This window comes from Coregonus lavaretus (genome assembly GCF_964263955.1).
Source record: "Coregonus lavaretus genome assembly, chromosome: 12".
NCBI classification, from domain to species: domain Eukaryota; kingdom Metazoa; phylum Chordata; class Actinopteri; order Salmoniformes; family Salmonidae; genus Coregonus; species Coregonus lavaretus.
Genome location: NC_139999.1, coordinates 53,920,946 through 54,065,124, shown reverse-complemented (window position 1 = coordinate 54,065,124; position 144,179 = coordinate 53,920,946). Strand labels below are relative to the sequence as shown.

At 42.4% G+C, this 144,179-nt stretch overlaps 1 protein-coding gene across 1 annotated transcript; it reads left to right on the top strand.

The window, feature by feature from the left end:
• Positions 1 to 30,194: 30,194 nt before the first annotated feature.
• LOC311138369 (cadherin-22-like) lies at positions 30,195 to 141,562 on the top strand. Its single transcript, XM_084173029.1, has 11 exons — positions 30,195 to 30,424; positions 53,046 to 53,340; positions 79,590 to 79,709; positions 85,226 to 85,393; positions 88,745 to 88,932; positions 91,197 to 91,453; positions 97,377 to 97,513; positions 109,250 to 109,371; positions 129,385 to 129,502; positions 132,027 to 132,278; positions 139,814 to 141,562. Exons 1-11 carry the CDS (start codon positions 30,197 to 30,199, stop codon positions 140,329 to 140,331), a joined length of 2,403 nt encoding a protein of 800 aa, XP_084029155.1. The 5' UTR covers positions 30,195 to 30,196; the 3' UTR covers positions 140,332 to 141,562.
• Positions 141,563 to 144,179: the final 2,617 nt, after the last annotated feature.

The following is a 144,179-nucleotide window of genomic DNA, read 5'->3' as shown; positions in this document are numbered from 1 at the left end:
TAGGGAGGCTATATATACAGGGGGGTACCGGTGCAGAGTCAATGTGTGGGGGCACCGGCTAGTTGAAGTAATAATAATAATATGCCATTTAGCAGACGCTTTTATCCAAAGCGACTTACAGTCATGCGTGCATACATTTCTGTGTATGGGTGGTCCCGGGGATTGAACCCACTACCCTGGCGTTACAAGCGCCATGCTCTACCAACTGAGCTACAGAGGACCACACCTACAGAGGTCCATGTACATGTGGGTAGAGTTAGTGACTATGCATAAATAATTAACAGAGTCCTCATTTAGTAGTTGTGTTATACTGCAGTATAGTGTGCGGGATGCCGTGGGATGGTACGGCACATTACAGTGCATGACGTCATAGTATTTTACTGTCAGCCATCGTTGCCGTTAATGCTTGTTCGAACCACCAGAGGGCAGCTTTAAGGGCATCTTTATGAAGTTTGTTGGCGCTTGCTTACTTTTCCAAATAAACCTACAGAGGTCCATGCAGGCCAGATGTTTTGATTGTTATACCCTATCGAAAAGAGCATATTCCAAGGTTATTAATGAACACAAACAATTGTGAAGATGGTCTCTGTTTCATAATATTTTTTTGCAGAATAACCACAGCTCAATGCATTCCTCATGTGAGTACTTGTGACAATCATAAAATACCCATTTGGGGAAATATAGTTTATATTTTATTCTGTTATATTCCATTATATTCTTATTGTAAAATGTATGTCTGACTGTGGTAGGGCTGGGGAATATAAGTGTGTGATGTCTGCTAAATGAACAAGTTAATCGACTACTATAGCACAGAAAAATACATCTTAAAAAATGATATTCTGTTCTTTTGAAATAAACTGCATTAGTATCATGTTTTTTAAGACCATCCTAAACAAAATATTAATGGAATTATTTGTGATTGTGTATATTAAATGGATTTATTAGACTAGCGGCTATTGGTACTCGTTGAGTCCAGGCTATTCTACTGTTAATATGCATACGGTGCAGAAGACCTTCATGGTGCTTTGAGGATTAAATGCGCAGAACATTTTTGTCTTTTATGATATTTATCCCAAAGTAGGCCTACTGCTAGAGTGTAAAATACACATACAGTGGGGAAAAAAAGTATTTAGTCAGCCACCAATTGTGCAAGTTCTCCCACTTAAAAAGATGAGAGAGGCCTGTAATTTTCATCATAGGTACACGTCAACTATGATTTTTTTTTTCTCCAGAAAGTCACATCATAGGATTTTTTATGAATTTATTTGCAAATTATGGTGGAAAATAAGTATTTGGTCAATAACAAAAGTTTCTCAATACTTTGTTATATACCCTTTGTTGGCAATGACACAGGTCAAACGTTTTCTGTAAGTCTTCACAAGGTTTTCACACACTGTTGCTGGTATTTTGGCCCATTCCTCCATGCAGATCTCCTCTAGAGCAGTGATGTTTTGGGGCTGTCGCTGGGCAACACAGACTTTCAACTCCCTCCAAAGATGTTCTATGGGGTTGAGATCTGGAGACGGGCTAGGCCACTCCAGGACCTTGAAATGCTTCTGACGAAGCCACTCCTTCGTTGCCCGGGCGGTGTGTTTGGGATCATTGTCATGCTTAAAGACCCAGCCACGTTTCATCTTCAATGCCCTTGCTGATGGAAGGAGGTTTTCACTCAAAATCTCACGATACATGGCCCCATTCATTCTTTCCTTTACACGGATCAGTCGTCCTGGTCCCTTTGCAGAAAAACAGCCCCAAAGCATGATGTTTCCACCCCCATGCTTCACAGTAGGTATGGTGTTCTTTGGATGCAACTCAGCATTCTTTGTCCTCCAAACACGACGAGTTGAGTTTTTACCAAAAAGTTCTATTTTGGTTTCATCTGACCATATGACATTCTCCCAATCCTCTTCTGGATCATCCAAATGCACTCTAGCAAACTTCAGACGGGCCTGGACATGTAGTGGCTTAAGCAGGGGGACACGTCTGGCACTGCAGGATTTGAGTCCCTGGCGGTGTAGTGTGTTACTGATGGTAGGCTTTGTTACTTTGGTCCCAGCTCTCTGCAGGTCATTCACTAGGTCCCCCCGTGTGGTTCTGGGATTTTTGCTCACCGTTCTTGTGATCATTTTGACCCCACGGGGTGAGATCTTGCGTGGAGCCCCAGATCGAGGGAGATTATCAGTGGTCTTGTATGTCTTCCATTTCCTAATAATTGCTCCCACAGTTGATTTCTTCAAACCAAGCTGCTTACCTATTGCAGATTCAGTCTTCCCAGCCTAGTGCAGGTCTACAAGTTTGTTTCTGGTGTCCTTTGACAGCTCTTTGGTACTGGCCATAGTGGAGTTTGGAGTGTGACTGTTTGAGGTTGTGGACAGGTGTCTTTTATACTGATAACAAGTTTAAACAGGTGCCATTAATACAGGTAACGAGTGGAGGACAGAGGAGCCTCTTAAAGAAGAAGTTACAGGTCTGTGAGAGCCAGAAATCTTGCTTGTTTGTAGGTGACCAAATACATATTTTCCACCATAATTTGCAAATAAATTCATAAAAAATCCTACAATGTGATTTTCTGGTGAAAAAAAATCTCAATTTGTCTGTCATAGTTGACGTGTACCTATGATGAAAATTACAGGCCTCTCTCATCTTTTTAAGTGGGAGAACTTGCACAATTGGTGGCTGACTAAATACTTTTTTCCCCCACTGTATTTAGGAAAAGTCAGGAACAGGTGGGTTCAAGGTTTTTATTGAAATTAAGTTATTGAAATTACATTGAGCTGTAGGCCTAAGGGTGTGCATTTTACAGTAGCCTATGTATAGCCTACATAAAGCATCCGTTAATATATTTAAAGTCCCTAAAAATATAAATCAACTCAGCAAGTCTATTGTTCTGCTTTTAGTCCATCAAGGATGGATGGCTTCTTTTGTATTCCAATTTATTGAATGAATAGGTACAGTGCCTTGCAAAAGTATTCATCCCCAATGGCGTTTTTCCTATTTTGTTGCATTACAACCTGTAATTTAAATATATTTTTATTTGGATTTCATGTAATGGACATACACAAAATAGTCCAAATTGCTGAAGTGAAATGAAAAAAATAACTTGTTTCAAATAAATTCTTAAAGATAAATTACGGAAAAATGGTGCGTGCATATGTATTCACCCCCTTTGCTATGAAGCCCCTAAATAAGATCTGGTGCAACCAATTACCTTCAGAAGTCACATAATTAGTTAAATAAAGTCCACCTGTGTGCAATCTAAGTGTCACATGATCTCAGTATATATACACCTGTTTTGAAAGGCCCCAGAGTCTGCAACACCACTAAGCAAGGGGCACCACCAAGCAAGCGGCACCATGAAGACCAAGGAGCTCTCCAAACAGGTCAGGGACAAAGTTGTGGAGAAGTACAGATCAAGGTTGGGTTATAAAAAAATATCAGAACATTTGAACATCCCACGGAGCACCATTAAATCCATTATTAAAAAATTGTAAGAATATGGCCACAACAAACCTGCCAAAAGAGGGCCGCCCCCCAAAACTTTAAGCCGTACACTCCACAGAGCTGGGCCAGATAAAACCCATTGCTTAAAGAAAAACATAAGCAAACACGTTTGGTGTTCGCCAAAAGGCATGTGGGAGACTCCCCAAACATATGGAAGAAGGTACTCTGGTCAAATGAGACTAAAATTGAGCTTTTTGGCCATCAAGGAAAACGCTATGTCTGGCGCAAGCCCAACACCTCTCATCACCCCGAGAACACAATCCCCACAGTGAAGCATGGTGGTGGCAGCATCATGCTGTGGGGATGTTTTTCATCGTCAGGGACTGGGAAACTGGTCAGAATTTAAGGAATGATGGATGGCGCTAAATACAGGGAAATTCTTGAGGGAAACCTGTTTCAGTCTTCCAGAGATTTAAGACTGGGACGGAGGTTCACCTTCCAGCAGGACAATGACCCTAAGCATACTGCTAAAGCAACACTCGAATGGTTTAAGGGGAAACATTTAAATGTCTTGGAATGGCCTAGTCAAAGCCCAGACCTCAATCAAGATTGCTGTACACCAGTGAAACCCATTCAACTTGAAGGAGCTGGAGCAGTTTTGCCTTGAAGAATGGGCATAAATCCCAGTGGCTAGATGTGCCAAGCTTATAGAGACATACCCCAAGAGACTTGCAGCTGTAATTGCTGCAAAAGGGGGGGGGGGGGGGGGGTGGTGTATATTTTCGCAAGCCACTGTAAGGCTGCCAAACCATTTACACCTGGTCCACAGCTTTGTAGCGTGTTTACCGTGCACTTTCACTCTGTTGTTAATGTTGAAAAGAAGAGGGTCCCAAGCTTTCTGTAGTTCAACATTTTATTCATGAACTCTTATACTGAGCAGAGGGCACTCACGTCGGCCAGTCACAGTGAGTGCATAGTCCTATACTCTGCCCAACCCCGATTGTAACCATCATCTTGTCCCTCGCCCTATTTAACAAGTCATTCTACACCTGACTCTCTCCCAATGCCACCAGATGCTTCTTTCTATTGTTGTTATCTATTCGGTAACATTTCAGTCCCAAAACAACTTAAATTACTTATATTTATATACATATAATCATCAGTGGCGCCTTCTTTTTGCCTTCTTTCTTTCTTTCTTTCCGTTTTTTTACAGGGTTAAAACAAAGGTTAAACATTTTGGCATTCATTCCAAGTGGGTAAGGTTAGGACTATCGTTTGGGGAAGGCTTAGAACAAAATAATAACAAATTACTCACTCTTACCATCAGGTATCATCAGTATTCACAGTATTCTCACAGTGCACTAAATACATCTAGGATTTTTGCAGCCTATATTACATTCTGGGAACTGTTTATTTAAGTTTCAATTAAACTATTTGATTATCGAAACAATTGAGAGCATTCGGAAAGTATTCAGACCCCTTCACTTTTTCCACATTTTGTTATGTTACATCCTTATTCTAAAATGGATTAAATAAATAAAAATCCTCATCAATCTACACACAATACCCCATAATGACAAAGCAAAAACAGGTTTTTATAAATTAAAAAATAAATAAAATAACTATAAACTGAAAAATCTTATTTACATAACTATTCAGACCCTTTGCTATGAGACTCGAAATTGAGCTCAGGTGCATCCTGTTTCCATTGATCATCCTTGAGATGTTTCTACAACTTGAATGGAGTCCACCTTTGGTAAATTCAACTGATTGGACATAAAGTCAATTGATTTGGAAAGGCACACACCTGTCTATATTAAGTCCCACAGTTGACAGTGCATGTCAGAGCAAACACCAAGCCATGAGGTCGAAGGAATTGTCTGTAGAGCTCCATGATATTGTGGACATTGTGGAAACTTACCTAGCTTGGGTTGTAGTGGTACTAGCAAGCCCTGGTATCGCGAATCAATCCTGAAATTGTACTGTACTGAACAACACTGCCTCGTGTAAAAAGATAGCTTCAATTGCTAGCTAGCTACCGACCACAAAACAACTTACTCATTTGTCATTTGCCCTCCTGGTCCAGCTAATCTAGGCTGCCGCCACTGCTTGCTGGTCTCGCAATTCTTTTTCTCGCTGTCTCAACTCCTTTTCAGTGTATTCCGGATCAAATATATTGGGCTGTATGTTCCTATGTAAAAGAACATCAAAAACGGTTTTGTCGTACAGCTCTTCTTGGAAAGAGGAATCATCAGAAGCAGACATTGTAATTATTTAGCTAGCCATCTCAGATAGACAGTGCACTGTAACACAGCTCCCGTGAACCTGTAGAAACTAGTACCGTCCCCCTTTTGAAAAGCCCGCCTTCGAGGGTGGGAACACAATTGGACAAGGAAGTAGTGGTTCCTGTCAGGCTGTAGTCTTTACAAAGCCAGGGAAAATGAGTCCAGCTAGATATCCTGCAATGTCCTGGCAGATGGGAACATGTCCAATGGCTCTATTGAACAAAGACAACCATATCTACTCGCTGCTAGCTTGATCGAAGCAATCGGCAAAACACAAAGGCCACAACAATTGCTACAAAACATGACTCCATTCATTTTTAGATCAGACAGCAGGCTCAATCAAGCGATGACGTCATTGGTTGAACTTTCCTAGCGTGAAAATTTGAATAATAATTAATTATGTCTGAAACACCACTCATTACTCATAGTTATGTAGGGAGACTGGGAAAACACCCCAAATAGTGTCTGGCGGTGAAGTTTCCCTTTAAGACGTCACTGACTCCCTAACATCATAAAAAGTTCCTGTTGTCTCATATTGACCGTGGGCTTGACAGCGGGCCAGCATAATAAATTATGAAAAGGGTAATCTCTGTGAAGTTATCCACTGCATGGTTTTAATTGTTTACTTAGTATTTGAATACATTTTTTCCTCAGTTATAACATGTATCAAGGCAGTTTCATAAGATACTTTCATGAACTATTTCATAAGATACAGTACATGGCTTTTTCGCCACTAAAAGATTACATTTATTCTTAGCCTAGATCTGTTCTTCATAGAAACCACATACAGTACTGCATAACCACCTCGAGCTGAATTGAAATCCATCCACATGCTACTGGCGGCCACAGAGTTTCTGATAGGCTCCTGATGGCTATAATGCGGTTTATGATGGTAATAATAATAGTAATACTGTAATAATGATAGTGGTCACAATAATGGGTATTCACTCTCTCCCGGCACACTGTGCCTATAGTCCTTTGATTACTGTGGCGCAGTCCCAGTGGGGTGCAACGCCGGCTCTCGATGTTCAAAGGTATGATTCAGCCTAGAGCAGAGTGGAGTGCAGAGTGCAAGTTGATATAACTTTTTTTTGTGTCAGGCAATTTCCTAGGAAGGCACAGACCCTGCTTGGTCTCTGGTTGTTTCAGGGAATCGGGGGTCTCCTGGTAAGTTCAGGGGTGAGTGAGCCTACCTATAAGCCCTTGTGCCTGGGGCTGATTTCTGAACGCGAGTAATATTCGGGAAACTACACTGTATTGTAAGGGGTTCAAGACCTGCAGGGCCTTTGCACTGTCGCAGTTCGCTACAGTATGTTCATCAAGGATAGTGTCTGTATCTCTACTATATCAGTCAGCTTTGAAACACCGCTAGCTGGATTTGAGAGAAGGGTCAAGCAGCAGACTCATCTAACCTACAGTGGCAGAACAGTGCTGTAGGATAACCTTGTCTGGCAGGCATGTATTGGTAGTACAGAATCACTGGAATTAGTGGTAAAAAAAAAATTCCAGGCGCACTGGTACTCATAAATCAAAATTCAAAATTGTACAGCAAAATATTTAGGGGTTATATTTTGCCAAATGGTCCGAATTTAGAGCCCTGCATGTACAAGCTAAATCATGTTTTTGTTCTCATTGACGTTTGCTAGCTATGTGAAAATTCTCTATACATTACTTCTTTGTTCTGCATACATTTTGAGTGGCTTGACGTGTTCATGTGTATTGTGTTCTCAAAGACGAGGAAGAAAGAGAACTGTGCTTGATGGATTTTAATATTTTCTGGGATAATTGTGTATTCATAGTATTCATAATCTGATTATCATCAGTAAGGAAGTACATTATTATTAGTATTATTATTACATGCAAAATTATGCAATACGTCGCTGTTAAATATCTCATTAATTTCTTTAGATGAGAAAGTGAAGATGAAAAACTTTTGACAAACACCTCCTGAAGTAGATTCCTTTCAATGATCTCGCTTTTCCACTCAGCCAATTAAAATCCTGCACTTTTCCTCGTTCGAATCACTCCGGCGTCCATTTCTATGCAAAAGATTGCCTCCTTTCGCCTTGATGAAATACAAGGAATAGATTGATTAGCCAATATCATAATGGTGAGTCATGTAATGGGCCTGTCAGTCATGTTGGGGACAATGTGTGTGACCGTAAGAGTGTGTGTGTATGTATGGCGTATTACCACAGAACAAGGGTTCAGATGTTTCACCGGATATATAAATCTGAAGCATCCGGTTGGCATTTCCCACAGTGGCCGGCAGTGGTAGAAGATGGAGTGAGATGGATTTTGGCTGACATTCTGCACATTCTCTCATCTATGAAACATTTAATCTCAATACATTTTTCTGTTCCCAAAACTAGAATATGTTCCAAACAGAGTGGACTACGTTTTGTAGACTTTACTCTTTGCCAAATTTTCAAAAAATTGCGTTGTTTAGGAGTGCAAGGGCTAATTGAGTTATTGCACAGTTGTACTTCACAGAGTAGGCATTCCCTAACGGATATATGCAAATACATGCTAGAACGCACCTCACTAGCTCATGCTTGGCTCTGCTCACCTCCTTGCTTGTTCTGCCCACTATGATTACTTTGCTCCCAATGGAAACGACAGGCTGTGGTCCATCTTGGGTTAGTTATAAACATCTTTGGTATTACTCTTGCTATGTGAATGAACGGGGAAGGAGTCTGTGTATCGAAACACTTAATCTAGAGGTGAGTGAGTTCATAATGTCAGGCCTACTTTAAACATACTTTAAGGTTTAATAAAGCCTTCTTAGATCCTTTATTAGACCAATATATTATGCTTAAAAAATCAGTCGTTATCAAATGCCATGCTATATAAAGAGTGGGAAAGGGTTATGCCATATTCTCCCTATATGTAGTACGACTTGAATATTTTGTGAATCATCTATGTAGTGCTTATGAAGGCTTTACGATTGCTCGATGAAGCCTTTATAAGGTACATTCTGATAAAAGTGTGACAATAATGACCAGTGTGTCTTCTCAGTGCTTATGAAGGGTGATTTCGAACCATGTACACCAAGAACAATATGCATCTAACACAGCCTCAATGACTATCAATGAGACGGGCCACTGGTAGAGAGACGCAAATCAAGTAAGTGCTGTATTTTAGCAGCGGCATGACAATGCGTCACCTCGCTTGTCATCACATCAAAGTTCACGGGATGATATAGTATTTACGTAGCCCACTACGCCGCCGCCACCCCACCGCGTTTGCCAGCTGTTTTGATAGCGAACGACTGTTGACGCTCTACTGTAAGTATTGCATTTGACGGAGCAGCCATCTGCACACTGTTTTTTTCTAAGCTTTGTCCCAAACGACACTATTCCCTATATAGTGCACTACCCCATTTAGGGAATAGGGTGCCATTTGTGACGCACACAGTGATTTCTAATGCGAACATGTGGCTCTGGGGATGTGAAACCCAAAGGGTGGAAGTGGCTTCGTCGCCTATTTCTTTGTCGTGTAAGTTTGTGATGTCTGATACGGAGACAATACGTTTTAATGACTGCTCCCGACGTTGTCAGCCTCCCTGAAAGTTGGCACGGAACAAATCTGAGATATGTGTTATACTGTGTGTTAACAACTTCCTCGCAAGTTCATATTTTGGGGGCTGAACTATTTATCTTGCAATGTGGATCTCTGCGGGTTTCTCTCCAAGGAGAATGCTGTGTACTGGTGGTTTTTGCCCTAGCTGCCACACATTCCAGGCAAATGTGTAAATGTGTAATGGTGGAGTGTGAGTCTCTAGTATGCTGTGGGTGGTCAGTCAGCCAACTATTGATTTGCAAAAAGGCTCTCTGGGATGATGAGGAGGCGTGTTTTGTGATGATGAGGCTAACATGTGAAATCAGCTGCAGTGTCCTGATGTGATCTACACAGAGTTTCATCTTTAGCTGTGTGGCTGAGTTGGTAGAACATGGGCACTTGCAATGGCAGGATCCCGGGTTCAATTCCTGCTGGTGCCATAAATGCAAAAATAAATGCATGCATATATATATGCACACATAGATAGATCTTATTCAGCAAAACCATTTGTGGTCCATGTGTAGGCCTATAACACGGTCCATCCCTGCCACTGCAGACCCAGGATTTCAAACCCACGCCAAGACAACCCAACATACTCAAGATCCACTGTCAATACCCCTGTGTGTCTGGAATGACAGTACTTCAGGTCCCATTGAGGAAGTTGCAGTGTTAACGTAGCCATCCGTTACACATGTATATATATATATTTTTTAAAGCAGCATTCCATAGCAGGGGAAAGCGTGTGTGACTTTTTACAAGACAATTGTTTCATTGTCTCCTATCATGTGCTGAACCTTAAAATGGGCTGTAAGGTACTCGGCAAGGTTGAACAGGTTGACCTTTTCTCAACATTGCACATTAATTTCCCTTAATGTCAAAACAGGGGTTTTTACTAATAGTTTATTTACCTATAGTAATACAGATGTCATCCAACCCTTCAACAGTGGGACCAATTTACCACAACAATACTTCACTTGGGATGGGGCATCCTCTCCTTTCTCTCACAGTCTTCATAATGGGAACGTAATGGCCACACGGGCTGTGGGCTTACCTGGGCTTGGGCAGGCAGGGAGGCAGCAGGGAGCTCCGACACATTGGGAGGTTGAGGGGAAACGCACACACACACTGGGAGACTGGCCTTCGCCGACCGCAGCCCGGTCTAATGGGAATCTTATGGCTGAGTGCGCAGGATGTATGGTGGCGGAATGAAAATATTCCAGCTGTGCGGTTGACACGGAAAATGAACTGCACTGTGAGGGAGAGCAGGGGGGAAAGTGGGGAGGCCACTGCTGCTGAGAGAAATTGTCCACAATGGGATTGATGATGAAGTGGTCAAATCAGAGCCAAGGTGTTTATTTTCTTCCCAGACAGCGAGAGTCGAAAGTCATTCAGGGCTCCCCTTTGTCTTCTCACACTGATGCAATGAAGCTTTGTAGCTTTGTCCGTTATTGGCTAGATGGTTTGATTGTCCCTGTTGCTTTGGTGTTCAGAATATCTGGGTTGTAGTGGTGGAAAATGCCCCTGTACACGTACGTGGTGTACTGTTTGTTTTGTTGAGGTATGTACAGTGCATTCAGAAAGTATTTAGACCCCTTGACTTTTTCCACATGTTGTTACGTTACGGCCTTATTCTAAAATTTATGAAATTGTTTTTCCCCCTCATCAATCTACACATAATACCCCATAATGACAAAGCAAAAAGAGGTTTTTAGAAAATGTAGAAAATGTACAAAACCCCCCCCCAGGAAATATCACATTTACATAAGTATTCAGACCCTTTACTCAGTACATTGTTGAAGCACCTTTGGCAGTGATTACAGCCTTGAGTCTTCTTGGGTATGAAGCTACAAGCTTGGCACACCTGTGTTTGGGGAGTTTCTCCCATTCTTCACTGTAGATCCTCTCAAGCTCTGTTAGGTTGGATGGGGAGCATCGATGCACAGCTATTTTCAGGTCTCTCCAGAGATGTTCGATTGGGTTCAAGTCTGGCTCTGGCTGGGCCACTCAAGGACATTCAGAGACTTGTCCCGAAGCCACTCTTGCGTTGTCTTGGCTGTGTGCTTAGGGTCGTTGTCCTGTTGGAAGGTGAACCTTCCCTCCAGTCTGAAGCCCTGAGAGCTCTGGAGCAGGTTTTCATCAAGGATCTCTATGTACTTTGCTCCTTTCATCTTTCCCTCGACCCTGACTAGTCTCTCTCAGTCCCTGCCGCTGAAAAACATATCCACAGCATGATGCTGCCACCACCAGCTTCACTGAAGGGATGGTGCCAGGTTTCCTCCAGACATGACGCTTGGCATTCAGGACAAATAGTTCAATCTTGGTTTCATCAGACCAGAGAATGTTGTTTCTCATGATCTGAGAGTCCTTTAGGTGCCTTTAGGCAAACTCCAAGTGGACTGTCATGTGCCTTTTACTGAGGAGTGGCTTCCGTCTGGCCACTCTACCATAAAAGCTTGATTGGTGAAGTTCTGCAGAGATGGTTGTCCTTCTGGAAGGTTCTCCCATCTCCACAGAGGAACTCTGGAGGTTCTTGGTCACCTCCCTGACCAAGGCCCTTCTCCCCCGATTGCTCAGTTTGGCTCTTGGTGGTTCCAAACTTTTTCCATTTATGAATTATGGAGGCCACTGTGTTCTTGGGGACCTTCAATGCTGCAGACATTTTTTGATACACTTTCCCAGATCTGTGCCTCGACACAATCCTGTCTCGGAGCTCTACGGACAATTCCTTCGACCTCATGGCTTGGTTTTTGCTCTGACATGCACTGTCAACTGTGGGACATTATATAGACAGGTGTGTGCCTTTCCAAATCATGTCCAATCAATTGAATTTACCACAGGTGGACTCCAATCAAGTTGTAGAAACATCTCAAGGATGGTCAATGGAAACAGGATCCACCTGAGCTGAATTTCGAGTCCCATAGCAAAGGGTCTGAATACCTACGTAAACCAGTTTTCACTTTGTCATTATGGGGTATTGTGTGTAGATTGATAAGAAAAAAAAAATGTAATCAATTTTAGAATAAGGCTGTAACGTAACAAAATGTGGAAAAAGTCATGGGGTCTGAATACCTTCCGAATGCACTGTATTTGTTCCATTTCTCGAGATAGGATTTATTTTGTCTCAGGATATTATATCCCTGGATTTGTACAGAGATAAAGGAGAAGCATAAGATATTTGTGCTTCTGAAGTCCCCATAAAATATTTATCGGCCTGAATATATTGAGATTGGAGACTGTACATAGCACAGGAGGTTGGTGGTGGGGAGGACGGGCTTATGGTAATGGCTGGAGCGGAATTGGTGGAATGGTATCAAATACATCAAACACATAGTTTCAATGTGTTTGATGCCATTCCATCCAGCCATTATTATGAGCCGTCCTCCCCTCAGCAGCCTCCACTGGTACAAAACATGATTATAAACAAAACCATTTGAATGACCGTCATACAAAAACAGAAATATCAGCATAAATGACTATAGAAATTTGATCAGCAAATTGCTTTAATGAGAAAATGAAGTATCATTGCAAACAGAAATTTGATCAGCATATTGCTTTAATGAGAAAATTAAGAATTGTTGCAAAATATGAAGTGTTGTTGCCTGAACACACCCAATTAGCACCCTTTTTGCCTCAGTTCCTTTGTGGCCTGGTTGTATAGCTCTTCTGCATATCTTTACTGCACTAGTGGGCTCTAAAACATATAGATCATTAAGAGTAAACAGTGAAGTCATTTAAAGGGATAGTTCAATGATTTACTTTTGCAATTTGATCTGAAAGTGCTAATATTAGTGGCTATTTTAACAAAACCAAAGTGTGGATTGTGGTCACTCCTTGTCCATAGACTGCTTTCAAGGTAAGGAAGTAAGTATCTTAATACATCAAATCGCTGAAATATCCCTTTAAAATCCCTTTAAAACAAAGCAGTTTAATCTGTTTGATGGAGTGCACTCTGGACTCACTGGGTCAGTGGGCTATGTACCGATCAAGGAGGCTCAACATAGTAGCAAAAATACTGATTATGCCCCTGCTGTTGTTGTGTGTGATTAGCTTAGCAACCATTAATTGACAGGCCACGCAGCAGCGCCTGAGTGATGATGGCTAATTATGGTGTAATGAGGACCTCCTCAGAGGGACATGCCATGGCTTGTGGATGATTGATCACATTGGACGAAGCTCGTTGGACATGGTCCAGATTTGGGTCTCTGGACTCTTCATCTCCTCGGCTCTGTCAAACCCCTGGCCCTAACCTCGACCCCTTAACGACCCTGAGCTTACAGGAACTGGCAGATACCCATGCTTTTCTGCTGTTCTGTTCTGGGCCCGACAGCTGTCAGCTGCCTTGGCCATCCCCTGTCTTTCAGTGTCAGCAAGCGATCTGTCTTTGCCATTGGGGGGCCAGTCTGGCCTCAGAGCTTTCCCAGTTCTCCCTGCTCTCTCTTGTGCCTCCTGATCATTGGCCAAAGCCGGGTCTTCCAGTGCGCCAGATGAGTGATTGAGTAATTGTGCAGCTGGCACCCGATGTGCGAGCCTGCACCACGGTGGTGGGCAGTGTTGAATGTGCAGACAGCAGTCAGTGGCCTGTCTGTAGCAGAGCTGTCTGAGAGAGAGAGAGAGAGAGAGAGACTAATAAAAATAGAGATAGTGGGAAGGAATCCTCTTCTAAGCCTCGTGCTGTGGGCAGATATTGAATAGCTTTGTAGAGCCGTGAGAGGAGAGGGGGGAAAAGAGTGAGTGAGAGGATGGGAGCGGAAAGCAGCAATTTGCGTAATTAGGCGACCAGCTTTAGTAAAACTGACAATATACACTGAGTATACCAAACATTAGGAACACCTTCCTAATATTGCGTTGCACCCCCCCCCCCCCCCCTTTTGCCTTTAGAACAACCTAAATTCATTGGATCATGGACTCTACTAATTAAATCAAGCTTTATTTACACAACACATTTCAGACACGTGGAATGCAACGCAATGTGCTTCACAGGGAAAAATGAATAAAAACAATGAACATATTGCAAGGGATTCCTTCTGCAATGCGACCTGTACCTCGCTCGCTACACCGAGGCTGTCTCCAGGAGAGACAGGTTTGCCACAGTCATCTCGGCACTGACCGGAAGGGCCCTGGACTGGGGTGCTGCGGTCTGGGAAACGGGCGGACCCGAGGTCGAGTCCTACGAACCTATATGTTAAACAAGAAAAATAAAATGTTTTCCCAGTGGTCCGTGTCCTTTTTGGGCTATCTCATATCCACGGAGGGAGTGGAGATAGAAGAGCAACACGTCAGCGCAGTCAGGTCATGGCCCATCCCCAACTCCGTAAAAGCAGTCTAGCGATTCCTGGGGTTCGCCAACTATTTCCGGAGGTTCATCCGGGGTTTCAGCACGGTGATCGCGCATCTTACCTCCCTGCTGAGAGGAGGTCCACAGCGGCTTCGTTGGACAGCGGAGGCGGAGAGGGCGTTTGAGACACTGAAGGCATGCTTCACCACTGCTCCCGTGCTGGCACATCCCGTCCCCTCACTCCTCTTTATCGTCGAGGTGGATGCCTCCGAAGTAGGAGTCGGGGCAGTGCTGTCCCAGTGCACCGGAACCCCTCCAAAACTGCAGCCCTGCGCCTTCTACTCCAAGCAGCTGAGCCCTGCCCAGAGGTACTAAGACGCAGGGGACCGGGAACTCTTGGCGGTCAAAAAGGCTCTGAAGGCATGGAGGCACTGGCTGGAGGGGTCCTAACACCCTTTCCTGGTGTGGACGGACCACCGCAACCTGGAGTACATCAGGGCAGCGAAGAGGCTAAACCCGAGACAGGCCAAGTGGGCTCTATTCTTCGCCAGGTTCCAATTCACACTTTCCTATAGGCCAGTCTCGAAGATCGTGAAGGCGTATTCCCTGTCTCGCCTCTATGACGCAGAGGAGAGGCAGGGAGAGGAGACCCCCATCATCCCTCCGTTCCGTATCATCGCGCCAGTGGTGTGGGACGTGGACGCCGACATACGGCAGGCTCCGCATACGGAACCCGCACCTGCACAGTGCCCGGAGAACCGCCCTACGTGCCCATGGGTGTGCGGGACCACCCCCTTTCCTGGGCGCACACGGCGCCTATGTCAGGTCATCCTGGGATAGGCCGTACCATCGCCTACCTGACTGAGAAGTACTGGTGGCCCACCTTGTCTAGGGACGTCCGGGTTTACGTCTCTTCCTGCTCCATCTGTGCCCAGTCAAAGACACCCAGACACCTCCCATATGGAAAGCTCCTGTGGTCGTCCCAGAGGCCGGTGTCGTCCCGCTGTCGGGGGGGGGGGGGGGGTACTGTCATGGATTCCCCCGGTACTGCTGCTCATTCCATTCACCAGCTCCGGAGGTCTACGTCACCGGTCTTCTAGGCGTCACTGACCTGGATCATTACCACCAATCCCGGACTGTCTTGTCTCATTACGCACACCTGGATCCCATTTCCCCTGATTAGTATGTGTATATATGTGCCCTCTGTTCCCCATTGTCCTTGTCGATTATTGTCCCATGTCCGTTGGTCTCGTGAGTACCGTGTATTGTGCTCTTGTTATTACGGGTCTCGTCCCATGTACTGGTTAGAGGTTTACACCTCACTCTTTTGCTTGGGTTACATCCCTGTGTTATATATATATATATATATATATAACACAGGGATGTAACCCAAGCAAAAGAGTGAGGTGTAAACCTCTAACCAGTACATGGGACGAGACCCGTAATAACAAGAGCACAATACACGGTACTCACGAGACCAACGGACATGGGACAATAATCGACAAGGACAATATATATATATATACAAATATACGTGTTTGTTTTGGGCTTGGTCCCCGTCATTTTTTCATGACGTACCTTGTGTTGGGTGGAGTAGTAAAAAAAACTAATTCGTATTCCTGCGCCTGTCTTCTAATCATTATATGATGTGACAGCGGCATTCCCTTTTTGTGGGCGTAATGCCCCCTAAAGAAATCCATGCCTTTTGCGGCCGGTGGCCGTTGTGACCTTGGGCTGAATATAACAATTATAATTCCCTTCTCCCTGAGTGCTGCGTGCTCCGAAGCCCATCTCACTCACATGGCTCTCCATCACGTGATCAGGTATTTCTCACAGGCTACAAGTGAAGACAGACACATCGGGGATGCAACTGCGCTCGTCCTAATCCAATTCTGAGGCGCATATTGAAGATATTGGAAGAACTGTCCACATTTGATGAGTAGGTCTAACGACCAGCAAAAGCACTAGCCTATGTCAATCTACTATCCCCCATAGTACAAAAGTTGACCTATTCTAGTCTGTACAAGAAATAAATATTCCAAACATAGTCTGGGCCAGTTGTGAGATGCGATAGATCCCAAATTAATACAACCACTAGCATTAAAAATACTTTTTGACGCAATGAGGCTGACGCAACAGATCAAAACGTTTAGCTTAAAATGTTCATAAACTACTAGGCTATTTCTTCACATTATAAGCGCAGCAATGCGCAGCTGGCAGTATGCAATAAGCACGAATGTTCCATTAGCGGGAAAACACCATTATCAAAAGTGACCGCAAATGTGATTATGCATGTAATGCTTTTATTATACAGGTGCATTTCTATGGTGAAAATTATCTTCCCAAACTTGAAACTCACACTCTGCTTATGTATGCCAGTTAGGCTCTACACCCATTGTAAAGCGGATAATGTGCTTCATTTTAAGAAGTTATTTGGCTACTTTAGTTGTGATACAAACCTTATCAAAACATATAGGCCTATGGGCTAAAAGGCATTGCCTTACACTGGGCATCATTCTCAAGTGATTTTATATAATTCACAAGTGATAGGCTAATATTGTCACCCATCAGACTATTTTTGATTTAATCTTGTCTTTACATATACTAAATAATATATGTGTGAAATTTGTTTTGATTTAGAATGGACCATTATCATGCACCTGTCTCGAAACAGGGGCAGTGGAAAAAATACATGTAATCTATGCACTTAAACAGCGAATGGCGGACGCTTTCCCCGTTCATTTTCAACTCCTGTTGTAAAGAGAACATTTTACATTTTAGTCATTTAGCAGACACTCTTATCCAGAGCGACTTACAGTTAGTGAGTACATTATTATTTTTTCATACTGTCCCCCCGTGGGAATCGAACCCACAACCCTGGTGTTGCAAACGCCATGCTCTACCAATTGAGCTACATCCCTGGCGGCCATTCCCTCCCCTACCCTGGACGAATTGTGTGCCGCCCCATGGGTCTCCCGGTTCCAGCCGGCTACGACAGAGCCTGGATTTGAACCAGGACCTCTAGTGGCACAGTTAGCGATGCAGTGCCTTAGACCACTGTGCCACTCGGGAGGATGCAAGCAATTAAGCAATGTGCTTAATATTAGGAAAGTTGAGAAATAAATATAGTAGGCCTAGCGTATAGAAAGCTGATGGGATCCTCCTCTTTTTAATAGAGGCCATCACTCTGTTTTCTCACGCAATTGCATAGCCAATAGAAATGTTGCGCAACATGACTCTCATTAAGTGTTTGATTAGATGTTTTATTACATTTGCATTGATGTTAGAGTGATTAGAAGGACAATGGAGTGCTGAGTACCAGGCAGTTAGCAAGTTTGGTAGGCTACTAATGACCATCATCAGCATCAGAGCTTGGAGAAGCCTAATTACTGTGAGTAAACGTGGAATTTGACTGCCTTCATGACTCGTGACCGCCGGTGTGGCGGTGATACGGTCACCATAACAGCCCTAAGTGAGACACCTTCGGTCATTCATAACACATCCATAAAGAATCTATATCGCATGATGCTGTACTTACTTTAAAGTCAGATCCCTCTGTCATTTATAATACATAAATAACTGCCTTGTATCATATGACGCTGTACTTACAGTTGAAGTCGGAAGTTTACATACACCTTAGCCAAATACATTTAAACTCCGTTTTTCAAAATTCCTGACATTTAATCCTAGTAAAAATTCCATGTCTTAGGTCAGTTAGGATCACCACCTTATTTAAAAAAATGTGAAATATCAGAATAATAGTAGAGAGAATGATTTATTTCAGCTTTTATTTCTTTCATCACATTCCCAGTTGGTCAGAAATATACATACACTCAATTAGTATTTGGTAGCATTGCCTTTAAATTGTTTAACTTGGGTCAAACGTTTCGGGTAGCCTTCCACAAGCTTCCCACAATAAGTTGGGTGAATTTTGGCCCATTCCTCCTGACAGAGCTGGTGTAACTGAGTCAGGTTTGTAGGCCTCCTTGCTCACACACGTTTTTTCAGTTCTGCCCACAAACTTTCTATAGGACTGAGGTCAGGGCTTTGTGATGGCCACTCCAATACCTTGACTTTGTTGTCCTTGAGCCATTTTGCCACAACTCTGGAAGTATGCTTGGGGTCATTGTCAATTTGGAAGACCCATTTGCGACCAAGCTTTAAGTTCCTGACTGATGTCTTGAGATGGAATCAAACCCATTGTCCTGGCGTTGCAATGCTCTACCAAGATGCATGACAGGGTTATAAATGCTTTAATGATTTATGCCACCCTTTATATAGCACAGGTTTATGTCACATTTGACATAGTAGGTTATGTCAAATTTGACATTGGTGGTTATGTCACACAGTTATGCCACATTTATGAACCTTTTATAAAGCATGACATACGGTTGTAGAATTATTTGTAACACATATATAGTGTTTATGAAGGTTTTATGAAGACTTTATGAAGCCTTTATAAGCTGCATGTCATTTAAAGCAGGACCAGAATAACAATAAAAACTGAACGACTAAAAAGCACCCTAAGGAAAAGCAAAGCTAAAAAGTTGTGCTTTAAGATCTCTTTTAAATATTGGTGTTTACAATTGGTGTTTAAAGCATTCCACAGGGATGCTGGCCCATGTTAACTCCAATGCGTCCCACAGTTGTGTGAAGTTAGCTGGATGTCCTTTGGGTGGTGGATCATTCTTGATTCACACGGGAAACTGTTGAGTGTGAGAAACCCAGCAGCATTGTAGTTCTTGACACAAACCAGTGCGCCTGACACCTACTACAATACCCCGTTCAAAGGCAATTAAATATTTTGTCTTGCCCATTCACCCTATGAATGGCACACATACACAATCCATGTCTCAATTGTCTCAAGGCTTAAAAATCCTACAATGATTGAAGTGGATTTAACAAGTGACATCAATAAGGGATCATAGCTTTCACCTGGTTTCACCTGGTCAGTCTACAGTATGTCATGGAATGAGAAGGTGTTCTTAATGTTTTGTATGTTTTGCAAGGCTGCCGGCACAGACGGCATCCCTAGGCTTGTCCTCAGAGCATGCGCAGACCAGCTGGCTGGAGTGTTTACGGACATATTCAATCTCTCCCTATCCCAGTCTGCTGTCCCCACTTGCGTCAAGATGTCCACCATTGTTCCTGTACCCAAGAAAGCAAAGGTAACTGAACTAAGTAAGATGGCGCCGATTGCGATGGCGGCCTCGCGACTAGCTCTTCGAAAACTTTGCGGTATTTTGTTTTTTTTATGTATTTCTTTTTACATTATTAGCTCAGGAAATGTTTTGTGTCATTACATACAGCCGGGAAGAACTATTGGATATCAGAGTGGTGGTAACTCACCAGAACTACAATCATTACGAACAGGAATACGACTTCCCCGAAGCAGATCCTTTGTTCGCTCTCCCAAGAGCAATTTAACTGATTCCAGAGGCCGACCCAAAACATTGCCGTTAGAGGATAGGCACTTTTGGCGGCCTGCTGGTTCGACCTAGGAGGCGCGCACATCAACCACCGCTTCTGAGTATATTACTCGCTAATGTTCAGTCTTTGGATAACAAAGTTGACGAGCTCAGGGCAAGGACTTCTTTCCAGAAAGACATCAGGGCCTGTAACATACTTTGTTTCAAGGAAACATGGCTCTCTTAGGATATTCTGTCGAAATCGTTCCAGCCAGAGGGATTCTCAGTTCATCGTGCAGACAGGAATAAATATCTCTACGGGAAGCAGAAGGGCGGAGGTGTGTGTGTTTCATGATTAACGACTCATGGTGTAATTGTAGTAACATACAGGAACTAAAGTCCTTTTGTTCACCCGACCTAGAATACCTCACAATCAAATGCCGACCATATTATCTCCCAAGAGAATGTTCCTCCGTTAAAGCCACGGCCGTTTATATCCCCCCTCAAGCCGATACCACGACGACCCTCAAAGAACTTCACTGGACTTTATGCAAACTGGAAACCACATATCCTGAGGCTGCATTTATTGTAGCTGGGGATTTTAACAAAGCAAATTTGAGGACTAGGCTGCCAAAGTTCTATCAACATATCGACTGTAGTACTCGCGCTGCTAAAACACTCAACCACTGTTATTCAAACATCCGGGATGCTTACATGGCCCTCCCCCACCCTCCTTTTGGCAAATCTGACCACGACTCCATTTTGCTTCTCCCTTCCCTATAGGCAGAAACTCAAATAGGAAGTACCTGTGCTAAGGACTATCCAACGCTGGTCTGACCAATCGGAATCCATGCTTCAGGATTGTTTTGATCACGCGGACTGGGATATGTTCCGGGTAGCTTGCGAAAATAATTTAGACACATACACTGATACGGTAACTGAGTTCATCAGGAAGTGTATAGGAGATGTCGTACCCACTATTAAAACCTACCCTAACCAGAAACAGTGGATAGATGGCAGCATTCACGCAAAACTGAAAGCATGAACCACCGTATTTAACCATGGCAAGTTGACTAGGAATATGGCAGAATACAAACAATCAAAACGTCAGTATAGAGACAAATTGGAGTTGCAATTCAACGGCTCAGACACAAGACGTATGTGGCAGGGTCTACAGACAATCACGGACTACAAAAGGAAAACCAGCCACGTCGCTGAGACCGACGTCTTGCTTCCGGACAAGCTAAACACCTTCGCCCGCTTTGAGGATAACACAATGCCATCGACGCGGCCGTCGGACTGTGGGCTCTCCTTCTCCGTGGCCGATGTGAGTAAAAATTTTAATGTATTAACCCTCGCAAGGCTGCCGACCCAGACGGCATCCCTAGCCGCGTCCTCAGAGCATGCGCAGACCAGCTGGCTGGTGTGTTTACGGGCATATTCAATCTCTCCCTATCCCAGTCTGCTGTCCCCACATGCTTCAAGATGGCCACCATTGTTCCTGTAACCAAGAAAGCAAAGGTAACTGAACTAAACGACTATCGCCCCATAGCCCTCACCTCTGTCATCATGAAGTGCTTTGAGAGACTAGTCAAGGATCATATCACCTCTACCTTACCTACCACCCTAGACCCACTTCAATTTGCTTACCGCCCCAATGGATCCACAGACGATGAAATTGCCATCACTCTGCACACTGCCCTATCCCATCTTGACAAGAGGAATACCTATGTAAGAATGCTGCTCATTGACTATAGCTTGGTATTCAACACCATAGTATCCTCCAAGCTCGTCATTAAGCTTGAGGCCTGTTAACCCCGCTATCATCCAGAAGGCGAGGTCAGTACAGGTGCATCAAAGCTGGGACCGCGAGACTGAAAAACAGCTTCCATCTCAAGGCCATCAGACTGTTAAACATCCATCACTAGCACATTAGAGGCTGCTGCCTATAGACATAGACTAGAAATCACTGGCCACTTTAAGAAATGGAACACTAGCCACTTTAATAATGTTTACATATCTTGCATTACTCATCACATATGTATATACTGTATTCTATACTATTCTACTGTATCTTAGTCCATGCCGCTCTGACATTGCTCATCCATATATGTATATATTCTTAATTCATTCCTTACATAGATTTGTGTGTATTGGGTATATGTTGTGAAATTGTTAGATATTACTTGTTAGATATTACTGCGCTGCCGGAGCTAGAAACACAAGCATTTCGCTACACCTGCAATAACATCTGCTAAGCATGTGTATGTGACCAATAAAATCTGATTTGATTTGATTTGATCGCTTCTTTGCACTCACTTCTGTCATCATGAAGTGCTTTGAGAGGCTAGTTAAGGATCATATCACCTCTACCTTACCTGACACCCTAGACACATTTCAATTTGCTTACCGCCCCAATATGTCCATGAATGCAATCGCCATCGCACTGCACACTGCCCTATCCCATCTGGACAAGAGGAATACCTATGTAAGAATGCTGTTCATTGACTTTTGCTCAGCGTTCAACACCATAGTACCCTCCAAGCTCATCATTAAGCTCGGGGCCCTGGGTCTGAACCCCGCCCTGTGCAACTGGGTCCTGGACTTCCTGACGGGCCACTGTATTTTAGTCAATGCCACGCCTACATTGCTCATCCTAATATTTATATATTTCATAATACCATCCTTTTACTTTTAGATTTGTGTGTATTGTCGTGAATTGTTAGATACTACTGCACTGTTGGAGCTAGGAACACAAGCATTTCGCTACACCCGCAATAACATCTGCTAAGTATGTGTATGTGACCAATACAATTTGATTTTATTTGATTTATACTCAGTGTATGTCACCTCTCATTATATCCCATAAGTAAGCACAGGGCTTAATATGAGGCAGCGGGGTTCAGTGTTCTTTGGACAGTTTATCCAGACATTTTCTTGGCTTACGCGGTCAATGCAGATTCTAGTCTCTGATCTCAGCCAGGTGCATCATTGACTTGCCAACTGACACTGGGTCTTTTGTATGCAGAATGCTTTTCACAAAGTGAAGTTTCCGAACAATAATAGTCTCTGGAGCTGTCTGGATGTAGCCAAATGTCTGGATTATCGCGACATCAGAGGGGTTTTTAGTAATTCAAGTCAATGTTTCAGTGTGGTGTCCGGAGATGTTTTGAATGCATAATTATATATTTTAGCAAATTCCATAATTTGAGAGGAATGTTTTTACAGCCAGTGCATCCAAATGATCTTTTGTATTAAATTACTCCATTTTGGTGTGTAAATGAAGAGATTTGAAAAACACATTTACACAATATGAAGGTCCATGAAGGTGCTTTTAGCAAATACTGTCTTATCCAGGTAGATTATATCCAGGTATTATGTTATATTCTATTCTGTCATTACCTACCCACAATGCACAAGAGTTGGTTGCTTTGGCAAGTATTTTAAGCTAAACATAATGTAATTCAAGGCAAGTCGTTTTCCAACGGTCCAGTTTTAAGTTGGTTTAGGACCTGTTTAACCGGTCAACAGTTTTTTGTCACCCTTGGTGAACATAACTCAGAGAAAATAGATATCACATGTGGCATCCACAAGGTTCAACTTTGGGTCTGGTACTGTTCAGTTTATATATGTTAACCCTTAACAGCGTTATCAGAAAGCACGGTATTGATTTTCCCTGCTACGCAGACAATACACAACTTTACATTTCTGTGTCACCCAAGGATTTTAGCTCCACAGATAAATTATTAGACTTTATTAGTGATTCGAATACTTGGATGGCTCACTACTTCCTCCAGCTAAATCAAGACAAGACTGAGGTACTTATTATTGGAGCCAAAGCACAGCGAGAGAATCTGGCTACACAGTTTAATTAATGGACAATAAAGATAAAACGGCAGGTAAAAAACCTAGGTGTCATTTTAGATTCTGAACTCAATTTCCAATCACACATTAGGAATGTGACCAAAATAGCTTTTTACCACCTGAGGAACATTGCCAAGGTGCGGACGTTTCTATCTCAGGCTGATACAGAGAGTCTCATCCATGCTTTTATTACAAGCAGGCTTGACTACTGTAATGCTCTCCTGTTTGGTCTACCCAAGAAAGCCATTGGTCAACTGCAAAACATACAGAATGCTGCAGCACGGGTACTGACCAAGACCAGACAGAGAGCACACATTAAACTGGTTTAGCACTGGCTGCCTGTGAGTTTTATAATTAATTAAAATTTTATTTTTTAAATCAGTCCACAATTGTGCACCACAATACATATCAGACATGCTTTTGAGTTATGTACCCAGTAGGTCCCTCAGGTCCTCTGGCACTGGCCTTTTAACTATCCCAAAGCCTAGGACCAAGAGGCATGGAGAGGCAGCCTTTAGTTACTATGCCCACTGCCTCTGAAATAGCATGCCAGAGAACCTGAGGGGGGCCCAAACTTTTTTTGCGTTAAAACGCCTTTTTAGCGTTGTTTTTCCTTAGGGTGCTTTTTTACTCTTTCAGTTTTTATTGCTATTCTTTTGTTTTTATCCTCTTATGTTTGTTGTGTAGTAAATATTTATTTTCATAGTTAAAAAAAATAGATTTTTTTCCTAGGGCCTCCCAAGTGGCGCAGCAGTCTAAGGCACTGCATTGCAGTGCTTGTGGCGTCACTACAGACCCGGGTTTGATCCCAGGTTGTGTTACAGCTGGCTGTGACCCATGAGGTGGCACACAATTGGTCTGGCCAGGATGTCCTTGTCCCATCGCTCTCTAGTGACTCCTTGTGGTGGGCCAGGCGACTGCAAGCTGACTTGGGTCGCCAGTTGTACGGTGTTTCCTCTGACACATTGGCCCTTCCGGGTTAAGCGATTAGTGTGTCAAGAAGCAGTGCGGCTTGGCAGGGTTGTGTTTCGGAGGACGCATGGCTCTCGACCGCCTCTCCCGAGTCCTTACGGGAGTTGCAGCGATGGGACAAGACTGTAACTACCAATTGGATATCACAAAGAAGGGGTAAAAGTACAACAACAAAAACTTTTTTCCTGTGAAGCGCATTGCATTCATGTCTGAAATGTGCTATATCAACAAAGCTTGATTTGATAACGTTTGCTTTCACGGATATACTTTTAAGCTATTATGACAAGTTTCAAATGGTTTGACCACAGTTATAATGCTTCTTGTGTGAGCATCATTGCTATATTTTCAGCCTACTGAACTCACAACCAACTCTTTGTCAATCCTGAACCAGACTACCCATTTAAAACTCCAGATAAAGCACAACCACATAAACATTTCACTGCAAAGCAATGTTTTTGTTGTGTATGCTGCTTTCTGTGGTTTTTCTCCCTGACACTGGGGCCATGGAACCCAAGCAACTGTGACAAATTAGGATTGGAGATGACAAAATCTACTTTTTTAATAAGCATGGCGAAGGGGATTTGACTCTGGCGGTGGAGCTCACTTGAATAAGCAGACTGTCTGAACTCCTCGTGGGTCCTGCTTTGATGATCGCTTTCATCCATCGCAGGGACAGTGTTGCAGATGCATAATCAAAACAAAGAATAGAAAAAACACAGGAGGGAGGATGGGGAGGGGTATGTGTTAACCTCAGGCTATTAGCTTACAAATATAATCCCCCCCCCCCCTCCCCCTTAGATTTTAATCAATTCTGTCAGTATTTCGTACCCCCCTGAAATGACGAGTTGTTATAGGAGAGATGTGGTGATGTTGCAGTGATACTAGGACACAGCTCTGCTGTCAGACGTGTTTAAAGGGGAAATCTGCAGTGGCTACATCCATAAATTAATGATATATACCCATTGATTCTTAAATAATATAACTTATTAATGCCTCATGAGCTGTTCAACTGTCGTACCACACCAGAACCCAAAATATAAGCTTATTTTACTCCAGTGTTCGTAAACAATGTCAATGTAAACAAACACTGTATAGCCTGAAAACATGGTTAAAGCTATAATTTTTTGATATCATGAATGGTCAGTCCTTGCATCCATAGCTCTTGGCGGGTGACTGCTTTGTAATTGTTTCAACTGCGGATTAGTCCTTTAAAGGAACCAACATGGTGGCCATTCTTTTTTACTCACTTGCTGGGACAGTAAACCTCACTCACTAGTGTACATGACAAGGAAATGAACAGGGTGAGATGACTTAAAGGAGCACGATGAAGAGATACAGAGAGGTGGAAAAAGAGAGCGTGACAGACTTTAAGAGATGGGGTGAGCGAAATAGATGGAAAATGAAATATACAAAGGGAATAAAGGAAGAGAAAGCCAGATGGCTATACACACCTGAAGAATTAAATAGTAGCATGGTGGAGAGAGTCAGGGAGAGAAAGGGGGACATAGTGAGAGATATTGAATGGAACAGGGCCCAACTTGAGGTGACTGAGAAAAAGTAGGTAGCTTAGTAAAGTAGGACAGACTATCAGAGTGTCAGACGGAACGGGATAGAGAGTTAAAAGGTCAAAAAGACAAGGATCAGGGATTTGAAAACATAGAGAAACAGAGAGAAAGATTGGCAATCATTGTACAAGTGGCATCAACACAATGAATTTTACTATACTGTTTTTATTATTAAACTATTCTACTAAACCACAAAAAAGCACATACTGTCAATAGCAGACACAAGCTATGAAATGAATGGACGTCAATGGAAAAATAGTAGCCTTTGTCTGCAGAGGCAGAGAGAGGAAGAGTATGGAGTGATATTAGAGGAGACCCAGAGGGAGAGATGGCGAGGAGGAGATAGAGGGAGAGGTAGAAGAGTGGGAGAAGAGGAAGGAAAAGAGAGGGCTGGGGAGACTGATTGGAAAAAGAGGAGGATGAGAAAGAGAAAACCAAAGAGAAAAAGCAAGAGCTGATGGAGAGATGGTGGGAGGGGGGAGTGACTGAGACGGCCTGTTTCCCTGTCACTGGCCTCACCACGCCCATCACTTTGTAGTGATCCTTCTCCCAATCCGTCGTCTGCCGCTTGCCAGCTGTCAGGGGGCCTGCTCTGGGCAGGGCCACTGATGAGAAGCAGCAGCCATGCTTTAAAATCAATCCACCGCCCTAATATGTCACGAATGACTGCACAGGACTTGTCAATATCTTTTGGGGTGGAAGAGATGCCTTGTGACTGTACTGTATCGGCTAGCTAGCTGGTTCCTGTTCGAAAGGGCATTAATTGACACAGCACTAATTAGGCCTGGCTACTAGCAACGAACATCCGCGACTTCTCTTGTGTGGCCAAGATACGGAAAACGAGACATCTCTCTCTCGCTTTCTTTCTCAAAATCATTAGGGTTTCATACTTTTTTTTTTACACCTAATTAAGAGTAAATGCATACATACTTAATGAAATTCAGAGTAAGCTGGAAATCAGGTTGCTGTTTTGAAATGACAAGAGGTTCGGAGTCGAGCAAATGTTTCGGTTTACAGAGCAACTTAAGAGCTGTACTGTCACCCAGAAAAGTGTTTGATACAAATAGTTTCTAATTAATCATATACGCACTGCCAAGCACACAGTTGAAATATCTACAGTTAAGGGGGCAGGGTAGATCGAAGAAAATAAATTAATCTGTGTTTTTTCCCCAAGCTATTTGCCTTTGAGGCGGAAAGGAATAAACAACGCGCTTTAACTTTGAAGTCAGCTCTTTAGTTGAAACATATGAAAACGTATGAACATTTCTATTTTGGATCAATTAAAGTCGAGCAGAAGACTTCAGAGGATATTTTGGCCAACTCTTGTCATTTTTACCATTTAATATTTTCCTTTCATTGTGTTATCTTTTGGTTACCATTTCATATTCTAAAGTCCTGGTTGATAAGAAGTGAAGCGCTGTTTTGTCCATTGATGGTACGTGTTTGACCCAGGTGTTTCCTCTCCCAGGTGTCAGGGTTTTCCCGTTGGATCAAACAGTCATGTTGAATTGTGACTTGATTCATCTTTGCCACTTCTTACTCTAAATGTCACGTGTCATAACCTTTTAACAATAATTCACAATAATTCATAGATGCGAGACAGAGTAGCAAACTGTAGTACTATTACTCAGCATGATATAAACAGAACACAAAGCTATCAGAGCACAGCATTTCACAGCCAAAGACATGACAAAATCAAATGGAAAGCATGAGGCCAGAATTGGAAGAATCCATACATGAAGTGCATCCAACAATTCAATGTGTAGTCTGCCATGAAGCCATGCATTTTATTCAGTTGGCCTGTATATCACACAGGGGCATCTGAAGATGTGAAGATATTGTAGGTTTACACTTCACAGATGTTGTACCTTGTATACAATATCTATATAAAAGTTGTATTCTCCTTGCAAAACGTAGTAATTGTTATTCATGGTCATGTTGGAATTTAGATTTCGGAATGTGTTCAGGAAGTGTGTCTGATACCTACCTGGCTGCCCAAATACAACGCAAAGCCCTGTCTTAATCACAATATCTTCCTGCGTTGCGACGCATCGCCTCTTATCTACTCCCGCCGCTCTCGGCGGTGTTTGTTTGAAGTATTAGGGGGTTGTTGCCATGAGGGATTGAATTAATTGATTAATACTTTTATCCAATTAGTGTTCCCTCATGCAAATTAATCAGCTGGCCGGGGTTAGGCCTGCTTGGTTGGCCGGACTGAGGCAGACAGATGCTAGGGGCCCGACTCGTGATGAAGAACCATCCCCCTTTTTCTCTCTTGCCTCTATTTTTCTCCATCCTCCCCTCCACACACCTGGCGCGCGCTCCCCCCATACAGTACTGTGCCATCGCTCTTGTGCTTAGAGCACATTGTTCGGGTGCTTGCAGAACACAATAAATGGCAGGCTGAAAACAGTTCCCTCCAGATAATCCAAACAAAAACAACACATTTTAATTATTGTGGCTGGAGTTGTGAAGAGCTAAAAGGAAGTTGGCACGAAAGACATGCACATTTTGGAGAGATAGTGTAATTGAATTTAGTTTGAACGATAAATGAGTTGAGCCTTGGGCACGTTTTGTTTTTGCAGTATGCATTAAACATTTTTTATACAATTTCATATATGATGAAAAACACTGCAGTGTAAAGCCCAACCAGTGATAAATGCCTTTTGTTCTACAGGAAAACGTGATGGTAACCTATACTTTTCCTTCTTGTCTTTTTCAGGTTTTGCCGTTACCTTCAGCACTTTATGGGGGCCCTCTCACTGCCTGAACCATCCAGAATAATTCTGGAACAGAATAAAATCTGAGCCAATGGAGTCCCATGAAGGATACTGTTCCCTAATACTGGAATGGAGTGAAAAGAGAGGGCCACTGGACCATACACAGCTCTAGGGTCCTGGACCTGGAGAGACGCTTGTAATCTGTGGATCTGTAGACCTGAGTATCCGAATGACCTGCATTTCTTTTAAATCCATTTTAATTAGAAATTACAAAATAAAGATATTTTGATAGATAATAACTATGAATTTTAGTGTCAATCAGCTCCAATAGTTTGGAGATAGTAGTGAGATACCCAAGGTTTTCAGTAAGATTTTAACCTTGTTTTACCAGTTACAGCCCAAATTGACCTTGATAATGATACCAAGGCCATTTCAATGGTTTTAGGTCCCATGATCTTCTACTCAAAGGAGCTTGTCCATTGCAGGATTTCCCAAATTAATGTGTTGGAATAATCCAAAAATTACCAAGTATGGATTGAAATTGTCAATTTGAATTCTCAGGGTGTTTTGTATCAATATCAAGCCCACCCCCTTCAACGCCATACTTGTTGATGGATTGTGGAGCTGCCGTCAACAACGTGAAACTGTGCTACCCATAAAACATATGGGAAAGCTAGTCTTGGAAATCTTGAATGCAGTTTTCCCTTGTACAGTAACAAAAAACATCTCTGTTACCAGAATGGATTTGATACCAGTGTAGACAGACAGCGGAGATAAGTCAGGAAAAGCTCAATGGCGAAGATCACATGGGAAAGATAAGTCTGATTGAAAATGATTTGCCAAGTTTCTTCTGCAAAGAGAAAAAACATTCTGCAGCCTTTCTAAATTCATCGAGTCATGGCGTGTCATGACATGCCCTGCATCCTGAGACTGAACTATTTAAGACAATTGAACGCTCAAGAATCTTGTAAATTAATCCAAGAGTCCTAGAACAGAAATCTTGGTTGGCCTTGGAGTGTTTTTTCTTCAATATTGCTGGTTTGAGGACTCTTTTCACCTCTTCGGTAATCCCCGTCACATGTCGAGCCAATCAGGATTTTCCAAAATGGCTCCCTGTTGGAGACTGGGAGCTTGTAGCCTGATGGCAGCCCTTTGGCTTTTGCATTGCTGTAGTTGTGGATGGTCAGAGACCACGAGGACTAGTGGCGTGGCCAAGGGTGAAACGAAGGAGCAGGAGCTCATGTCCCGTGAACGAGTGAAGAGAGGATGGGTGTGGAACCAGTTCTTTGTGGTGGAGGAGTACACGGGCACGGAACCACTCTACGTTGGAAAGGTAAGCCAACTTAGTCTGAGAGATTGTTGGGTGTTTAGGGGGATAACACTAACATAACAGTTGAAGTCTTTGCCCGAAACATCCCCAGACATCCTATCCTCATTCATATCTTACTTATGAGTTGATTGCGATTTGATTTGTATGACATGTTATGATTGGAAAAGATAAGACGGCAACAGCAGAAGAAATAGGGTACATTTTTACTGCATACCCATGATTGTCTGAATTCAGTCATTAGCAATTGATAATCATAAGTTCATATTTTAAACTCCAGTCTGAATGCTTTTCCTTATAAAGGCAGTGTTAGAATTACCCCCAGGGCCTCCCCGTTTGCCACTGAATTATTTTTCTGTTAGGAGACAGACTGTGCTATCTATTCAGCCAGGATACATGATAGGCCTTAGCCAGACCAATAGAGAGAATGAGAGGAGGAGAGAAAGAGTGTGGGGTAGGGCACAAAGAGAAAGAAACAGATGGACAGACAGACAGACAGACAGAGCATGAGCAAAGATGAACTCAAAAGAATGAGAGGTGGAGAGAGAGGATTCATGCATTTCGAAGTGATTCATTACGGGAGAGTGTGGCGGGGCAAGCGAAGCACTGATATACAGTGGGGAAAAAAAGTATTTAGTCAGCCACCAATTGTGCAAGTTCTCCCACTTAAAAAGATGAGAGAGGCCTGTAATTTTCATCACAGGTACACGTCAACTATGACAGACAAAATGAGATTTTTTTTCTCCAGAAAATCACATTGTAGGATTTTTAATGAATTTATTTGCAAATTATGGTGGAAAATAAGTATTTGGTCAATAACAAAAGTTTCTTAATACTTTGTTATATACCTTTTGTTGGCAATGACACAGGTCAAAAGTTTTCTGTAAGTCTTCACAAGGTTTTCACACACTGTTGCTGGTATTTTGGCCCATTCCTCCGTGCAGATCTCCTCTAGAGCAGTGATGTTTTGGGGCTGTCGCTGGGCAACACGGACTTTCAACTCCCTCCAAAGATTTTCTATGGGGTTGATATCTGGAGACTGGCTAGGCCACTCCAGGACCTTGAAATGCTTCTTACGAAGCCACTCCTTCGTTGCCCGGGCGGTGTGTTTGGGATCATTGTCATGCTGAAAGACCCAGCCACGTTTCATCTTCAATGCCCTTGCTGATGGAAGGAGGTTTTCACTCAAAATCTCACGATACATGGCCCCATTCATTCTTTGCTTTACACGGATCAGTCGTCCTGGTCCCTTTGCAGAAAAACAGCCCCAAAGCATGATGTTTCCACCCCCATGCTTCACAGTAGGTATGGTGTTCTTTGGATGCAACTCAGCATTCTTTGTCCTCCATACACAACGAGTTGAGTTTTTACCAAAAAGTTGCATTTTGGTTTCATCTGACCATATGACATTCTCCCAATCCTCTTCTGGATCATCCAAATGCACTCTAGCAAACTTCAGACGGGCCTGGACATGTAGTGGCTTAAGCAGGGGGACACGTCTGGCACTGCAGGATTTGAGTCCCTGGCGGCGTAGTGTGTTACTGATGGTAGGCTTTGTTACTTTGGTCCCAGCTCTCTGCAGGTCATTCACTAGGTCCCCCCGTGTGGTTCTGGGATTTTTGCTCACCGTTCTTGTGATCATTTTGACCCCACGGGGTGAGATCTTGCGTGGAGCCCCAGATCGAGGGAGATTATCAGTGGTCTTGTATATCTTCCATTTCCTAATAATTGCTCCCACAGTTGATTTCTTCAAACCAAGCTGCTTACCTATTGCAGATTCAGTCTTCCCAGCCTGGTGCAGGTCTACAATTTTGTTTCTGGTGTCCTTTGACAGCTCTTTGGTCTTGGCCATAGTGGAGTTTGGAGTGTGACTGTTTGAGGTTGTGGACAGGTGTCTTTTATACTGATAACAAGTTCAAACAGGTGCCATTAATACAGGTAACGAGTGGAGGACAGAGGAGCCTCTTAAAGAAGAAGTTACAGGTCTGTGAGAGCCAGAAATCTTGCTTGTTTGTAGGTGACCAAATACTTATTTTCCACCATAATTTGCAAATAAATTCATAAAAAATCCTACAATGTGATTTTCAGGATTTTTTTCTCTCAATTTGTCTGTCATAGTTGACGTGTACCTATGATAAAAAATTATAGGCCTCTCTCATCTTTTTAAGTGGGAGAACTTGCACAATTGGTGGCTGACTAAATACTTGTTTCCCCACTGTATAAACGCGGTAGAAGCATATCAGGGGGGAGAGAAAGAGAGATGATTTTATTAATAAAATTACCCAGAGTTATTGCTGTCCATGAAGCCGGGGCACAAGCCAGGACTATTAATAGTTGCTGGGTGGTGATGTTGCCGGACTCATCCATCGCTAAGGATATCAAATACTTTAATTAGAGCAATATAGGATTAAATACGGCCATTTCTTCTTCGCCCAACTCAGCAAAGCTGCCAAGGCTGTCCTACTGGCCATTAATCTGCTAATGAAATATGATTTTCCCTAAATGGTCACTCACATCGCAATAAACTGGCAGCATTGTTCAATACATTTGGGTAATGAATTTCCTTGGCCTTCTATGATCTGTCTGTCTGTCTGATTCCCACCTTCGGCTCAATTCAATATTCAAATGCAGAAAGCTTTATTAATCCCATTCAGTACTTATTTATGTTGTTTCCCTTTTCCTGGTTTGAGACTAGATGGTAGTTCAGTCAGAACTCCTGTACAGTAATATGCATGTAACAACATGTTGTATTGTGCATGTGTTTCCAGTATCCATTCCGGCTAGGGAAATTTCACCCCAGGGAATAGCTTAGTTTCGCTTACTTTACATCACATCAAATAAAAGTTTATTGGTCACGTACACATATTTGCAGATGTTATTGCAGGTGCAGTGAAAAGCTTATGTTTCTATCTTCAACAGTGCAGTAATATCTAGTAATACAATAAGAATAGAAATACATAATCCCAATGTTTTTAAAACAAGAAATGAGTAAATATCAGAAAGAGCAATAACAGAACGAGCAATGTCAGAATACTTTTGTATATACAGTGAGAGAAAAATGTATTTGATCCCCTGCTGATGTTGTACGTTTGCCCACTTACAAAGAAATGATCAGTCTATAATTTTAATGGTAGGTTTATTTGAACAGTGAGAGACAGAAAAACACATGTCATTAATGTTATGAATTGATTTGTATTTTAATGAGGGAAATAAGTATTTGACCCCCTCTCAATCAGAAAGATTTCTGGCTCCCAGGTGTCTTTTATACAGGTAACGAGCTGAGATTAGGAGCACACTCTTAAAGGGAGTACTACTCTCAGTTTGTTACCTGTATAAAATACACCTGTCCACAGAAGCAATCAATCAATCAGATTCCAAACTCCCCACGATGGCCAAGACCAAAGGGCTCTCCAAGGATGTCAGGGACAAGATTGTAGACCTACACAAGGCTGGATTGGGCTACAAGACCATCGCCAAGCAGCTTGGTGAGAAGGTGACAACAGTTTGTGTGATTATTCGCAAATGGAAGAAACACAAAATAACTGTCAATCTCCCTCGGCCTGGGGCTCCATGCAAGATCTCACCTCGTGGAGTTGCAATGATCATGAGAACGGTGAGGAATCAGCCCAGAACTACACGGGAGGATCTTGTCAATGATCTCAAGGCAGCTGGGACCATAGTAACCAAGAAAACAATTGGTAACACACTACGCCGTGAAGAACTGAAATCCTGCAGCGCCCACAAGGTCCCCCTGCTCAAGAAAGCACATATACAGGGCCGTCTGAAGTTTGCCAATTAACATCTGAATGATTCAGAGGAGAACTGGGTGAAAGTGTTGTGGTCAGATGAGACCAAAATTGAGCTCTTTGGCATCAACTCAACTTGCCGTGTTTTGAGGAGGAGGAATGCTGCCTATGACCCCAAGAACACCATCCCCACCGTCAAACATGGAGGTGGAAAGATTATGCTTTGGGGGTGTTTTTCTGCTAAGGGGACAGGACAACTTCACCGCATCAAAGAGACGATGGACGGGGCCATGTACCGTCAAACCTTGGGTGAGAACCTCCTTCCCTCAGCCAGGGCATTGAAAATGGGTCGTGGATGGGTATTCCAGCATGACAATGACCCAAAACACACGGCCAAGGCAACAAAGGAGTGGCTCAAGAAGAAGCACATTAAGGTCCTGGAGTGGCCTAGCCAGTCTCCAGACCTTAATCCCATAGAAAATATGTGGAGGGAGCTGAAGGTTCGAGTTGCCAAACGTCAGCCTTGGAGAAGATCTGCAAAGAGGAGTGGATCAAAATCCCTCCTGAGATGTGTCCAAACCTGGTGGCCAACTACAAGAAACGTCTGACCTCTGTGATTGCCAACAAGGGTTTTGCCACCAAGTACTAAGTCATGTTTTGCAGAGGGGTCAAATACTTATTTCCCTCATTAAAATGCAAATCAATTTATAACATTTTTGACATACTTTTTTCTGGATTTTTTTGTTGTTATTCTGTCTCTCACTGTTCAAATAAACCTACCATTAAAATTATAGACTGATCATGTCTTTGTCAGTGGGCAAAATACAAAATCAGCAGGGGATCAAATACTTTTTCCCTCACTGTAAGCTTTCGACCTGAACCTAAAGGCCCTGGGACTTAAACCTTCCCTGTGCAACTGGGTCCTAGACTTCCTGACGGGTCGCCCCCAGGTGGTGAGGGTAGGCAACAACACCTCCACCACACTGATCCTCAACACGAGGGCCCCCCAGGGGTGTGTACTCAGCCCCCTCCTGTACTCCCAGTTCACCCATGACAGCATGGATACGCACAACTCCAACCCTATCATCAAGTTTGCTGACGACACAACAGTTGTAGGCCTGATCACCAACAACGATGAGACAGCTTACAGGGAGGAGGTTAGTGCCCTGGCAGAGTGGTGCTGGGGAAATAACCTCTCCCTCAATGTAAAAAATGAAGGAGTTGATTGTGGAGACAGCAGAGAGAGCACACCCCATCAACATCAATGGGCCACAGAGGAGAGGGTCAAAAGCTTAAAGTTACTTGGCGTTTACATCACCAAGGACCTGAAATGGTCCCACCACACCGACACCATGGTGAAGAAGGCTCTATAAGCTTGGCACATCTAGACACTGGGGTTTTTTACCATTCTTCAAGGCAAAACTGCTCCAGATCCTTCAAGTTGGATGGGTTCCGCTGGTGTACAGCAATCTTTAAGTCATACCACAGATTCTCAATTGGATTGAGGTCTGGGCGTTGACTAGGCCATTCCAAGAAATTTAAATGTTTCCCCTTAAACCACTCGAGTGTTGCATTACCAGTATGCTTAGTGTTATTGTCCTGCTGGAAGGTGAACCTCCATCCCAGTCTCAAATCTCTGGAAGACTGAAACAGGTTTCCCTCAAGAAATTCCCAGTATTTAGCGCCATCCATCATTCCTTCAATTCTGACCAGTTTCCCAGTCCCTGCCGATGAAAAACATCCCCACAGCATGATGCTGCCACCACCATGCTTCACTGTGGGGATGGTGTTCTCGGGTTGATGCGAGGTGTTGGGTTTACGCCAGACAGAGTGTTTTCCTTCATGGCCAAAAAGCTCAATTTTAGTCTCATCTGACCAGAGTACCTTCTTCCATATGTTTGGGGAGTCTCCCACATGCCTTTTGGCGAACACCAAACGTGTTTGCCTGGTCACTCTTCAGTAAAGCCCAGCTCTGTGGAGTGTACGGCTTAAAGTGGTCCTATGGACAGATACTCCAATCTCTGCTGTGGAGCTTTGCAGCTCCTTCAGGGTTATCTTTGGTCTCTTTGTTGCCTCACTGATTAATGCCCTCCTTGCCTGGTCCGTGAGTTTTGGTGGTCGGCCTTCTCTTGGCAGGTTCGTTGTGGTGCCAAATTCTTTCAATTTTTTAATAATGGTTTTAATGGTGCTCCGTGGGATGTTCAAAGTTTCGGATATTTTTTTAGAACCCAACCCTGATCTGTACTTCTCCACAACTTTGTCGCTGACCTGTTTGGAGAGCTCCTTGGTCTTCATGGTGCCGCTTGCTTGGTGGTGCCCCATGCTTAGTGGTGTTGCAGACTCTGGGGCCTTTCAGAACAGGTGTATATATACTGAGATCATGTGACAGATCATGTGACACTTAGATTACACACAGGTGGACTTTATTTAACTAATTATGTGACTGCTGAAGGTAATTGGTTGCACCAGATCTTATTTAGGGGCTTCATAGCAAAGGGGGTGAATACATATGCACGCACCACTTTTCAGTTATTTATTTGTTAGAACAAGTTATTTTTTTCATTTCACTTCACCAATTTGGACTATTTTGTGTATGTCCATTACATGAAATCAAAAAAAAAATCTATTTAAATTACAGGTTGTAATCCAACAAAATAGGAAAAACACCAAGAGTGATGAGTACTTTTGCAAGGCACTGTATATAGAGACATTGAACACTGTTAACTTTAACAACATTTTCATACTGTTTATATGTGTATACTGTATTCTAGCCATGGCTCATCTTATGCATATATATGCTGTACACACCTTTTAGATCCATGTACTGTCCATACTCTCTACGCACACCATTTTTTATATACAGTGGATATAAAAAGTCTACACACCCCTTATAAAATGCCAGGTTTTTGTGATGTAAAAGAATGAGACAAAGATAAATAATGTCAGAACTTTTTCCACTGTTAATGTGACCTATAATGTGAACAATTCAGTTGAAAAACGAACTGAAATCTTCGAGGGGAAAATGAAAAATAAAAACCTTACAATAACCTGGTTGCATAAGTGTGCACACCCTCTTATAACTGGGGATGTGGCTGTGTTCAGAATTAACCAATCACATTCAAACTCATGTTAAATAGAAGACATTACACACCTGCCATCATTTAAAGTGACTCTGATTAATCACAAATAAAGTTCAGCTGTTCTAGTAGGATTTTCCCGACATTTTCTTAGGTCCGCAGGAAAATCCATGGTCCGCAGAGAGCTTCCAAGGCATCAGAGGGATCTCATTGTTAAAAGGTATCAGTCAGGAGAAGGTTACAAAATAATTTCCAAAGCATTACATATACCATGGAACACAGTGAAGACAGTCAACATCAAGTGGAGAAAATATGGCACAACAGAGATATTACCAAGAACTGGACGTCCCTCCAAAATGTATGAAAAGACGAGAAGAAAACTGGTCAGGGAGGCTTCCAAGAGGCCTACAGCAACATTAAAGGAACTGCAGGTATTTCTGGCAAGTACTGGCTGTGTGCTACATGTGACAACAATCTCCCGTATTCTTCATATGAATGGGCTATGGGGTAGGGTGGCAAGACTGAAGCCTTTTTTTACAAAGAAAAACATCCAAGCCCGGCTGAAGTTTGCAAAAACAAACATCAAGTCCTCCAAAAGCACGTGGGAAAATGTGTTATGGTCTGATGAAACCAAGGTTGAACTTTTTGGCCATAATTCCAAAAGGTATGTTTGGCGCAAAAACAACACTGCACATCACCCAAAGAACACCATACCCACAGTGAAGCATGGTGGTGGCAGCATCATGCTTTGGGGCTGTTTCTTCAGCTGGAACCGGGGCCTTAGTCAGGGTGGAGGGAATTATGAACAGTTCCAAATAGCAGGCAATTTTGGCACAAAACCTTCAGGCGTCCGTTAGAAAGCTGAAGATGAAGAGGAAGTTCACCTTTCAGCACGACAACGACCCAAACCACACATCCAAATCCACAAAAGCATGGCTTCACCAGAAGAAGATTAACGTTTTGGAATGGCCTAGCCAGAGCTCAGACCTGAATCCAATTGAACATCTCTGGGGTGATCTGAAGAGGAGCACAGGAGATGTCCTCGCAATCTGACAGATTTGGAGCGCTTTTGCAAAGAAGAGCGGGCAAATGTTGCCACTTCAAGATGTGCCATGCTAATAGACTCCTACCCAAAAAGACTGAGTGCTGTAATAAAATCAAAAGGTGCTTCAACAAAGTATTAGTTTAAGGGTGTGCACACTTATGCAACCAGGTTATTGTGAGTTTTTTATTTTTTATTTTTCCCCCTCAAAGATTTCAGTTTGTTTTTCAATTGAATTGTTCACGTTATAGGTCACATTAAAGGTGGAAAAAGTTCTGACATGATTTATCTTTTACATCACAAAAACCTGGCATTTTAACAGGGGTGTGTATACTTTTTATATCCACTGTATATACACTACCAGTCAAAAGTTTGGACAAACCTACTCATTTTCTTTATTTTTACTATTTTCTACAATGTAGAATAATAGTGAAGTCATCAAAACTATGAAAGAACACATATGGAATCGTGTAGTAACCAAAAAAGTGTTAAACAAATCAAAATATAGCCACCCTTTGCATTGATGACAGCTTTGCACACTCTTGACATTCTCTCAACCAGCTTCATGAGGTAGTCACCTGGAATGCATTTCAATTAACAGGTGTGCCTTCTTAAAAGTTAATTTGTGGAATTGCTTTCCTTCTTAATGCGTTTGAGCCAATCAGTTGTGTTGTGACATGGTAGGGTTGGTATACAGAAGATAGCCCTATTTGGTAAAATACCAAGTCCATATTAATGCAAGAACAAAGAGAAACAACAGCCCATCATTACTTTAAGACATGAAGGTAAGTCAATCCGGAAAATTTAAAGAACTTTTAAAGTTTCTTCAAGTGCAGTCGCAACAACCATCAAGCACTATGATGAAACTGGCTCTCATGAGGACCACCACAGGAAAGGAAGACACAGAGTTACCTCTGCTGCAGAGGATAAGTTCACTAGAGTTACCAGTCTTAGAAATTGCAGCCCAAATAAATGCTTCACAGAGTTCAAGTAACAGACACATCTCAACATCAACTGTTCAGAGGAGACTGCGTGAATCAGACCTTCATGGTCGAATTGCTGCAAAGAAACCACTACTAAAGGACAACAATAAGAAGAAGAGACCTGTTTGGGCCAAGAAACTTTAACAATGGACATTAGACCGGTGGAAATCTGTCCCTTGGTCTGATGAGTCCAAATTTGAAATGTTTGATTCCATCTGCCATATCTTTGTGAGATGCAGAGTAGGTGAACGGATGATCTCCGCATGTGTGGTTCCCACCGTGAAGCATGGAGGAGGAGGTGTGATGGTGTGGGTGTGCTTTGCTGGTGATACTGTCAGTGATTTATTTAGAATTCAAGTTACACTTAACCAGCATGGCTACCGCAGCATTCTGCAGCGATACGCCATCCCATCTGGTTTGCGCTTAGTGGGACTATCATTTGTATTTCAACAGGACAATGACCCAACACACCTCCAGGCTGTGTAAGGGCTATTTGACCAATAATGAGAGTGATGGAGTGCTGCATCAGATTACCTGGCCTCCACAGTCACCTGACCTCAACCCAATTGTGATGGTTCGGGATGAGTTGGACCGCAGCATATGTGGGAACTCCTTCAAATCTGTTGGAAAAGCATTCCAGGTGAAGCTGGTTGAGAGAATGCCAAGAGTGTGCAAAGCTGTCATCAAGGCAAAGGGTGGCTACTTTGAAGAATCTAAAATCTAAAATATATTTTGATTTGTTTAACACTTTTTGGGTTACTACCTGATTCCATATGTGTTATTTCATAGTTCTGATCTCTTCACTATTATTTTACAATGTAGAAAATAGTAAAAATAAAGAAAAACCCTTGAATGAGTAGGTGTGTCCAAACCTTTGACTGGTATTGTACACTATACTGTACCTAAGGTTGAAAGGGAAAGGTGTTCCAAGGTTTCCATGCAGATTAATGTAAAGCAGAGAGTGGTTATACAATCTTAAGTCTTAACATTTACATAACATTTACGTCATTTAGCAGACACTCTTATCCAGCGACTTACAAATTGGTGCATTCACCTTATAGCCAGTGGCATAACCACTTAACCAATTTTTTTTTTTTTTTTTATATATATATATATATATATATTTTTTTTATTTAATTTTTTTTTATTTAATTTTTTTCTTTTTTTTTTGGGGGGGGGTAGAAGGATTACTTTATCCTATCCCAGGTATTCCTTAAAGAGGTGGGGTTTCAAATGTCTCCGGAAGGTGGTGAGTGACTCCGCTGTCCTGGCGTCATGAGGGAGCTTGTTCCACCATTGGGGTGCCAGAGCAGCGAACAGTTTTGACTGGGCTGAGCGGGAACTATGCTTCCGCAGAGAAAGGGGAGCCAGCAGGCCAGAGGTGGATGAACACAATGCCCTCGTTTGGGTGTAGGGACTGATCAGAGCCTGAAGGTACGGAGGTGCCGTTCCCCTCACAGCTCCATAGGCAAGCACCATGGTCTTGTAACAGATGCGAGCTTCAACTGGAAGCCAGTGGAGTGTGCGGAGGAGCGGGGTGACGTGAGAGAACTTGGGAAGGTTGAACACCAGACGGGCTGCGGCATTCTGGATGAGTTGTAGGGGTTTAATGGCACAGGCAGGGAGCCCAGCCAACAGCGAGTTGCAGTAATCCAGACGGGAGATGACAAGTGCCTGGATTAGGACCTGTGCCGCTTCCTGTGTAAGGCAGGGTCGTACTCTCCGAATGTTGTAGAGCATGAACCTGCAGGATCGGGTCACCGCCTTGATGTTAGCGGAGAACGACAGGGTGTTGTCCAGGGTCACGCCAAGGCTCTTCGCACTCTGGGAGGAGGACACAACGGAGTTGTCAACCGTGATGGCGAGATCATGGAACGGGCAGTCCTTCCCCGGGAGGAAGAGCAGCTCCGTCTTGCCAAGGTTCAGCTTGAGGTGGTGATCCGTCATCCATACTGATATGTCTGCCAGACATGCAGAGATGCGATTCGCCACCTGGTTATCAGAAGGGGGAAAGGAGAAGATTAGTTGTGTATCGTCAGCGTAGCAATGATAGGAGAGGCCATGTGAGGATATGACAGAGCCAAGTGACTTGGTGTATAGCGAGAATAGGAGAGGGCCTAGAACTGAGCCCTGGGGGACACCAGTGGTGAGAGCACGTGGTGCGGAGACAGCTTCTCGCCACGCCACTTGGTAGGAGCGACCGGTCAGGTAGGATGCAATCCAAGAGTGAGCCGCGCCGGAGATGCCCAGCTTGGAGAGGGTGGAGAGGAGGATCTGATGGTTCACAGTATCAAAGGCAGCAGACAGGTCTAGAAGGACAAGAGCAGAGGAGAGAGAGTTAGCTTTAGCAGTGCGGAGAGCCTCCGTGACACAGAGAAGAGCAGTCTCAGTTGAATGACCAGTCCTGAAACCTGACTGGTTTGGATCAAGAAGGTCATTCTGCTAGAGATAGCAAGAGAGTTGGCTAAAGACGGCACGCTCAATAGTTTTGGAAAGAAAAGAAAGAAGGGATACTGGTCTGTAGTTGTTGACATCAGAGGGATCGAGTGTTGGTTTTTTGAGAAGGGGTGCAACTCTTGCTCTCTTGAAGACGGAAGGGACATAGCCAGCGGTCAAGGATGAGTTGATCAGCGAGGTGAGGTAGGGGAGAAGGTCACCGGAGATGGTCTGGAGAAGAGAGGAGGGGATGGGGTCAAGCGGGCAGGTTGTTGGGCGGCCTGCAGTCACAAGTCGCGAGATTTTATCTGGAGAGAGAGGGGAGAAATAAGTCAAAGCATAGGGTAGGGCAGTGTGAGCAGGACCAGCAGTGTCATTAGACTTAACAAACGAGGATCGGATGTCGTCAACCTTCTTTTCAAAGTGGTTGACGAAGTCATCCACAGAGAGGGAGGGGGGGGGGGGGGGGGGGGGAGGATTCAGCAGGGAGGAGAATGTGGCAAAGAGCTTCCTAGGGTTAGAGGCAGATGCTTGGAATTTAGAGTGGTAGAAAGTGGCCTTAGCAGCAGAAACAGATGAAGAAAATGTAGAGAGGAGGGAGTGAAAAGATGCCAGGTCCGCAGGGAGTCTAGTTTTCTTCCATTTCCGCTCAGCTGCCCGGAGCTCTGTTCTGTGAGCTCGCAATGAGTCATCAAGCCACGGAGCTGGAGGGGAGGACCGAGCCGGCAGGGAGGATAGGGGACACAGAGAGTCAAAGGATGCAGAAAGGGAGGAGAGGAGGGTTGAGGAGGCAGAATCAGGAGATTGGAGGGAGAAGGATTGAGCAGAGGGAAGAGATGATAGGATGGAAGAGGAGAGAGTAGTGGGAGAGAGAGAGCGAAGGTTGCGGCGGCGCATTACCATCTGTGTAGGGGCAGAGTGAGTAGTGTTGGAGGAGAGCGAGAGAGAAAAGGATACAAAGTAGTGGTCGGAGACATGGAGGGGAGTTGCAGTGAGATTAACCTTAAGAGCCATTGAAGATAGTTCCATGCCAATGCTGAACCACATTCAGGAGGTAGAAGGTTACAGCCATAGACTATGTCTGCGTTTACACAGGCAACACAATCCTGATCTTTTGCCCAATTATTGGCTATTGGCAAAAGATCAGAATTGGGCTGCCTGTGTAAACGCAGCCATAGAATCACATTCTAATTCTGTGGTTACAGGTACTTACAACTATTTAGGACACGTGAACTCATTGTCAGCTAGAGGCATTCAGATACAACATGGCAATAATGTATCTGAACCAAAGGTCTGGATACTTAGAATGATGACACTATTGTATAAGGAGGAATTAAAATTAAGCCTTTTTCACCTTTATTGTAGTAACCACTTCAGTTTATTATTTAGATATAGTAAACCCAAAGTTTAATAGCAGGTTTCTAACCTTTAAAAACCACCAGGTTTAAGGATATTATAAACCAAGACAGTATTGTATTTCCTCTACTGTATATGATTGATTGATTGATTGATTGATTGATTGGTTGGTTGATGGATGGATTGAATGATTCATTCATTCATTCATTCATTTTATTTCAGTGCCATACACCATTTGGTGCTTAGCCCATATTAGCTTACAAGACACTAGTCATCAAATTGTACACAAAACACAAAACAAAATGAAATTGTACATGTATAGATCATAGTGTAAGAGCATACTGTTTGGTGACACAACCTTTGTCTCAAGCTGTATTCGTTTGTTTCATTGCAGATACAAGATGTGTTAGACTCAGTTAAAGCCACACTCTGTGAGATGTGCATGCCACCAAACAGTGGGCCACCAACAAAAAACGTAAGCAATCAAGCAAATGCATTCCATGACATTTTCACATGGACTTCTATTATATACAGGACCAGTCAAAAGTTTGGACACATCTACTAATTCAAGGGTTTTTCTTTATTTTTACTATTTTCTACATTGTAGAATAATAGTGAAGACATCAAAACTATGAAATAACACATATGGAATCATGTACATTGAAGGAAAAATGTATTTGATCCCCTGCTGATTTTGTATGTTTGCCCACTGACAAAGACATGATCAGTCTGTAATTTTAATGGTAGGTTTATTTGAACAGTGAGAGACAGAATAACAACAGAAAAATCCAGAAAAACGCATGTCAAAAATGTTATAGATTGATTTGCATTTTAATGAGGGAAATAAGTATTTGACCCCTCTGCAAAACATGACCTAGTACTTGGTGGCAAAACCCTTGTTGGCAATCACAGAGGTCAGACGTTTATTGAAGTTGGCCACCAGGTTTGCACACATCTCAGGAGGGATTTTGTTCCACTCCTCTTTGCAGATCTTCTCCAAGTCATTAAGGTTTCGAGGCTGACGTTTGGCAACTCGAACCTTCAGCTCCCTCCACATATTTTCTATGGGATTAAGGTCTGGAGACTGGCTAGGCCACTCCAGGACCTTAATGTGCTTCTTCTTGAGCCACTCCTTTGTTGCCTTGGCCGTGTGTTTTGGGTCATTGTCATGCTGGAATACCCATCCACAACCCATTTTCAATGCCCTGGCTGAGGGAAGGAGGTTCTCACCCAAGATTTCACGGTACATGGCCCCGTCCATCATCCCTTTGATGAGGTGAAGTTGTCCTGTCCCCTTAGCAGAAAAACACCCCCAAAGCATAATGTTTCCACCTCCATGTTTGACGGTGGGGATGATGTTCTTGGGGTCATAGGCAGCATTCCTCCTCCTCCAAACACGGCGAGTTGAGTTGATGCCAAAGAGCTCGATTTTGGTCTCATCTGACCACAACACTTTCACCCAGTTCTCCTCTGAATCATTCAGATGTTCATTGGCAAACTTCAGACGGCCCTGTATATGTGCTTTCTTGAGCAGGGGGACCTTGCGGGTGCTGCAGGATTTCAGTCCTTCACGGCGTACTGTGTTACCAATTGTTTTCTTGGTGACTATGGTCCCAGCTGCCTTGAGATCATTGACAAGATCCTCCTGTGTAGTTCTGGACTGATTCCTCACCGTTCTCATGATCATTGCAACTCCACAAGGTGAGATCTTGCATGGAGCCCCAGGCCGAGGGAGATTGACAGTTCTTTTGTGTTTCTTCCATTTGTGAATAATTGCACCAACTGTTGTCACCTTCTCACCAAGCTGCTTGGCGATGGTCAAATCAATTCATAACATTTTTGACATGCATTTTTCTGTTTTTTGTTGTTGTTATTCTGTCTCTCACTGTTCAAATAAACCTACCATTAAAAGTATAGACTGATCATTTCTTTGTCAGTAGGCAAACGTACAAAATCAGCAGGGGATCAAATATTTCTTTCCCTCACTGTAGTAACCCAAAAAGTGTTAAACAAATCTAAATATATTTTATCTAAATATACTTCAAATAGCCACCCTTTACATTGATGACAGATTTGCACACTCTTGGCATTCTCTCAACCAGCTTCATCTGGAATGCTTTTCCAACAGTCTTGAAGGAGTTCCCAAATATGCTGAGCACTTGTTGGCTGCATTTCCGTCACTCTGCTGTCCGACCCCTCTCAATTGGGTTGAGGTCGGAGGATTGTGGAGGCCAGGTCATCTGATGCAGCACTCCATCACTTGGTAAAATAGCCCTTACACAGCCTGGATGTGTATTGGGTCATTGTCCTGTTGAAAAACAAATGATTGTCCCACTAAGCCAAACCAGATGGGATGGTGTATAGCTGCAGAATGCTGTGGTAGCCATGCTGGTTAAGTGTTCCTTGAATTCTAAATAAATCACATTGTCACCAGCAAAGCACACCCACACCATCACACCTCCTCCTCCATGCTTTATGGTGGGAACTACACATGGAACCAAAAATCTCAAATTTGGACTCAAGACCAAAGGACACATTTCCACTGGTGTAATGTCCATTGCTCGTGTTTCTTGGCCCAAGCAAGGATCTTCTTATTATTGGTGTTGTTTAGTAGTGGTTTCTTTGCAGCAATTCGACCATGAAGGCCTGATTCACACAGTCTCCTCTGAACAGTTGATGTTGAGATGTGTCTGTAACTTGAACTCTGTGAAGCATTTATTTGTGCTGCAATTTCTGATGCTGGTACTCTAATGAATTTATCCTCTGGAGGCTGGTACTCTAATGAATTTATCCTCTGCAGCAGAGGTAACTCTGGGTCTTCCATTCCTGCGTTGGTCCTCATGAGAGCCAGTTTCACCAATACGCTTGATGGTTTTTGCGACTGCACTTGAAGAAACTTTCAAAGTTCATGAAATGTTCCGTATTGACTGACCTTCATGTCTTAAAGTAATGATGGACTGTTGTTTCTCTTTGCTTATTTGAGCTGTTCTTGCCATAATATGGACTTGGTATTTTACCAAATAGGGCTATCTTCTGTATACCCCCCCCCCCCTACCTTGTCACAGCACAACTGATTGGCTCAAACGCATTAAGAAGGAAATAAATTCCACAAATTAACTTTTAAGAAGGCACACCTGTTAATTGAAATGCATTCCAGGTGACTACATCATGAAGCTGGTTGAGATAATGCCAAGAGTGTGCAAAGCTGTCATCATGGCAAAGAGTGGCTATTTAAAGAATCTCAAATATAAAATATATTTAGATTTGTTTAACACTTTTTGGGTTACTACATGATTCCATATGTGTTATTTAATAGTTTATGTCTTCACTATTATTCTACAATGTAAAAAATAGTACAAAATAAAGCAAAACCCTTGAATGAGTAGGTGTGTCCAAACTTTTGACTGGTAGTGTATCTGTAGTGATATATCTGTAGTCCTCAACAAATAACTTCAATGTTTGAGTAACACTTATTTTTTTTTACATAATTATATTATGATTTATAGCTATCCATATTTTGCTTGAATCATTGTCCTTTTTTGTTTGTGATAAGGCAAATGTACAGCACTAATATTATTACAGTTAATTATTTATAAGTAATATTATTACAAATCAGGTATATTTCATGACATGAAATTACTGAAAATCTCACAGACTGTGGCTTTAAGTTTCATTTAATATTTCTAGATTTACAGCACAATAGATCAGATTAAAACAATAATTGAAAGACTAAAGGGTTAAAAAATGGACACATGTAGTATGGACAACTTTGAATGTCATTTAGCTTTGTCTATTTACCAGACTGACTACAGGTATAGTCACGATTCATTTGTATTATTTTCATGGACAGTATTTGCTTTCTGATTGGCTATGATAGTTAAGTCATCTTTGACAACACGCTTAATCGGTGTGTGTGGGAAGCAGTGGCGTCAGTTCAGCTAAACCTAGGGTATAGCAAAGAGGAATTCTTTAGAAGTTGAAGCTCATTTGCTGCATTTCTACACAATTAAAAAACTCATAAATGCTATTTGGAGAACAGCAAAAATTAAAACAAATGACCAGACATAATTATCACCACAATATTAGTTTTAAAGGTCTGTGGAATGGCGTGTACAATGTTAACCATTACTCAACCTCATCATAAATTGACTCATTACTTATTGAACGGTGCATACAGTGCAATATGAAATAGATGCTAGATGCATAGTACACACAATCAAGTCACAACAAGGCCGACTTCAAATGCCAACATCAATCTGAACGTTTCTTTTCATACCAATCAGGGCTGTGACAAGACCAGTATTGCCATATGTTTTCCATGGCAAAAATGGAAACACGAAGTTGACTACACTCTTTTGACCTAAAAAGCTGCTGTATGTAAACTATTTTGTGCTATAGCATGTGACTCTGGATGACAACATAATGATGTTTGTTTCCAACATTAGGACTGTTTTCCTTAAGAGGTTAAATCCGCTTCGTGTTTTGTTTCATTGCCATGATACCAACAAGTATCGCGATACTGCTATTTGTCCTGGCCCTAATACCATAATATTAAACCCAAATTGCACTAGCATACTTTGTGAATTAAAATATCAATTACAGCTATCACAATATATATTTTAACCCCACCTCCCAATTCCTAATTCGATTAACCCTTGGCTGTCAGATTACAACAAGGCTTCTCTAGGAAGTAATTATAGAATTAGCTGATGCCAATGAAGATACACTGAAAAGACAATGCAAAATGAAAGTATAGCATGTATGTTAATAATTGTCAATAATTGTTCTATGGATGTGTGTGTGTGTGGGCGAGAGGGTGTGAGTGGGTGTACAGTATGTGTGTGTATGTGTCTGAGCATATGAATGGTAGAGCGAAGGAGGGTGAATATAAATATGTGTAGGAGGGCAGGTGAGAATAGGTGTGCAGAGGCACAAGGCTTACAAGGCAGAGTTCAAACGCCGACATAAAATTCAAAGCAATTCACGCACTGCCTAAATGGCTGACCGACAAAGCAAACTGGCACTGGCCGTGTTAGAGAGGATCAAAACCATAATGTATCATGGGTAAATTGTGACTGACTGACTGATCTACAAATAATAATGAGTCGTTATTTATGACGCAAGGTTCTTTGTAGATCAGTCAGTCGGCAGTTGCCTGCACTGCTGGCTGCAATGTCGAACAAGCCCACTGTCTCTGCTCTTTGCTTTCTAAAAGTGAGAGAAAAGGTGCGCAGGCTGGCAGCTGCTCTCCGAGCAATGCATTTGAATCAGGATTGAAATGATTTCAGCCAACTTTAGATTTTTTGTCTTGAGCTAGGCTATGGCGACTGCCATACCGTGCCATACAGAACTGACACCCCTGCTAGGAAGGGTTTGATCACACAACAAGGTGGACTGGTTGGAAATCACAGCGCTATAATCAGAGAAGAAGAAAGCGAAGGAGTAAAATCTTAAATTGAAGATCTGGTCGTATATCAGGGAATACATTATTTGGAAGATGTGAAGGAATAGGGTTCTTTTGCTCAGTTAATTCCATTACTACTTTTTCTCCTCTCTTGCCTTCATGTCACACTATACTTTTGATCTTGTCCACGATTTCACTTTATTGCTGGAACTTTTAAGTAGTCTGCTCGTATCAGTTAGATAGAATGGAATGGAAGTGCTATGGGCATCAGATACTCTTGACTAGACTGACCTCCAGAAACCGTTGATTAGACAGACTTCTTCTTCTCTCACGCTTGCCTGCAGTTTTTCAGATTATACCAATTCACTACACCAAATGTAATATATATCTGATCTAGTCTTCAACTTCAAATCACCTGTCTCATTTGTAATGTCCTTCAGTAGGGTGGCTTGCCCTGAGTCCAAAGTGACACCAGAGGTATTTTTTAAATTCAATTTAATATATATACAGTGGGGGAAAAAAGTATTTAGTCAGCCACCAATTGTGCAAGTTCTCCCACTTAAAAAGATGAGAGAGGCCTGTAATTTTCATCATAGGTACACGTCAACTATGACAGACAAAATGAGAAAAAAAATCCTGAAAATCACATTGTAGGATTTTTAATGAATTTATTTGCAAATTAAGGTGGAAAATAAGTATTTGGTCACCTACAAACAAGCAAGATTTCTGGCTCTCACAGACCTGTAACTTCTTCTTTAAGAGGCTCCTCTGTCCTCCACTCGTTACCTGTATTAATGGCACCTGTTTGAACTTGTTATCAGTATAAAAGACACCTGTCCACAACCTCAAACAGTCACACTCCAAACCCCACTATGGCCAAGACCAAAGAGCGGTGAGCAAAAATCCCCCATTCATTCAATGAGACAGGTGATACATATATACATAAACATATATACATATATATATATATATACATAAACATACACATACGTACATATAAACACATATACATACACAAATACATATCCTTTTAAAATATATATTTCCCTTTATTACTTTCCAACCCCACCATCCCTTCCCTAATTGGAGTAAACTAGTGAACAACAACACCAGTGGTATTTGTTAGTGTGCGGACCCCTACTTGGCAGGGCAGTTCCATATTCCATCCACCCCTGCTCTTTCTCTGAGTCAGCCCTCAGCTTGCCCAGTGTCAATGTGCAGTCTGTATGTGTGTGTGTGTGTGTGTGTGTGCGTGCGCGTGTCTGTGTGCCCGTCTGTGTGCATGTGTGTGGTGTTTATGTATGTTTGAGAGAGAGTGTGAGAGAGAGAATGTGTGTGTGTGTAGTTGTCTCGGTCTGTGTGTGCGTGTTTTTGTCTGTGTGTGTGTTTGTCTCTGTGTGTGTTTGTGCATATGTGCGTGTGTGTTTTTGTCTGTGTGTGGGTGCCTGCATTTTGTGTGTGTATGTGAGTATTGTCACTGTCAGATTCAGTGACATGGCTAGGGAAGGAGGATATAAGGCCAGCCACGGTGCTTCAGGCCAACTCTTGACTCTGTTTGGGGTCTTTCCTCACACGGCTTGGGTCTGGCACTCGCCTGCCTGTCTGCGTGACATTTTATGTAAACTAGTTGCTGAGGAAGCAGGCAGCATATATTTGAGTGTTGACCAAAGGTGCATGATAGATTTGACTATTGAAGCAGCAAAGCATGTATTTTTCCCAAACGGCGCCCTATTACCTACATAGTGCACTACCTTTGACCAGAGCCCTATGTGATGCCATTCGGGACAAAGCTCCTATTTCCCTCTGAGTGGGAGGTGACGTTATTAATTATGAGTAATTGTTTTGTCCCAACTTTGTATTTTTGTCTGCCAAGTGCCAACACCATTGTTTTGATAAATACCTCTCCAGCTCCTATTTGTTCTTGACGGGAACGCTTACTGTAGGCCTAGGTTGTGTCCCAAATGGCACCCTATTCCCTATTTAGTGCACTACTTTTGATTGGGCTCTGGACAAAGGTAGTGCACTATATAGGAAATAGGGTGCCATTTGGGACGGTGACCTACTGTTTGGTTGCAGGGGATTTTAGCTAGCAATGGCGTGTTGACATTGCTACTGGTTATGATTGCTAAACAAGTGAAGCCCTGGATTTTGATCTTTTGTTTGAAGTCCACAGCTTAGCCACGGCTTGAGTCACTCCGCTGAGGACAGACTGACGGATGGACACATTGAGCCTGAAGGGGTGATCTGTGTGAAAAAAAATCACATTTGTGCTGCGTTGTTGCGACGTGTGCCTGGTCACCACAAAATGTGTTTTTGTTTGTTGGGAAAATGTAAAATGGTTCCATATATGGTGCCATACTGTCTGTGTGTGTTTGTGTGTGTGTGTGTGTGTGTGTGTGTGTGTGTGTGTGTGTGTGTGTGTGTGTGTGTGCGCATGACGTTTGTGTGGGTGTTTGTATGCAAACAGTACGTGTGATCAGAGAGCAAATATCAAAGTACTGCATCTGGACTTTGATGGTAGAAAACCCTTTCACATTCACTGAACACATTACAGTAATCAGGCTCTCTAAAATATGTTTGTGTATGTGTTTGGATGATGCATATGGCATCACTGTTGATTCTTATCACCGGATCTACTCTAATATTCTTGAAAGCCTTAATTGCATTAAGTTGTCTCAAGTTGATCAAAGACAGTCAGACAATGTGAAGGCAGGCAAAGAGAAAATATAGTATTTCTTATCCCTCCAGATATTGGAGAGCTTTCTACTGTCTTTCTACCGTATGGGCTATGGAAGTTTATTTTATTATTGCTGAAATATTGATACCCCCAAAAATAGTATATTTTCTCTCCGAGTGTTCCTTTTCTTGACTTGGGGACTATTCAAAATGAAAAGAAAAGAGTGGGAAGGAAGAAAGAAAAAGGAATATGAAGGCTGGGTTTTGCATTATTCCCCCATTTTACGAAAAATACTTAATGAAAACCCCAGCAAGGGCGATCGAGTCCAGTTTTTAATTAAGCCTTTATAAAATATTAATGCGGGAGATGGGCATTTTCTCCCATTTTCTCCCTCAATCCCCACCTGTTTTGTGAGATGGGTCCTACTGGCTATGGAGCCCGAGTCCTGCGTTCTAATTTCAGATAGGGAGGGAGTAGCAGTTCGGATGTGCAATGAAGCCAAAGGGTATATAGGGGACTGCTAGAATGTATTTTCATCACATTAATAGCAGTTTTGGCAGATTTATAAGGGCTCTTTAACCAAAAGAAATGGCCCCTACCTTGTTCGTGTCGCACCTTTAACAATCTATAGAAATGACTTTGATCTTCTAATTCAAGGGGCCCCTATTCTGTGAAGGGCACACGATGTGGTCATAGGTAGCGCTGCAGTTTCTTTTGTCATAGTACAGATGACTTACATTTTAGTCATTTAGCAGACGCTCTTATCCAGAGCGACTTATAGTTAGTGAGTGCATACATTCTTTTTTTATTTTTTTAATACTGGCCCCCCGTGGGAATCGAACCCACAACCCTGGCATTGCAAACACCATGCTCTACCAACTGAGCTACATCCCTGCCGGCCATTCCCTCCCCTACCCTGGACGACGCTAGGCCAATTGGTCACGGCCGGCTACGACAGAGCCTGGATTCGAACCAGGATCTCTAGTGGCACAGCTAGCACTGCAATGCAGTGCCTTAGACCACTGCGCCACTCGGGAGTGCCTTACCGAGAGGTGATGGCTTCTCCTCTTCCCTCTCTTCCTGGCTGTGAAATAGGAACTTTGCTTCTTGATGACTAGATAGAAAATCGTTGACATAAAAGAAAGAGCAAAGCCTTGACCATTCTATAAAGGGCATACTGTGAAGTGCTGCAAATGTATATAATAAACATGTTGGGATTGGCAGGTTCAAGGCTGTTTTAGAATCTGACATTTTGAACATGTCATGTTCTTTTGAAGTATGGAATTGTTTATCGACGGTAGCTATGTAGAACTATCTCTCTCTTTCTGTTAATCTTCTCTGATGTTGTTAAAGGCCCAGTGCAGTCATAAATGTGATTTTCCTGTGAATTATATATATTTCCACACTATTAGGTTGGAATAATACTGTGAAATTGTGAAAATGATGATAATGCCTGTTTAGTGTAAGATCTGTTTGAAAAGACCGCCTGAAATGTTGTCCTGCCTGGTGACATCACCAGGTGGTAAATTAATTAATAGACCAATAAGAAAAGAGTTCCAAACCTCTCTGTCAATAACAGCTAGTTGTCAGTTTTCTCCTCCCTACTCAGACCACTCCCAGACAGTACAAGCAAAACTCTTGCTTGAGAAATTGCTCTTTGTTTAGAAGCTTTTATTTTATTTTATTTTTTATCATTTTAATTGAAAACAATCACACTAAGGTACCCAAAATAATTTGATATTCAGATAAAAACGGCTGCATGTCCTTTAATGTAAGTACTGCATTCACAATAGTGTCAACTGTCAATCAATGAAATCAATGCATTCTATATAACCTTTTCAACAACATGCTGTATACCTCCAAAAACATGAAATCTCATCTTGACTTTGATTGCCTTGATTGACAGATCCACACAGATTCGGACGAGGGCGAGGGGAACATCAAGTACACTATCTCCGGGGAAGGGGCGGGCACGATCTTCATCATCGACGAGCTGACGGGTGACATCCACGCCACTGAGCGATTGGACCGCGAGGAGCAGAGCTACTACACCCTCAGAGCTCAGGCCCGGGACCGGCTCACCAACCACCTGCTGGAATCCGAGTCAGAGTTTGTCATAAAGGTCCAGGATATCAACGACAGTGAACCCAAGTTCCTGGAAGGGCCCTATATCGGGAGTGTGGCAGAGCTTTCACAAATAGGTAAGAAGGTAGGGGTGTGTGTGTATTTGTGAAGCAAAGGCAGTGCTGGATTGCAGAAATATGTTGACTTTGTTCAGGTCTGATCATGGAGAGTTTTGGAACCTACCCAGATACAGTATGGGTCCATAGGGAAAAGTGGTAGGGCCTTCATTTCCTGTCCTTGGGAGGACATTGATTTGATCTTCATACATCACTACATTAAATAATGTTAGTAGTATTTGAAGAGACATTTGTTGATGGTACAATTTTTACCTAGGTCAGATTTGGACAATGCTACCCAATCCAGTCCCAAGATAACAATCGCCAGAGGTAATAGTTTGCGAGTTTGTGAGGAAATGAGAAACCTGTGTGAGTGTTTGAGGTACAGAAAGAGTTTTGTGTGTGTGTCAGAAAGAGTCTACTTGGGAGTAGGGGATACTAGGCTAAATGTAATGTCTCTCGCCCTCCTTCGCTCCTGATTGGAATTAATTCCTGCCTTCTCAGCACGTTTTGGCCCCTTTTCTGCCGGCAGTGCTTATTGAAACAGGGGAAAGAGAAGAGAGAGAAAGCAAGAGAACGAGAGAGAGAGAGAGAGAGAGAGAGAGAGAGAGAGAGAGAGAGAGAGAGAGAGAGAGAGAGAGAGAGAGAGAGAGAGAGAGAGAGAGAGAGAGAGAGGGAGAATAGTTAATATTCGCGCCCTCCATTTCGCCTCCTCCCCCTTGTTCCCCCACCTCTCAGTCAAATTACACACTAAATGAGTGTGCACTTCATGTTTTATACATTGACTACAGTGCCAATGCTAATGAGATAACTGGAGTGCTTAGTCAAGCATTTCCCTCCGTTTAGTTTTCTGGTCATATTTGCTCTTCCTGTAGAACAACAGCTAATGACGTTGCTGTGGCACCACTGTGATAAGGTCACAGTCACCGTGGTGCATGGTTGAGAGGCTGAGGACTTGGGTGACAGACTGACGATCAACGATGCACAAGTCAACCTAAACGCACAGCGCAAAGGGCCGCTGCGTAGGCCTAGTTGATGGTGGAGCTCACACTTTAATATGATGTATGCTAAAGTATACATAAATGTATTCACCTAAATGACTTGGTTGTAGTAGCAGCCATCTTATGATGGACGAAGTTAGACTCATGTTAAATGTTTTTATGGAAAATGTAAACAATACATCAGCCTTGTGAGATCATTTTGAAATTAATTTCAATTTAATTGGCAACTATTGTTGGAATGGAATAGTGAATGAATGACAATACATGTATTATTCTCTTTCCAAACATGCATGTCAACTTTTGTGTTAATATGTGGTTAATTAGCCATTCCATGCACGTCCCATACATTGCACTGGCATCATAGCACCAAGCATTACAATTTGACTAATTAATCAGCACAAATCAGCATTTATTTCTGATGTCGTTTCACTCTATCCAGATACTTTAAGCAGTGGCATGGAGTGAGACAAATGTGAGAACCACTGATCTGAGGCGGTACTGGATGGAATGGTAATGGGAGCAGGTTTCCGGTATTATCCCAGGCTTCGTTCCTAAAGGCACTCTATTCCATACATAGTTCACTGCTTTTTATCAGATGCCTAGGGGCCCTAGTGTACTACTGTATGTAGGCTATAGGGTGCCATTTGGGACACATCTTCAACCAGTAGCATGCACGTGCTCACTGTGCTGTTTTATGGCCTTGGTGGAAGGCTGGTCCGCAATAATAATGAGAAAGTAATCACAAGGCAGCCTGTGGCATATTTCTTTTCACTTATCGCTCCTGTCATGTTCTTCCTAACATGGCCCTGTCGTAGCTCATGGCCCCTATGAGAGAGAGCCCGGGAAACAAAATACATTTCTTTACATATCATTCAAAGTCTGCTTGTTGTTTCGGCTCGGTTAATGACAAGGAGGGAGAGGAGGGGAGAATAAACTAGGCCTGTCAGGCCGAAGATGAACGCCGAGGGATCATTCGGCGCCGTCCTAAATCAAATTTGCATCACGATGTTGATTGAATTTTTCATTGAGCCGTGTGAATGTCTTCATGTTTGGACCATTGGTTGAACAGTAATAGAGTCGTGTTGCGGCTGTTTCACCTCTGTATTAAAGGGCCTATGTGAGGATTGTGGAACGAATACATGTTCTATGTAGATAGTTTAGTTGAGTTTATTAGGATCCCCATTAGCTACTGCAGATGCAGCAGCTACTCCTCCTGGGGTCCACATAAAATGTACAAATACTTGACAAAGTACAGAACAGTAATAGACAAGAACAACATAAGATATTACATAAAATTCAAAAACGTTAAAAAATAAAATAAAAATAAAATAAGTTATACTGTATATAGGGAAGACACCAAGAGACAAAAAAAATATACACTATTCATATATGCATATTCACATTCTTATATATAGTACAGTTAAATTAGATCTTTAGAAAGAGGAGAGGAGCTGTGATACAATCGTTTTTTTAAAGTTGTTTTTTAAAGCTAAACTTGCGTTTTGCCTGAGTAACCTCTGGTGGCAGAGCATTCCACGATGATATGGCTCTATACATAACTGAGCGACGCATTAGATCTGTTTTTGGTATGGGTATCGTGAAGAAACTCATAGTGGCGTGTCTGGTGGGCTACAGTGCATTCTGAAAGAATTCAGATCCCTTGACTTTTTCCACATTTTGTTATGTTACTGCCTTATTCTGAAATTGATTAAATTGTTTTTTTTCCCCTCATCAATCTACACACAATACCCCATAATGACAAAGCAAAAACAGGTTTTTAGAAATGTTATCAAATTTATATTTAAAAAAAAGAAACAGAAATATTACATTTACATAACTATTCAGACCCTTTACTCAGTACTTAGTTAAAGCTCCTTAGGCAGCGATTACAGCCTCGAGTCTTCTTGGGCATGACGCTACAAGCTCGGCACACTTGTGCAGATCCTCTCAAGCTCTGTCAGGTTGGATGGGGAGCGTCACTGCACAGCTATTTTCAGGTCTCTCCAGAGATGTTTGATCGGGTTCAAGTCCGGGCTCTGGCTGGGCCACTCAAGGACATTCAGAGACGTGTCCCGAAGCAATTCCTGCGTTGTCTTGACAGTGTGCTTAGGGTCGTTGTCCTGTTTGAACATGACCCTTCGCCCCAGTCTGAGGTCCTGAGCGCTCTGGAGCAGGTTTTCATCAAGGATATCTCTGTACTTTGCTCAGTTCATCTTTCCCTCGATCCTGACTAGTTTACCTGTCCTTGCCGCTGAAAAACATCCCCACAGCATAATGCTGCTACCACCATGCTTCACCGTAGGGATGGTGCCAGGTTTCCTCCAGACGTGATGCTTGGCATTCAGGCTAAAGAGTTCAATCATGGTTTCATCAGACCAGAGAATCTTCTTTCTCATGGTCTGAGAGTCCTTTAGGTGCCTTTCGGCAAACTCCAAGTGGGCTGTCATGTGCCTTTTCCTGAGGAGTGGCTTCCATCTGGCCACTCTACCATAAAGGCCTGATAGGTGGAGTGCTGCAGAGATGGTTGTCCTTCTGGAAGGTTCTCCCATCTCCACAGAGGAACTCTGGAGCTCTGTCAGAGTGACCATCGGGTTCTTGGTCACCTCCCTGACCTAGGCCCTTCTCCCCCGATTGCTCAGTTTGGCCCGGTCGGCCAGCTCTAGGAAGAGTCTTGGTGGTTCCAAACTTCTTCCATTTAAGAATGATGGAGGCCACTGTGTTCCTGGGGACCTTCAATGCTGCAGAAATGTTTGGGTAGCCTTCCCCAGATCTGTGCCTCGACACAATCCTGTCTCGGAGCTCTACGGACAATTCCTTCAACCTCATGGCTTGCTTTTTGCTCTCACATTCACTGTCAATTGTGGGACCTTATATAGACAGGTCTGTGCCTTTCTAAATCATGTCCAATCAATTGAATTTACCACAGATGGACTCCAATCAAGTTGTAGGAACATCTCAAGGATGATAAATGGAAACAGGATGCACCTGAGCTCAATTTCGAGTCTCATAGCAAAGGGTCTGAATACTTACGTAAATAAGGTATTTATATTTTTGATTTTGATTTTTTGGAAAAAATCGACAAACCTGTTTTCGCTTTGTCATTATGGGATATTGTGTGTAGATTCATTTTTTTATTTAATCCATTTTAGGATAAGGCTGTAACGTAACAAGATGTGGAAAAGGGGAAGGGGTCTGAATACTTTCCGAATGCACTGTATGTACAGTGCTGTGAAAAAGTATTTGCCCCCTTTCTAATTTTCTCTACTTTTGCATATTTTTGATACAGAATGTTATCAGATATTTATCCAAAACCTAATATTAGATAAAATGAACCTGAGTGAACAAATAACACAACAATTACATACTTATTTCATTTATTTCATAAAACAAAGTTATGCAACACCCAATCCCCCTGTGTGAAAAAGTAATTGACCCCTTACACTCAATAACTGTCACATTCGTTTAATGACGGGTCAGACCAAGGCGCAGCGTGATATGCGTACATGTTTATTAACTATTCAACACAACGACAAAACAACAAAGGAAAACAAAACGTGAAGTCCTAAGGTAGACACACAACTAACCTTACCAGGAACAAGATCCCACAACCCACTAGTGCCAATAGGCTGCCTAAGTATGATCCCCAATCAAAGAAGACGAGCTACAGCTGCCTCTGATTGGGAACCACACCGGCCAACATAGATCTACACATAATAGATTGAAACATAGAAAACACACAACAAAGAATATACACACCCTGACTCAACATTTAAGTGTCCCCTGAGTCAGGGCGTGACAGTACCCCCCCCCCCCCCCCCAAAGGTGCGGACTCCGACCGCACAACATAAACATAACAGGGTAGGGGCCGGGTGGGCATTCCGCCTCGGAGGCGGATCCGGCTCGGGGCGTGACGACCTCCCACTCTCCGCCTCCCTGTTGCGCCCCTGGTCTGGTCTGGACCTCGGCGCGCTGCTTCCCCTCTCCTTCCTCCCACGATACGCCAGGCCCTGTCTGGACCCTGGTGTGGGAGACCCCGAACCTGGAGAGGGGCTGACGTCATGGTCTGGACTGGAGCCGCTGACCGGAGCTGGATTGGGCACCGGTGGAGCGGACTGCTCTGGCTCCGGATGTGGAGCAGCTGACCGGTGCCGGACCAGGCACCGGTGGAACGGGCACGGGCCGTGCCGGACTGGACAAACGCACCACTGGTCTGGTGCGAGGAGCAGGCACGGGCCGGACCGGACTAGGAACACGCACCACTGGCTTGGTGCGAGGGGCAGGAACGGGCCGGGCCGGGCTGGCGACGCGCACCACTGGCTTGGTGCGAGGAGCAGGAATAGGCCGGGCCGGGCTGTGGAGGCGGACTGGAGGTCTGGAGCGGAGAGCTGGCACAACCCGTCCTGGCTGGATGCCTACTTCTGCACAGTATGTGTGAAGCATCAGCACAGGACGCACTGGGCTGTGCACGCACACTGGCGATACAGATCGTAGAACTGGCGCAGGATATGCGGGACCGAGGAGGCGTACTGGAGACCAGGAGCATTGAGCCGGCACACCCCGTCCTGGCTGGATGCCCATCTTCGCACGGCACGTGCGTGGTGCAAGCACAGGACGTACAGGGCTGTGCCGGCGCACTGGCGACACAGTACGTAGCTCTGCATAACACGGAGCCTGCCCAGTCATACGCTTCCTCGCGTGAGTACGGGGAGTTGGCTCTGCTCTGACACTAGGCTCCGCCAACCACCCCGTGTGCCCCCCCCCCAATTTTTTTTTATTGGGGCTGCTTCTCTGGCTTCCTCCTCGACCGGCCTCCTCCGTTTTGCCGTTGCTCCTCTCCTGCCTGGGCATTTAACTTAGCCCATGGTCCTTTCCCCGCAAATATCTCTTCCCATGACCACAAATTGCCCACCTGTGACATGGCTACTCGCTCCGCCTGGGCACGCTGCTTGGTCCTCGTTTGGTGGGATCTTCTGTCACGTTCGTTTAATGACGGGTCAGACCAAGGCGCAGCGTGATATGCGTACATGTTTATTAACTATTCAACACAACGACAAAACAACAAAGGAAAACGAAACGTGAAGTCCTAAGGTAGACACACAACTAACCTTACCAGGAACAAGATCCCACAACCCACTAGTGCCAATAGGCTGCCTAAGTAAGATCCCCAATCAGAGAAGACGAGCGAAAGCTGCCTCTGATTGGGAACCACACCGGCCAACATAGATCTACACATAATAGATTGAAACATAGAAAACACACAACAAAGAATATACACACCCTGACTCAACATTTAAGTGTCCCCTGAGTCAGGGCGTGACAATAACTGGTTGTGCCACCTTTAGCTGCAATGACTCCAATCAAACGCTTCTTGTAGTTGTTGATCAGTCTCTCACGTCGCATTGGAGGAATTTTGGCCCAGTCTTCCATACAGAACTGCTTTAACATTTGTGGGTTTTCAAGCATTGACTGCTAATTTCTAGTCCTGCCACAACATCTCAACTGGGATTAGGTCTGGACTTTGACTAGGCCATTCCAAAACTTCAAATGTGCTGCTTTTTAGCTATTTTCATGTAGACTTGATTGTGTGTTTTGGATCATTGTCTTGCTGCATGACCCAGCTGCGCTTCAGCTTTAGCTCACAGATGGATGGCCTGACATTCTCCTGTAGAATTCTGTGATACAGAGCAGAATTCATGGTTCCTTCTATTAAGGCAAGTCATCCAGGTCCAGAGGCAGCAAAGCCTCCCCAAACCATCACACTACCACCACCTTGCTTGACCGTTGAGTGTTTGGTTTTCTACATGCATAATGGGACCCATGTCATCCAAAAAGTTATACTTTTGACTCATCTGTCCATAGAACATTCTTCCAAGAGTCTTGATGATCATCCAGGTGCTTCCAGGTGCTTTTTGGCAAACTTGAGTCAACATTTTGGACGAGATGAGTCCCATTAAGGCTGCATGATGCAAATGATTTGAAAAAAGTCGCATGAAAGGCATGAGCTCTGATCAGTTTTTTGTGTAGGCTGCACACACTTCATCAGTCTGTCATTCACAATTTGACAAGCACTTGATAATATTCTCACATGTCTCGAATTTCCCGGTGGCATTCCCCTTGTGTGGCCGTAATGCCCCCTAAAAAATGAATGCCTTTTGCGGCCAAATTGGCCGTTGTGCCCTTAGGCTGAATATAATAATTATAATTCCCTTCTCCCGGATGCCGTGCTTCGAAGCACCTCTCACTCACATGGCTCTCTCAGATATCTAAATTATTATTAGCCAATGCCTGTCATGTGATCGGGTCCTTCTCACAGGCATCTCAGCTAAGAAGTAGGCTACAAGTGAAGACAGACACATCGGGGACGCAACTGCGAGATACCCTCTTATCGAATTCCGAGGCACATATTGAAGATGTTAGAAGAACTGTTCACATTTAGCCTACTTTTCGTCAGCCAACAAGATGATTAGGCTTAACGAACAGCAAAAGCACTAGCCTATATCAATCTACTATTCCGCATAGTACAAAAGTTGACCTATTATTTTCTGTGCAATAAATAAATATTCCTAACATACTCTGGGACAGTTGTGGGATGCGATAGATCCCAAATTAATACAACCACTTGCATCAAAAAACCTTTTAAAAGCAGTGAGGCTGATGCAACAGATCAGAACGTTTCGCTTAAAAATTTGATAAACTACAGTATTGGGCTACAGTCTTTCTTCCCATTATAAGCGCAGCAATGCGCGCACGGCAGTAGGCTATAAGCGTGAATGTTCCAAAATGCAATCAATTAGTGGGAAAACACTGTTCTAAAGAGTGACCACAAATGTGATTATGCATGTAATGCTTCATAATAAAGGTGCATTTTCATGGTGAAAATTATCTTCCCCAAACTTAAAACTCACTTGCTGTCTATGTATGCCAGTTAGGCTCTACACCGGTTGTAAGGTGGATTAATGTGCTTAATTTTAAGAAGTTATATGGACACTTTAGTTGTGATACAAACCTTATCAAAACATATAGGCCTATGGGCTAGGCTACGTGAGTTGTGTGACTATGTGGTCCTCTGTAGCTCAGCTGGTAGAGCACGGCACTTGTAATGCCAAGGTAGTGGGTTCGATCCCCGGGACCACCCATACACAAAAATGTATGCACGCACGACTGTAAATTGCTTTGGATAAAAGCGTCTGCTAAATGGCATATTATTATTATTATATTTACTATGATTTGAAAATGTGCTGTTTCTTGCCTTGCTGCACATGCTGGGCATCATTCACAAGTGATAATACATCATTCACAAGTGATATGCTAATATTGTCACCCATCAGACTATTCTTAATTTAATGTTGTCTTTACATATACTTAATAATATATGTGTGAAATTAGTTTTGATTTAGAATGGACCATTATCATGCAGCTGTCTTGGAACAGGGGCATGGGGAAAAAATACACATCATCTATGCAATTAGCCTACAGAAAGCTGATGGGATCCTCCTCTTTTTAATAGAAGCCATCAAAACTCTGCTTTCTCATGCAATTGCATAGCCTATAGAAATGTTGCACAACATGAGCTCATGGGCTCTCATGAAGTGTTTGATTTGATTTTCGATTACATTTGCATTGATGTCAGAGTGATTAGAGACACAATACAGTGCTGAGTACCAGGCAGTTAGCAAGTTTGGTAGGCTACTAATGACCATCAGCAGCATCAGCGCTTGGAGAAGCCTAGTTACTGTGAATAAACGGTCACATGGAATTTGACTGCGGTCATGACGCGTGACCACCGGTGTGGCAGTAATATGCTCACCGTAACAGACCTACCCTCAACCATGAAAGACTATCATGCATGTTGTTGATGTTAGTTCTGTGTGTGCAGTTAAGGGCAAGGTGTGCTGCTTTGTTTTGAGCCAGCTGCAGCTTTACTAGGTCTTTCTTTGCTGCACCTGACCATATTACCGGACATTAATCAAGATGGAACAAGATCAGAGCCTGAACAACTAGTACAGTTGATCTTTGTGTCAAAAACACAGAACATATTTTTATAACATACATACCTCTTCCCATCTTCAGAACAACTGTCAATATGACTTGACCATGATAACTGACCATCCAATGTTTCTCCTAGGAGTTCCGCTTCTCCAACTTGTTCAATGGTCACACCCTTTATGCACAACTCCAGTTGAGGTTTAGATCTAAGAGAATGCAATTATGTTGGTTTTATATTTATTTAAGACCAGTTTATTGTTAATTACCCATTCTGACACTGACTGTAACTTCTTGCTAAGAGTCTCAGTGAGGTCACTGGCTGTAAGTGCTGATGTGTAGAGTGTATAATCATCAGCATACATAGTCATTTTAGCTTCTTGTTATATAACTGGCAAATCATTTGTAACAAGTAGAGAAGAGTAACGGCCCATGGCAACTGCCCTGAGGTATACCACACTGTACATTTCTGATGTTATAGAAGCTTCTATTGAAGAATACTCTCTGAGTTCTATTGGATAAGTAACTCTCCAACCATGTGATGGCAGGTGATGTAAAGCTATAACAAGTTCGTTTTTTCAATAACAAACGAGTATCAATAACATCAAAGGCTGCACTGAAATCTAACAATACAGCTACAACTATCATCTTATTATCCATTTATTTTAGCCAATCATCAGCCATCTTAGTCAGTGCAGTACAAGCTGAGTCCCCTTCCCTATATGTATGCTGAAAGTCAGTAGTTAACTTGTTCAATCTCAATTTTCTCCATTAGTTTTCTAAGAACAGGCAGAAAACTGATTAGGCGGCTGTTAGAGCCAGCAAAGGGTGCTTTACTATGTTTAAGCAGTGGAATTACTTTAGCTTCCTTCCACGCCTTTGGACAAACTCCTTTAGGCTTTGGTTAAAGACATGGCAAATAGGGGTGGCAATATGGTCTGCTAGCATTCTCAATTGTTTTCCCATCTAGATTGTCTATACCTGGTAGCTTATCATTATTCATGGTTAACAACCATTGTTCCACCTCTTCCACGCAAACTTGACCAAATTCAAAACGGCAATCCTTCTCTTTCATTATTAGGTCTTTAAAACACAAATATGAAGGTTCACTGTTCAATGTTGTCATTTCACTTCTCAGTTTTTCCACTTTACCGGTAAAATAGTCATTGAAATGATTGTTTATATCAAAAGGTTTTGTTATAAATGACCCATCAACTTTAATGAATGATGGAGATTAATTGGGTTTTCTGCCCATAATATAATTTAAGGTGCTCCAAAGTATTTTCCCATAGTTGTTTATGTCATTTATCTTGTTTTGGTGATATATATATATATTTTTAAAGTTTAGTCACAACAGTATGTCAACCAATCAGCTGAGCAGCCTGACTTGTTTGCCACCTTTTTTACATCATTTATTTGAACCATAATATTTTTCAATTCATCATCGATCCAGAGGGCTCTATCAGTTCTCACAGTTAGTTTCTAACAGGTGCATGTTTGTCAACAATTGGCATGAATAAAATGTAAGTGCTGCATCTAGATTCTCCTCCTTATACACATCAGACCAACATACATTATTTACATCTTCAACAAAACATTTTGTATGATCTCTTATGAATAACTGTAGGCCCTGCCTTTGTTACTTTGGATTTCCTTTTTATTGCCACAATGTTATGGTCACTAGAGCCAATTGGAACTGATATTGCTTTGGAGCAAAGCTCTGCAGAATTGGTGAACATATGATAAATACAAGTGGATGTCACAGATCCAACTCTTTTGGTATACACTAGTTGGTTGAGTGATAACCTGGGTCATGTTACAGGCATTAGTCACAGTAAGAAGCTTCCTCTTGAGGGGACACCTATACTGAACAAAAATATAAACGCAACATGCAACAATTTCAAAGATTTTTCTGAGTTACAGTTCATATAAGGAAATAATTCAATTTAAATAAATTCATTAGGCCATAATCTATGGATTTCACATGACTGGGAATACAGATATGCATCTGTTAGTCACTGTACCTTAAAAAAAAGGTAGGGGCGTGGATCACAAAACCAGTCAGTATCTGGCGTGACCACCATTTGCCTCATGCAGTGTGACACATCTCCTTAGCATAGAGTTGATCAGGCTGTTGATTGTGGCTTGTGGAATGTTGTTCCACTCCTATTCAATGGCTGTGCGCATTTGCTGGATATTGGCATGAACTGGAACACGCTATCATACGCGTCAATACAGAGCATTCCAAACATGCTCAATGGGTGACATTGTCTGGTGAGTATGCAGGCCATGGAAGAACTGGGATTTTTTTTGCATCCAGGAATTGTGTACAGATCCTTGCAACATGGGGCCGTATATTATCATTCTAAAACATGAGGAGAAGGCGGCGGATGAATGGCACGACAATGGACCTCAGGATCTCGTCAATGTATCTCTGTGCAAAAAAATTGCCATTGATTAAATGCAATTGTGTTCATTGTCCGTAGCTTATGCCTGCCCATAACATAACCCTACCGCCACCATGGGGCACTCTGTTCACAATGTTGACATCAGCAAACTAATCGTTCACATGACGGCAAATCAAAATCAAATCATACACCCCTGTGAGGCCGGTTGGAAGTAGTGCCAAATTCTCTAAAACAACGTTGGAGGTGGCTTATGGTAGAGAAATGAACATTCATTTCTATGGCAACAGCTCTGGTTGACATTCCTGCAGTCAGCCTGCCAGTTGCACGTTCCCTCAAAACTTGAGCCATCTGTGGCATTGTGTTGTGTGACAAAACTGCACATTTCAGAGTGGCCTTTTATTGTCCCCAGCACAAGGTGCACCTGTGTAATGATCATGCTGTTTAATCAGCTTCTTGATATGCCACACCTGTCAGGTGGATAGATTATCTTGGTAAAGGAGAAATGCTCACTAACAGGGATGTAAACAAATTTGTGCACAAAATGTGAGAGAAATATGGTGTTTGTGCGTATGGAAAATGTCTTGGATCTTTTATTTAAAAAGGGGGACCAACACTCTACATGTTGCGTTTATATTTTTGTTCAGTGTAGATGATAACCAGTCATATTCAGGTCACCAAGCAAATAAGTATCTCTGTTAGCATCAGAGACCTTATCTAACATCACACACATATTCTCCAGCTACTGACAGTTTGCACTTGGTGCACAGTTTGCACTTGGTAGTTAGGTGTTGCAGGACATGTTATACAGGTTATACTTATAGATCTATGATAAGGGATCAAAATGTTGATAGATAAAAGTTTATGAATATAGAGTACCACAGTATGAGTCATAGCACCAATAAAATCTAGCAATCAAACAAGGAAATGGTTCCAATCCTTTTTCCACCATTCATTTTTCCCGTTGGGTTTTTTAGAACCACTTCAAACAAGGTCTGTGCTTCATGTAGGCTTTCCCTGGTGTGACGTTTTGATAACCGTGTAAATCTCTCTAGGACAAGGTGACTTTTATCAATATATTCGCTTTTATTTACGCCCCCAAAATGTAATGCTAATTAGCTACTAATGTGCCTATCATAAAGAACTACAAATGCCATGATGATTTAGATGAGACTGCTGAATCGAGGCAAAGGTAAGAATCTATGGATTAGCTATCTAATGTTAGCTAAATGTAGAAATGAATAAATTGGCTACATTTATTTAAATGGAAAATTCTTTGAACTGTCTTGTGCAAGTTCTAAATTGACACAATACCTGTTAGCAAAGGTGTCAGCTATAGATAACGTGCAGGAGATTGAAGGGATTTGTCATCTTGTATGATGTCTACTTTGATGCTAATGAGCATTTTCGAATCTGAGAGTAAATGTATACAGGATATATACAGTACCAGTCAAAAGTTTGGACAGACCTACTCATTCCAGGGTTTTTCTTTATTTTTACTATTTTCTACATTGTAGAATAATAGTGAAGACATCAAAACTATGAAATAACAAATATGGAATCATGTAGTAACCAAAAAAGCGTTAAACAAATCCAAATATATTTTATATTTGAGATTATTCAAAGAAGCCACCCTTTGCCTTGATGACAGCTTTGCACACTCTTGGCATTCTCTCAACCAGCTTCATGAGGTAGTCACCTGAAATGCATTTCAATTAACAGGTGTGCCTTGTTAAAAGTTAATTTGTGGAATTTCTTTCCTTCTTAATGCATTTGAGGCAATCAGTTGTGTTGTGACAGGGTAGGGGTGGTATACAGAAAATAGCCCTATTTGGTAAAAGACCAAGTCCATATTATGGCAAGAACAGCTCAAATAAGCAAAGAGAAACGACAGTCCATCATTACTTCAAGACATGAAGGTCAGTCAATCTGGAAAATTTCAAGAACTTTAAAGTTTCTTCAAGTGCAGTCGCAAAAACCATCAAGCGCTATGATGAAACTGGCTCTGATGAGGACCGCCACTGTAAAGGAAGACCCAGAGTTACCTCTGCTGCAGAGGATAAGTTAATTAGAGTTAACTGCACCTCAGATTGCAGCCCAAATAAATGCTTCACAGAGTTCAAGTAACAGACACATCTCAACATCAACTGTTTAGAGGAGTCTGCGTGAATCAGGCCTTCGTGGTCGAATTGCTGCAAAGAAACAACTACTAAAGGACACCAATAAGAAGAAGAGACTTGCTTGGGCCAAGAAACACAAGCAATGGACATTAGACCGTTGGAAATCTGTCCTTTGGTCTGATGAGTCCAAATTTGAGATTTTTGGTTCCAACCGCCGTGTCTTTGTGAGACGCAGAGTAGGTGAACGGATGATCTCCGCATGTGTGGTTCCCAGCGTGAAGCATGGAGGAGGAGGTGTGATGGTGTGGGTGTGCTTTTCTGGTGATACTGTCAAATAATTATTTAGAATTCAAGTCACACTTAACCAGCATGGCTACCACAGCATTCTGCAGTGATACTCCATCCCATCTGGTTTGCGCTTAGTGGGACTATCATTTGTTTTTCAACAGGACAATGACCCAAAACACACCTCCAGGCTGTGTAAGGGCTATTTGACCAATAAGGAGAGTGATGGAGTGCTGCATCAGATGACCTGGCCTCCACAATCACCCAACCTCAATCCAATTGAGATGGTTTGGGAGGAGTTGGACCGCAGAGTGAAGGAAAAGCAGCCAACAAGGGCTCAGCATACCTTTGGACTCCTTCAAGACTGTTGGAAAAGCATTCCTCATGAAGCTGGTTGAGAGAATGCCAAGCGTGTGCAAAGCTGTCATCTAGGCAAAGGGTGGCTACTTTGAAGAATCTCAAATATAAAATATATTTTTATTTGTTTAACACTTTTTTTGGTTACTACATGATTCCTCATGTGTTATTTCATCATTTTGATGTCTTCACTATTATTATTATAGAATGTAGATAATAGTAAAAATAAAGAAAAACTCTTGAATGTGTAGGTTTGTCCAAACTTTTGACTGGTAATGTATATTCAAAAAAGTAACCTTGTCCGAGAGAGATTTACATGGTTATCAAAACGTCACGCCAGAGTCAGCCTACACGAAACATAGCCCTTATTTTAAGTGTTTCTAAAATAGGTTTTATGGGTATTATGACAGCTCTACTGAGGGCCTCTATTGTCAGAATATTAGTGGTAGAGTTAGCATTAGCATGTTTTTGTGAGTGCTACTCTCTCTGCCCACCTATGGTACATTCATGGGCTCTGTAGTGTCCTACTGTATAGTGTAACTGCCCTATTATGCCCCCATGTATCTGTTAAAATATATTGGGTAAAAGCAGCAGCTAGCACAGCAAATAGTGGGTAGATGGGGGGTCAGCCAGTTGGTTCAATGCTGACGTTAGGAGCCAGTGCTAACTGTGACATGAGATAGCCCTCCACACGATGAAGCCTTCTGTCTATGCCCATTTGATCAATGGCTGTTCACTTAAAAACCACCAGGTCATCATCTCTCTTTATGGTTCGTCCTTTTTTATTTTCCAAATAAAATGGCCCTGGCATTAATGTAAATGATGTGGCCATGTTAGAAGCTAATGTTACCTACCTCTGTCCATTTGCGAGCCATGGGCACCCGTCCATTTAAAGTCCAAAAGCCCTAGCTGCTTTTCACATATCTCTAATTTGGCTCTGACAAAAATTGTGTTTATATGTCGAGATGGACCCTTTCTGAAAGAGGACATTTCATTCACACAGTCCACTCAGAAGTTGGTAATGGGTAACAACCTACCGTAGGTGTACCAGCTCGATGGTGAGGAGGTGGTTAAGCGCTCACAGCGTGGCTCCTAGGCATTGCTTATGCGACTGAGAAGGGAATGGTTTGTCTTTTCAAGTGGTGCACTCAAGATGGGAAAACCCACTTTGCTGGAAAATATAATATTTTATATATGATGCGCACATACTGTATCGACGTATTCAGGGCATTGTGTATTTACATTTTAGTCATTTAGCAGACGCTCTTATCCAGAGCGACTTACAGTTAGTGAGTGCATACATTTTCATACTGGTCGCCCGTGGGAATCGAACCCACAACCCTGGCATTGCAAGTGCCATGCTCTACCAACTGAGCTACACGGGACCTCTGTTTGTCGGTATTTATAGAGCAAGATTGGGTTTTCTGTGGAAGCCTGACAGTAAACAGTAGCACACGACGAGTGTGAATACAGTTCTGAAAAAAACTACACTTGAAAAATTATAATAGTACTTTGCGTTGCCTACGGCATTGCAGTTTATCACACAATTGACTTACTGTGTTTGGGACATGGATTTAAAAAAAAATATTTTGAACAAATACCAGTCTTTTAGTTCTGTGCTGACAATTTGAAAATAACATATTGAGAGGGGCTTAAATGGGATAGAACTTGTGGAATGCTAAGCCATTAATATTTGTGACCAGGTCGATTCAGTCTTATGTTGCAAAATTTGAAATTGTGTTTTTTACATTGGATGAAAGTAGGTACTCAGAGCTAGAAAATTGTATATCATACACTACAGTTGAGGAATAATGGGAAAATAATTCTGCTTTGAAAGTTGATAAACTTGTAACCTCACTTTTGAGAAAATGGCCCTTGAATGTTTTGGTAAACCTACTGGAGACCTCTGCTTTGTCTACACCCATTCAGCATTGTTCACACCCTCTTAAGCCAGCCCCACCCATCTCTTTAAGGATTCACATGTGAGTCCATGTACTAAACAACCAAAGATTTCAACACTAAAGGCTGGTTTATACTACGGTGTGAGGGCCAGAGTGCGCTCTGGGCGTTCATAAACTCAGAGCATTGTCAGATTGTCAGTTTGTAAATTCAGAGCGTTTCGCTCTCTGAGCATTCAGAGCACACACTCTCACTGGACGCTCTGGCCGAGGAGTAGGGTTGATCCGAGTGTTCTGACCTAACAGCAGTCAAGCACCCAAGCTAACTGGCTAACGTTGGCTAGCTTGCTAGCTACTTCTGAGAGAACAGCTCACTCTGACCATGTTACTCACCCTAGCAGAGCTGGTTAGGCTGTTTTTATGTTATCCAAATAAAATAAAATAAAATTGTATTTGTCACATACACATGTTTAGCAGATATTATAACGGGTGTACCGAAATGCTTGTACTTCTAGCTCCGACAGTGCAGTAATAACTAACAATTACACAACATATACCCAATACACACAAAAAAGTAAGGAATGGGATTTAAGAATATATACATATATGGACAAGCAATGACAGAGCGGCATGGACTAAGATACAGAAGAATATTATAGAATAGAATGCAGTATATACATATGAGATGAGTAGTGCAGATATGTAAACATTATTAAAGTGACTAGTGTTCCATTTCTTAAAGTGGCCAGTGATTTCAATAGGCAGCAGCAGCCTCTAATGTGCTAGTGATGGCTATTTAACAGTCTGATGGCCTTGAGATAGAAGCTGTTTTTCATTCACTCGGTCCCAGCTTTGATGCACCTGTACTGACCTCGCCTTCTGGATGATAGCGGGGTGAACAGGCAGTGGCTCGGGTGGTTGATGTCCTTGATGATCTTTTTGGCCTTCCTGTGACATCGGGTGCTGTATGTGTCTTGAAGGGCGGGTAGTTTGCCCCCGGTAATGCGTTCGGCAGACCGCACCACCCTCTGGAGAACCCTGCGGTTGTGGGCGGTGCAGTTGCCATACCAGGCGGTGATACAGCCCAACAGGATGCTCTCAATTGTGCATCTGTAAAAGTTTGTGAGGGTTTTAGGTTATAAGCCAAATTTCTTCAGCCTCCTGAGGTTGAAGAGGCTCTGTTGCGCCTTCTTCACTACACTGTCTGCGTGACTGGACCATTTCAGTTTGTCGGTGATGTGTACGCCAAGGAACTTGAAGCTTTCCACCTTCTCCACTGCGGTCCGGCCGATGTGGATAGGGGGGGTGCACCCTCTGCTGTTTCCTGAAGTCCACGATCATCTCCTTTGTTTTGTTGATGTTGAGTGAGAGGTTATTTTCCTGGCACCACACTGCCAGAGCCCTCACCTCCTCCCTGTAGGCGGTCTCGTCATTGTTGGTAATCAAGCCTAGTACTGTTGTGTCGTCTGCAAACTTGATGATTGAGTTGGAGGCGTGCTTGGCCACGCAGTCATGGGTGAACAAGGAGTACAGGAGGGGGCTGAGCACGCACACTTGTGGGGCCCCAGTGTTGAGGATCAGCGAAGTGGAGATGTTGTTTCCTACCTTCACCACCTGGTGACAGAGGTGAGTGCTACAGGGCGATAGTCATTTAGTTCAGTTACCTTTGCTTTCTTGGGTACAGGAACAATGGTGGCCATCCTGAAGCATGTGGGAACAGCAGACTGGGAAAGGGAGAGATTGAATATGTCCATGAACACACCAGCCAGCTGGTCTGCGCATGCTCTGAGGACGCGGCTAGGGATGCCGTCTGGTCTGGCAGCCTTGCGGGGGTTAACATGCTTAAATGTCTTAATCACGTCGGCCATGGAGAAGGAGAGGCCACAGTCCTTGGTAGTGGGCCTCGTCAATGGCACTGTGTTATCCTCAAAGCGGGCGAAGAAGGTGTTTAGCTTGTCTGGAAGCGAGACATCGGTGTCGGCGACGTGGCTGGTTTTCTTTTTGTAGTCCGTGATTGTCTGTAGACCTTGCCACATACGTCTCGTGTCTGAGCCGTTGAATTGCGACTCCACTTTGTCTCTATACTGATGTTTTGCCAGTTTAATTGCCTTGCGGAGTGAGTAGCTACACTGTTTGTATTCTGCCATATTCCCAGTCACCTTGCCATGGTTGGATGCGGAGGTTCGCACTTTCAGATTTGCGTGAATGCTGCCGTCTATCCACGGTTTCTGGTTAGGGTAGGTTTTAATAGTCACAGTGGGCACAACATCACCTATATACTTCCTGATAAACTCTGTCATCGTTTCAGTGTATATGTCTAAATTATTTTCGGAAGCTACCCGGAACATATCCCAGTCCGCGTGATCAAAACAATCTTGAAGCGTGGATTCCGATTGGTCAGACCAGCGTTGAATAGTCCTTAGCACGGGTACTTCCTGTTTGAGTTTCTGCCTATAGGAAGGGAGAAGCAAAATGGAGTCATGGTCAGATTTGCTGAAAGGAGGGCGGGGGAGGGCCTTATAACCATCCCGGAAGTTTGAATAGCAATGGTCAAGGATTTTAGCAGCGCGAGTACAACAGTCGATATGTTGATAGAACTTCGGCAGCCTAGTCCTCAAATTTGCTTTGTTAAAATCCCCGGCTACAATAAATGCAGCCTCAGGATTTGTGGTTTCCAGTTTGCATAAGGTCAAGTGAAGTTCTTTGAGGGCTGTCGTGGTATCGGCTTGAGGGGGGATATAACAACAGCCGTGACTATAACCGAAGATAATTCTCTTGGGAGATAATACGGTCGGCATTTGATTGCTGCTGGCAACAATTTAATTACGCTTTTTTTTGCCAACATTTATGACACCGGCCGTATTCAACGGGTGTTGAGCGTTTGTAAATTTGTCAGTTATTCTGCACTCTGGCACACTCAAACGTGTGCGCTCTGAAATCGGAGTAGATCCCCAGAGGGATTTTACCAGCTACGTCTATCGACAGTTGCCGCTGTGACATCATGAACATTCTATTGATATGGTTACTTGCATAGCTAGCTAAACAATTAACCATAATCCCAACTCATAACGTTACTACCCTGCATGTATCTGCAGGGAACTTACCAACCAGGTTCAATGTTAGCTAGCTAGCAATGCAAATGGCTCTGAGATACGAATAATATTACTACACAAATCATACACGTAACGTCAGCTAGCGAGCCAGCCAGCCAGCTAGCGAGCCAGCCAACCAGCTAACATTAGCTAGCTAGCTAACAGTACACTTTAACTTGAAATGAAAATAACTTTCTGACAAAATTAGAAATGTGTAATATCTAAAAATGTAGCTAGGTAGACTATCTTACCTGTATACATGGATGGACGCTTCTCCCTCTCTGTCACGGATGCCATGGTTTCCCTTAGTTTGAAGATGTAATCCTTAGACAGGTGTTTTCTACAACAGCCTTCTGTGTGTTCTCTTTACAACTCCCTCTGCATATTTGCAATCAAACGGCAGAATTGTTTCCATCACCTTAGCTGTCATACTCTAATTCGACCGGGCATTCCACTGATTTCAAAACTCGGTCCTTCAGAAAGTGGAGAGCAACATTTTTGCAGTTTGCTTTAAAAAAAAAGCTGCGTTAGAAAGGATTACCTACACATACTGACCAGCTCATGTTATACTCCCGAGTGGCGCAGTGGTCTAAGGCACTGCATCGCAGTGCTAGCTGTGCCACTAGAGATCCTGGTTCGAATCCAGGCTCTGTCGTAGCCGGCCGTGACCGGGAGACCCATGGGGCGGTGCACAATTGGCCCAGCGTCGTCTAGGGTAGGGGAGGGAATGGCCGGCAGGGGATGTAGCTCAGTTCGTAGAGCATGGCGTTTGCAACGCCAGGGTTGTGGGTTCGATTCCCACGGGGGGTATGAAAAAAAATATATATATATAAATAAATAAAAATGTAATGTATGCACTAACTGTAAGTCGCTCTGGATAAGAGCGTCTGCTAAATGACTAAAATGTAAAATGTAATAGACAGAAGCGCGCTACATGGCAGACCAATCTGAACTCTTCTCTTGGCATGTCCAGCCCACCCAGCTCAGCTGGTAGAGCACGGCGCTTGTAACGCCAAGGTAGTGGGTTCGATCCCCGGGACCACCCATACACAAAAAAATAAATAAAATGTATGCACGCATGACTGTAAGTCGCTTTGGATAAAAGCGTCTGCTAAATGGCATATTATTATTATTTATCTCAGCCAATCCTGGCTAGCGTGAATGTTCCTGTCTTTTTTCCAACTGGGCTCATAATTTAACAATTGTATTCGTATTTACAGATAGCATACACGTTTGTTATTAAGGCACATGAAAGTTCACGTTCCAGAAGGCATTTCTGCCCAAAAATGCATTTTGATATTTAAATTTTTTTTACGTTCAGGTAGTGACACGCAATATACACCTCGTTTTCTGAAACTAGTCACATTTGAATGTGATCCATCTCCCCGCTCTTTCAGACTATGCCATCCATAGTAGTAGTTTAAATATTTAGATTTTGGTTCATACACCATGCCTAGAGTTTAAAAAATTGCACTACATGAAAATGTTATGTCAAACTTGTTCTGTACATTTTCTCAAGGATCCACAGCACTAGGGGGAATTGTATTTCTCACATTTTGTTTATTATGAACACAATGATGCATAATTCTTCTGGGCTTTAGGCAAAATTGCAGTTTGTGTCTTTAAAATATCACCCTCAGCCATGCAACATAGAGCAAGTAGATGGATAATACAAGTTCAATACATCGATGTGGATCAATAGGACCAAAGACAAACCTCATTGGACAATGGTCATTAGTGTTCATCCACACGACCTTTAACATGCATCTTCCAATAATCTCTGAACCATTATCCTCAAAAGGTCATGCTCCTTGACAAACAGAAAAGGTGAATCTTCCCATCATGCCCGGTAACAACCTCACTTATACCTGATAAGGGCATACTTTCTGTAGGGCCCTATACTCTGCAAGGGCCCTTAATTAGAACAGACCTGGCTTCAAATACTATTGAAATCTTATGAATGATTTGAGTGTTTGCTCTACCCTACCTGAAGTGCCAAATGGGCAGGGTTTGCAGTTGTTGGACTATTCTATTGGTCCATTTAGTCAGGAAGGCTCAATCAAGCACAGATAAAGTATTTTTTAAATCATTTCAAATAGTATTTGAACCCAGGTCTGGTAGAAACAGCAAGAAAGCATTTCTCAAAGTGTAGTAATGTGTATGCTTTTAAGTCCTATTTGCACACGAGACGCACTCACAGTGACCCCAAAGATCAACACAGTCGAATGCAGAGCTGTCTCTCTGACTGGAGAGTAGTTCTCTTCTAAGGGGACCCTGGGCAGCAAAGACAAGCCAGGAAATTAGATTTGTGTCACAGCCATCTAACCCCTACCTGATGCTGCGTGCGTTGATTGACAGGGCACAGCACATGGCTTTGCGTAGAGCACAGATCAACGCACAAGAGAGCGGCTTCTGAGTGGAATTCCACCACAGGTGTAGTAGAGACTAAAGTAATCATCACTCATATGGTCATATAACCTTTGGATGCTGTGGTTGTCTGTGGAGGGCTGTGGAGAGCTGTAGCTTGTGGAGGTTACAGTCATGACAGCGCCAGCCTATCCGGGCTAAGTGCAGTTGAGACGTGAAATGAGAGAGATCACAGAGAAGAGGAATGGGATGCAGTGGCCACGTGCCTCGATCAATATGGCCCACATCCAAGTATATTTGTGAGCCAAGGAACATCCAGTGTTATAGACTCAACCCCTGCATTGTAACTCATTGATTTTGAAGTGTCGGGAGATTGGCTGAGCATGAATAGACATGGAAGTGGGTAAATCTGATGTGTCACCTGGTAGAGCTGGATGGACAAATGCAGAGCAGGCAGAGATGCTTTCAAGGGACATTTTTCATGCCTTGAGTAAAATGACCCAGACATTTTAGTAGTGGCAGTCTTTCGGATATACAGTAAAAAATATTCAACTGATACATTTCATTACACGCACAGGTATGTTAACCAAATTCCAATACAGTTTATTGTTTCAAAGAGATTATGTTCGTATTGCCCATTGCATTATTCAGCATAGTTTTCGCTCTGTTCCTCGGTCCCCTGGCCGCACTAGTGCCTACTCTGCACTGTAAGCATTAAATCGATTACTTTCAGACTGAACAGTAGATGTGGTTCACAGGAGCCAACCGAAGGCCACGGCGCCACAATACTGTCTACTAAACAAATAATGACACAATCTAATAAAATAACCAAGGTAAGGGCTAATAAAGGCTAGATTTATTTTTCTATCACGGCAGATGGGAAATATTATCACTAAATCCTCATAGGGACCTCGTAGAAATGTTCAGTAAGCAGGCCATTGACTTTTATGACAGTCATTTTTTTTTTCTTCTCTTTTTTTCCCTTCCTCACCCTTATGTGGACCGCTGAGGAATGAATCACGCCTGAAAGTAGCGGAGAAATAACTTTTCATGTGAAAACACCTAGGCTTTTATGGCTTTACTAAATTATCCATAATACAGGAGGGGAGCACTCGGTCCTGTAGATTAGGGCGGGCTGAACTAGGGGAGGGTGCCGCGTTAGCCACCGCCGCCGTGCAGCCATCGCCGCCACGCCGGAGATGGGCACAAATCTCTTTTACGAGGCTGCCCCTTAAATAGCTGTCAGTCTAGTGTCTCACACATGGCACTCTCCTCCAGCTCCCAACACAGTAATTGAACCATCTCCCCATGAGTGCAGAATGCTGTGGGAAGCCGTTTGAACGGACTGTGTTTGTGCCATTAAAACAGACCCGTGCATAAATCTTGCCAGTAGGGGTGAAAAATAAATATATCACCCCAAAACCCTCCATTCGTTCCAGAGGAGCTGGCCTTAGAATTCGTTTTTTTATTAGAGCTTTCATTTTTGCATGTATCTTCTATTTTTCATCCCCAGTACAGTATATCATTAAGGGTACAATTACTCAGACACACTCCACACACCTAGCGCTTTGAACTATTACATGTTTTAAAACGCTGACACAGTATATGACCTCATTTTTGTAATTAACACTTTATTACTTAGTAACTAACATGCTATTGCTATATAATAAGCAACCGAAAGCACCACATTTAGCATTGTTGTCCAGTATGCTTTTTGGACGCCATTACAGAGCATCTGTGAAATATGCAGTTCACCACTCCACGCTTTTTCCAATGAGAGACAGACAGATTGAAAGCTGAGAGGAGACATTTAGGCGGGGGTGTTTTTACGACAGAAATTAAGCAGGGGCTCTTTAATGTATCTTTTATGACACAGCCAGTCACTACTAATTTTCCTCAACTGTTTCAACTGAGAAGGGTGTAAAGTAGTTAGATGGGTGATGGGTAATGGTATGCCAGACTCCTCCGTTCATGTCCACGTTAGACAACTAAGAAGCAATGGAGATGAGGCCAGATACAGTACTTTGTGACAACTGCTGATGTAAAAATGTCTTTATAAGATACATTTGATTTGATTGATACAAACATGGTCAAAACGATAAGTTTCAAAGAAATTATGTTCATATTGCCATTGTGACAACACAATTCTGAGATCTTTGCGCAGTGGCAGGGACTGTTTCCTGATACATTTCCTCAGATATACATTGTCTCTCTCCCATTCAAAAACTGCATCTACCTCCGAGTTGTGTGTCTTCAGTATGAAATTGGCAGGGATATGCAGTCCATATCTATTAGCTGATGTAACATCAACGCCATTGCTGAGCATGAATAGTGATGTATGTACGATACTGGTATATGGATATTATATAGAGTCTGTCCCAAATGGCACCCTATTCCCTACATAGTGCACTATTTGGACTACTTTTGACCAGAGCCCTATTGGGCCTGGTCAAAAGGAGTGCACGATCTAGGGAATAGGGTGCCATTTGGTATGCAGCCATAGCCTTCAGAATGCCTTTCATTCTGGTGGAGCAGTGATGTGAGGTTCCACAGTAAAAAAAACAAAAAAAAAACAGTAACGGCCAAACCTACAGTAGCCAGAGACTGAAAACATTCAATGTGAAGCTCAGTTGAATACGAGGAAGACCTACAAACAAACAGGAAAACATGCTTGTTAAAAACAATATGTGAACTTAGTGTATATCTGCCATTACGCTGTTAAAAAAAGAAATAATTACTCCACTACCTTCCATCTCATCTCAATGCAATTTACTCATCCGCTTCTATTTAGAGAGCGAGCAAAACAAATATTTAGATAATGAATAAAGGCCTCTTTCTTCAATAAAATGCTTTTCTCATTACTGTAACATTTTGTTGTTTACCTATTGGGTTAGTCAGTAACTTTTTTTGAAATCCCCTTGAGGCTGTCACAAAGTAGAATCTGCTGAAGACAGACAAACACCCCAGCCGATAACTAATACCTTAGCTGCTTCTGCTTGTGAAAGCTGAGGCCAGCCAAGGTATTAATAAGGACTCTAGCTGCTGCAGACTAACTCCTACTTCCCCTTTTTTAATATAAACACAATAACGTAGAATTTGCATTTATATAGTTCTTCCAGCAGCCTTTCACCCAGGCAGCCCCGAAACAGCTGAGCGTCACGCTGATTATTACCTGGGGAAAATTAAGATAAGAAAGTAATCCCATGAAAGGGAATGGCTTCCCTGCTTTACCAACGCACAACCAGGTATGCAAAAATGGACAACCCCCCCCAACCCATTTCCAGCAATGCAAAAAAGCTATCTGCTGTAATGCCTTCTGTTTCTAAGGCGATAAGGACAGTTTCAAACTGATATCAGTCAGACAATGACACAAAACCTCATATTGGCGGATAGGCAGGGTATCTACTTTTAGCCTCGTACCAACCATCCTGATCTCACGAGCTTACATTATGTTTCGCTGTAGCGAGATCAGGACGGTTCGTAGGAGTGATAATGATGGTATTCTACAACACAGTACACGCTTAAAGACCCCATTCGAACAACATCAATAGATCCAGCCATTGAATAATCCAACGTGAGGTAAAATATTAACTCTAAGCGGGAATTAGGTTCAACTTAAAGAGCTACACTGATCACGAGGATTTAGGAGTGCAATAATAGGACGCTAGCTTAAAGTTCAAGAACATCGCAGAATTCCCAGGTTTTAGTTCCGTACCGTTGCAGAAAACATTAACTTTTGCTAGCTTTGCTAATAGCTAGCGCAAGCCACCGTGGAGAAACGTTGCGGGCCCTGCTAGCGAGAGAAAATGAAGGCGTAACCAAAAAGGCGGCTACAGATACTGATCTAAGGCGCCTGTGGTAATGGCTGGGTGGTGTTTAATGATAATCCACTGTCCTTTTCCCTGCACCATCATGACAGGAAACAAACAGAGCGCTGACACATCCTGCTAATTAGCATCATTAGCATACGGCTATTATGCGGCTGGACAGTAGCATGACAGGGCTCTGGGAAAGGCTACAGCTGTGACCTTTTGTGGACAACACCAGTTGTCAGTAATTACCTATAGCTTGGCCTGGGATGGAGGTCGAGGGGCCATTGCTGCCACCAACCCAGTCACCCCAATCAAGGTGTTTCTCCATAGAGAAATGGCTAACAAGCTAAAAGGGTAGTTTAGTTTCCTTTCCCAACATGACTCAGGCCCATTGCCTTAAGGCTTTGCTTTGGCTAAAATGTGTGACTAAATGTAAATATGGGCTTTGCATTGCAGTGCCAGAGACTTGTGGCTACACACACAATTGACTTGGAACAGCGCAAGAATTATGCTTCAATGAAACAACTGTGTTCCTCAACAAATCACAATTTTAAAGTCATCGTGGAAACTATTGATGTTCATAAGTGGTTGTAATCACTGTTAATCGTTGGTTCGATTTTTCATCAGTCTTTGAAGATAGGGTTGTTAAATGTCTTCATGTTCTTTCATCTCGAAAAACACAGCTTGTTGTCCTATGAAGGGGAAAACACTCGGTCACGAAGGAGAGGTCGTTTAAAAGAGGTGTCCTGAAATAACACATATTATTTTGAGGACCAAACATATTGCAGGGCACTGAAATGGCTCCCCAGCCTTTCCAGCCTCCCCTCTCACTCTGTCTCATGGTTCCTCTTCCTCACTGATTCACTATCTGTTTGTATGAGTGGAGGGTTCACCTGGACGTCCTGAAGCCTTGTGTTATTGTGCTGTTCTGACATGTAATTGTCCCACAGGAACATCGGTGATGAAGGTCACTGCGTCGGATGCAGATGATCCTACGTATGGGAGCAGTGCCAGGGTTGTGTACAGCGTACTGGATGGAGAGAGTTTCTTCACAGTGGACAGACAGACGGGTAAGGGCAGACTCACAGACTTGTAGTATTACATATCAAATGTTATTTGTCACAACAGGTGTAGACCTTACCATGAAATGCTTACTTACGAGCCCTTAACCAACAATGCAGATTTTTTCAAAGTAAGTAAGAAAAATTTGCTAAATAAAGTAAAGTCTATATACAGTGCCTTGCAAAAGTATTCATCCCCCTTGGCATTTTTTTCCTATTTTGTTGCATTACAACCTGTCATTTAAATTGATTTTATTTGGATTTCATGTAATGGACACACACAAAATTGTGCAAATTGGTGAAGTGAAATGAAAAAAATTACTTGTTTCAAAAAATTTGAAAAAAATTAATAACGGAAAAGTCGTGCGTGCATATGTATTCACCGCCTTTGCTATGAAGCCCCTAAAAAAGATCTGGTGCAACCAATTACCTTCAGAAGTCACATAATTAGTTAAATAAAGTCCACCTGTGTGCAACCTAAGTGTCACATGATCTGTCACATGATCTCAGTATATATATACACCTAACAACACTAAGCAAGGGGCACCACCAAGCAAGCGGGACCATGAAGACCAAGGAGCTCTCCAAACAGGTCAGGGACACAGTTGTGGAGAAGTACAGATCAGGGTTGGGTTATAAAAAATATCAGAAACTTTGAACATCCCACGGAGCACCATTAAATCCATTGTTAAAAAATGTAAAGAATATGGCACCATAACAAACCTGCCAAGAGAGGGCCGCCCACCAAAACTCACGGACCAGGCAAGGAGGGCATTAATCAGAGAGGCAACAAAGAGACCAAAGACAACCCTGAAAGAGCTGCAAAGCTCCACAGCGGAGATTGGAGTATCTGTCCATAGGACCACTTTAAACCGTACACTCCACAGAGCTGGGCTTTACGGAAGAGTGGCCAGAAAAAATCCATTGCTTAAAGAAAAAAATAAGCAAACACATTTGGTGTTCGCCAAAAGGCATGTGGGAGACTCCCTAAACATATGGAAGAAGGTACTCTGGTCAGATGAGACTAAAATTGAGCTTTTTGGCCATCAAGGAAAATGCTATGTCTGGCGCAAACCCAACACCTCTCATCACCCCGAGAACACCATCCCCACAGTGAAGCATGTTGGTGGCAGCATCATGCTGTGGGGATGTTTTTCATCGGCAGGGACTGGGAAACTGGTCAGAATTGAAGGAATGATGGATGGCACTAAATACGGGGAAATTCTTGAGGGAAACCTGTTTCAGTCCAGAGATTTCAGACTGGGACAGAGGTTCACCTTCCAGAGGACAATGACCCTAAGCATACTGAGGTCTGGCCTAGTCTAAGCCCAGACCTCAATCCAATTGAGAATATGTGGTATGACTTAAAGATTGCTGTACACCAGCGGAACCCATCCAACTTGAAGGAGCTGGAGTAGTTATGCCTTGAATAATGGGCAAAAATCCCAGTGGCTAGATGTGAATGGGGGGGGGGGGGGGGGTGTTTCTTTTTTGTTTCACCCAACAACAACAACAATTTGCATCTTCAAAGTGTCTTATTTCTTGTTTGTTTGCATGTTGTGTAAATCAAATGATACAAACCCCCCAAAAAATCTAATTTAATTCCATGTTGTAAGGCAACAAAATAGGAAAAATGCCAAAGGGGGTGAATACTTTCGCAAGCCACTGTACAAGGGGTACCGGTACCGAGTCCATGTGCAGGGGTATGGGTTAGTCGAGGTAATTGAGGTAATATATACATGTAGGTACGGGTAAAGTGACTATGCATAGATAATAAACAGAGAGTAGCAGCAGCGTATGTGAAGAGTGTGAAGGAATGTGAACGTATGTGTGTGTGTGGCGTCAATATGCATGTGTTTGCGTGTTTTGTGTGTGTATCCTTGTGTGTGTGTTGGAGAGTCAGTATAGTAGGTGTGAGTGTGTGGTTAGAGTCCAGTGAGTGTGTGGTTAGAGTCCAGTGAGTGTGTGGTTAGAGTCCAGTGAGTGTGTGGTTAGAGTCCAGTGAGTGTGTGGTTAGAGTCCAGTGAGTGTGTGGTTAGAGTCCAGTGAGTGTGTGGTTAGAGTCCAGTGAGTGTGTGGTTAGAGTCCAGTGAGTGTGTGGTTAGAGTCCAGTGAGTGTGTGGTTAGAGTCCAGTGAGTGTGTGGTTAGAGTCCAGTGAGTGTACATTGAGCCTGTGCAAGAGAGAATAAATAAGAATTAAATAAGGGGGTCAATGCAAATAGTCTGGGTAGCCATTTAATTACATTAACTGTTCAGCAGTCTTATGGCTTGGGGGTAGACGCTGTTAAGGAGCCTTTCGGTCCCAGACTTTGCGCTCCGGTACCGCTTGCCATGCGGTAGCAGAGAGAACAGTCTATGACTTGGGTGGCTGGAGTCTTTGACAATTTTTAGGGCCTTCCACTGACACTGCCTGGTATAGAGGTCCTGGATACTTTATCAAAGGAAATAATGATGTATTTGCAAACAGTGAGTTTATATATTTCTTGTCTCATACCTCATATTGTGTACTTATATTTCTCAACATATAAGGATACATATTGAAATGAAATAGTTCTCATTACATCTTTCAAGTGTTATATTACAGTCTGTTGAGATGCAGATAACTGGAATTGTATCTCCCAGTCAGCACATTTGTGGAAATTTCTTCCTTGTCTGAGGGCCTGTACATGGGCATGAACTGTAGTCTCTAAGGCATATCCCAAGGTTTGTGTTGCCTGCAAATGTCCCCCTGCACTAAACTCTTAATGATTCCTTTTTTGGTCTCCCCACTTTGATTCGATTGGCCTAGTGCCTAGATGATAAATGGCCCTGCCTCAGGTGCGTTGGCCTGGAGACTCGTAGATCATACCAATCTCCATAGACAAACATTGGCAGTAGAATGGCCTTACTGAAGAGCTCATTGACTTTCAACGTGGCAACGTCATAGGATACCACCTTTCCAACAAGTCAGTTTGTCAGATTTCGTCCCTGATAGAGCTGCCAGTCAACTGTAAGTGCTGTTATTGTGACGTTGAAAAGTCTAGGAGCAACAACAGCTCAGCCGCGAAGTGGTAGGCCACACAAGCTCACAGAACGGGACCACAGAGTGCTGAAGCGCGAAACGCCTAAAAATTGTCTGTCCTCGGTTGCAACACTCACTGCCGAGTTCCAAACTGCCTCTGGAAGCAATGACAGCACAATAACTGTTCTTCGGAAGCTACATGAAATGGGTTTCCATGGCCGAGCAGCCGCACACAAGCCTAAGATCGCCATGCGCAGTGCCAAGCGTTGGCTGGAGTGTTGTAAAGCTCGCCGCCATTGGACTCTGGAAGAGTGGAAACGCCTTCTCTGGAGTGATGAATCACATTACACCATCTGGCAGTCCGACGGACAAATCTGGGTTTGGCAGATGCCAGGAGAACACTACCTGCCAGAATGCATAGTGCCAACTGTAAAGTTTGGTGGAGGAGGAATAATGGTCTGGGGCTGTTTTTCATGGTTTGGGCTAGGCCCCTTAGTTCCAGTGAAGGGAAATCTTAACGCTACAGCATACAGTGACATTCTAGATTATTCTGTGCTTCCAACTTCGTGGCAACAGTTTGGGGAAGGCCCTTTCCTGTTTCAGCATGACAATGCCCCCATGCACAAAGCGAGGTCCATACAGAAATGGTTTGTCGAGATTGGTGTGGAAGAACTTGAATGGCCTGGACATAGCCCTGACCTCGACCCCATCGAACACCTTTGGGATGAATTGGAGCGCCGACTGCGAGCCAGGCCTAATCGCCCAACATCAGTGCCCGACCTCACTAATGCTCTTGTGGCTGAATGGAAGCAAGTCCCTGCAGTAATGTTCCAACATCTAGTGGAAAGCCTTCCCAGAAGAGTGGAGGCTGTTATAGCAGCAAATGGGGGACCAACTCCCTATTAATGCCCATGATTATGGAATTAAATGTCTGATGAGCAGGTGTCCACATACTTTTGGTAATGTAGTGTAGGTGCAGATAAAAGAGGTCATCAAGAGAACAGAACAGCTGAGAATTTCACCTCAGTAATGTCGTCCCAGTCACTCAAAAGAGTGTTAGTCCTTAACCATCTTTTTGTTTCCATGACCAATGGCCTATGTCTGAGGGATTTTCTTAAGGAACGCTATGTCTTTTGAATGTATTTTAACTTCATCATGGTATTTGGTATTGAAGTTCAATTTTGAGTTACTTCTCAGGATGAAAGCCTAAGGATTCTACCTAATTATATTCCATACATTTCCAGAGACATAACAACTTCTTGGAACTCTGCTTTCACTACCCTGTCAGAAAAATAAATTTACGTTTTGGCAATTTTGCAGAGACTCTTATCCAGAGCGACTAACGGTCAAATACACAGGGCTCAGTCATTGACAATTGATGTGCAATATATTTTATTAATGAAATCCCTTTCAAGCATGTTACAAACGTTAGCAGTCAAGAAACATTTGATTGAGTTGAATGAGATCTTACTAAGAAAGAGCTGATGCAAAAAGCTGCATTTCTGATATCTCCTATGCCCTTGGTTCTTGAAAGCAGTATTATGTGCCTCCATATCCCACAGTGGAATTTGACTATGTACTGTATGCTGACATAGAAACATTGCCTGCAGCTACTTGATGTTAAATGTGAGTGGAATCTCTAATTTGTGTGTCTAGCAGACAAGCACAATGCAAGGCACTGGGAGAGATGCCATCAACTCGGGCAATGCAACAATGGAATTTGATGCAGATATCCCACCAGGGAATATAATTGTAGTAGTCAGCGGCACATATCTCCCGCTATTTGACCAGAGAGTTGACTCTTTACATTATCATCTCGTTCAGTGAGTCTTGGATCGGTATGAAAATATATACGGATGGAAATTGCACTGAAAGGAGAAGAAATTCACATCCTGCCCTGCTTTTGTATTTCTGTTTTGAAATACTCTGAGGATGTTAACAATTCCAATTGAGTTCCGGGTGTATACTGCCCATGGTATATTGCCATGTTATTTTATGCCAGGTTCTTGGAGAAACATACCTAGAAAGGTCATGTTTGGGGTAAGGTGGTAAACATACATATATTTATGGCATTGTTAAAGTGTCGGAACTTCACAAAATGCTCACTCGAGTCAGATGAAGAGAAGTCATGAGATTGTTTTGGTTTTCTCTCTTAAATCCCATCCTCCCCAACTGCCAGTGAAAGACGTGAACAGGCTTTTTCGCCGGAACATTCTTCAGTGGTGTGTGCCTTCATTCTGGCCCCTATATATTATTCATTTTAATACAGCTCAGCCGTAATGATATAAGCATGGAGGCAAGGATGTGACACAATCTACTCTATCAAGACGAGCAGAGACGGTGAAATGGAATGTGCCGCACTTGTGCCTCTAATAGAGTGCTTAACTGAAGTTGATATTCGCAACTAGAGAAGATTTAGCAGGCTATCACATATGAGAGCTGAGCGCTAACGTGACCTTTCCCTTTCGGCGTCTCTCTCGCCCTCCATCTTTCTCCCCCCTCTCTCTCTTTCTCTCTTATCAGGACTGATTCGGACAGCCGTGGCAGATCTGGACCGGGAGAAGCAGGATCGCTACGAGCTGGTCGTCAAGGCAACCGACATGGCAGGCCAAATGGGCGGTCTCTCCGGCTCCACCACAGTGACCATAGTTATCACAGATGTTAATGACAACCCACCACGCTTTCCGCAGAGTGAGTCACTCTCTTATTAAGAGGCGGGACGAGATATATGCTTGCGGTGCACTTACACCCATCAGTAATATAATGAAGTAGTCAGAAGCACATGGAGAAAATCATTTCACTTATATTTATCCACAGGTCTAACACTATGCTTAGAAGGGTTAGGCAATCAACTGATGAAAATGGTTTTGGGAGTTTCCATATGTCTGCATATGATAAGACACATAATCAGTTGAGCCGATTAACAATTTTTTTATTCCAGTGGTATGGATTTATGCTGTTGACATTCATAATGTATCAGCTGGAGAAAGGTCAAAGGCCATAATGGAACACGGTTGTCAATATACAGGGTCCTGTTTGAATACTTCAGAAATGCATCCTTCCTTCCTGCCTACTCACAGTACTCACAGATCTGAACTGGTGAAATTAATAGGTTGGTGAGCTTGCTTACCCTTTTCCAATCACTTATAGATCTGTGCTAAGTTTAAGGAAACAAGGAAGGAAGGTTGCCTGTCTAAATAATTTAAACAGGGCCTTGCATTTTCCTGCAATTTAGAATTCTGATACTTTTCTATTTTATTTCTCAGAGCGTCTTTGATAAATGAAACTCAAGTGAACAAACTTGAACCAAAGCAGTACTACACACAACTCAACCTTCGGCTCTCCCGAGCCCGTTGGGGAGTTGCAGTGATAAGACAAGTTTGTAATCACGAAATTGGGGAGAAAAAAGGGCAAACATTTTTTTTTATGAATGGGATTGTGCGACATGTGCAGCTGTTTTATTTATCTGTGTGTGGTGAGTGTAGTGAAAGGTGTCAGGCGCAGGAGGGTAATCACAGAATACAGAGTTTATTCCTTAGTTGACACACAAATGTGCTCCAATAGCTATCAACGAAACAGGCACAGGGGAAACAAACATCCCTGGCAATTACACTGTAACGGAATCCAATAATACATAGGCACAGGGGGAAAATCTACCCTGGCAACACAATGTTATGAGTAGCTCCACCGAGCTACATACTCTCACAATTAACAATCACCCACAAGGACAAGGGGGCAGAGGGAACACTTATACACAGACAAATTAGGGGATTAGAACCAGGTGTGTGTGATTGACAAGACAATTGTGATGATGATTGGGGCGGCAGTGGTTAGTACTCCGGTGACGACGAACGCCGAAGCCTACCCGAACAAGGAGGGGGGGCAGCCTCGGCCGAAGTCGTGACACTGTGTCCCACATGGTTGGGGTCAATTTTATTTAAATTCTATCCATTCAGGAAGTAAACTGAAATCCCAATTCCCAATTACATTTTGTTCTCATTGAGAATCATTGAGGAGAATTAGATTTTCTGTTTTGAATTGACGCTGGCATCCCACACAAAATGTGGCTTTGTGCTGTGGTCCAAAAAAAGTTAATTAGAAAGTCTATTTAAAAATTCTACAGGAGAGTATTGAAAGAGTTAGCTTAAACCCTGCTATATGTGGTGGCAGTAGACTCAATGCCCTAACAATTATCACCTGTGGGTGAGCATCTTTAACAGACCTTAACATAAATGCATCATGCCTTGGTCTAACCTGAGCCAAAGACCCAGTGCATTTATGTGTTTATTTGGATCCCCATTAGCTTTTGCAGAAGCAGCAGCTACTCTTCCTGGGGTCCACAAAAAAACACAAAACATGACAAGTACCAAAACACTGATACACTGATAGACAAGGACAGTCACACAAATGTAAAATACACAACGATATACAAACAATACAACAACAACAATTATGTGTGTTAGAGTGTGTGTGTGTGTGTGCGCGTGTCTGTGTCCTCTCACAGTCCCTGCATTTCATTAGTTGTTGTTTAATCAGTTTTTTTTTTAAGTACATTTTGCTGTTTGCTTGAGTAATTGGAGATGGAAGGGAGTTCCATGCGATCATGGCTCTGTATAAAACTGTACGTTGCCATGGATTCGTTTTGGAGTTGGGGACTGTGAAGAGACCCCTGGTCACAGTAATATTTCTCATTGAAACTAGAAGAGAAGCAGTTCATCTCTCGTCAACCCTCAACCAGGAAAGACTGGCATGCATGTTGTTGATGTTAGTTCTGTATGTGCAGTTAAGGGCAAGGCGTGCTTCTCTGTTTTGAGCCAGCATCAGCTTTGCTATGTCTTTCTTTGCAGGACTTGACCATATTATTTGACAGTAATCAAGATGGGACAAGATCAGAGCCTGAACAACTAGTACAGTTGATTTTTGTGTCAAAAACGCAGATCATTTTTCTAACAGACATACCCCTCCCCATCTTCACAACTTTGTGCATATGACTTGCCCATGATAATTGACCATCCTTTGTTATACCTAGAAGTTTAGCTTTCTCAACTTGCTCTGACATGTAGAGTGTGGAATCAGCTGCATACATAGTCATTCTAGCTTTGTGTAAGACTAGTGGCAAATCATTTGGAAACATAGATAAGAGTAACGGCCCAAGTCAACTGCCCTAAGGGACACCACACTGTACATATCTGATGTTAGAGAATCTTCCATTGAAGAACACTCTCTGTGTTCTATATTAACTTTCCAACCATGTGATGGCAGATGATGTAAAGCCATAGCAAGTTAGTTTTTTCAGTAACAATTTATGATCAAAAACTTCAAAGGCTCCACTGAAATCTAACAATACAGCTCCAACTATCTTATCTTATCTTATCTTATCTTATCTTACTTTAACCAGTCATCAGTCATCTGAGTCAGTGCAGTACAAGTTCAGTGCCCTTCTCTATATGCATCAGTAGTTTACTTTTCTCAGAAAAATAGCATTGTATTTGGTCAAACACAATCCTCTCCATCAGTTTACTAAGAACAGGCAGCAAACTGTTTGGGTGGCTGTTAGAGCCAGCAATGGGTGCTTTACTATTTTTAGGCAGTGGAATTACTTTCGCTTCCTTCCACGCCTGTGGACACACACATTCCTTTAGGCTTTGGTTAAAGATATAGCAAATAGGGCATTGAATCGAGTACCAATGGGATTATGGGTCAAACACCAGGGGTGGATGGGATGCATGTTGTCTCTACAGAATAAAGATCCTGGGTGAATTATCTTTTTGCTGATTATGGAAGTGCTCATACATAGAGTAAATTGTGGTCTTATGAATTGAAGGCATTTTTCTTTCTTCCTCCTCCTCCCAATCGTCTTCATCATCTACTTCTCTTCCTCCCTCCCAAATCTTATTTCCTCCTCCTCCTCGTCCTCCTCCTCATCATCATCCTTTTTTCATCATGCTTCCCCTAATCTTCACCCTCCTCCACCTTCTCTCCTCTTCTTCCTCATATCTCCCCCGCCACTTTCTCCACCTACTCCCCACTCCTCTTCTTCAGAGATGTACCAGTTTTCGGTGTCTGAGGGGGCAGCCGTGGGGACGCCGGTGGGGAGGGTGATCGCCACGGACGCAGACATGGGGGAGAACACAGACATGAGCTACCTGATCAAAGATGAGGAGGGTGGGGAACTCTTCAAGGTCACCACCGACAGTGACACGCAAGAGGCCATCATCACCATCAAAAAGGTGGGAGTAAAATACAGTTTTACCACCTAATGGTTATAGTTAGGATTTGATTTGATTTGGATTGTAACCTGATCCTAGATCTGTGTCTATGGGTAACTTCCACTCAAGGTTAGAGTATGATAAAGTTGCCCCGTAAACAATGATCTAAGATCAATTTTTGTGCTGATCCTAGATAGGTTAGATTTGTATAAAGTTGCTCCTGAACACTGTTCTAAGATCTGTGCCTACATGAAGCAAAAGCTTACAGTATAAAACCTTCTACTTTCTGTAACAAAGAATGTGCCAGTGATGTGATATTTCTGTGTTACATTTTGTAAAGCACAAAGAAGTTCAGTCTATCATCACAGCAATTATAAGTCTTAATTGCAGAATGATCCTTCTAATTCCTGCTTGTCTTGATTCTATCTAATCTTAATTAAGTTGAACCAATATGTTGATTGACTGTGTGGGTAGGAAATCATGACATTCTATCACATCAGAACATTGTCATATATTGTCACTAATCTTAACTGATTGCTTGGAAGATAAAGATGTAATATACCAGAGACCTTTGACAACCACTCACCTGGCAAACTAAAGCTGCAGTATGATAGAATAACATAGGATTCACTTTAATGTCCCTGAGGGGATCATGGTCTTAGACACACAGTGCTACTGTACACAAAATAATCACTGTGCATTACAACCTCAACATACTACATGCATTGCATGTTACCGATGTCATACACATTGTACATGTCTCGTACAGCTACATACAGTGCATTCGGTAAAGTATTCAGACCCCTTCTCTTTTTCCACATTCTGTTACTATATAGCCTTATTTTGAAATTGATTAAATAAATAAAAATCCTCATCAATCTACACACAATACCCCATAATGACAAAGCAAAAACAGGTTTTTAGAAATATTTACATAAGTATTAAGACCCTTGCTATGAGACTTGAAATTGAGCTCAGGTGCATCCTGTTTCCATTGATCATCCTTGATATTTTTCTACAACTTGATTGGAGTCCACCTGTGGTGAATTCAATTGATTGGACATGATTTGGAAAGGCACACACCTGTCAATGTAAGGTCCCACAGTTGACAGTGCATGTCAGAGCAAAAACCAAGCCATGAGGTGGAAGGAATTGTCCGTAGAGCTCCGAGACAGGATTGTGTGGAGGCACAGATCTGGGGAAGGGTACCAAAAAATTTCTGCAGCATTGAAGGTCCCCAAGAACACAGTTGCCTCCATCATTCTTAAATGGAAGAAGTTTGGAACCACCAAGACTCTTCCTAGAGCTGGCTGCCCGGCCAAACTGAGCAATCGGGGGAGAAGGGCCTTGGTCAGGTAGGTGACCAAGAACCCGATGATCACTCTGATAGAACTCCAGAGTTCCTCTGTGGAGATGGGAGAACCTTCCAGCAGGACAACCATCTCTGCAGCACTCCACCAATCAGGCCTTTATGGTAGAGTGGCCAGACGGAAGCCACTCCTCAGTAAAAGGCACGTGACCATGAGAAACAAAATTCTCTGTTCTGATGAAACCAAGATTGAACTCTTAGGCCTGAATGCCAAGCGTCACGTCTGGAGGAAACCTGGCACCATTCCTACGGTGAAGCATGGTGGTGGCAGCTCATGCTGTGGGGATGTTTTTCAGCGGCAGGGACTGGGACACTAGTCAGGATCGAGGGACAGATGAATAGAGCAAAGTACAGAGAGATCCTTGATCAAAACCTGCTCCAGAGCACTCAGGACCTTAGACTGGGGCGAAAGTTCACCTTCCAACAGGACAACGACCCTAAGCACACAGCCAAGATAACGCAGGATTGGCTTCGGGAACAAGTCTCTTAATGTCCTTGAGTGGCCCAGCCAGAGGCTGGACTTTAACCTGATCGAACATCTCTGGAGAGACCTGAAAATAGCTGTGCTGTGACGCTTCCCATCCAACCTGACAAAGCTTGAGAAGATCTGCAGAGAAGAATGGGAGAAACTCCCCAAATACAGATGTGCCAAGCTTGTAGTGTCATACCCAAGAAGACTCTAGGCTGTAATCGCTGCCAAGATGCTTCAACAAAGTACTGGGTATAGGGTCTGAATACTTATGTAAATGTAATATTTCAGTTTTTTTATATTTAATATATTTGCAAACATGTGTTCTTAATGTTTGCAATATATTTGATAGACAATGAAGGAGTACTTATACCTGTTCAGCTTACACGTAGGCACCCTTTGTGATATGTCACTGCTTTAGCTCCTCTCTGTTTGTGCTCTGTTAAGGCATTGGATTTTGAGAGCAAGCGCACACACAACGTGGTGGTGGAGGCTGTCAACAAGCACGTAGACCCCCGCTTTTCTGAGCTGGGCTCGTTTCGGGACCAGACCATCGTGCGGGTCAGCGTAACTGACACTGATGAGCCGCCGGTCTTCCACCCTGCCGAGGGAGCCATCTTGGAGGTCCAGGAGGATGCCAGGCTAGGTGCGCTGGTGGGCACTGTGACTGCCAAGGACCCGGACATGGAGAACGCACCTGTCAGGTATGGATCATGGATCCTACTGTAACAGCGTTTCAGGTAGGTCACTGTGGCTATTTGATCATAATGTACAGTAAGCCTATCAGAGTGGCCTACCATCAAAAATGATTGAGAAAATGCATCCCATAACATTTTCAGATGGAAATAGCTATTCTGTGATACATCCTACAGTAGCAGCCATGTGTGGTGTTCAATGTTTTTAGTCACCTGCTTGTCCTTCAGACAAGTAAGTGACTAACATTGTATTATGTGATGATGCAAGAAACACAAAATAAAATGCATTATTATTCCCATACCATTATTAGTACAGAGAATCAGACAATAATGGAGGCTATGCTACCTTCTGCCTATTGGCTTCTTAGCTTATTCTAGCCGGTCTCAAAATACAACACTGCCCCTTTAAGACAAACATTTCTTTACCTTGAAATGTAAACATTTTGTTCTCTTGTTGGAAGCAATCACTCGCCTATTGCTGACCAGAAATTAGCTACAGTGAGGGAAAAAAGTATTTGATCCCCTGCTGATTTTGTATGTTTGCCCACTGACAAAGACATGATCAGTCTGTAATTTTAATGGTAGGTTTATTTGAACAGTGAGAGACAGAATAACAACAGAAAAATCCAGAAAAACGCATGTCAAAAATTGTATAAATTGATTTGCATTTTAATGAGGGAAATAAGTATTTGACCCCTCAGCAAAACATGACTTAGTACTTGGTGGAAAAACCCTTGTTGGCAATCACAGTGGTCAGACGTTTATTGTAGTTGGCCACCAGGTTTGCACACATCTCAGGAGGGATTTTGTTCCACTCCTCTTTGCAGTTCTTCTCCAAGTCATTAAGGTTTCAAGGCTGACGTTTGGCAACTCAAACCTTCAGCTCCCTCCACAGATTTCTATGGGATTAAGGTCTGGAGACTGGCTAGGCCACTCCAGGACCTTAATGTGCTTCTTCTTGAGCCACTCCTTTGTTGCCTTGACCGTGTGTTTTGGGTCATTTTCATGCTGGAAAACCCATCCACGACCCATTTTCAATGCCCTGGCTGAGGGAAGGAGGTTCTCACCCAAGATTTCACGGTACATGGCCCCGTCCATCATCCCTTTGATGAGGTGAAGTTGTCCTGTCCCCTTAGCAGAAAAACACCCCCAAAGCATAATGTTTCCACCTCCATGTTTGATGGTGTGGATGATGTTTTTGGGGTCATAGGCAGCATTCCTCCTCCTCCAAACACGGCGAGTTGAGTTGATGCCAAAGACCTCGATTTTGGTCTCATCTGACCACAACACTTTCACCCAGTTCTCCTCTGAATCATTCAGATGTTCATTGGCAAACTTCAGACGGCCCTGTATATGTGCTTTCTTGAGCAGGGGGACCTTGCGGGTGCTGCAGGATTTCAGTCCTTCACGGCGTACTGTGTTACCAATTGTTTTCTTGGTGACTATGGTCCCAGCTGCCTTGAGATCATTGACAAGATCCTCCCGTGTAGTTCTGGGCTGATTCCTCACCGTTCTCATGATCATTGCAACTCCACGAGGTGAGATCTTGCATGGAGCTCCATGCCGAGGGAGATTGACAGTTCTTTTGTGTTTCTTCCATTTGCAAATAATCGCACCAACTGTTGTCACCTTCTCACCAAGCTGCTTGGCGATGGTGATTCCAGCCTTGTGTAGGTCTACAATCTTGTCCCTGACATCCTTGGAGAGCTCTTTGGTCTTGGCCATGGTGGAGAGTTTGGAATCTGATTGATTGATTGCTTCTGTGGACAGGTGTCTTTTATACAGGTAACAAGCTGAGATTAGGAGCACTCCCTTTAAGAGTGTGCTCCTAATCTCAGCTCGTTACCTGTATAAAAGACACCTGGGAGCCAGAACTCTTTCTGATTGAGAGGGGGTCAAATACTTATTTCCCTCATTAAAATGCAAATCAATTTATAACATTTTTGACATGCGTTTTTCTGGATTTTGTTGTTGTTATTCTGTCTCTCACTGTTCAAATAAACCTACCATTAAAATTATAGACTGATCATTTCTTTGTCAGTGGGTAAACGTACAAAATCAGCAGGGGATCAAATACTTTTTTCCTTCACTGTATAACTGGGCTAATAACTCACTATTTTATATCAAAACTGTAACAAGGTGAGTAGGACGGAGCCAGGCGCAGGAGGTGGGAATCATAGAATAGGGTTTATTTGACCAATACAGCAGTCCACAGCAATGTGTAAACCAAATAGAGTGTGACTTTAATGCGTACTGGGAAAGCAAAACACACGGGTGACTATCCCGGCGATAAAAGTAACAAAAGAGATAGCGACACCTCCACATGGAACAATAACACACAAAGACATGGGGGAGCATAGGGAATACTTATACAGAGACTGATGAGGGGCTATGTACCAGGTTTGTGTGAAAAACAAGACAAAACAAATGGAATGATGAAAAGAGGAGCGGCAGTGGCTAGAAGGTCGGTGACGACGAACGCCGAAGCCTGCCCGAATAAGGAGATGAGGCAGCTTCGGAGGGAGTCGTAAGAGTGGACCAGCCACCACCGGCCTGAGGAGAGATATGTGAAACGAGGGGTTAATTACGGTAATCAGGAGGGAGTAGTAACCTATACGTAACCCTGTTTACTCTCCTCAGGACTTTGAATGGCCCCACAAACCGCGGGCCCAGCTTCCGGCAGGGCAGGCGGAGGGTCGAGAGCCAGACCCGATCATCCGGTACAAAGACCGGGGTGGCGGTCAGCGTTGGACTTCTGGTGATGCATGGCGCGCTGGAGGTGGACGTGGGTGGCGTTCCACGTCTCCTCCGCGCGCCGAAACCAGTCGTCCACCGCAGGAAATTCGGTCTGGCTCTGATGCCACGATGCCAGGACTGGCTGATACCCTAAAACACATTGAAATGGTGACATGTTAGTGGAGGATGGCAAGAACACCGACCACTCCCCCGGCCGGTCCTGGCAGTAGACCGCAGAAACCTACCCACATCTTGATTCACCCGTTCCACATCCCCATTAGATTTGGGGTGAAACCAAGAGGTCAGGCTGACCGAGACCCCCAGACGTTCCATGAACGCCTTCCAGACCCTAGACGTAAACTGGGGACCCCGGTCAGACACTATGTCCTCTGGCACCACGTAGTGCTGGTCGCCTGCGTTTTGGAAAAGGTGTGTGCCAAATCGAGGTATTTGGGGGGAATGCGCACGGTGGAGGCATTGTCTGGACTTTCCACCATGGTCATACCAACGGAAAAAGCTAGACACCTACCCTGACACTCTCGCGACCACCCCGTGAGAGCCCTCTGCGGCCATGAAAAGGTGGGGTCGTGTAGTGCTAGCCAGGGAAGGCCCAACACAACAGGGAAATCAAGGGACTCAATAGTATGAAACGTGATATGCTCATTATGGGTCTCCTGCGTAATCATAGTGACTGGTGCGGTAGCCTCTAACAAAACCTGACTCTAATGGTCGATTGTCAAGTACTTTGACAGGCAATGGAATAGACAGGGGAACCAATGTAATACGTAGACTAAGAGCTAAAGACCTGTCCATAAAGTTCCCAGCTGCGCCTGAATCTACCAGCGCCTTACACTGGGGAACTACCGTGTAATCAGGGAAGTTGACATGGATGGTTAAATGCGCAGCAGAGGACTCTGAATGAGTGTGGAACCTAGAAACAAAAGGGTTCTTACCTGGACCAAAAAGGGTTCTTCAAAGGGTTCTCCTATGGGAACAGCCGAATAACCATTTTAGGTTCTAGATAGCACCTTTTCTTCTAATAGTGTATAATAAGACATTCCATTAGTATAATGTATAGTTCACTAGTAAAGAAGTAGAACGTTCAACAAATAGAAACTTGTTTATACTGTAGCTTTAAATGACCCAACTTTATTTGTGCAATTTCATGTCAAAATAAAATAAGGACTACATAACTGCATTTATAGGACTGCATTTATAAATAAGTAATTGTAAGATATTCACTAACACTGCTGATGCAAATGTCATCTTATATCAACAAACATTGAGATGAGCCCCGATACAAACAACCATCCCAGGTTGTCATGGAGCGTACATGGAGTTTGGGATTGACATTTCAATCCAAACAATGGTAATAAACACACCATGGGAAGACACCGCTCCATAAAACAAATATGAATCATGAATACATTGATTCATCAATTTTTACGACGTCAGGACCACATTACCGAAGGCTACCGCATTGACTGATGACCGTGCTAGAGGGTTCATCAATATCTCACACGGCTTTGAGTTCGATCAGATCCCTATTTATGAACAAAATTATATTATTTCGTGCCAGAGCCTCTTAGGTCTTTGGTGGAGGAATAAAAGAGGCTAGTCGAGTGCGATGGACAGAGCTTCACACACACCGACACACACAGGATGTGCAAATTACCTGTATTAAAAATGCATGAGGCTGAACTGAAAGTGCTCCAGGTGTAATAAAGTACAACACAATGGCAGTGCCGGCACCTGAGTGTTGGCGCGGTACCATGCCCATCGATATCACTTTAATCATCTCTATTGGATGGAACTAACCCAGGTGCCCGGTGCCCAAGGGCCATCACTCTCTCACACCCCTGCCACCCTGCACTAACTGGGCATTGGTGGCCACTGGCTGGCATTGGCGGGTACCAGCAGGCGCTGTACCAAGGGGCTAAGAGGCCCAGATGAATGAACACAGCCTCTGGAAACAAAAGCTGACCAAGCTTTTCTTTGTTTGGCTCTGTATCGGCTGGGGAATAATTAATGGTTTCTTGAAACGGAAGTGTATGGGTAGTTGTGTTCTCAAAACAATTTAGTGGCATACAATATCTTATTAGTGCTTTCCGGTTTTCTGGAAATGTGTACTTCTCCATAAATATATTAGAGTGCTGACATAATTGCAATTGCTATAGAATGCACTGGTAACATCTACATAATTTCCCCTCACCACCTACAATATCACTTTTGAATGTTGAAATATAATTGTATGTAATTTACATAATTATTGTGTAGGTGTCACAGTTTGTCCCCAATTCTTGCATAAATAAAACATATTTTTATGATAGCTTTGTGAGTTTAGCAATATGAATGTAGTATGTTTGGTATAAACATTGCAGCTACAATTCAGATTCAGATTTTAATAAAAATAGAACCCCCCCCCCCCCCCCCCCATAGCTACTTTATTGAGGAAAAATGTACTTTCTATGCCTATGGTATGTAGTTGTCCCACCTAGCTATCTTAAGATGAATGCACTAACTGTATGTCGCTCTGGATAAGTGTGTCTGCTAAATGACTAAAATGTAAAATGTAGAACAGGCAGACTAATGCAATATGACTAGAATAATCTAGAATAATCTACAGTAACTGTGGATGCAGTATGGTCTCCAAACCTAGACTATAAGAAGCTCATCTCACTGTAACCCTTTTAGCAATCTTATATAACATGTACAAAGACCCGACTAATCCCTTTGATGAGCTTTTTGTGGAAAAGGTAGAAAAAGAAACTGATGATCCTCATAATATGTAATTCAAGTCCCGGTGGACATACAATCCTGCTGAAAAATAAGAGAAACTAGTCACCGTATTTTGTTGGCTCTGTACTCACCTGAACGGTCCATCTGTAGCCAACCACAAGGATGTGCAAATGTATTTTGGTTTCATTGGAGTGCACCATTAAATATTAATTCTAATGTGTTTCCTCCAGCAAAGGCTGAAACCGCAGACATGTTTGGGGACAAAGGTGCAGTAGGGACACAAGCACAGCGGCTAAATGCATCATTATTTTCATCGTCTTTTGAATCTGGCTCACAGTTTCCCACTTGAAAATGCTAATGTTTGGTGTCACAGTGTTAGGGCAGCCACTGAAAAAGTCTTGCAGATGGACTCAGAATTGTATTATGTACTCCCCTTTTTTCTCACTCTCCCTACCAGGTACTCTATTGACTGGAGTACGGACCAGGAGCAGATCTTCCACATTGACCCAGTGTCGGGTGCCATCACGCTGGGCAATATTCTGGACCGAGAGACGGCTGGCTGGCACAACATCACTGTGACGGCAGTGGAAGCAGGTAAATGCTACAGTACTATGAATAATGTTGTATTGCATTGTATGCATAGAAATACATAACATATTATAAGCCTTATATAACTAAGCAATAAAGCCTAAGGAGGTGTGGCAATATAAATATATGGCCAATATACCACGGCTAAGGGCTGCTCTTATGCAAGACGCAACACGGAGTGCCTGGATACAACACTTAGCCGTGGTATATTGGCCATATAGCACAAACCCTTGAGGTGCCTTATTACTATTATAAACTTACCAACATAATTAGAACAATAAACAAGTAATTTTGCGTCATACCCGTGGTATATTGTCTGATATACAACGGCTTTCAGACAATCAGCATCCGGGACCCAAACTACCCGGTTTATAAGACATCGTAAAGGCTCATACATGCTTATAACAAGTTTAAAGCATTATACCTGGATGTTTTAAGTAAAGTGTTATTAAGAATTGGTAATAAGCCTTTGACGGAGAGGCTGACACAGGGCTATGATACATAACACTGTCATAAGAATGACATAGCATCTGTCATAACAGTTTATAACACCCAGCCTTGCCCCTATAATAACTGATACGATACTAGCCTGAAGCTTGGTTTGTTTTCATTTTTCATATATCAATGGGCCTAATGTGATGTGATTATTATGATATTGATATGGAATCACAGTTGACAGACAAATATCAGCGTCCAACCAAGCTGTCACATAACCCAAAATGAAAGCAGAACACATGTAATGTTGTTTCGTCTCGCTTAATACTTTTTCATTCTCAAAGAAAATGAAGAATGTAATAACCTGACTGTGGAGTAGCTGGTGGCAAGCTATTCTTATACCCTGAGAACTCAACTTAGTGGAGGAAAGAGGAGGGACGGGCATTCTTTCTCTAATCTTCGACAGAAGTGATATTGGGATTGTATTGAACGCACAAGAGATTGCATTCTGCATCTGGCTAGTACTATCTACCTGGCCTCACATGATGAAAGAAACTATTACAGCACAGCAACACTGAATTCTACGGCTCTTGGTGTTTGTGTTTCTCCTTTAAAGGTGCAATACGCAGAAATCACTCCGCCATTTCCTGGTTGCATAAATTCGAATAGTTCACCTAATTTCAGTTTATGTGACAAAATAAGCAATGTATAGCGTAGAGAATCAATGTACCATCTAAACCGCTGTGAAATATATGGTCAATAAACAAAAATATTATTTTCAGCTGTTTGAAGCTGGTGTACAAAACCGAAAGTAAAAGACGGTTAAACTAAACTTAAAGCTACAATATGTAACTTTTTGGATGACCCAACCAAATTCACATAGAAGTGTGATTTATAGATCTGTCATTCTCATTGAAAGCAAGTCTAAGACGCGGTAGATCTGTTCTACATGCTCTATTTCTATGCTTCGCTTCAAACAGCTGGAAATACAATATTTCTGGTTATGGAAAATATACCTTATTTCACAGTGGTTTAGATGGTACAATGATTCTCTACACAATGACTGCTTGTTTTCTCACATAAACTGAAACTAGGCAAACTATTATACTTAACAAAAATATAAACGCAACATGCAACAATTTTAACGATTTTACCGAGCTAAAGTTCATATCAGGAAATCAGTCAATTGAAATAAATTCATTAGGCCCTAATCTATGGATTTCACATGACTGGGCAGGGGTGCAGCCATGGGTGGGCCTGTGAGGGCATATGCCCACCCACATGGGAGCCAGGCCCACCCACTGGGGAGCCAGGCCCAGCCAATCAGAAGGAGTTTTTTCACAAAAGGGCTGTATTACGGACAGAGATACTCCTCAGTTTAATCAGCGGTCCGGGTGGCTGGTCTCAGATGATCCCGCAGGTGAAGAAGTCGGATGTGGAGGTCCTGGGCTGGCGTGGTTACACGTGGTCTGCGGTTGTGAGGTTGGTTGGACGTACTGCCAAATTCTCTAAAACAACGTTGGAGGCGGCGTATGGTAGAGAAATGAACATTAAATTATTTGGTAACAGCTCTGGTGGACATTCCTGCAGTCAGCATGTCAATTACACTCTCCCTCAAAACTTAGTGGCATTGTGTTATGTGACAAAACTTCACATTTTAGAGTGTAATGATCATGCTGTTTAATCAGCTTCTTGATATGCCACACCTGTCAGGTGGATGGATTACCTTGGCAAAGGAGAAATGGTCACTAACAGGGATGTAAACAAATTTGTGCACACAATTTGAGAGAAACAAGCTTTCTGTGTATATGGAACATTTCTGGGATCTTTTATTTCAGCTAATGAAACATGGGACCAACACTTAACATGTAGCGTTTATATTTTTGTTCAGTATAGAATTTTTGAAACCAGTAAATGGCATAGCATTTATGCATAGTGCACCTTTAAGAAGACGATGCATAGAAATAGCGCACATAGAACAGATCTACCGCTTCTTAGACTTGCTTTCAATGAAAATGACAGATCTATAACTTTCATTTGTATGTGAATTTGGTCGGTTGCACAAAATGTTACTTATTGCAGCTGTAATTTGGAAAACCATAGCCTTAACAGTATGTTATAGGAATATGTGTAAAAATGGAATTATTCATAGTAGTTTGGGATTATGTTTACTTAAGTGCTCTACGCGACACACTTGTTTGCCTTGTAAGCAAGCACACATACACACACACACACTTTTACACTCATCATATGCTGCTGCTATTCTGTTCTTTATTTTACACTTGTTATTATCTATCCTGATGCCTAGTCACTTTACCCTGCCTTCATGCACATACAGTATCTACCTCAAATACCTCGTACCTCTGCACATTGATCTGGTACTGGTACTCCCTGGATATAGCTCATTTCTAGTGTATTTTATTCCTGTTGTGTTACAATTTGATTTGATTTGAACTTCTTATGCAAACATTTGGCGCAAATTAGAATTTGGGAGTCTTTCAGCATCTGCTTGGAGCTGTAATTCTCAAGACAAATTGTTTGCTTTTGTGCTCTTCCTCTTTGTGCTCGGCATTATGACGTAGGCACATTTTAATGTTAATTGACCATTCAAGGGTGTGAGACAGTCATTTCAGCCCATAGCAAGCATAAACACAGGGCTGTACATGACAGATAAAGCCTTTCCTTGGTTCTCTTCTTTAAAAAAGCCCAGACAAACAAACAAAGTCGACGGTTGACTTCATCAGAAATTCCCTCCAAATGTTTCTTATCACCAGTGGCTCATCCAGTCCCGAGCACACTGAGCAGAAGTGGAGAGAACAAGTAAAGCAGCAAACCACAAGGACAATTTAAACATTTTTTTCTTTAAACAGTTTTGCGCAACTTGGTTTTATGACTCTTCGGCTAATTACCGTTGGAGTGGCAAAGGTTGAATTGAACGAGGTCATTTTAAGATTACAGTAAAATAACATGACCTCTGATTATTCCCCAACTCCATTATTGACCTTAATACGCTGTGATTGCTACATCAGCTCTGTTGAATTCCTACTTGATGAAATGAGGTCCATGGTTGGTCATCATGTTGCATGGGTGTTTGGCCCCGATTAGTAACGAGCAAGGCCAGACAAACTAAACTTATAATACTTTAAGTATTATTTCCCCATGTCAGAGGAAGTCATACCACATTCTCTTCCTATCGGAGTTAGCAGATATACAGCATGTCAACTCAATTGTTTGCATTCACATATGCTTAAAAAATGTATTTAAAATGTGTATTAACTCAGAACTTCCTACGTCCAAAACAGTTTAAAACCGTTTAGCTTCCGAGTGTTAAATATGAGTGCGAAACTCAGGTAGCATCGTTGCATCCCCTGTTTCCTAGTTGGATATTTCAGAGTTTCTTAGTTCCGACTTGCGCATGAATGCAGCATAAAGGCTGATCCTCTGCAGTACATGTAGTTCTTCCCTCGATAGGAGACAGAGGAGCTGAGTAGTAGTGTCATGAGCAGCCTTTTGCATCTTCTGCAGACTCCTGACAGACCTGCTTTCGGGGCAGAATCCTATCAGGGTGGGAAGACTGACACATAATTTCAAAGACCTGTGATAGTGAGTATGATATCACGTTGCAAAACTGTTTTTTTCGAGACAGGTAAATGGAAAAAAATAATACTCCCACCCTTAGGGTAAAATGATATCAGAGTAGAAAATACATTTTACAGTGAATGTTTCACATTGCCCCTGACCTGGTGCAGACTGCTTCCTCGCACAGAAATATATTTAAAAAGTTGCAACCGTAGGAAATGAATAGAAAGAAATAAGACAGATGGTGAAACTTTTGTCTAATCGTATACAACACACTTTGATGAAAACAATGTGGTAGCCTGTGTAAAGGTTAAAATGAGAAAGGAAATTATACAAAAGAGGAAATTATTTTGTTTACTGGAATTGAGCCAATGATCACTAAGATGAGTCTGTTGGGATTCATTTAGTAATGGTGCGCAGTGTAAAGGACATTTCAGACAGATGATGCACCATACATCAGATGTGCATCATAGGCACTGACCTGTGTCTGTGATTGTTTAATCTAGGTGATTGTATAAGCTATGTAATGTCCTTATCAAGAAGAGCGCTTAGGGATATTTTGAACTTTCAAATATTACTTTTTGTGATGAATGTATCATGTTAGCCATTTGTATATAATGGATTGGATTTATATAGCGCTTTTCCAAGTGCACAAAGCTCTTTACATTGTTCAGAGGAAACTCCCCTCATCCACTACCATGTCTAACAGTATTGATAAGGCTGTATCCAGAGGTGGGACCAAGTCACTATTATTAGAGTCACAAGTAAGTCACAAGTCGAGTTGGGTCAAATCTCGAGTCAATTCCAAGTCGTGCATTCTAAGGGCAAGTAACGTCCAGTCAAGTTCTTTCTCAAGTCAAGTAAAAAAGAAATGTATCTGTATAAACCCATTTGAACTTGGCGCTATAAGGTTCTATCTGCAATCCAATTACAAGCCTTAACAAATACAGATGGACCAATCAGAACACGTCTTTGCCATCTCCCTCTAAGTATGGTCTAGGCTAGTCTAGCCAGCAATAATTGCACGCAAGCAAAAAAACATAACTGTCAGAAATATTAAATTAAATGATGTTGTCACTTCGTTGTTCAGTGATGACAATAACTCGTCTGATGATCATAATACATTTCTTAATGTATTTGATGATGTGTTCTGACTCTATCTTGGTAAAATAGTGTTATTCTATCATTGATGTATTCAAATAGCTAGTCTTCTTAAAAACTGAACATGTCTAATTCAGAAGTGTCAACTAGAACCAGGGTTGGGGAGTAACGGATTACAAAAAAACGGTTACTGTAATCCGTTACATTACCAGCAACAATATTGTAATCGGATTACTTCTAGGATTACTTTTAAATTCAGAAAGGATGTTTGGCAAAAATTATTTGACACTTTTCCGTTTTCTCAATGACATTCAAATCAGCATTGAAAAAAGGCGCAAGTTGAAGTTTGTTCCGCCTGATCAGACCATCATGATGACAAACCAAATTCGTTTGATGATATCGGTAAAAGAGCAGGAATAGGCTTTTGTAAGCTACAGTCCAAGCTATGTCTTCCAATGGTGCGACTGCTGTCAGCATCCAAAGAGTATCCAACTTGAATAAACACCTTGGAGGTAAGGACAACAGCAGTGGTGTAGCCGACGGGCGATACAGATATAACTTATTATTGATATCTAGACTACATAGCGCATTGTTGTGAATCACACTGCTGCTCTCTCATTTAGCTATTTGCGCCTTACGGATTGTGGTTGTTGTGGATGGCTGTTGACAAGTTTATGTGGGTATTTTAACCCAATAATGGTTGAATTGAATAACTTCTAGCTGCCTATCAATTATTGTTTTTGCGACCAGTGTTATTTTCATTACGGAAACAGTTGACTGTTTAACCTGTTAAATTCTGACACCCTCTGATGGCATGTTCTAAGTGACACATAAATTGTAAGCTATCTTTCTTTGATACTTTCAGATTTCAAAGTCCTATAAACACATGCTTAGTACTGTTAGAAATATAAGAACTGTTGGATTCTGATACAGGTGTACAGCAACAACATGACTATTACAGAGCCAGAGCAGGCAAAGAAAAGCTTTAAAAAAAAAAGTATTTTATATTTTGAGGTTTTTTGGTTCCCACATTGTCCCCATGTTGGGGGGAATAAGATATTTGAAAGTCTAGGTTTTAAATAAAATGTCATCAATTACAATTCCAAAAGGATTTAATTTAAAAAACATATATTTTATAGCTGGAAACGGCTGGTTTTTTATGGAATATCTACATAGGCGTTCAGAGGCCCATTATCAGCAACCATCAGTACTGTGTTCCAATGGCACGTTGTGTTTGCTTATCCAAGTTTATCATTTTAAAAGGCTAATTGATCATTAGCAAACCCTTTTGCAATTATGTTAGCACAGCTGAAAACTGTTGTGCTGATTAAAGAAGCAATAAAACTGGCCTTCTTGAGACTAGTTGAGTATCTGGGACATCAGCAATTGTGGGTTCCATTACAGGCTCAAAATGGCCAGAAACCAATAACTTTCTTCTGAAAATCGTCAGTCTATTCTTGTTCTGAGAAATTAAAGCTATTCCATGTGAGAAATTGCCAAGAAACTGAAGATATCATACAACGCTGTGACCTACTCCCTTCACAGAACAGCGCAAACTGGCTCTAACCAGAATATAAAGAGGAGTGGGAGGCCCTGGTGTACAACTGAGCAAGACGACAAATACATTAGAGTGTCTAGTTTGAGAAACAGATGCCTCACAGGTCCTCAACTGGCAGCTTCATTAAATAGTACCCGCAAAACACCAGTCTCAACAGTGAAGAGGTGATTCCGGGATGCTGACCTTCTAGGTAGAGTTGCAAAGAAAAAGCCATATCTCAGACTGCCCATCTTTTCTTTTTATTGGCCAGTCTGAGATATGGCTTTTTCTTTGCAACTTCACTGTTGGCGTTAAGATGTATATAATTATAAACCCACCCAAACTAGGCCTACCTGAAATATGAAAATGATCAATGAAATCACCAGTCAGCCTATTGTTGTGGCAAAGATGTGTCCGTAGCAGATTGCTAAACTGTATTTTATATGGATAATATTAACCAGGCAATACCTACGAAAATTAAACAAGCGCTTTCTGGTCACTAATCTAGACATGTGAGCTCGCCTTTGCATGCCAATGCTGATGACTGGTCATTGGTCAATAAATCAATTTATAAAATGTATTTATAAAGCCCTTTTTACATCAGCAAAGCAATGCAGATGTAGAAGCACGGTGGCTAGGAAAAACTCCCTAGAAACCTAGAGAGGAACCAGGCTCTGAGGGGTGGCCAGTCCTCTTCTGGCTGTGCCTGTGGAGATTATAAGAGTACATGGCCACTAAGACTAGATCGTTCTTCAAGAATTTCAAACATTCATAGATGACCAGCAGGTTCAAATAATAATCACAGTGGTTATAGAGGGTGCAACAGGTCAGCACCTCAGGAGTAAATGTCAGTTGGCTTTTCATAGCTGAGCATTCAGAGGTCGAGACAGTAGATGAGAGTGAGAGTGAGAGCGAGAGTAAGAGAGAGAGAGTCTAAACAGCAGGTCCGGGACAAGGTAGCAGGTCCAGTGAACAGGTCAACTGTCAAGACGTGCATCTTTTTGGTTTGAAGCACAGATGAGATGTTTTTGAAATAAGAATTTGGTGCAATGCCGTAGGCCTGTGTTAGTTACCATATTGAATAAGCAAAGGTATAATACAAATGGTAGGCTAAAATAGTATTTTTCCCATATAGTTTCACACTCGCGACCCCCCAAAACCTTCTCACTGTGCTAGCTCACCTGACTTGTGTTAATTGACAATTTGCTGGTCCAATCAGAGGGCTGAGTGTGTGTTTCACTAGCTGCATGGAGAGTAGCCTAACCTATGGAGACTCTGTGCCACAAAATGAGTGACAAAAACGTTACAAAACCTGGCCAGATAGTTTAGAGTCATCAGTCTCAAGTCAATGTGGAGTCTCAAGTCTTGAGGCTCCAAGTCAAAGTCAAGTCTCATGATATTTTATTTTATTTTCTATCAAGTCAAGTCTCAAGTCATCAAATTTGTGACTCGAATCAGACTTTATATATTTATATAATTGTTTCCTTACCTTGAAAGCAGTCACGCAGGCACATGCCCCCTCATATTTGTCCTGTAATTTTTTTAATTATAATATGTAATACTACTAGCCACATAGCAATTTTAAGAAGTTGGCTTTATCTAGGCCAAATAGGTTCCCAATCTCCCAACCTCATAACTAGCTACCAAGAAGCCATTTCAGGTTATCAATCAAGTTAGAGTAGCATCTTAGCTGGCATGCCTGCTGGCAAGGTTGATAGACTTTAGAAAAGCAAGAAATAACTAAATTTACTGAATAAGACTCAATCTTGTTTACCCCAATTTTAGCAGAGATGCAGGGGAAATGATTTGGGGATGACATTTAAACCAAAGTGTGTACTCCAGTCACTTCTTGTCTTTCAAGGTATGAAAATAAATATCTACAGCTGAAGTCAGAAGTTTACATACAACTTAGCCAAATACATTTAAACTCAGTTTTTCAAAATTCCTGACATTTAATCCTTGTAAAAATTCCCTGTCTTAGGTCAGTTAGGATCACCACTTTATTTTAAGATTGTGATATGTCAGAATAATAGTAGAGAGAATGATTTCTTTCCGCTTTTATTTCTTTCATCACATTCCCAGTGGGTCAGAAGTTTACATACACTCAATTAGTATTTGGTATCATTGCCTTTAAATTGTTTAACTTGGGTCAAATGTTTCGGGTAGCCTTCCACAAGCTTCCCACAATAAGTTGGGTGAATTTTGGCCCATTCCTCCTGACAGAGCTGGTTTAACTGAGTCAGGTTTGTAGGCCTCCTTGCTCACACATGCTTTTTCAGTTCTGCCCACACATTTTCTATAGGATTGAGGTCAGGGCTTTGTGATGGCCACTCCAATACCTTGACTTTGTTGTCCTTAAGCCATTTTGCCACAACTTTGGAAGTATGCAAAAAGTACGATCTTTGTCCCCATGTGCAGTTGCAAACCGTAGTCTGGCTTTTTTATGGCGGTTTTGGAGCAGTGGCTTCTTCCTTGCTGAGCGGCCTTTCAGGTTATGTCGATATAGGACTTGTTTTACTGTGGATATAGATACTTTTGTACCTGTTTCCTCCAGCATCTTCACAAGGTCCTTTGCTGTTGTTCTGGGATTGATTTGCACTTTTCGCACCAAAGTGCGTTCATCTCTAGGAGACAGAACGCGTCTCCTTCCTGAGCGGTATGATGGCTGCGTGGTCCCATGGTGTTTATACTTGCGTACTATTGTTTGTACAGATGAACATGGTACCTTCAGGCGTTTGGAAATTACTCCCAAGGATGAACCAGACTTGTGGAGGTCTACAAAACATTTTCTGAGGTCTTGGCTGATTTTATTTTATTTTCCCATGATGTCAAGCAAAGAGGCACTGAGTTTGAAGGTAGGCCTTGAAATACATCCACAGGTACACCTCCAAATGACTCAAATGAGATGTCAATTAGCCTATCAGAAGCTTCTAAAGCCATGACATCATTTTCTGGAATTTTCCAAGCTGTTTAAAGGCACAGTCAAGTTAGTGTATGTAAACTTCTGACCCACTGGAATTGTGATACAGTGAATGATAAGTGAAATAATCTGTCTGTAAACAATTGTTGGAAAAATTACTTGTGTCATGCACAAGGTAGATGTCCTAACCGACTTGCCAAAACTATAGTTTGTTAACAAGAAATTTGTGGAGTGGTTGAAAAATGAGTTTTAATGACTCCAACCTAAGTGTATGTAAACTTCCGACTTCAACTGTAAATATGTCTTGTTTTGGTTAGTGGTACAGTACAACGTCACATTTTGATTGTTGATATACAGTAGTGTTTAGTTTAGCTAGCAGACCACGTATGACCCCATTCTCTGCTTCACTGAGCTTTCGCCTCAGAAGAGAGATGGAACAAAGACCAAATAACTCATTAAATCCCCATTTCCCTGTCGACCGAATCGACATTTAGACCAAACTGCTTCCTGTAGCAACCAAGCTGAACACTAAGTCTTGAACTACACAATCTCTTTATGTCTAGAGCCTGGTTCTGTGGTATAGTGGTTACGAGCTGATGAAGACTCTCAGTGTAATGTCATGTCAGCAATAAATCTGCTATTGAGATTTGTAACATCTGCTGAGCGGCCAACAGATGTACAGCATGTCAGTAATCTTTTGAAATACCCTTTCTTCATATCTCTGCTATTTCCTCAAGACAAAGTAAGAACAGATCAGCTCACCAGTGTGGCAAATAAAACTAGTCTGCTGAAAACGACAGAGGGTCCCCCCCACCGAGGTTTAAAGTGACCAATGTTCCCAGTTTAATCTTTATTTAATTTTTTTATGTACTGATGCCATTCTCCTATCTGCTCTGTAGGTCCCCTGTGGAGGATTGAATTACGGCAGATAGTGAGAGCACATCCATTTCTATTCTTGCTGCTCAGGCAATAAGCAGTCCGTTAAAATATAGCATTGATGTGAAGATTGTGCTATTAGTGGAGTGAGTATTTTCATTAGCAACACTACCCCCACTGTGCAATGAAGAGTGAGGGATTGGTGGGAATTTAAATGTGAATGTTGTGTTGTTATGGAAAAATCTCTTGACTGTACACAGTTACATATGGAGATATGTCTGAATGTAATTACAATACATGCACATCCTGTAGATAGGGTGTTATGGGTTGATCACACATGAGATTGCAGTGATGAGCACTGATGACTCACTCTCATTGATATGGAGACACATTCGGGGCACCCCGCTGTAAAAATGGTAACTCGTAACTTCCAACATGGAAACTCGTCAAACATAATCAAATAATTAGGAATCGGAATAAAAATACAAGGAGAAGTCGGCGCGCAGAACCCACCGAGTCTTGTAATTAGGGGTAGTGAGTCTAATTTAAAGTGGATTTTGATTGCGCTAATTATGTAATCGTCTTCCCTCCCACGTTTCACTGTGGCCTTTTAAGAAGTTCACAGAGAGAATAGGGGTGTGAACTCTGCTTTGCAATCTTTTAATAGGGGCATGATCAAAATAATTTACAACACATTATTAAGTGTGTTAATTCATATTTCAGTCATTAAGTCAGGCCCCTGGTGTACTGTAATCATTAAAGTTGTACTTTTTTATATTCATTATTTGATAGCTGGAGAAATGATATGAAAATTAGGCTCGCTCATTTGTGTTATCCCTCACTTGTGTCAGAAATGTGTTATCCCCATAACAGATGTAATTTTAGGACACATTAAAAGCTGTCACCACTTAGTGGAAATGCACAAGCTGACTGATGGCTTCATTGGGAAAATGTTGTCTTTCATGCGGTCTCCCGTTGAACACAACAGTCAACCATATGGTGCTAAGAATATGCACTGCACAATATTATGACCTCCTGTTTTCTCAGAATTCAGTCATCTTTGTACTGTATTTCACCTCTGAAAGCTATATAGAATGATGTACAGTTTTGGTTTTGGTTGGTCATATTTCTTTCAATTTTAGACATTGACGGTCCATAATTTCTAACTGTACCAATGTCCAGTTCAACACAGTACTTCTGTCACTACAATATTACAGTTATAGTATATAGTACATAACCATTTTATAAACTATTCAAAACAAACACTGTAAATGAATCTCTGTTCTCTTTGTAGATAACGTATCCCAGATATCCCATTCGTCAGTGAGCATTCGTATCCTGGATGTGAATGATAACCCTCCTGAACTGGCCACGCCCTACGAGGCATCTATCTGTGAGGATGCCAAGCCGGGTCAGGTAAGGGCAAATTCTAAAGTAATGCATTAATATCATGTAATTAATGTGCTGGTTGTGTGAATGGTGTGTGTGAATGAAGTTGCTGGTATTTCATAAATCCATCATAATAATAATTTCCAGTAGATTATCAAAAATATTACCATGACTCAACCACAACTGAGTTCAACAGCAAAAAGGGGCTAAGATAACAAATCCCATTGTTAAACTGACTTAATTGACAATATTTTGGATATATTTTGTATTTGTAAGGTGTACATGCAGAAATATAACGTAATGTGATGATTTACCAACAAACCCAAGGATTTTCAATATCACAGTTGTGGAACTGCCCATGGTTGCATTGTGCTATATCTAGTTTTGTTTTAAGAACTATCCAGCACCAACAATCCAACTCCTCTACTTCATTTAAACTATCTCTGATGCATCAAATCGGAAATGTTGTTTCCAAAGCTGGGTCCAAAACGTAAATTGTTTGCTATATACTAGTAGACCGTTGGATGCTTGCCACCTCAGTGGTCGGAGGCAATGTTGGGAAATCAGTTTGTGTTGGTTGTAGAGCACAGCCAATCATTTTCCCTCTTTGTCAGAATTGTTTCATTATTGCCTAGTTTCTCGTTTGGACCTTTTTCAATTGGACAGCATGATCTATTTGACACTTTGTTCCAAAGGCAATTTATAAACTCTGTTTTTGGCACACAAGCAGCTTACCAAACTAGGCTCAAGCCAATACTTGAGTTATTGGTTATAAAAGGAAGATGTATTTGTGTGCCCTTTGCATTTGTGCTTTCTTGACTGAAGATGTAAAGCTGGGATTGAATCAGTTGGGTGAATCTGTCAATTTAGATCAATAATTAGCCATTTAGCAGACACTTTTATCCAAAGTGACTTACAGTGAGTGTATACATTTTCCATTTGGTGGCCCCAGCATAAATATACAAGTATCAGTCTTCAATATAGTGTCAAAAAATACAAATTGAGTTAGCCCCTTTGGAGTATGGAATGTAGAGGAGTATGTTATTTTAATTTGTTGACATCATGCATTTGCATGCGATTTTGTATCCTTCATCTGTTGTATTTATCTATTTTTTTAGCCAGCTGTTTTGATATTTACTACATAATATTCAACAGCCGATTTAGTGGAGAGATTACACAATATCATTGAAGGTGGACAGAAATGAATTCATAATCCAAAGGTCATGAACTTCGAACAGTTGGTGGCATAAGAATAGAAAAATGTGTGGCTGTATGCATAGTGTAGAAGGAGGAGAATAGACAGAATAGCCCTGATTCTCAACTACCATTAAAAATGGACGGGGTCATTAAGGTATTTTATTTCCATTCACTGTCAACAGGCCACGGGCTCAGTTGGAGCCAATTACGCTGAGCGGAGCAAAGGAATAATTAAAAGACTGGGGATGCGTCCCAAATGGCAGCCTACTCCCCATATATTATAGTGCACTAGTTTTGACCAGAGCCCTATAGGCCCTAGTCAAAGGTAGTGCACTATATACGGAGTAGGGTGCCATCTGGGATGCACTCATAGATTTTAAGCAGGGCCTCCAAGCTGGAGGCTACATTTACATGTGTAATGAGGCTCCTCTTGATCCGCAGACTCTTAACTGCTCATCGCCCTCTGTGTTTGCCACCTCTCCCAATAACATTGTCTGGTCTGATCTCTCGCCACCTCGCTCCTTCCTCGCTCCCTCCTCCATCTGCAAGCCAACATTAACCTTCAACACATAATCATAGGGAGAGCATTAGTCTTATTGTTGAGATTTTTCCCCACAGTGTTCTTTCACAGGTCCATTTAGATTTCAGACATGCAGCTCAAAGACGTTCAGCTTCATTTGGAAATATTTTTCAAATAATGTAGATAGGACCATATATTCCCTTTTTCCATTGATGGGTCAGGAAAAATTGTCAGTTTGTTGACAAGTAAGCGATAGAAGTAAAATGGAATGGGCTTCTGTTTTGGTTGAAGGCACAATGCATACAGCACTGTAAACCAGGACACTCCAAACTGTTCTCCCTTGGTCTAGCTTTCTCTTTCTCCTAGCTGCCTGGGACATTTCATTCATTTTCTTCCTGCTCTGTAATGTTCCAGAAGTTCTCTCGTGACCCGAGTTATGCGTGCGTAAATGGAACTTAATTCCCTTTTTATGCACTTTTCTCTCTATGCGTATTCTGACCTTGAACATAAGCATGGGAATAGCACGCTATTCACCCGCAATTCCTTTGGGGTGGAGATCAAATAAATGAAAGTGTGGAGGAGGTGTGTCTACAGATACGCTGTATTCTGACCTTGACTTACTTCCCTCATAATTCCACCACCCTAGTGCTCGTGAAAAGGTAGAATAAGGAATGTGCCACTGTGGCAAACGTGTGTAACAGCTGTTAGGAATTGAAAACCGGTCAAGGTGTGGAGAAATACTAGATGCAAAATATGAGGCGAACAACTTCTACATTTAAAGGTTTACTAGACAGACATACAGTGCCTTCAGAAAGTGTTCACACCCCTTGCCTTTTTCCACATTTTGTTGTGTTACAATCTGATTATATTGAGATTTTGTGTCACTGGCCTACACACAATACCCCATAATGTCAAACTGGAATAATGTTTTTATACATTTTTACAAATTATTTAAAAATGAAAAGCTGAAATGTCTTGAGTCAATAAGTATTCAACTCCTTTGTTATGGCAAGCCTAAATAAATTCAGGTCACCAAAATAAATTGCATGGACCCAATTTGTGTGCAATAATAGTGTGTAACATGATTTTTGAATGACTACCTCATCTCTGCACCCCACACATACAATGATCTGTAAGGTCCCTCAGTCGAGCAGTGAATTTCAAACACAGATTCAACCACAAAGACCAGGGAGGTTTTCCAACGCCTCGCAAAGAAGGGCACCTATTGGTAGATGGGTACAAATAAAAAAACCAGACATTGAATATCCCTTTGAGCATGGTGAAGTTATTAATTACACTTTGGATGGTGTATCAATACACCCAGTCACTACAAAGATAACTCAGTTGCCGGAGAGGAAGGAAACCACTCAGGGACTTTAAAATAGTTATAGAGTTTAATGGCCCGTGATAAGAGAAAACTGGTCAACAACATTTTAGTTACTTAACAATACAAACCTAAATGACAGAGTGAAAAGAAGGAAGGCTGTACAGAATACAAATATTCCAAAACATGCATCCTGTTTGCAATAAGGCACTAAAGTAAAACTGCAATAAATGTGGCAAAGAAATTAACTTTATGTCCTGAATACAAAGCGTTGTGTTTGGGGCAAATCCAGTTTTGATAATTTTCAAGCATGGTTGTGGCTGCATCATGTTATGGGTATGCTTGTCATCCGCAAGGACTAGGGAGTTTTTCTTTTTTAGAAACAAACGGAATAGAGCTAAGCACTGGCAAAATCCTAGAGGAAAACCTGGTTCAGTCTGCTTTCTAACAGACACTGGGAGGCAAATTCACCTTTCAGCAGGACAATAACCTAAAACACAAGGCCAGATATACACTGGAGTTGCTTACCAAGACGACATTGAATGTTCCTGAGTGACTTAGTTACAGTCTTGACTTAAATCGGCTTGAAAATCTATGGCAAGACTTGAAAATGGCTGTCTAGCATTGATCAACAACCAACTTGACAGAGCTTGAAGAATTATATACAGAATAATGTGCAAATATTGTACAATCCAGGTGTACAAAGCATTTAAAGATATACCCAGAAAGACACAGCTGTAATCGCTGCCAAAGGTTATTCTAACATGAATTGCCTCAGGGGTGTGAATACTTATGTAAATTAGATATTTCTGAATTTCATTTTCAATAAATTAGCAAAAATGTCTAAAAACATGTTTTCACTGTAATTATGGGGTATTGTGTGTACAGTCGTGGTCAAAAGTTTTGAAAATGACACAAATAATAATTTTCACAAAGTCTGCTGCCTCAGTTTTGATGATGGCAATTTACATATACTCCAGAATGTCATGAAGAGTGATCCGATGAATTGCAATGAATTGCAAAGTCCCTCTTTGCCATGAAAATGAACTTAATCCCCAAAAAACATTTCCACTGCATTTCAGCCCTGCCACAAAAGGACCAGCTGCCATCATGTCAGTGATTCTCTCGTTAACACAGGTGAGAGTGTTGACGAGGACAAGGCTGGAGATCACTCTGTCATGCTGATTGAGTTAGAATAACAGACTGGAAGCTTTAAAAGGAGGGTGGTGCTTAAAATCATTGTTCTTCCTCTGTTAACCATGGTTACCTGCAAGGAAACACGTGCCGTCATCATTGCTTTGCACAAAAAGGGCTTCACAGGCAAGGATATTGCTGCTAGTAAGATTGCACCTAAATCAACCATTTATCGAGAGAGGTTCAATTGTTGTGAAGAAGGCGTCAGGGCGCCCAAGAAAGTCCAGCAAGCGCCAGGACCTTCTCCTAAAGTTGATTCAGCTGCGTGATCGGGGCACCACCAGTGCAGAGCTTGCTCAGGAATGGCAGCAGGCAGGTGTGAGTGCATCTGCACGCACAGTGAGGCAAAGACTTTTGGAGGATGGCCTAGTGTCAAGAAGGGCAGCAGAGAAGCCACTTCTCTCCAGGAAAAACATCAGGGACAGACTGATATTATGCAAAAGGTAAAGGGGTAAAGTCATTTTCTCTAATGAATCCCCTTTCCGATTGTTTGGGGCATCCGGAAAACACCTTGTCCGGAGAGGACAAGGTGAGCGCTACCATCAGTCCTGTGTCATGCCAACAGTAAAGCATCCTGAGACCATTCATGTGTGGGGTTGCTTTTCAGCCAAGGTAGTGGGCTCACTCACAATTTTGCCTAAGAACACAGCCATGAATAAAGAATGGTACCAACACATCCTCCGAGAGCAACTTCTCCCAACCATCCAATAACATTTTGGTGACGACCAATGCCTTTTCCAGCATAATGGAGCACCTTACCATAAGGCAAAAGTGATAACTAATTGGCTCGGGGAACAAAACATTTGACATTTTGGGTCCATGGCCAGGAAACTCCCCAGACCTTAATCCCATTGAGAACTTGTGGTCGATCCTCAAGAGGCGGGTGGACAAACAAAAACCCACAAATTCTGACAAACTCCAAGCATTGATTATGCAAGAATGGGCTGCCATCAGTCAGGATGGTCTTGAAAAAGAAGGGTCAGCACTGCAAATATTGACTCTTTGCATAAACTTAATGTAATTTTCAATAAAAGCCTTTGACACTTATGGCATTCTTGTAATTATATTTCAGTATACCATAGTAACATCTGACAAAAATATCTCATAACACTGAAGCAGCGAACTTTGTGAAGACCAATACTTGTGTCATTCTCAAAACTTTTGACCACAACTGTAGATGAGAAAAACAATCTATTTCATCCATTTTGAATTCAGGCTGTAACACAACAAAATGTGGAATAAGTAAAGGGTTATGAATACTTTCTGAAGGCACTGTATGCATATGGAAAGACATCCACGTTCCTCTAAGAGGTTCTCAGCAAATCTCTCCCCCTCCAGAGGGGAGGGCAGACCTCAATACGCTGTTTCACCCTTCCATGCCTGGTGCCAAAGTAATAAATCAAGGCTGAGACCTTGGGGTTGAATAGACTATACATCTGAAACATCTTAATCGCTTAAGGACACCCATGGCCGATTTTATTGCTCAAGGGCCCAGATACCAGTTATTAAGACCTGCTTTGTGGTGACCGCTGGCATTAAAGAGGGTACCTAAAGGCCAAAATCCAATAGGGAATAATCGTCATAGAATAGTTGTTTTAACACAGCAAAAGTCAAAGCACAGGTGGATATCAATAAAGTACATGTTTTACTATTATTCCACACTGGAGAAGGTGGTACGCACCGAAATGTCTGTGTTATCTAGTACCCTGTCTATTGCAAAGCAAAAAAAAACGAACCAAATAATATCAATAAAGCGAAAATAAATATTTTCTTGAGTTTCCTGCCTATATTTGTGTACAGCCACCCTTAATTTTTGGATTGGATTATGGTTTTACACACCACACAAATACTATTAAAGCTTTTTGCGTGTGATTGTTTCTGCTTACTTCAAATAATACTTATTTCATTTTTTATTATTGTACATGAACCATTTAATTTCCCCAACATTGAATGTGCCCATTTTGCACAGCCTAAAACTTTGATGCAGAGATACACTATATATACAAAAGTATGTGGACACCCCTTCAAATTAGTGGATTCGGCTATTTCAGCCACACCTGTTACCAAAAGCTGTATAAAATCGAGCACACAGCCATGCAATCTCCATAGACAAACTGTGGCAGTAGAATGGCCTTACTGAAGAGCTCAGTGAATTTTAACGTGGCACAACAAGTCAGTTCGTCAAATTTCTGCCCTGCTAGAGCTGCCCCGGTCAACTGTAAGTGCTGTTATTGTGAAATGGAAATGTCTAGGAGCAACAACGGCTCAGCCGCGAAGTGGTAGGCCACACAAGCTCACAGAATGGGATCGCTGAGTGCTGAAGCGCGTAGCACGTAAAAATGGTCTGTCCTCGGTTACAACACTCACTACAGAGTTCCAAACTGCCTCTGGAAGCAACGTCAGCACAAGAACTGTTCGTCGGGAGCTTCATCAAATGGGTTTCCATGGCCGAGCAGCCGCACACAAGCCTAAGATCACCATGAGCAATGCCAAGCCTAGGCTGGAGTGGTGTAAAGCTCTCTGGAGTGATGAATCTGGGTTTGGCGGATGCCAGGACAACGCTACCTGCCCGAATGCATAGTGCATCTGTAAAGTTTTGTGGAGGAGGAACTTGACTGGCCTGCACAGAGCCCTGACCTCAAACCCATTGAACACCTTTGGGATGAATTGGAACGCTGACTGCGAGCCAGGCATAATCGCCCAACATCAGTGCCTGACCTCACTAATGCTCTTGTGCCTGAATGGAAGCAAGTCCCCGGAGCAATGTTCCAACATGTAGTGGAAATCCTTCCCAGAAGAGTGGAGGCTGTTACAGCAGCAAAGGGGGGACCAACTCCACATATTAATGCCCATGATTTTGGAATCAGGTGTCCACATACTTTTGGTAATGTAGTGTACATTTGATAGACTAGCCTACATTCTGTTAATACCTAACGTGTGGGTTCGCAGATTATTATAATTTGGTAAAATATGTTGTTCAGTAGCCGACATAGGATAAGGTCGCCTGCAAACCAGACAAACTGATGCATAAAAAATGCATCAACTCAATGGGAGCAGCGCATTGCAGGAGCACATTACAAGAGGCCCTTCCCGAACACATTGAAAACCATTGAGTTGCTGCCTTTTTATGCATCATTTATCTGGTCTGAACACGCCTTAAACTCAAACCCACACGTATATAAACCATGTTTGTTCCCTGGTGTTCCTGAGGGACAGACAACGGAGACGTCAGCCTGCGATCAGGCCTTTGCGCATTCCGAGGCAATGTCTAAATGTAATAGGAATGACGGACACGGAGTGGCTCCAACATTTTCGGCTGGACAGAGCAGTGATTATGGAGCTGTGCCATCTTCTGGCCGGCGATTTGGAGAGTCAGATCAACCACCCAACATCACTCCCAATTCTCCTCAGTCACCTGTGCCCACTCTGTTTTTGCCACTGGGTCATTTCAAAGAGTGTCCGGAGATGTCGTTGGCATCTCCCAAATCTGTGTCCATGTGCCTGACGCTCTTTCTTTCTGCAATGCTATGGCACACCAACCGCTTCATTCGTTTCCCCGACACCCCTGCAGAACGTTGACGCATCAAGGAGAGGTTCTACGCCAAGGCCCCAATGTGCTCGGTACCATCGACTGCACCCATATAGCCACCAGGGCACCCTCTGTCAACGAGCACGTGTACAGAAATCGAAAGAGGCAACACGCTGTGAATGTTCAAGTGGTCTGCAACGCAGATCAGTTGATTTAGAGTGTGTGTGCCAAAGTTCCCGGGTCAGCCTGTGACTCCTTCATTTTGTGGCACTCTGGGTTGGCGGAGAGAATGGCCACTCTGAATGGGGACTTACTAGTCGGTGAGTAGCCTATATATAACCCATTTTTAAGTAGTAAGATGCATGTAATTGTGCTATTAGTTACATTAAAAGTTGTTTATCTCAACAGGCGACAAAGGCTATCCACTCCTGCCATGGCTCATGAAGCCCTTCCACAACCCTTCAAGCCAGGAGGGGTACAACGTGGCACACTGTCTCACCAGGGGTATCGTGGAGAGTATCTTCGGGGTCCTAAAGAGCACGTTCTGGTACCTTGACACTTCTGACTGTACCATGCTGCTAACACCTGGCAAGGTGTGCCTAGTGTTCGTGGCATACGCCATGCTACACAACATGGCAGTGAGGCGAGACATCCAAGCACCCACAACAGCAGCAGCAGGATGAGGAGGAAGGCCAGTTACCTGCAGGTCACCAGGGAAACGGCGGTGCTAGGAGAGCACGCCAACTACTGTCCTATTTTGCTTAGGTGAGCTATACATGCATCCCCTCAAACCAAACACTTTCCATATATTACACCAAATAACATGCGTAATGGTAAATTAATAAACTAGTAAAATTAGAGACTCAGAACAAACTATATGCTGAATTCAATCTTTATTATTAAAAGCTCCCCTGGTTCGGGCGCAGCGCCTTTTTAATGTAGGGCAACGGTCCTGGAGAGCCTCTATAATCTCCCCCAATCTGCGGTTAAGGGTAGCATTGAGCTCCTTCAGCTCCTGGTCAATCAACAGACTATCACAGCTTATCGTGAAATAGACACAAATTACTTATTGGAAATTTGTGACGTAACGCATTAATGTGTACAAATTCCAATTTGTTGTGGCTAACGTTAGCTAGGCTAGCTAGGTGGCTAACGTTAGCTAGGCAAGGGGTTAAGGTTAGGGTTAGGTTTAGGGGTTAAGTTTAGGGTTAGGTAACATGCTAGCTAAGTAGTTAAAGGGTTAAGATTAGGGTTAGAAGTTAGGTTAAATTGTTAAGGTTAGGGTAAGGGTTAGCTAACATGCTAAATAGTTGCAAAGTAGCTCAAAAGTAATAAGTCGTTGCAAGGTAGCTAATTAGCAAAAATGCTAAAGTTTTCTGTTATGAACACGCAACCTTTGTGACCTACTGTCTTTATTTGTGATTGAACACAAAATCTATGCACTGAATACAAAATAGTGTACTGCACACAAAAACATTTACTTCCAATAAACCATTTTTGTCTATTTCACAATAATCTGTGATACTGGGTTGGGTCAATTCCTGTAAGGGTACATGGTCACCCGGGTTGCGGAACGTCTCCTGGAGGGCCCTCTCCCCTCGCTCCTCTGTATTGTCACCCCTATTTGCCATGTCTTAACCAAAGCCTAAAGGAATGTGTGTCCACAGGTGTTGAAGGAAGCTAAAGTAATTCCACTACCTAAAAATAGTAAAGCAACATTTGCTGGCTCTAACAGCCAACCAATCAGTTTGCTGCCTGTTCTTAGTAAACTGATAGAGAGAATTGTGTTTGAACAAATGCTATTTTTTAAAGAACAAGTAAACTACTGACTTTCAGCATGCGTATAGGTAAGGGTACTCAACTTGTATTGCACTGACTCAGATGACTGATGGTTGGCTAAAATAAATAGATAATAAGATGATAGTTGGAACTGTATTGTTAGATTTCAGTGCAGCCTTTGATGTTATTGATCATAATTTGTTATTGAAAACACGAACTTGTTATGGCTTTAAATCACCTGCCATCACATGGTTGGAGAGTTATTTATCCAATAGAACTCACAGAGTATTCTTCAATGGAAGCTTCTCTAACATCAGAAATGTACAGTGTGGTATACCTCAGGGCAGTTGCCTGGATATGCCACTTGTCTTACAAGAAGCTCAAACTACTATGTATGCTGATGATTGCACACTCTACACATCAGCACCTACAGCCAATGAGCTCACTGAGACTCTTAGCAAGGAGTTACAGTCAGTGTCAGAATGGGTAATTAACAATACAATTATCTTAAATACATCTAAAACCAAAAGCATTGTATTTGGTTCAAAACATTCTCTTAGACCTGAACCTCAACTGGAGTTGTGCATAAAGGGTGTGACCACTAACAAGTTGAAGAAGTTGAACTCCTAGGAGTAACATTGGATTTTCAGTTATCATGGTCAAGTTATATTGATCAAGTTGTTGTGATGATCGGGTGTTCTGTGAAGAAAAGATGTTCTGCATTTTTTCAGGCTCTGATCTTGTCCCATCTTGATTACTGTCCGGTAATATGGTCAGGTGCAGCAAAGAAAGACCTAGCAAAGTGGCAGCTGGCTCAGAACAAAGCAGCACGCCTTGCCCTTAACTGCACACACACAGAATTAACATCAACAACATGCATGATAGTCTTTCATGGTTGAGGGTTAAGGAGAAATTGAGTACTTCTCTTCTTTAAAAAAAACATTTGCGTGTTGAAAATGCCTAACCACTTGTATAATCTACTAGCATACACTTCAAACAGACGTACATACCCCCACTAGACACACCACTATGTGTTTCTGCATAGTACCCAAACCAAAAACAGATTTAATACGTCGCTCAGTTATATATATATATAGAGCCATGTGATCCTGGAATGCTCTGCCACCAAAGGTTACTCATGCAAAAAGCAAGTTTAGCTTTAAAAAACAGATAAAAAACATATTGTATCACAGCGCCTCTCCTCTTTCTACAGATCTAATTTCACTGTACTGTACTGTATATAACAATATGAATATGTACTGTATACATGAATATATATACTTCATGTCTTTCCTAAATATAACTCTTATTTTATTTAATGTAATATCTTATGTTGTTCTTGTCTATAACTGTTCTGTACTTTGTTATGTATTTGTATGTTTTATGTGGACCCCAGGAAGAGTAGCTGCTACATGTGCAGTAGCAAATGGGGATACTCAGAAACTAAACTAAACTCTTCCATCCCCTGCTCCTCCAACCGCAATAGAGGACGGTACTCTGGGTCATCTGGACCTGGGGGTGGGATTGGCACTGGCGCATGTCTCTCTTCCTCCGTTCAACCCTCAACTGGAGGAAAGTCATGAGCCAGTGCCAATCCCACCCCCAGGTCCAGATGACCCAAAGTAGGCCTACCGCCCGCTCTCAGGGGAACAGCTGGTGTCTCCTGGTCTGAGGAGATGAAAGTAGGAGGGAAAGTGTCCGTTTTATCTATAGGCCGCCATCTACAGTCTCTAATTATACATTTCTTCATTTCTTTCAACAGCGTCGTGGAATTGCCGTTCTTACCGGCTTGTGCTTCTGCAATCCCAGCTACAGCATCCAACAGGGGGTCCCTCTCCGACATCCCTGCCTGCACTGTGGGAGTGAACTAAAATAAATGTAGGCTATATTATTTGAAACAGACTGCTTTTATTTGAGACAGATGTCTCCCACTACATATTATTTCCCAATAAAAAATGTTTGGTCTACAATTCGTCTTTTGTCAATCCATATCATTGCAGGCTAATTAATACTGTATGTATTTACCTTGATCAGTATCCACACCATCACCCTCTCCGTGGGTGTCGGTGGTGGATAGGGTCGATCCGATCAGCTCCACCCAAGGAGCGAGGTGGAGCTCCGTTCCTGGCCCTCCACCGGTCGCACTGACCGAGGTCCTATGGTTCGACAATCTGGACTTTGCGGCAGTTTGGAGGTCTCTAAATGTGTGTTTTGCCTCTACCACACTTCTCTGGCAACTTCCCACGGCGCTCATCCGGCCTAATACCGGTTGCCAGATGTGTTGTTTTCTAGATGTGTTGAAATAGGCAAGCTGCAGCTGTTAATTTCATTTTACTTGTGCACATATAATCCCTGAAATGGAGTCCAGCTGCCCCACCACCTCCACAGGTAAAAAATAGGCTATATGAGGCTTTGTGCACTCATAGTTTCAAATATGTAAATGAAAATAGCCTACGGTCAAGCACTGTCCAAGTTCTAATGTTTAAATGTCAACATAAATTTCACTCTATTGACCGCCAAAGTAAGATATTACAATTTGAATCTGGGGGTAGCCTGCTATTAGCCTACATAATGTTTCAATAACAGATAGGACTATTCTTATTTCATGGTGACAGTGACCTGTATGTTAAGGCGTTGACTTTCTGATTGATGCCAGCAAGCATTTGGCCTATAAAATAATTAGCCAATCAGCATTGAGCTGAGCTCAACTGTGGGTTGTCCTGACGCAGCAAAACACCCCCCAAGGGAGGCCAGTTTGGATTTGGCTTCACACCAATCAAATCACATCCAAAGCAAAACGTTATTGTCAAAAAAACATGTCTGTTTCTGGTCTGCTTGTGTTGATGTCCTGCAGTAGCTAGATTGCTAAATCAGCCCTTTCCTAAGCCATGGATGGAGATGGATATTTGGACTTTGACTTAGTTCTCTGTACAGGCCAATGATTATGATGGCGATTCTGATCTAACCAAAAAATGCATATATTGTGCCCCTGGCCTGAGACGATTGAAGTTCAATATGTAGTCTACATGTAGCCTAGTAGGCTCACGTTAACTAGCTAGCTAACTTAGCTGGTTCATTGATGCCTATGCAAGGAAGTTAGGCTACCTAGCTAAAATGCTTGCTAGCCTATGACAACAAAAACTAAAAGCATACTGTATGACAGAGCCATAGACCATTTTGCCAACATGAAAGAGAGGAGGCTGGCATTGGCTTTCAACTAGTCTACAAGTAGGGTGAGTCAAAAAATAATAATGACTTGCACGCACACACACACACACACACACACACACACACACACACACACACACACACACACACACACACACACACACACAGAACTCAGTACCATGGACAGCCACATGATATTTAGGAACATTGATTGGACTAAATCGTTTTTGGTATCTTTACGTTTGTATTCACTATTAAACTAAGCATATATAGCCTAGCTGATTTTATGATGTTTAAATTTTTAAGTTGAAATGTTGCTGGAATAGCAGAGGCAGTGCTCCTGTTGTCTTTGTGTTGACTTGCGTTAACTCTGTGGTTCTAAATCAGTAGTTGTCAAAAACATTAACTTGCTTGACCATGCCGTAGGTCATGTAACTAACTGTCACCAATATTTGCTTTGTGGACTTCACCAGACAGATGTGGGTTATATCACAACATAGGGTGTAATATGGCTATTTTTACTTGCTTCCCCAGTGATTTTACCCACGCACCGCTACTGAAAAAGGAATCGATTTCCTAAGTCTGAATCGGACGCTATGTTCTTTTCCGGGAAGTGAGGTTGTTCTCTGTGTTTTCCCCCCCCATTTTGTTGCACTCCACTTCTGAAAAATGTAACAATACGTGCAAAAGTCTCTTAGATGTTCCTTTCACTCTTAGTCCTGCTGGGGAGCATGAATCAATACATCAACCCATTCATGAATTACCAGAATGACATACTGTACATTTACACTGTATTGCTGTGAAGAAATAGCTACAGTGGGGAAAAAAAACGTATTTAGTCAGCCACCAATTGTGCAAGTTCTCCCACTTAAAAAGATGAGAGAGGCCTGTAATTTTCATCATAGGTACACGTCAACTATGACAGACAAAATGAGAGAAAAAAATCCAGAAAATCACATTGTAGGATTTTTAATGAATTTATTTGCAAATTATGGTGGAAAATAAGTATTTGGTCAATAACAAACGTTTCTCAATACTTTGTTATATACCCTTTGTTGGCAATGACACAGGTCAAACGTTTTCTGTAAGTCTACGTTTTCAGAAAATCATTTTTTTTCTCAATTTGTCTGTCATAGTTGACGTGTACCTATGATGAAAATTACAGGCCTCTCTCATCTTTTTAAGTGGGAGAACTTGCACAATTGGTGGCTGACTAAATACTTTTTTCCCCCACTGTATTTCTAAGAAGATTTGTTAAGTAAGGAAATAAACTTTGAACACTTTCATTTTCTGGCTAAAATTAGCTATACACCAAATGCTAAAAAGTAGTTCTCCCAATAAACATACTTTAAAGTGAGAAATCAATCCTGGAGATGTTTTTTAAAGGGGCAATGTATGTCCCGCTCATAGATTCCTGAAAAAAATAGACACCATTAAAACAAGGCCTTACAGTATATTAATCCTCATTAAGGAACCCTCTCTGCACTGGGTATTACAGTATTACCACTGGGTCATGATATCTACTTGCATATAAAGCTCATGCCTAGTGGCAGTGATGGACAGGTTTCCCAGAAACCCGTTATTTATTCAACAAATTAGGCAGTCAAAGGCAGAGCTTGGATGTATGGGAAGGCAGCGGTTGTTTGCGTGTTAAATTAGCTTGAATTTTGTTACCGTTCCCGAAAACACTATTTATCAGCCGGATAAGTTGGATAGAGCACAGCCTCTCAGAAGTGAGCATAATTTCCTAAATGTTTCTTACACCTGGAGTACCAGCTAAACATTGGATATCTGCACTTAGGCCATGATTCTGTCTGATCTGCCTTCAGTACAAGCATTTACTTTATGGCCTCTAAAAAATGACTGTATTTATTTTTCTGGAATACCTGGTTGCAATGTTTCCACTTGTGCAAACGTTGTAGGGTATTTTCACCTCCAAGCCAGAACCCTGGAGTCTGCATTCTAGATAGTCATTTTTCGACTTTCTTTTCCTCTCCTGTACTAGTCAGGTTGACCATGGTATAACAAAAGATGCACTAGCATCCTATATGATGTCTACATAGTCCAACACAGTGGACACTTCATTTGCTCAAAATAATCATTTTAAGCCTATCAACACACACCACCATATTTCCACTTTCAGCCCAGGAACTCTGTCATCCCAGCATCTGTCAGCTCAGTATATGGCCCACACAACCTCATTAGGGGCTTTTCATTAAGTGTGTATATGGCGTGCCTATCACCCATGCCTTGTCAGTGTGTGAGTTTTGGGGTTCAAGTTTGGTGGCACCGCGGTGAAAATCAGATTAGCATTTAACTGTATTGAGTTTGATCCCATTTGAGGAGCTGGCAACATGGCGTATTTGTTTGTGATTAAAGGCAAGATAAATCAGCCGAAGAAAATGGTCCAGATGTAAATAAAGGACTTAGGGTTCTGTCCCAAATGGTACCCTATACCCTTTGTAGTGCACTACTTTTGACCAGGCCACATGGTCAAAAGTAGTGCACTATGTAGGGAATAGAGTGCCATTTGGGATGCAACCTTAGGCGACAGAGGATAAGCAGCTTTAGCTCGGGAGCACAGTTCATGCCAGTGGTGTGACACAGGCGCACAATGTGGTAAATAGCTTTTCTGCTATTTATTTGCGGGTGTTTATGTCTGTCCTTTAGGTCACTATGAAGGGACTCGTTCAACTGCATGGCTTTCTGAATACAGTCGGGGGTTGACGCAACATATTGGTGATATGTAGGCTACATCAAACTGTTGTCGCTTACATTTAGTTTATTAGGAGCTCCATTTGCTGTTCCTTATGCAGCAGCTACTCTTCCTGGGGTTCACTGTAGGTTTCTTCAGAATTTACATATTTGAAGGCTCATCCTGGATCACCCAGTATTTCAAACCTCTTAATTTCTCTCGTAGATGAGATGTGGTGGTTCACTTGCTTATTCAAAATGATTTGAGATCGTAGGAAGGCATCCTTGCAATTTCCGGTACCATCTTTTGCTATAGGTAATGATGAGAAGTGACATGTTGAATCATTCAAACCATGATACAGCCTCCTTGTTCCGTAATTCCTCCACATTTCCATCCCCTCAACATCTGTGTCTTTCCATTTCTGGATCTACCCCCAAATCTGGCACATTCTCCTTGTCTGCCCTTTTCGGATTGACACGTAAAACAAGTCTCAGGCCTCTGTCGATCCCCCTCATCGACCCTGTGGCATTTGCCAGACTAGATGCAAATAGACAGATATCATATAGTACCGTGTGTAAAAGGAAAAGGAAAAGGCCGGGTGGAGAGGCAAATACTGAGTATTGCCCCGGGTAGAGGAGCCTGTCAACTCCACACAGCCTTCTCAAAGCCCAGCTAGTGGGTCAGCGCGACAGATCACCAGGGCTCAGTCCTCCCCTGGGACAGTACAAGTGAGATGACTAATGCGAGGGCCCTCTGAAACACACACACTGGCACATGCGCACACACACACACATTCAACCATTTCTTGCTGATTAACATGCAAATATATCCTGAAAGACAGACAAGCACACACAGACAATGTCTTGATTCAACAACCCTCTACAAGTTGTCCCCCAAAAAACATGATCTTTGTCTCGCACAATGAGTCATTTAACAAGTATTCACTTAAATAATGTTTTGTTTCATTCTAACCTCCCCCTAATGATTGTGAACCAAATTTGCGACGATTTCACCCACTGAAGTGGTGGATTACCTTCACAAATGGGAAAGGAAGACACCCTCTCTGGAAATTTACCCTGGCTGGCCCCAGAGACGATGGACTAGTTTGGGGAAAATCTATCCCTCTTGCTTTCCAAGACTGTCTGAGATTTAAGGGGTCAGACGGGGGACTCTTAGATAGAAATCTAATTAGGTGATTGTGCCTGAGGGAGCTGCTCACGCTGCTCAATAAACTCCCACTCTCTTTCTCTCTCTAATTCAAATTCAATATGTTTTAATGGAATGAATAACAAGGTCAATGTTGCCAAAGCAAAGTGATTAACACAATTATGAAAACAACAGTGACAACAATAAAAATAGTAGCTATAATAAAAAATATATATGTATACAAAAAAAACAAATAAATAACTGATACAAAAATATAATAATGGTCAACGTTCAGAATGTAATTCATGAAATAAAAATGATATATTGTCTATATAATATAATTATAATACATGGAGAATATACTACATTTTATGTTTCCTTCCTTAAAGTGCCAATATGTAACTTTTTCGGCGACCCGACCAAATTCAAATCGAAATTTGAGTTATAGATCTATCGTTCTACTTGAAAGCAAGTCTAAGAAGCGGTACATCTGTTCTATGTGCGCTATTTCTATGCTTCCCTTCTTAAGTTTTGTTTTTGCGTCTTTTACTTTCGGTTTTGTACACCAGCTTCAAACAGCTGAAACAACAATATTTTTGGTTATGGAAAATACACTACATGACCAAAAGTATGTGGACACCTGATCGTCGAACATCTCATTCCACAATCATTGGCGTTAATATAGAGTTGGTCCCCCTTTTGCTGCTATAACAGCCTCCACTCTTCTGGGAAGGCTTTCCACTAGATGTTGGAAGATTATTGCTGCGACTTGCTTCCATTCAGCCACAAAAGCAATAGTGAGGTCGGGCACTGATGTTGGGCGATTAGACCTGGCTCGCAGTCGGCGTTCCAATTCATCCCAAAGGTGTTCAATGGGGTTGAGGTCAGGGCTCTGTGCAGGCCAGTCAAGTTCTTCCACACCGACCTCGACAAACCATTTCTGTATGCACCTCGCTTTGTGCACGGGGGCATTTTCGTGCTAAAACAGGAAAGGGCCTTCCCCAAACTGTTGACACAAAGTTGGAAGCACAGTATCGTCTAGAATGTCACTGTATGCTGTAGCGTTAAGATTACCCTTCACTGGAACTACAGGGCCTAGCCCGAACCATGAAAAACAGCTCCAGACCATTATTCCTCCTCCACCAAACTTTACAGTTGCCACTATGCATTCAGGCAGGTAATGTTCTCCTGGCATCCGCCAAACCCAGATTCGTCCGTCGGACTGCCAGATGGTGAAGCATGATTAATCACTCCAGAGAATGCGTTTCCACTGCTCCAGAGTCCAATGGCAGTAAGCTTTACACCACTCCAGCCGACGCTTGGCATTGCACATGGTGATCTTAGGCTAGTGTGTGGCTGCTTGGCAATGGAAACCCATTTCATGAAGCTCCCGACTAACAGTTCTTGTGCTGACGTTGCTTCCAGAGGCAGTGAGGGTTGCAACCGAGAACAGACGATTTTTAGGAACTAGGCGCTTCAGCACTCGGCGGTCCCGTTCTGTGAGCTTGTGTGACCTACCACTTCATGGCTGAGCCGTTGTTGCTCCTAGACATTTCCACTTCACAATAACAGCACTTATAGTTGACCGGGGCAGCTCTAGCAGGGCAGAAATCTGACGAACTGACTTGTTGGAAAGGTGGCATCCAATGACGGTGCCACGTTGAAAGTCACTGAGCTCTTCAGTAAGGCCATTCTTATTTTAATTTAAAAAATGTACCCTCTTTTTCTCCCCAATTTCAATCTTGTCTCATCGCTGGAACTCCCCAAATGGCTCGGGAGGCGAAGGTCGAGTCATGCGTCCTCCGAAACATGACCCACCAAATCGACTTCTTAACACCCGCCTGCTTAACCCGGAAGCTAGCCGCACCAATGTGTCAGAGGAAACACTGTTCAACTGACGACCGAGGTCAGCCTGCAGGCGCCCGGCCCGCCACAAGGAGTCGCTAGAGCGATTGTGCGCCGCCCTATGGGACTCCCTATCACGGCCGGTTGTGATACAGCCTGGGATATAACCCGGGTCTGTAGTGACGCCTCTAGCACTGTGATGCAGTGTCTTAGACCGCTGCTCCACTCAGGAGGCCCAGTAAGGCCATTCTACTGCAAATGTTTGTCTATGGAGATTGCATGGCTGTGTGCTCGATTTTATACACCTGTCAGCAACGGGTGTGGCTGAAATAGCCGAATCCACTCATTTGAAGGGGTATCCACATACTGTAGCTAGATAGAATCTCTTTGATATACTGCCCAACTAACCGTTTGACTCCAATGCTTCCCACAGTTGTGTCAAGTTGGCTGGATGTCCTTTAGGTGGTGGACCATTCTTGATACACACGGGAAACTGTTGAGTGTTAAAAACCCAGCAGCGTTGCAGTTCTTGACACAGTCAAACCGGAGCGCCTGGCACCTGCTAACATACCCTGTTCAAAGGCACTTAAATCTTTTGTCTTGCCCATTCACCCTCTGAATGGCACACATACACCATCCATGTCTCAATTGTCCCAAGGCTTAAAATTCCTTCTTTAACCTGTCTCCCCCCTTCATCTGCATTGATTGAAGTGGATTTCACAAGTGACATCAATAAGGGATCATAGCTTTCACCTGGATTCACCTGGTCAGTCTATGTCATAGAAAGAGCAGTTGTTACTAATGTTTTTTTCACTCAGTGTATATTAAAACTACTTGATTTATTCCCACAAGACTCATCTTATAGAAAATATTTCTAAGCCCAGACAAGGAAATCATGTCCTCACACACGACTCTCCAAATCTTCAGCTTTCATAATCTTGAAAAGTGTCACTGTTAGGACTGGGGTTATTTTCTCTGAGCACAAACGGTCCAAGAACAATTTGTCTGTGTGTGTGTGTCTGTGTGTGTGTGTGTGTGTGAACGTCGAGAGATGCACGCGTGTGTATGTGTGTGTGTGGATTCCCCTTTACTCTGTGTGTGTGCTCTATGTGTTTGAGAGGAGTGACAGAAGGACAATGCCTCTTCCACTTTGTACATCAGGAATGAGACTGCTTGAGAGATTCTGCATTGTCCCTCTAATTTGGATTTTGCTGACTTACCCAAGTGAAATAAATCCAGAACTGGATGAGCCTGTTGACAATCGTATAATGTTGGATTTTAGGAGGATTGCCTGAAGTGTCCCCTTTTATTTAAATCCCCCCTTCCCCTCTATTAAGAGACCCATCTGTTGTTTTACATAGTCACTTAATTGAATAACTGCAGCTAATTTGGGAAACCATAAAGATCCCCATATTTCCCTCCATGTGCTACTCTACTCATCAGTCCGTGGCACACTGATTAAATGTGAAAACATAATTTATCAACCGGCGCTTCAATGCTGGCCTCAATGAAATAGAATGAGGAGGTGTGCATTTTCATTGCAGGGCTGTCTTGAGGTTAAGGGATGGCTGGGATAGGAATGGTGGCTTGTGTTACACACTGTAAAGTCATCCCCGTGTCTTGATTTCCTTCGTCTCTGGCAGCTCATTCACACCATCAGCGTGGTGGATCGGGACGAGCCGCAGTCGGGCCACCGATTCTACTTCACCCTGGCACCAGAGGCCACCAACAACCGCCACTTCACCCTGTGGGATGTCAAAGGTAAGAGGTCAAACGTTATAGGTCAGAGGTCAAACAGCTGTTACAGAGCGACTGAAGGTAATGTTGAAGGACGATACTCTACATCCTCGTGCCTCAGAGGGTACTGTGAAATATGTGTAGTTAGAATAGTATGTGTTGATGCAGTATATGATGCAGTATATATGGACATACTGTTCCGCTTAATGTAAGTGCCCCTACATTATGAAACACCACATAAGGACATCCATATTCTAGTGGTGACTTTGCAGCGGACCCAAACCTTTTTCCTTCGCATCTTTTTGTTGTTGTTGCAAAACACTGACTCCATGGAGCGGGATTACATGTTAGCAAGCAAATCCCTCTTTGGAGATGGGTACCTAAGTGGATGTGACGCATGGCCAAATCAAGATTGATCTGACATGGTGAAAATGTCAGAGGAGCGAGCCAGGGAAATGTCAGAGGAGGCTGTGGCGTGGCCTGGTGTAGCACAGTCACATGCCTGGGCAGGGGCCTGGGTACTGGGAAACACGGGGCTCAGCGTCTGCATGAGTCAACTCACCCCTCCGCCCACACACACATATAGACTCACGCATACACGCAGAGACACAGGCAAGCACACAAATGCACATGTATTGAACCAATCACACACGTATATACACACAGTCAAACCTATATGCTGGCAGCACACAAACATACACAAACACTTACACACACACACACACACACACACACACACACACACACACACTATGTGCTCAGCAGGGTGTGTGCTCTCACACAGAGACACTGTGGCTCAGACCTTTTATCCTCCCACCTTTTTCCCCCACTGTACTTCTGTTTCATGGACACATTTGTCAACCTGTCAGATTGGATGTGTCACTTTCTCTTTTCACCATCACGGCTTCACATTCCATTCATTCGAGCTATGACACATGAAGACAAACAGGCACTATTTTTTTCATTCCACAAAACTTTTTAGTCATTGTTTTTGGAAGTCTGCAAAGCCAATCTTCGCCATTGAAGAAGCAAAGATCTACAGTTATCGCAAAAGTGACTTGCTTTACTTACTTTATTGTCCCGGTTAGGGAAATTTGTTATAAAGCAAATAAAATAAGTGTGTTTTGTTTTGTCTTATCAGTTTTTGTTACTGTTAATAAGTCATTGTTCATTTACTAATCTGATTAATGTAAATTAACATGACATTCAATAAAAACAGTTCAGTAAATCTTTCACTCCATTAAAACACACACAATTAGCTTATACATTCCCCTGTCGCCTCATAAAATAAAATACAATATTTAGACCGCACTTGTCAATGCACCTATTTATCAATCACTTTATTTTCGACGGGTTTAAGATGGTATGGATACTTTCTGGTACTTACCTCAAATAATTTAACACCATTGGTAACTACTTGGTACCAAATGGTACAAAGCAACGCTTGTGTCAATGAATCTCAATGAAATTAAAGTGAAAGGAATATTGCAATTATTAGGTAGTTACCATTTTAACCAGCCATTTCAAGGTAACAACCTGCCATGTACTGTGTTTAAAAATAAATGGTTATCAAAATGTCTGTTTCGGAAATAAACAATTCAACAATGATAGAGCCTAAGATTACTGCATCCCTCTTCTGTCCATTCAGCCTCTTTTTGAGATAGAAAGGCATACTTATGAAATAGGATGCCGAGTAAAAGTCAGAGGGACAATGTCACAGACATTATACTCAGCAAAGTTCCAAAACAAACAGCCATGGTGATAGGAAGAGTGTACTGCCTACCTGTGACAGAGAAGTGCTGTAGCTGCATTGATGACTGTGATATATGCCTCCGCTGATGGATTGCCTAGTGTCTTATATACAAGTCCATCCATACTAGCTATTCTGACTATATTTGTCAAAGCCTGCTGCTGTATGTATTGTCTATGTCTCCCCGAGAGGCTGTGCACCAGTTAGGTTTTATTTGAAATTTGGCATCCTCCCATTTTCTCCCCTTGGTTTCATTTGACTAAAAATAATGTGTGATGAATAGATGGTTACAGTTCTTGGTTAACTAGCTAGCGAATTTTAGCCATATTATCATAGACGTGACATCAGTCAAAACACCTCAAAACAATGTATGGTATTAAGAACAAAAGAAAACTAGCTGAAACGAGCCACCTACGATTCCCCACATGGCAGCTTCTCGTCAAATACATATCTGAGCAGAGGCAAACCTATTTCTCAGGTAGCACCTCATTTATTTATTTATACTGAATTATCTTGTTCTCTGACTCGTCTGCCTGTGTGGGATTTCCAGACTATAAAATTGGAACACCAAAATGGACATTGGCATACCGGCAACATGACTATACAGGACGGCCATCTTAGTTATGAAGGTCTATGACCACTCTAGTATTATCTCATATACAGTATTATATCTCTGTTACAGATAACCCTGCAGGGATTCGAACCCAGCGCTTGGGCTTCAACCGCCAACAGCAGATAGTTATGAAGGTCTATGTATGACATAGGCCATTGGTATAATATTGTATCTCTATGTTCCAGACAACACTGCGGGAATCCGGACCCAGCGCTCGGGCTTCAACCGCCACGAGCAGAACGTCTACCTGCTGCCTATCCTGGTAGTGGATAGCGGGCCTCCCGCCCTGAGCTCCACGGGCACCCTGACCATCCACGTGTGTGGCTGTGACCCGGAGGGCGCCATCCAGTCCTGCAATGCCACCGCCTACGCCATTAGCGCCTCACTCAGTCCCGGGGCCCTCATAGCTCTACTGGTCTGCATGCTCATACTCATAGGTAAGCATGGACCAAAGTGAAAATGGAACTGAGTTCCTTCAAATTTAGCTGCGCTTGATTGAGCTTGCCTGGCATAAAATAACCAACAGAATAGTCCTAAAAGTGGAACCCCATCCTTTTGGCACTGTAGGCAATCAAATGCTCAAAGTATTTGGAAAGGAAAACAAATGTTATTGGAATCCAGGTCTGCAAACCATCTGTTTGTCTGCTTGTACAGTTTTTGGGCAAAATAATTTTGGGATTTATTTTCTATTTACTGAGTCACAAATTAATGAAACGGCCCTCTGGTGGAATAAGTCAACTGTAAAGACAATCTGGAGATAGGATGAAATTGAAGGATACAGATTTTTCGGTAAACATGGGATTAACTATGTTTACAACTGGCATTAATAAAGGAAAGACATCTGCTCTGGATGATCTGACGGGGGTCTATCAGGACACAGAACAGTGCTTTTGTTTTAAAACAGCAGAGAAGCAGACAAATATATAAAGTATAGGGAATACAGTTATAGGTATGTGGCACATATGAGTATACGGGAATAATTCAAAAAAAATTGAATGATACAATAGAGGGACTGTCAAACCAAAGTACAGTCTACCTCTACAGCTGTATCCTTCATTCATGAATGTCATGTATCTATGATTTGTTTTCTTCATATTTTTCGTCCAACGAGTGACGTTGCAGTCGGGCAACTCTCAACCCCCTTTCATGAGCTTTTCTCCAAGTGGATAGTACTTACAATCGTTGGACTTTAGGAATGACATCAAACCACTCTGCTCCCTGAAATATGGTGGGAGGGGGAGCTGAATGGTGAGAGTGGGAGGCCTAGTAGAAAGAGGGAGGGGGGGGGTCCCCCCTGGAACTCAGGTCCCCCTGGAACAACGCTCTTTAAATAGACAAGGTTTTCCAGACATTCTCAGATACTAGCATTCACACACACACAACTCTCAGCAGGAGTGCTAGGCGAGAGAAGATTTTGTATTGTCATCTTTGGAAGTTTCAGGAGTAGCTTTAAAGTCTTGCCTCGTTAATACTGGCAAAACGTTCTTTTTTTTGGCAGCGGTTGAAACGTAAGCAGAGTACGTCGTCGTCAGTTTATTTTCGGTCCCCTCTGCGTACTTTTCTAACCTGTGTTTCACATCTCGTTTGTTTTGAATGACTGATAAACAGGCTGGGGCTTCATCCCAAATGGCACCCTATTCCAGGGCCCATATTGCTCTGGTCAAGTAGTGCACTAGAGAACAGGGTGCCATTTGGGATGGACCTTGGGTCATACAGTATCTCTGAATCAGGGATCGGGTATTGTTTTTAGGGTGGTTTTAATATAATGTCTCCATTAACTTAAGCGTAGTGAGCTTCAAAAGGCACCAATATTTTATTCATTGGGGTTTTTAAAAGCCTATTTGGCCCTCAACCAAAATGATTATGTACAAACCTGAAGCATGCAAGCTTAACTATAAAAAGCAGTCGTTAAAAAGTACTGTGTTTTGGGTGGTACTATAGCTGTACTACCACAAAGGGTCATTTCCATTTCAATTCAGGAATTAAACAGATATTTTAATTCCAGTTTTCCCCAATGCATTTCAATGCGGAACAGTAGGAAATGGAATATCATTGTACTTCCTAAATTAACTGAATTGAAATGGCACTTATCCTAACCCTGCTATCTCAGTAACGCTCCTGTCTTCAAAAACAAGCTGTCCATAATATTGCCCATTGTTTAGAGGAATATTAGATATTAAATATGATGTGGTGTATGTTTGGTGAAGCAAGTGGTGAGTAGCCTAAGTTGAAATGGAAAAAAAACATTGATATCTGTCATTGATACCCATTTACTGTTCGCAGTGTAATTCTGCCAATACCTTGGCTGATTTGCACCCATTTGATCGCAGTTCAAGTGATGTCAGATACACACAAATTAATATTGACTGATTGATATTCATTGGCAGAAAATGGAAACAACACCTATATTAAGTGGCTAGAGCTCTAAGCAGCTCTAAGCCCACTGAGGTATTGCCAATTATAGTGGAGGTTCTGGGCTGCGAGAGAGCTGAGCTGAGCTCAAGGGAATGAGAACGGACAGTGCTGTGTTAACAGCCACCTTATGTGTTAATGGGCGAGATGGATTGGAGCAAAACAACTAACTTGCCTGTGGGTCGGCCTTGACTTCCCAACGATCCACCCACACACAGAACACACACAAAGAGCGTAAACTCACACACACACACACACACACACACACACACACACACACAGTATAGAACCACACACAGAGCCTAGACACACACACAGAACTCACAAACAAAATGTCTCCCACCAACTCACCCGTTGATCTGTACGTGTTTGTGAGTGTGGTTGGGGGGGAGAACCCAGCTCTCCGGAGGCGCCGGAGCACCTTATTAGATCAATTGTGGCATGATGAGCAAAATGAAAACACATCTCTGCCTAATTAGCAACAAACAAACAATCCCTCCATCAGTTCATTTAGTGGGTGACGTGATGAATCCATTTTGGCGCGGCGAGGCATATGCGTACATCCGTTCCAATTACGCCCCATCTGCTGTGATGAACTCCTGAGCTCGTGCGGCTAGGCGCAGCCCAAGGGTAAATTGGCCGTCTTGTCAGGACTGCTTATCGGAACACTCTGTACACAAAGGAGCAGCCACACGTTGGCGGGGCAGGTACTATATGTATGCCGGACATACCACAGGCTGTGCATTATACCATGCATAACATGCAAAATGTGACTTTGGATATGATGCGTTATGTTACCGTCGCTGTAACGCGGCGAATAACAGTAACATTGAAAGATGTAATTCATATATCTTTAAGAAGAATGAAGCAGCCAATGTATTACCTCTGATTTCCACTAAGATAGAAACGTAATACTATACTACACACTGCTAGTATTCCCCTTGATCGTGTAGTGCTTACTATAGAATGTTGTAGTATACTGTAGAATACTATACTACAAACAGTAGTATTCCTTGATCATGTAGTGCTTACTTTAGAACGTTGTAGTATACTGTAGAATACTATACTACACACTGTACTGGTCCTCTGTAGCTCAGCTGGTAGAGCACGGCGCTTGTAACGCCAAGGTAGTGGGTTCGATCCCCGGGACCACCCATACACAAAAAAAAAAATGTATGCACGCATGACTGTAAGTCGCTTTGGATAAAAGCGTCTGCTAAATGGCATATTATTATTATTATTATTATAACCCTCAATCACGTAGTGCTTACTTTATAATTTTTTGATCGATTGGGACTCCAAGCTAGCTTTACTGCTACCTGCTAGCTTTGTCGATGCTGTTTTGATTTGAACGTGCTGTCCTTGGGGAGCTCATGCCAGGAATTTCCTTTGAGGTTCCCCCTCGATTGTGTAGTGCTTACTATAAAATTGTGTAGTATACTGTAGAATAATATACTCCACACTGTAGTATTCCTTGAGTGATTGATTTTATTTGACTATTTAATAACACAATACAACCACACATTTGGATACAATGCATTTAGAAATTTGTTGAGAATAACTAAACAAGTTTAAAATGTATTTCCACTGTTGTCCTAGTTCAAACATCAAACATGTTACACATTTGCAGCTCACCCACATGAAAAAAATACTATAGTATACTATGGTCTAAATACTGTAGTATTACTATATTTATATACTATAGTATTTACAGTAGTGTTTTTGCGGGCATGACTGTAGTAATTACTGTAGTGTTTTTGCGGACATGAATGTAGTATATAGTATTAACTGTAGTGTTTTTGCGAACATGACTGTAGTATACTATAGTATTCACCAGGAGCTCAAGGCATTACAGAGGGTAGTGCGTATGGCCCAGTACATCACTGGGGCCAAGCTTCCTGCCATCCAGGATCTCTATACCAGGCGGTGTCAGAGGAATGCCCTAAAAATTGCCAAAGACTCGAGCCACCCTAGTCATAGACTGTTCTCTCTGCTACCGCACGGCAAGCGGTACCGGAGCGCCATGTCTATGTCCAAAGGCTTCTTAACAGCTTCTACCCCCAAGCCATAAGACTCCTTAACAGCTAATCAAATGGCTACCCGGACTATTTGCATTGCTCCCCCTGGTGGTACTATCTGTTTATTATCTGTGTATAGTCACTTTACCTCTACCCACATGTACATATTACCTCAATTACCTCAACTAACCTGTGCCCCCGCACATTGACTATGTACCGGTACCTAGCCTCGCTATTGTTGTTTTACTGCTGCTCTTTAATTATTATTATTATTTTTATTTTCTTTACTTATCAAATTTTTACTGAACACTTATTTGTCTTAAAACTGCATTATTGGTTAAGGGCTTGTAAGTAAGCATTTCACTGTAAGGTGTAAGGTATTTGGCGCATGTGACAAATAACATTTTATTTTATTTATATATACAGTACCAGTCAAAAGTTTGGACACACCTACTCATTCAAGTGTTTTTCTTTATTTGTATTATGTTCTACATTGTAGAATAATAGTGAAGACATCAAAACTATGAAATAACACATATGGAATCATGTAGTAACCAAAAAAAGTGTTAAACAAATCAAAATATATAGCCACCCTTTGCCTCGATGACAGCTTGGCACACTTTTGGCATTCTCTCAACCAGCTTCATGAGGTAGTCACCTGGAATGCATTTCAATTAACAGGTGTGCCTTGTCCCCAGTGAAAGTTGCGCCCCTGGTATTTTCTGTTTTTGCAGACATGACTGTGGTATATTATAGTAACACCTGCCGGTAAAATGCTAAAACTACCAGACTACGCCAGTTACTGTTTAATGAGGAGGACACCAACCAGAACATAAGACATGTTCGTGAGGGGCCACCTTTTGAGTTGAGTATACAGTTGAGCAATGCAATGGATCAGACAACACCTTATCAAAATTATACATAATTTATTACATTTGTAACATCTAAGTATTAGACCGGTTCTAGGCCTATTAAAGGGAAACAGAATAGAGGCAGATAAAGAACAAGCAAAGTTGATTAAAGCTTAGAGGATTAGGTTTGCTTATTTGACAGAGATAAATAACACACGTTAACAAGAGTACACCAAAATGACTTTAGATCTGTTACTTCCACTAGATAGCTTTCTGAAATACAACAGTGCCTTCACAGAGATTCAGCTGACCATGTTCAAAAAGTGACAAATACTGTACTTCTGGTGATAGAAAATAAACAGTTAACCACTGAATTAACATAAATAATATATATTTCAGAAATACAAATTACTTTACAAAGACAGTCAACTTATTGGAGGGTGCTGCCAATAAACTGCCTGGACCTCAAACCAGCAAAGCCTCTCCAAACAAACCAACCGAAAACAAAAGGACATTACTGCAGTGGCAATAACATTCCAGGTCCAAAGCTCCAGCAACCTTTCGGTTACTGGCCCAACACTTCCACCCGCCAGGCTACCTGCGCCCCCATGAAGAGGGGTACACACTGATGTGTAGTGTTGGATTTGCCCCAAACATAATGCTTTGTTTCATGTCATAAAGATAATTTATTAGCCAATTTTTTTTTAGTTTTACTTTAGTGCTTTAATGCCAACAGGATACATGTTTTTGAATATTTGTATTCTGTACAGGCTTCCTTCTTTTCACTCTGCCATTTAGGTTAGTATTGTGGAGTAACTACAATGTTGTTGATCCATCCTCGGCTGTCTCCAATCACAGCCATTAAACTCTGTAACTGTTTTAAAGTCACCATTGGCCTCATGGTGAAATCCCTGAGTGCTTTCTTTCCTCTCCGGCAACTGAGTTAGGAAGGACGCCTGTATCTTTGTAGTGACTGGGTGTATTGATACTCCATCCAAAATGTAATTAATAACTTCACCATGCTCAAAGGCATATTCAATGTCTGTATCTACCAATAGGTGGCTTTGCGAGGCATTGGAAAACCTCCTGAGTCTTTGTGGTTGAATCTGTGTTTGAAATCCACTGCTCGATTGATAATTGTATTGTGTGGGGTACAGAGATGAGGTAGTCATAAAAAAATCTAATTGCACACAGTACAACTTATTATGTGACTTGTTAAGCACATTTTTACTCCAGAACTTATTTAGGCTTGCCATATAAAAGGGGATGAATACTTATTGACATAAGACATTTCAGCTTTTCGTTTTTAATTATTTTGTAAAACTTTCTAAAACATAATTCCACTTTGACAATATGGGGTATTTATTGTAGGCCAGTGAAACAAAATCTCAATGTAACCATTTAAAATTCAGTCTGTACTACAACAAAATGTGGAACAAATCAAGGGGTGTGAATACTTACTGAAGGCACTGTTAATGAAAGTCGTTAGTGAGCTGGCCCCCTGATGGCCATCATCACATGCAGGATTAGTCAATGTTCAAGGATGGAGGTGATAGCATATCAACCTCATGCCGCGTGGAACGGAAATGGCTTCAATCCCAATTATAATAGTAATGGTAATAGTAGTGATATACATATTCATCGTCATATTACTTCAAAATAGTAATGATCTACATTAATGTTTGAATATTCATATAGTTATTATAATTATATTTTTATTTCCACATTTGATTAAGACACTTTTAATTAGTGTTGTCATAGCGCTGACATTTAGTTTGGTAAGTGGTAGACAGGAAGTTATAATTAATTAATTAATCAATCGGAGTCCCTCCGGAATAACCATATGTCTGGACAATTGGGCTACAGCTAAGTGGAAGTTTTCTAGTCAGACATGGAGGCAGTCATTAATATAAGTAAACTTGGATTAAAGCCCTAATTGATTTATTGGGATGGATACAGCTTTTTTTTTCTCCGCCTCATTAGACTATTAAGTGATCCATCTCAGTTGTTTTCCTTTTTAATTCAGACTTAATTTTTCAGTCATTAAACCCTCTGTTGGTGGAGGCCAACACAGTAGAGCTCTGCTGTAACTTTTTGTCTGGTTCTACCGCAGCATGTCTCACTTGAATAAGTATTGATGAACAGATCAGCCTCTATTAAGCGTTTGAAAACATATTTCTGGTTGAGCAATTAAGAATTTTGCTTCGTGCACCGGAGGAGAATCGATGCCTATGCATTGGAAATGTTACTCTTCATTATTTAAACTGTATTTTTTGGTGTGAAATCAAAGTTGGAAAATCAGAGATGAAAAAGGAAAGGGCAAACTTTTTCCTAATAAATAGAAAAAATATGTTTTATTAGCCACTCACCACTTTCACAATCCAATATTCTTCATTCATCTTGTGTTATTCCCCTTTGTGCTTGAGAGAAACTTTACAAAAGGGCAGATGTTTATGTTCACTCTTATAATTCATTAGTCTTCGCCTCATGACGTGAAATTACTCTCTACCAGCTACTCTCTGAAAGTTTCTCCAAATGTTCACTGGCAACTCCAGATAATGATCCAGAGCTTTGGCTCACAACTTCTGCACAGTGCAGACACACTTCATAGGCTCTGACTTCCACTGTTGATGCGGCTGATCCCTAAACCCCTTAATCCCTAATCCCATGCTCTTTCTCCACCTTCTGCAGTCCTGGTGCTGCTAATCCTGACCCTGAAGCGCCACCGCAAGGGCCAGAGCATGTCGGAGGACGAGGAGGACATGCGCGACAACGTCATCAAGTACAACGACGAGGGCGGCGGCGAGCAGGATACGCAGGCCTACGACATGAGTACCCTGCGCAACCTCTTTGACTTTCCAGAGGCCAAGAGTGGCTCGTCCGAGTCGGGCCCTGACCTACGCACGCTGCCCCAGTGGTTCCAGGGACGGATGAGTGGTGACGGCGGGACGGCCGACTTCTCCCTCTTCAAGGGCTACATCCTCAAGAAGGTGGAGCAGGCAGACGCCGACCTGTCGGTGCCGCCCTACGACTCATTCCAGACGTACGCCTTCGAGGGAACCAGCTCTCCGGCCCTCTCCCTCAGCTCCATCCACACCCTGTCCACCACATCCGAGCAGGATTTCTCCTACCTCAGCGACTGGGGGCCGCGCTTCAGGCAGCTGGCTGGATACTACACCACGGGACATCCTGAGGAAGACGGCTCTTAGCGGTGTCCTCGGCCCAGACCCTTTCTCCTCCTCCATCCCCAGCACTGTATCAAGAGCCCAGTGTCAAAACTGTCCTAAAAAGCCCTCGTCCAACTCCTTCAGAGCGACAGAACTGAATCCCAGTCAGTGTTGGAAATCAATTTGGTCAAAAAAAAATTCTTACTTCGAAAAGGTTGAAACTTCATGGTAAAGGGTGGGCTGATTAAATGTGGGATTAAAGGAGGTGTTATCCATTCACTATTCCCTTTACAATAAGGAACAAAGGAGTATGACGTAATACAATATAAGTGGTGCGCCACAGGTTACAATACAATTACCTTTTACATTTGTCTCTGGGTATTTTCTGCCTGGAGTCAAAGACTGTTCAATTTTTAGCTGTGTGAGTGTGGACGCTCTGAGGACATTCAGAGAAATGTGAATGTTATGAAACTCAGCAGGGGGTTAAGGGTTTTTTCCAAGCCAAGGCAAACTATCTGTGACAAATATGTATTTATTTATGAACAAATATTTATGTATTTATTCCTTTGTATTGATGTATTTATTTTGTCCATAATCACCGCACCACTTGTAACAATGGACATCAATGAAGAATGATACAGAAAGATTTATTAAAGTGAAAACCTGAGGAGAGATGAGCTTCTGTGTAAGCATGTAGCAGAGGACTTCACAAAGGTGATATTTGGGTCACGGACAACTACAGTCTAGGAAATATTTGTATTTATTTTTTAGGAAAACTTTTGTAAAATAAACAACAAGACTGGAAGACGGAGAGTGACTAAAAAGAAAAGGGTGAGACTTTCACTGGATTGTAAATATTTCTAAGGGGTTATGAAGGACGTTGGACATTGTGTTAACTGGGTTTTTGCTTTGCTTTTTCACCGCCATTTAAAAGGCAATAAGGCACAATCCGCACAAGCGATTCAACACTATACTGTATGAAATGACTGTGTTTGTTTCATGGAGTTGGGTATTTGCCAACTCTTCCTGAGAAGTTCATGTTCATTCCAGTATTTGTATGTGTGTGTCCAACTTGTTTTATATTTCGGAAGATTTGATTGCTTTTGTTCTTTTGAGTCTATTTTACAGGGTGGATGGATATGTGAAGGGGTGACCGGTACAGGAATAAGGGATAAGTAGATGGAATTCCTCCACCCGCTATCCAGAACCTATTTAATGTTGATCTTAAACTTGCAAATGTATGGAAAATAAAATCAATAAATATTTAATGATATGTTTTGTAAAAAGACTGATGGCTTTTTCTCCACATTGTAAGAACTGAGATACTTATGATCTAATATCATTATAACAGCTTATCTTATTATGTCAATGTTTGAGAGTCACTACAGTATTGCTAGGATACAGTTTCATCTTATCATAGTTGATCCAATACAGTGAAACTACCCTCATAATTATGGTATGATGACACTTACTAAATAATTGTTTATTTTTAGGGAACAATAATCCTGCATCCAGGAAGTGAATTGTGTAGCTTGGTTCCACTAGAGTACAGTCAGAATCTGTAGGTCTAATTAATGCAGAGGATCGCTAGATGCAGATTAAGGGAATTCAGAGTATCTCCCTACTCCCAAGCCCTTTAATTGTCATGGTCACCTGAGGATACTGTAGCATATGGAGTTCAGTCTTATCTTTGTGGTCTGGGGTGGTGGCCAAGGTGGCCCACTCATAACACTTCTGGTTATGCTTCAAAGGAGTTGGAGGTTCATGTTGAGCTCAAAGTTCACTTTCATATTCGAGTGTTGAGTCAGGACATTGGAAAGCGTTGGACAGTCTACATTCAGCTGACAGATCCCTTTCCCTAATCTTAAACTTAACCCTTATCCTAACACTACACATAACCCTAATTGTAAACCTGATCCTAATCTTAACCCTGAACTTAACCAATTCCTATTTTACCTTAAACTAATCACAATCTCCTGGCTGAATATCCACTTCCAAAACGTTGACAAGTCGGAGACCTGTAATATGTATTTATTTCAAGGTCATATTGAACCTGAACAAGATCAGTAAAAATAATTCTGATAATCAAATCTTTGGCTTGACTGTTGGCCAGAAGTATACTGAACAAAAATATAAACTAACATGTAAAGTGTTGGTCCCATGTGTTACAGGTTTTGGTTTTGCCATTTATGTTTTGAGGTTGGACTTTTAGCATGTTAGCACGTAGGGTGCACCGATTGATGTCACCTCGTTAGTCAGTATGTGTTACACCTGTGCTTGTTGCTATCTCATTAGTGGGAAGGGGTTTCACCTGTGCTGGCCCAGGTGCTATTTAATAATGGCTGGCCCAGTGCTCTAGTTGTTTTGAGAAATGTGGAGGGTTAACACCTTTAGTTGGTGCTCCTTATTTGAAATCTAAAAGAACAATCCTATATCTGATCTTCACTGTTTTCATTTCGCTCCACTTTTTGGTTTGCTTGCTGTCTTTGAGTTTGGTGTGGGTTTTTCTTTTGTTTGCCTCCTTAGTGGGCAAATTTAGTGGCCGCTCATGGTGGGTGTCTTTTAGGTCCCAGTTGTTGCTATGCAACTTTCAGTGGACACCCCCATGAGTGTCTTTCAGAACTCCTCCTAAAACTCCACCTGTTTCGTTTTGGTTGTTGTCAGTGACTCTTTGTTAGTTCCCCCTTCTGATTGAGCGACATTATTTGGTTTTCTTGCTGGAAAAAGAAACACGTGTTTCATGAGCAGAAATAAAAGATCCCTGAAATAAAAGATCCCAGAAATGTTCCATATGCACACAAAGCTTATTTCGCTCAAATTCTGTGCACAAATTTCTTAACATCCCTGTTTGTGAGCATTTCTCCTTTGCCAAGATAATCCATCCACCTGACAGGTGTGGCATATCAAGAAGCTGATTAAACAGCATGATCATTACACAGCTGCACCTTGTGCTGGGGAGAATAAAAGGTTACACAACACAATGCCACAGATGTCTCAAGCTTTGAGGGAGCGTGCAATTGGCATGCTGACTGCAGGAATGTCCACCAGAGATGTATTTCTCTACCATAAGCCGCATCAAGTCATTTTAGAGAATTTAGCAGTACATCCAACCGACCTCACAATGTAGACCATGTGTAAACACGTCTGCCCAGGACCTCCCACAGGACCTCCACATCCTGCTTCTTCACCTGCGGGATCGTCTGAGACCAGCCACCCGGACAGCTGATGAAACTGTTTGCACAACCGAAGAATTTCTGCACAAACTGTCAGAAACCGTCTCAGGGAAGGTCATCTGCGTGCTCGTCATCCTCACTAAGGTCTTAACCTGACTGCTGTTCAGTGTCGTAACCACCTTCAGTGGGCAAATGCTCACCTTCGATGGCCACTGGCACGCTGGAGAAGTGTGCTCTTCATGGATTAATCCCGGTTTCAACTGTACCGGGCAGATGGCAGACAGCATGTGGGCGAGCGGTTTGCTGATGGCAACATAGTACCCCAAGGTGGTGGTGGGGTTATGGTAAGTGCAGGCATAAGCAATGGAAAACGCACACAATTGCATTTTATCGATTGCAATTTGAATGCACAGCAATACCGTGACGAGATCCTGAGGCCCATTGTCGTGCCATTCATCCGCCGCCATCACCTCATGTTTCAGCGTGACAATGCACGGCCCCATGTCGCAAGGATCTGTATACAATTCCTGGAAGCTGAAAATGTCCCAGTTCTTCCATTGCCTGCATACTCACCAGACATGTCACCCATTGAGCATGTTTGGGATGCTCTGGATCAACGTGTACGACAGTGTGTTCCAGTTCCCATCAATATCCATTACCTTTGCACAGCCATTGAAGAGGAGTGGGACAACATTCCACAAGCCACAATCAACAGCC

Bases quoted from the DNA above. Each gene is read 5' to 3' on its own strand.
- LOC311138369 (XM_084173029.1), top strand. From the start codon at position 30,197: ATGGCTCCCTGTTGGAGACTGGGAGCTTGTAGCCTGATGGCAGCCCTT. The intron at 30,425-53,045 runs GTAAGCCAACTT...CTTGATTGACAG, and splicing joins AACCACTCTACGTTGGAAAG to ATCCACACAGATTCGGACGA. The intron at 132,279-139,813 runs GTAAGCATGGAC...CACCTTCTGCAG, and splicing joins CTGCATGCTCATACTCATAG to TCCTGGTGCTGCTAATCCTG.